This window comes from Hydra vulgaris, chromosome 03, assembly GCF_038396675.1.
Source record: "Hydra vulgaris chromosome 03, alternate assembly HydraT2T_AEP".
In the NCBI taxonomy this organism is placed as follows: Eukaryota; Metazoa; Cnidaria; class Hydrozoa; order Anthoathecata; family Hydridae; genus Hydra; species Hydra vulgaris.
This window is the reverse complement of record NC_088922.1, coordinates 10,591,194-10,735,372: the sequence shown is the minus strand read 5'-3', so window position 1 is coordinate 10,735,372 and position 144,179 is coordinate 10,591,194. Positions and strand designations below refer to the sequence as shown.

The following is a 144,179-nucleotide window of genomic DNA, read 5'->3' as shown; positions in this document are numbered from 1 at the left end:
TCTATCAACACAAAACATTACAACAATAACATCACAACAATTACGCAAAGTATTAGCAAATAGCTTAAGATGTTTGTAAGATCACATTTCAATAAATATTAACAGACATATTTTCTATATACATATAATTAAAAAAGGCCAGAAAACAAATATTAAATAAATAACAGTAGGGGATTGTCCATAAATTATGCAAAGCAAAATATATTTAAAAAACAGAAGGAAGAGATATTAGGCTCTTTTTTTTTAAATTTAAGTTTATGCCAAAAATTATATAATGTTTTTGATAAAAAAAATTTTGTTCTAATTGTTAGATTAGTATTTATTTAATTTAATTAACGTTATTTTTATGATCTAATTTAAAGTGCCCATATTACCAAGTGGTGTGGGCAATATGAGCACTTTTGCTACTTTTTTAAAACCTATGTGTTTTTAATAAAACATTTCGGGTGTACAAATATCTAAGTGAATCATGAATAGAGATCCCTAAAAATTGATTATTCGCAAAAACTTTGGATCCAACATAATTATATATGAAAATATTCCAATTTCCGTTTAAGATGCTCATCATAATCTACCCTAAACTTACTGTAGGAGAGCAAAAGTTATTTACAAAAAATAAAATGTATATATGTATGTATATATATATATATATATATATATATATATATATATATATATATATATATATATATATATATATATATATATATATATATATATATATATATATATATATATATATGTATATATATATACACACACATATACACACTGTACACAAAAGAAAAAACAAAATTTTCAAAAAACAAATATATACATATATACACAAAAACTTTCATGTCTACAAATAACATTTTTTTATTTGTAGACATAAAAGTTTTCAATTATCCCGCCGGACCTTCGACCCCTGTATGAGGGGTGTTTACTAGAGTACAGTGAAATTTATATGTTTTTGAAAAAAATAAAATTCAAGCTTAAGAAAAGGTGTATTCCTGTGTAAAATTAAATTTCAAGGTAGGTTTGTTATGGACCACTTTTTGATCAGAAAATGTCTTGATACCCAAATTTTCATATTTACACATTTTTAAAATGAAAAAAACTTAAATTATTATAAAACAAGTAAAATCCGCTTTTATGTAATAAACTCTCCTAATAAGCACAGCGCCGAATTAATTTTAAAAGATATTTTCACTTGGCTCTCCCCTGTATAAAACCTTTATCCAAGATCGTAGTCTGTTACTATTTTATTCGTTATTAGTTATTTAATCGAGATATTTATAAATGTCGAAAGTTAAGACTAGATCATCCACCACTGCAATTTTAGATTTTATTGGACCTGGAAAAGATTTTATTCCTAGTAAGCTGCCTACAAACAGAGCAGTTATTCAAAAAGGAATTTTACTAAAAGAACAAAAAAGTATATCATCATGTTATGCTTTTTTATGTAGATTTGTGTTATGCTTTATGGTGTAGATTGCATGTTAAACATGCAATCTACACCATAATAAATATTCTAACAAAGATCTTGCTAGCAATCTGATTCTATTTGTTCTTGCTCAATGGAGAAAAGCAAATGTTAAGCTTCAACAGCCAGTTGTTATTGGTGAAAAATCGCTTTATTATAGAATTAAAACCCTTTGGGAGAAAGTAGAAAACGTTGCATGGGGAAGAACTAAGGCAAAAGTAAAAGAAGAACTTCTAATAAAGTTAGATAAGCTAATGGACCATAACATGTCCTCATAAGATACTTCTGTGTGAACATGATCTGTCTGGGTGTTCTTCCCCCCAAAATAATAACATATAAACTGCACCTGTATTTTTTCTAAAAAAATACCAACTATGGAGCTCAAGTGGTTATGCAGTCAAAGAAATAAAACAGGTAAAAAGTCTGACATGCAGATGGGACATGCTGATAAGATTGACACAACGAAACTTAGAAAAAAATATAAGAGAAAAATCATCGACGAAAAAGCTTATGAGCAAAGAATGAAAAAACTAAAAGATGATCAAGCATCCTTTGAGGTAAATATAATTTCATAATAACAGATATTTTCTTTGTTTATATAGCAAATTATATATATATATATATATATATATATATATATATATATATATATATATATATATATATATATATATATATATATATATATATATACACACACATATACATATAAAACAAAAATAATATTTGTAAAAGTTTGGTTTTATGTTAATGTTAACTTTACTTTAAAACAAGACAATAAAATTAAATTGTTAGTTGAAAGGCTTCTAAAGAATAAATTAGGTGTCTATGCTTTCCTTGTAACACGATTTTTAGAAAAGAAATCAAGAAAAAACACTATGTCAATAAAAAACACAGCAATGGCTAGTATAAGGTAATCATATAGATTATTATTTTGTTGAGCAGCAAAAGTTTGGATGATGAATTAATAAAAATAAATATAAAGTAGTTTTATTTTATAGGTTTGGAATTTCACCTGCTGCAACTGCAGCTATTGCTACAAGTTATCTGCAAGATTTAATTGAAGCAGGATTTCTCACCCCTGAATACTCTTACCTTGCTTGTGATCCTTCTAAGTTGATGAGAGCGAGAAAAAAAGTCATGGTAGTAGCAAAGAATAATGACAATTTCAATCTTCCAAAAGCAGATAATATTGGTATTTACTTTGATGGAAGTAAAGATTCAACAAGAGCAACACATTACTGTGACTATATAACCTGGTGGTTGATATCTTGATCATTTTACTCCAAATGCACATACTCATTCAGATAAGCCAGCTAAAAAAATTGCTGAAGGTGTTTATAATTTGCTGCAAAAATATAATCTTACTGAATCATGTTTAGTACATGGAGCTGATAGTAATTAAATTAACACCAGTTGGAAAGGTGGTGCTATAACACATCTAACATGAAAAGCTGTTAGGTCACAAATGCCACTAGGCCATATGCATGCTTTATTCAAATGAGTTATTTTTGCGTCACCTAATAGAAGGAATTGATGGACTAAAATCATGTAGTACTGGCTTTGTAGGTCCTGTGGGAAAATGTCTCGCTGATGTTAATACAATAGAGTACAATCCTCAATTTAAAGCTCTTCCAGAGGGAGAGAGCTTTGTTGACATTCCAGAAACAATACTAAAAAATATGTCAACAGATCTAAAACAAACCTACAAATTATGTAAAGCAGTTAAGATCGGTGTATTACCACCTAATCTTAGAGAAATTCAACGTGGCCCCTTAAGTCATGCCAGATGGCTCACTACTGGCATGAGAATAATCTTTATGTGGACAAGGAAACATGACTTAACTGATCAGAATTTGAAAAATCTTGAGTTACTTGTCTTACTTTGTTTACAATTTTACTTTAAACTTTTTTTTGATATTAAAGTTAAAGACAGACTTGAAGATGCTTTCAATTACATTCTGTCTCAATTGAGAATTCTTAGAAATCAACCTGTTATAGTAAGAGAAATTGTGACCCCCTACATCCAGTTAGGCGCTTGGTATGCGAACCATGAAAGTTTATTAATCTTTTTATTATCTAGTAATAATGCAGAAGACCGCAACTTTGCAGTTGACCAAATTTTGGAACAAAGAGGTAATGATATTCTTGGAGACATGCGAATCAGACCAAGAAAAACACCTAAACTGAACTTTGCAGCAACTACTCTTCAAGAGCTAGTCAAATGGTAAAATGGTGTAGTACAAGAACCTGTTTTTACTTGTTCGCTCACTAAAGATAAGTTGGTATTGCTAAGATTGACACCTCTAATAACTCCTTCTGTTAAAATTCATACTCAAAACACCAAGCGTGCTGTAAAAAAAGTGGCAGTAGCATTCATGTCAGTAGTTGGACCAGATGCAAGAGATGGATTTATTAGAGCTATAGCCCAACATATAGAGTTGCTACCTGTTTTTAAAACAAAGAAAGAAATTTTAATAAATATTCAATGTCAATAGATTTGAAAGATACGTTATTTTATTGTTTTTGTTAATAGTGTTATAGTAGTGTTGTCAAAATATTATTTGAGTAAGATGGGATAAGCCTCCTGTTTTTTGGGGAAACCGCATCACCGGCACCACCTTTATTTCTAATGAAACAAAAAAAAACAACTGTTATAAGCAAATTTGTTAATCATTAAAACCACATTGAAAATTGAAGACACCCTGCCCTGAAATGTCCAGAATCTGCATTGCTGGTAGGATTCATGCAAGATGATGACTTTAAAACAAGTATCAAAAAAAATTGCAACTGGTCTAAATTTATTATTTGCATTTAATATTTCATCACAATGAAAAAGAATGACATGTAAAACATAATAAAGGACAAATGTGACAAATAAGATTTTACTAAATTTTGCAATTTCTAAAAGTGCAAATTTGAGTATTAAAATTTTTTCCAATCAAAAATATTTTTAAGTAAACCCTATTTAAAATTTGATTTTACATAAGAATACACCTTTTCTTAAGCTTTAAAAAGAAAAAAAAATTCTCGCTGTACCCTAGTGCTTACCTCCCCATCTAAATGACGGGTGGTCAGTCCCCCCATACTGAACCCACCTCTGAAATGACTGATGGGTCAAAGGTCCGGGCTTCTTTTTCCGAAAGACTTTATAATCTTCATACGTAAGTTTTAAAAATAAAAATAAAAATTGATATATTTTTTTAAACTGAATTTTAAAATTTTAATTTTAAACGATGGAGCAAAATTATAATTAAAAAATGTATTACTTAAATGTAGACTTAAATGTTCTTCGTTCATATATATATATATATATATATATATATATATATATATATATATATATATATATATATATATATATATATATATATATATATATATATATTTATATATATATATATATATATATATATATATATATATATATATATATATATATATATATATATATATATATATATATATATATATATATATATATTAGTATAAACACTTATCTAATTTTTTCTAACTTCTACACAGTGTTTGACCATCAGTAGGTTCATCAGGAAGAATTCTTCCTGATGAACCTACTGATGGTCAAACACTGTGTAGAAGAAAAAAAAAATTAGATAAGTGTTTTTACCCATTTGTTGCTCTGTTCTTTAGGAACATTGACACACTAACATAATTTATATATACAATATATTCTTGCTTACCAAGCTGTTGCTTCAGATCTAAAATAGAAAAAACATTTTTAATTTAATTTAAAAAAAAAAGTGAAAAAGAAAATCTAGATATTAAAATCAAACTTACTTATTACTTCATTGCTATCCAAAAAAATTAGGACGCTATTATAATGTTTTGAAAATGTTTTGAAAATGTTTTACCTATGTGAAAAACTACTAAAAGAAAATTATTCAGTTACCGGATAATGAGGTCGATGAAGCTAAATATAAATGATATTTATTGCTTGTTATTTTATTAAATAAAAAACAGAAAAGTAACAAACCCCAAAATGACAAAAATTATTAAAGTACATTATATAAACATAGAGCAAATGTAGTGATAGTGGATTTAATCCAAAAATAGAAAGAACCTTTAGAAAAAAGCTTACTGCTTTTATATCTACAAAAATTTCCAACTTACACTTTTTTTATCTACATTTATCTATAATAAAATATGAATTAATGAGTTACCATTATTTAAAGTTGATCCAGAAGCAACTAAAATAAATTATCAAATAAAAAGTTTATTTATATAATCTTGACGATAATGTTGAAATAAACAATATTTATTGCTTGAAAAGTTAAGTAACAAATGTAATTCAAGTATATTAAAATAAATGTACTAAGTTACCTGTTGTGGCTGGTGCAACTGAAGTTATAACTAAATAAAAAAATATTAAATAAAAAAGCTATTTTATCTATCTTATCTATTTTATCCTGATGATTATGTTTGAATAAACAATATTTATTGATTCTTTTTAAGATAAAATAAAAGACATTACTATTTGCACCAACTGATGATGCTACCACACCTAAATGACAAAATTTATTAAAATATATAAAACATATTCAATGATTTAAAAGAATATTCAAAAGAAGCTTTTAAATCTACAAAATCTAAGTCCTTACTGAGTTCTATCTGTCTGTCTAAAAATAAAAATTGAGATAAAATTATATACAATATTTTTGCTAATGCTACATTCGTACTCAAATAAAATCTAAATGATAAAACTTACTTAAGTCGCTGTCAGCTTGCCTGTCTAAATAAAATTTTTATTCTCATTAATCCTAATCTATAGTCTATAAATAAACTTACTAATATAAACTATAAATAAACTACTATATACTATATAAACTAATATAAACTATAAATAAACTACTATACACTATATACTTACTAAAAAGGCCTTCAGCTCCTTCTAACTGCTCTAAAAAATGAAACAATACTTGCTTAAAATGATCTAAAAACATTGTACTAAAAAAAACTATTTTACCAGTCATTTTAGTTTTAAATTCTTCTAAAAAAAAAACAGAAAAATAAAAACAACGAACAACAAACAAATTTTAGTTTTTAAACAATGAACATCATCAATTCTACTTGAAACTAAAAATTTATAATCTCTAATATGCTGGAAGACCTTGCTTGAAAGACCGCGTGGAGTAAAGAAACGCTTTTAGAAAAGCCTAGAAAGTTCTTTTAAAATTCATTAAAAAAGAAAGTGAAACAACACTATCACTATTAAATTACAGTATTCGTATTTAGAAGATTAGATAAATTACAGTATTCATATTTAGATAGTACTAAAAAAACTATTTTACCAGACATTTTATTTCTAACTTCTTCTTAAAAATGAAAACAGGCTATAAAAATTAGAAAAATAAAAACAACCAGCAACAAACAAACGATTATTTAAATTTTTATTTTAAACAATGATCAACATCAATTCTTCTTGAGAATAAAAGTACATCAGCTCTAATTCGCTAGCTGACCTTACTCAGAACCGTACGCCACAATACGAACAATAGGCGAAACTATGCGTAACTATGCGCACTAATAATAATAATATTCATTAGCGTATTAATATTTAGATTAACATTGATGACACTCTTTTATTTGCTTTTTTGCAAGCAAAAAATGTTATTATTTTTATGTCATCTTACGACAGAGATGTATTTAATTCATTTTTAACATGTATGTTCGCCAGGCGTTTTTAAATCTCTTATTTTTTAGGGGTTCTATAATCAGTTTTTTTTACTTAAAGGTTGTTCACCTTCTGCAGCAGGTACTGGCACTGTCATCGAACTTATATATATCGGAGAATAAGCTATAGACTCATTGAGTATATTTGGTTGGTAAATCCTTAAGTGTATCCAAAAGTGAAAAATAAAGACTCTTTCAAACTGTAAAAATTTCTTATAGTTGTCTCTATTTCGGGCTGTAATTTTTACAGTTTCTTGATCTTTTAAACAGATGAATGAGAATCTTAATGAAGAAATTTTGCAACCTCAATTTTAAAATGAATTTATTGAATGAAATAACAAAGTACAACTTTAAAGATATTCACTTCAAGGTTATGTTCGAGAACTCATGGAAAAAACTGCATATTCAGGTTCATTGCAATTTTGCTAACATCATTCGCTTTGCAAAAAGTTCTGCTTCATTGCTAAGACGAGTCATCTGCTCATCATGAGTCAAGTTTTTGGTTAAAGCTAAGGCAACGGCTTTAAAGCAGCAGTAATTTTCCGTCTTAGTTTTACAATTATTTTTATAGCTGCAATCTGAGCTGAACGTCTGGTGCCTGAAATTATGTAAAGCAAGATTTTCTGTCTAGCAGGACAAAACAACAAAATGATTTTAAATTTTTATTTATTTATTAAAATAATCAATGAAGCTTATACATAAAAAGTTTAGTATTGATGAGCGAAAGAAGCACGAGACGTTCATATGCGAAGATTGATATTGCTGCAGCCGAAGTAGCATCATAAAAATACTTTCACAAGAGTTTACTGTGGGTGCATCAATTACATCCTGCGCAAATTTATTCCAACGGTTTCCGCCACAGTTTTTAAAAAAGTGTTGACGTTCTAGTAATCTTTGATTAATAGAGATTTTAAACAGATCATTTTTTTTTATTTATAGACTGAGTTTGGTGAGAACGCGTAAACGGACCAAAGTTTTATAACTTGGTTTTTAACATCCTTTTAAGTTACTCAACAGCGCATTTCCGTTACAAGACCTGATGGTTATATTATAGTTTTAAAGCAGTTTATTTCTTTAATGATTTATTAGAGAAATAACCATTTAAAACTAAAATTATTTGGTATCATAAGCAAAGGTATTTACTATGCACATCATTAAGTAAATTTACTTTATCTCATAAATAAATAAAAAAAATTTCATTTTTGTAATTGAAATCTCATTATAATTTTTTTTTTTTTGTCTTTTATCTTCTGGCACCTTTATCATCTTAGTGCCGGGGGCATGCATGTCTCTTTTTCCCCTCCCTCTCGGTGGCCCTATGCATTGTTTGTTCTTAATTAACAAAAAAAAAATTTTAAACCGTACTCTAATATGCACTAAATCAAGTTATGAAAATTTAAAAAAAGTTTTTTTGAGTTATTAGAGTTTTAATATAAATTAATATATTCGTACAGAAAATAAGTATATTAGTTTTAAAACACTTATTCTTACAAAATTATATATTTTATATTGTAAGGAAAATAATAAATATTCAATTAAAATTTGGCGCCTTCAAAGACTTGGCGCCTGGGTAAAAATCACCCATTGTATTCGCCTTTCGCCGGCCCTGTACATACGTCCTGTATCGGTATTTCCTTGGTCTTTTTTTAGAACAAAAACACTTACAATTATTCTGACATTAAAATAGATCAGGCATGTTATCATCAATAATTATTAAGATTAGGATTAAGAGAAATTTTTTACACTGTTTAAGTTAATAATATCAATTACAGAAAAAAGCAAACCAGTTGGCTTGTTCGCATAAGGAAATTAAAAAGATAAATGAAAAAAATAAAAACCAGAAAATAATAAAAAAGAAGATAAAAATAAAGATAATAATAAAAAAGAAGATTAAAAAAAAAATTTTTAGAAATAACTTAATTCAATGTCAATAGTAAGAAGTTTTTGATAAAGTTTTATTTTAAATTTGTGAAAAAAAGTAGTAGTTTTGATATCGTTATTAAATTTAGAATTCCATAACTTGGGTCCTCTCTTTGCAATAGAGAATTTGGTGGCCGTATAATAGGTTTTGGGTTGAATGTAGTTTTGATTTGAAAGTCTAGTAGAGTAAACATGATTTATTTCGTTAAAAAGGTATTAAATATTAGAGGTGTCATTTTATTATCAATTTTATACATAAAACTAAGTATCTGATAACTGTTTAGTTGATAAACATTGAGCATATTTAGTTAATTAAATAAACCTTTGAGGGCGTTAAACTGTTTACGTTTGAAATAATTCGTATAGCATGTTTTTGTCTACTGAGTAGTTTTTTTATCTTGGTTGGGTTGGTGCTGCACCAAGCAATGTTCCCATAATTAAGGTAGCTGTGAATAAAAGAAAAGTATATGTTTTTTAAACAGCTTTGGTCTAAAAACCTTTTAGCTTTATATAATAAGCCAATATTTTTTGATATTTTGTTCTCTATTATACTTATGTGTTCACACCATGAAAAATTTTTTGTCTAGAAATACTCCTAAGAACGCGCCCGAGTGCTCCCTTTTTATCATAGAATTATCAATTCAAAGATAGGGAAGTTTTAATGGAATAACTTTTTTTCGTGGAGTCTGTGAAAAAGAGTGTGTTTGGTTTTAATTTTATTTAAGGATAGTTTATTCGACTTGAACCATTCAGTTAAATTTTTGAGTTCCTTATTGATTGATTTAAATAAGAAGTCAATGTTACTATTAGAGTAAAACAAGTTTGTGTCATTTTGCAAATAAAATTGAAGTTAAAATATTGGAAAACCTATGTAAGTTGTTTATATAAACAAGAAAGAGTAGTGGTCCAAGTATTGATCCTTAAGGAACACCGCATGTGACTGTCGTATATTTTGATTTTCCTTCTTTATACGGTATATATTGTTTTCTACTTGTTAAGTAACTTTTAAACCAACCAATGTTTGAGTTTTTTATGCAATAATGTTTTAGTTTAGCTAGAATAATGATATGATTAACTGTGTCAAACGCTTTGCTGAGATCTATAAAAACTCCTACTTTATACTATATTTTTTTTCATCAAACGCTCTAAGTATGTCATGAATAAGATGAATAATGGCATGGTCAGTGGAATGTCTTGACTTAAATCCGAATTGTTTGTTGTAAAGAATGTTATTTCTATTTAGAAAGGAATAAAGTCTAATGTACATAATTCTTTCTAGTATTTTTAAGAAACAAAGAAGAATTGAGATTGGCCTATAGTTTAAAACGTTTGAAACATCACCAGATTTGAAAATTGAACTCCTTTATTAAAAAGGACATGAATACTAAATTAGTTTTCCAACTTTTTATTAAAATTGAAACTCTGAAATTAAAATCATAAAAAATTATGACGACATTTTAATTTTAAAAATCGATATGTGAAAATATGGCGGTTGAATATAAAAAAGCAATTTGTTTTACTAAGCGTTTTCGGAGTAATTGAAGCTTTACGTGAATAAAGATTTAAGCAAATCTCTCAAAAAAATCTCTCAAATTTTTATTTACGTTAAGCTGAGCAATTTACTCCAAAAACGCTGTGTAATTGGTCAGCTTGACGTGAACAAAAATTTGATCAAAATTGGTCAAATTTTTATTATCGTAAAGCTGAACAATTACTACAAAAATCAATTGCTTTTTTTTATTCACCTGGCCTAATAGATTAGTTGTTATCTTGTTGTTGTTGTTGTTGTTGTTTAACATTGAGCTATTTTTGTTTTTTGTTATTGTCATTAAAAATCAAAATGTCTCATTCAAAACCAAGTGCAGGCAGAAAACGTAAAATTGAAGATGAAAAAAAGAATTTTTGAATCAAAATGGGAAGTACTATAAGTTTTTACAAGCATTAATGAAAGTATTATTTGTCTGATATGTTTTAATCGGCACACTAACTTTTTGTTAGTGTGCCGAAAAAATTCAATATCAAGAGGCACTATAAAACATCAGGAAAAATTTGAAATTTATCAAAAAGATATAAGGACAGACAAATTAAATGAACTGAAATCCAAACTAAAAAAGCAACAAAATATTTTTCATTTTGTGAACAAATCAAATGAACTCGTAGTCAAAGCAAGTTATATTCTGACACATTTAATTGCATTTCATTCCAGACCTTTCACTGAAGGTGAATTTATTAAAAACTGCCTAATTGAAACTGCATTGATTCTTTGCCCTGAAAAAAATAAAAGATTTTAACAACATAAACCTTTCAAGAAATACAGTTCCTGAGCGTGTAAATGACATAGCAACAGATTTGAGAAGTCAGTTAACAAAAATCTGCAAGGATGTTCTGGTCTTTTCAATTGCTGTTGTTGAAAGTACAGATGTCAAAGATGTTGCTTCGTTGTCTGTTTTTATCAGTGGTTGCAATTTCAAATTACAGAAAAACTTCTAGAGTTGATTCCAATGCATGGCACAAGAACAGATGCAGACATTTTTTTGGAGAAAAAACACTGGACAAGTGTAAACTTTCAATTACTAAACTTGTATCTATAGTTACTGATGGAGCGACCGCTATGATTGGTTCGAAGAAGGGTCTTGTTGGTAAATTAAATGAGAAAATGCAAAAAGACAAACAATTTTCATTGTATCATTCACCAAAAAGTATTACGCAGAAAAACAATTGATCTGGATTATGTGATTAAAAGAATAGCATCTGTTGTCAACTTTATAAGAGCAAGAGGACTAAATCATCGTCAGTTTTCTTCATTGTTGAATGAAAATGACAGTGAGTATGAGGATTTACTATACTACACTGAAGTTCGATGGTTATTATGCCACAAAGTACTCAAAGCATTCAATCATCTGAAAACTATTTAAATTTTGTTTCCGAAAATATTTCAATTTTTGGAAACAAAAGGGCAAGATATTTCAGATATAAAAAATACCAAGTTCCTTCAAGATTTAGCTTTTAGACTTTAGTTGATATCACAAAACACCTGAATGATCTGTACATTATTTTGCAAGGAAAGAACAAATTAGTCACCACAATGTTTGATAATGTCAGAGCTTTTCAAACCAAGCTTTTACTCTGGGAACGCCAAATTGAACAAGAAAATTTGGTACATTTTGAGACGTGCAAGTCTATGAAGCTCCAAGACCCAAATTTTATGTTCAGCAGCTACTCAAAAAATATAAACAATATAAAACAAGATTTTGAAGTATGGTTTCAAGATTTCAAAAAATGTGAAACAAAGTTTGCTTTGTTCACCTCGCCATTCAACTTTGATATTGAAAAAGTGGGAGAAGATCTGGAAATGGAATAAATTAAACTTCAGTGTGATTCTGTTCTCAAACAACAATTTACTGATGTTGGTGTACCCAAGTTTTATTTATTTTTACCACCACATTGGTTTCCCAAGATGATTCAATTTGCTTGTCAAATATGTGCAATGTTTGCCAGTACTTATCTTTGTGAGCAACTTTTTTCGCACATGAAACAAAATAAAAACCCTGTTTTAAAAAGGTCCAAGCTTACTAATGAACATTCGTCTTCCATAATGAAAGTGGTAGCTAGCCAAGACATTTAACCAGACCTTATTAGGCTTTCAGCGAATTAAAGATGTCAAATTTCTGAAAAATCTAAAATTTTATAATGTTTGTTATTATTATTACAAAATATTCCTTGTTCATTTTTATTGTGTTCTTATTGTGTGAAATAAATAATGCAAAATTAAACTTCTGTACTTTTTAAAATAATATTGCAGTGATTTGGTAGATTCTAAATACAATTATAATCTTGTTTACTTCACATCAAACCTTAGCAAAAGGACAGTTTGGGTTGAAGTGTTACTCTTCATTCATCAGAAAAATAAGTATTAGCTTGAGCGGTCCTTACAATATTTCCGTAGGCTAAAGAGGCACCCATACCAAATTGAGTTTGACATGCCTGAAATAGATAATAAATATTAGTACGTAGAACTAGGGAAGAACTCAATACTTTGCAGATCCTTAAATATGATCTTTAAATTAAAGGTTGATAAGGTTAGTTTATTTAATTTTAAAAATCTGACTGTAAAATAATTGATTTATTTGTTTTACGGTTAAGATCAAACTATTTTATTATGCATAATAATAAGTTGCCTTTTTTGTTGTTAAAATATAACTACTTATTACGTAATAAAAATAGTTTAGTTAGTCTTAACATTTGTATAAATTACCTTGATTGAATCTTTATTATATTCTTTATTTTATATTCTATAAATCTTATTTATATATCTTTTTTTGCATTTTGCTGACCATGCCCAAGTATGCCAAGAATGAACTAGAAAATTGCGTTGGAGATATCGTGAAAAGAACGCCGGATAGAAAAGATGTTGGTAACCGTGAAAAACTAAACCTCGATGAAAGTTTCTATGATATTTTTTAAACCTGTTATTTCAAATATGTTTTGATCTTGTGTATGCTTTAAATTTTTTGTTTTAACTATTTTAATTGTTTGCCCTTTCTGTTATGTTTTCTGTGTGTTGAATTTTCGTCCCTCAAACCCTGAAAACTCTGTGATTGCTAAAAAACGCTCATTGCAAAAACCTTTTTTTCGAACGTTTAAAAAGCGTTCATAGCGTCTTTTGAACGTTTAAAAGACGTATTTTCTTGACCAATTTAGTATAACTACTCTTAAAACGAAAGCCCTATTTCAGTCTTTTTACGAAATCTTTAGAGCGTTCTAAAAGGACGTCTTTGGGCGTCTAATCTAGAATCATTTTAGAACGCGTCAGAGACATTCTGTCTGAACGTTCATTGTACGTTTTTTATCGTCCCCATGCTTGCAGGAAAGGATTTATCTAAAGAGGTTTTGCATCATGCAGTAAAGAACATTTAAATCGTGAATTAAAATTTTGTACAGATTACTCATGAAAAATGATCATAATAAAAAAACAATTCAAAACATTGTCAAAAAGAATAAAAAACAATAAGCAAAAATAATCAACAAAACAACAACAGTAACATCAAAAAATTAGAATTTAATTATGTTTCTCTCCCATGGGTACCAAAATTAAGTATTCAATTTAAAAAGATATTTAAAAATGAAGGGTATACTCCAGTTTTTAATTAATAAGTGATTAATTGTCGAAGAAAATTGACTTAAAATATTAGTGCAAGAAAACAAAAAATAATAAAAATTACTAATTTGTTGCCCTCAAGTTTGAAGTAGGGTTAGTAAATGTTTTAGGATATTTTTGTATCCAGGCTCCAATCACCACAACTTTTATTTCTTAATCTACTTATAAATTGTTTTTACGCTACAGCTCGGGTTATAGGTATATTACACAGTGGCGTAGCAAAGTATTTTTGTTCAGTAGACATATGTGGCCAAGGTGCCCAATTTCCGTTTCTCTGGAGCAACTACTTTTAAAAAAAAAAAATAAAAAAAACTTTTTAAATATACCTTTGAGCTCCTAAACCTTACGGCTCTAGGTTCAGTTACTTTTGGGACCGTGAGTTTTGCTTATACTGGCTATGCGGCAGCTAGGCCACTGATTCTACTCGCATATAGAAATATTTACGTGAAAAGTTCTAAATTTCTCATGCCCATATAAAAGTACCGTAGTTGTTTAAACCAAGACTTTTAGCGTCAAAGGATACTCTTGAGCAAATGGACTTTTTTCGTGTCAAAGTGGCATAAAATCTTTACAAAAAAAAAAGCGTCCTCTTAAAAAGTTTGGGGCACCTTAATCTTCAGGACATAATGTTATAGCTCCCATAATTCAGGACAGGTTTAAACTTTCTCTCCTTAGTTTTTAAATAATCAATACAAATGTGCAAAAAACTTGTATATGTATATGCGCTTTCTACTAACTGCCTTGTTTCAGCATTGACTTAATTCCAGACCTTTCGAATGATTGACCAAAGAGTGAATATTTTTGAGACGGTTTGATTCAGAAAATGCTTATTATTGCTAAAACTATCATGGATCGGAATTCGAGAGGGTTTTAATCATGGGCAGAAACCTATTATTGATACTTTCAAACTTTACAGGGAAGAAATACCAAAAACCGCGCAAATCAAATGTTGCGGCAATCTAAAATTTAGTGACTTAAGTTTTACTTTTTGTATTACTTTTGTACAAGATGTCAAAGTTATTGTAAAATATAAGTAAATTTACTTACTTTATATAAATTGCTTTTAATTTACTTTACAAATTACATAAAATTTAAGCTTATGTAATTTAAATTTTATTTTATAAAATTTATTTTTAATAAATATTTGTTATTACTTTTAAAATAAAAATTTCCTACTTAAAAAGTATTATTTTATTTGTAAATTTAATTTACATTTGGTAGCATATTACTTTTATGTAATTTACTTTCATATGAAAATTAGTTTTTAATATAATTTTTTTTTTAATTAGTTACTTTTATAAGTAAATGTAAATTACAGTTTGAGGAACTTTTATATTAAGTAAGCTAATTTTCAAAAGTAATTAACTTTGAAATGTAAAAGTAAACAGCTTTTTCATGTGACTTGCTTTTAGGTGTAAAAGTAAATTACTTTTTCATGTAATCTTCTTTTACATAACTTACTTTTGAAATTAAAAAAACTTACATTATAAAGTAAAAGTCGTTTCAAAAAAATTAATTACTCATACGGAAATGTAAATTTACATTAAATGTTTAAAACTTCTTATGTAGTTTACTTTTTGATAAAAATTTACTCGTGTAAGTAAAAAAAAATAAGTAAAAGAGCCATCCCTAATAATAACTCAAAAAAACAAGCCTCGACTTCCCAATAAATCTTATCCTGGTGTCTACAAACTGGAAAATTCTACGTTGGTGAAACTAAACTCAAGGTTTAAACACGCATTTGCCAACATCAAAAGCATAATTTTGAGGGAAAATGGAAAAATTTGGCCGTGGTGGGGCATGAACTTTTTTCGTTTCAAAGTGGCATAAAATCTTTACAAAAATAAAAGCGTCCTCTTAAAAAGTTTGGGGCACAGAAATTATAAAGGTGCCTGCAGCTGGAATAAAAACAACGCGGTTAAAGTAGAGACAGACTATTTTAAATCTTTTTCCGAAGCGAAACGAAAAAACGACGCTGTGACGTAATCACCGTCACAGTGTCTTATTTTTCTTATTTAAGACGCAAGATTTTATAATTTGTAGGGTTGCAAAATTTTCGGAAATCAATACTAAATAGTTTTAACTTTTAAATATTTAAAAAATTATGAATTTTATAAAATCGTTTTATTTAAATATGAAATTAAAATTTTAAACATGTTCTTATTACAAACATACTTTTTAAACCCCCCTACTATTTAAAAAAAAGTTAAGGTCGCCGCGTGGCAAGTTCAAACCATCAATATTATCGTTTGTTAAAGTGTATAATATCGTTACATATGTTTGTATATAGTGTCTATAAAACTTCAAAAATATTTTTTTTTTTTTTTTTAAATCTAAAAAAATTTGCCAGTGGAAGGACTTAAACCATAGCATTAATGTTCAGGAGATCTGCACGCTAACCACTCAGCCACGATGGCTCGCTAACTAACGAAATTTTAAAACTATATAAATTTTTTTTTTAACGAAATTAAATGCTATAGATTAAAATTTAGGAGAGGTTAATGCAATGCAATTTTCAAGTGAAAGTCAAACTGTAAAACTTGATATATGTTTAAGTATGTTAGATATTTGCATACACTATCGTTCACAATTTCTTATAAAACAAAGTGCTGCAACTCTTTCTCGCTATTACCTCTGTTGCAATGGCTGCCAAGGGTTTCGTGTCAAACACGCTCAAAGGGACACTACTACTACTACTACTACTACTACTACTACTACTACTACTACTACTACTACTACTACTACTACTACTACTTCTATTAAAACTATTAAGTTCGGAAAAAAATATATAGAGATAACAAAAAGAAATTCTTTAAACCTGTTCAAATGAAAAAATAATTACAACAATGCATAACTTTTATTCGCAAACCTATAATTTTTACGAAAACTACGTTATATCAGATAAAAACGTAGACCCAGATGTAAATTTTTTTAGTGATATGAACACAGGCAGCTTATATCATTATCCCAGCACCATTAAAGAATTTCTTTTTAAAAATGTAAATGATATAAACATTGGAAGAATCAGAATCCTCTACATTAATATAAGAAGTTTAAGCAAAAATAATGAAAACTTTCGATATTTTCTAGAAGAGACTAAAAACATTTTTAATTTTATAAGTGTTACAGAAATTTGGTGCTCTTCTTTCGATCTTGGAAATAATTATAATTTTCATCTTAAGAATTTTGAATTAGTCTAATTAGAAAGACAAACAAATAAACGCGGTGGAGGAGTTCTGATATACGTTAAAGAAAACATCGCATACAAAGTTAGAAGCGATTTGAGCTTTTCTAACAAAGAAAAAGAGAGCGCAACAATTAAATTAATTATTAACAAAGGAAAAAACGTATTTATGAGCAGCTGCTATAGGTTACCTGAGGAAGCGTGCAAAAATTTTAGCTCTTATTTGCAACATAATATAGTTCACACTGGTAACAACTAAAGAAAAATAAACTTTATAATTGGGGATTTTAATATGAACTGTTTTATTTATAACGACGATAAAAAAGTGAGAAGTTTCTATGATGAAATTTTTTTAGCAGGTGCAATTCCCCTAATCAATCATCCAACTAGAGTAACAAAAAATTCTGCTGCCTCATTGACAATACTTTTACTGCAGACATCTTTAATAACTCCATCCAAAAAAGATGGAGTTATTAAAGATGTCTGCAGATCATTAAAACTGATATATCCGACCACTTTCTTATTTTCCTAACCTTTAACACAACTTTATCAAATAAAATTAAACAAAATAGAATTGTAAAAAAAGGTATTTACAACGACAAAAAAATATATGATTTCAAGCATCAACTGTCATTACTTCATTGGGGGCGTATCAACTTTAATAAAAGATGCAAGTACTATTTATAATAAATTCTTCGAAACATTCTACTTAGCATACGACGCGAACTTTCCAGTATGTGAAAAATATATTTTTTGTAATCCAAGGACTACAAAAGGCTTAAAAAAAGTCTTCGAAAATAAAGAAAAAGTTGTATATAAAATATTTAAGACTAAATCTTTTGCAAATGAAAAAATATATAAAAATTATAAAAGTTTATTTGAAAAAATTTGTAAATTATTATTTATAAATTATTATACCAATCTGATCAATAAGTTTGAAAACAACTCAACGCCCACCTGGCAAATGATAAAAGAAACAGGAAAATCAAAAAATCACTGAAGTTCTTTACCACAAACTATAAAATTTGAAGATGTAAATATATGTGAATCGAGCAAAATTGCAAACATATTTAACGAATTTTTTACTGAAATTGAAACCAATCTCTCTAAAAAGATTCCTATGACCCAGAGTTCGTTTGAAGATTACTTGTGTCCTATAAATAACTCTCATTATAACGATGAGTATTCTTCTGAATTATCTCACGACGAGTTCGATAGAGCCATTAAATCTCTAAAAAGAAACAAAGGTATTGGTGCTGATGAAATAAGAGGTAACATAGTTATGAAAGTCTGAAAGATATTCTTTATAAAGTATTTAATGCATCTATAAAACAAGGAGTTTTCCCGGATCATTTGAAAATTGCGAAAGTTATACCAATTTCGGTTCTTTCAACTTTTTCAAAATTTTTAGAAAGAATAATATATAATAGAATATTTAAATATTTTGAACAAAATAATATACTATATACCAAACAGTTTGGCTTTAAAAAAAATATTTCAACTGAGCACGCAATTGTTCAACTTGTTAGAGAAATCTCAGAATCTTTCGAAAAAAAACAATATACCCTAGGAGTCTTTATTGATCTTTCGAAGGTTTTCGATATCGTTGACCATAAAATATTGTTTAAAAAGCTCGAATTCTATGGAATCAATAACAATATGCTAAAATGGTTTCATAGTTATTTATCAAATAACTATGATGACCTTCAAAGTGACTATGTTGAAATAACCTGAGGTGTTCCACAAGGTTCTATTCTAGGTCCTCTTATGTTTTTAATTTATATTAATGATTTAAGTTAAGCACCTAATCTTCAGAGTATTATTTTTGCTGATGATACGAATTTGTTCTTATCAAACAGTGATATTAATGAGCTGTTTTCTGATATGAATAAAGAACTTAAATGCGCATCTGAGTGGTTTAAATGTAACAAATTGACCTTAAACTTTGATTAAAACAAAATAAGTTCTGTTTCACCCTATATTTAAAAAAGTTTTTTTACCAACAACCATCCCAAAAATTCTTATTGATGAACTTGAAATAAAAAAGGAAACTTTACTAGTTTTCTTGGCATTTATCTTGATGAGAATCTTACATGGAAACCGCATATTGACTACATTTTCGCTAAAGTTTCTAAAAATATAGGAGTCCTCTATAAGTCAAGAAATTACTTAAACAAAACCATTTTAATCCAACTCTATTACTCATTTATACATAGTTATATTAACTATGCAAATATTGCTTGGGTAAGTACAACCAAAAGTAAGTTGCGTACTCTTTATCATCGTCAGAAACACACAATATGCTTAGTTTGTTTTGAAAATCGACTTACGCATTCAAAATTTTTATTTAAAAGTAATAAAGTACTTGATATTTATGAAGTGAATGTATATAAAATATTAGTTTTTATGTTTCGATGTAAAATCAATCAGTCAATTACACATTTTTATAGATTTTATTACCTTAAAAACAAAAATAAGCATGCACTACGAAAAGTTAATTCTATGAACCCTTTTGTCGAGCAAAATTCGATCAGTTCTGTTTACCTTATCGTGCACCTAATCTCTGGAACAAAATCGTTTTACTTTATTTTGATTTATCAATTACCGTCCCAGTGTTTAAAAAGAAATTAAAAGAATTCATTCTTTTTAATGGCAATATTGTGAAATACTTATAAAAATGAGAAATTTATATATAAACACGCTCTTTTGTTTTTGTATTTTGTCATTTTTATTTGTTTATATTTATTAATAGCTTAAGTTATAATGTTTTATGGTTCTGGCAACAAGATCATTAGATCTTCTATCAGACACCAAGTTTTTATTTAAACTAGTCTATTTCTTTTTTGTTATTTTTATTTTTATTCTTGAATTTGAGACAATTTAAAACAAGAAAAAAAGTATTAATTTGTTAAAACTGAAAAACGAACTTTGCGATGATTTAAAAGAAGAAAAAAAATATTAATAATCTAAACCTTTTTTTTTAGTTTTTTAAATCACTTAACTAGAGCTTTCAGGAAAGAAATAGTCCTTGAAATGTTAGAGTAGACTATATAAATTTTTAATTATACTGTAAAAAGTTGTATTTTATTTTTGATTTTATTTATTTGCTTAAAAAATAACTATTTCTTTCAGGCTGAAGGTACTTCTACTAAAGTACTTTATATATCTTGTTAGCTTCAAAGGTAATGGTGCAGTGGTAAAGTGCTCGCCTGCTAAGCGAATAGTTTCTCTGCGCATCTTTCTACTCTTATTTTATGCCGTTTCCAAAAATATTAGTAAAAAAATTAGTTAAATAACCCTAAAAAAATAATTACTAATATTGTTATTATAACAAGTTTCAAATAAACGCATATTTAAACCGAAATATTAGCGACCCTACTTAGCAAAAATATTTCTAGCTTTATTCTGACGACGTTGTTTAGACACATTCAAGACTTCAATTGTTCCTTTTGTAAAATTATACTTTCTAACTGTGTTTAAAAAGACTGTTAATACTATTTTATCAGTAAAACCATATCTGTTAGTTTAAAAAAATATCATAAGGAAAACGCGTAAGAAAAATGTTTTCTTTTACTTTGGCATCACGCGTCGAATCTCGACCTGGAACAAGAACTCTGACTGCTGCGCTAGAGCTCTAAGTGTGTAAACATTTGTCTCTAAGGTAACGTTGTCCACGCTAAACTTATCAAAATTTTCATTGCGTTCTCTTACCGAAAAACCTGGAAAATGACATTCTTAGCCTATGCATAATTTGGCAACTTTGCAATGTATTTGGCAATGTACCAAATGTTTTGCATACCACGAATGCTGTGATTTGCCTCTTAGATTCTTTGAAAGCAATGTCTTTTATAGGCGATGTATGGCATAAACAAGCTGCATATTTTTGAATAATTTGTATGGCGGAGGGCTTGCCATACGCAGCGTTATTCAATGCGTTCATGCATTTACTGGTTTAAAATTACGTAACTGTTGGCTAAACAAATTTAAATTAATAAACTTATAGAAGTTAATAAGTTTATAGAAGTTATAACTTATCGAAGTTAATAAGATAAAGTTAGAAAACGTTCATTTGAATATATAAATTTTAAAAAGTTCTGAAGTTCTATAGCTCCGGTAAAAATAGGGACTCCTGGACTTAGGACTCTGAATTTTCATCCTTGCATAAAAACATTTATTTTTCTAACATCTGTTGAGCTTTTCCTTCACAGTTGCTGACTTTTCACAATGATGTTTCTTGTTAAGGTGACGCAACAGAGAAAATTCAATAACAATAAAAAAACGTTAAGGTTTTTTATATATACATTTTATCTATACACTTTTTATATATCACAGTGGGAAAGTACAATAAAATTTTGATAGAATATGATCAAAGGAGTAATTATAAGATGAGTGAAGTTGTTATAGCGCGAAAACATTTTTTGTGGAAAAAACTGTGGAATTTTCGCGCATGTCACCTAAGTTATCAATTTTTGTATTTTTAACCTAGGTTTACCTATATTTCTTCGTTGCCCTGTAGGGCAACAATATTTCGATTTAATTTGCACATTCTGTATCACATTTCTTAAAAAATAGAGGTAAAAAATAAATTCCGGCAATACGGCCTAAAAAATTTTAAACCCGTTTTGAACCGGAATGACCTAAAATTCCATTTTAATCCCTAGTTAAAAGTCAAAATTTTAGAAGCTAAAGAAACGGTGTTTGATTTAAGTAATCAATAAATAAAGGAGGAGAAAAAATAGAGATTCAAATTTCGGTTCAAGTTTATATGTATTTGAAGTATATAATGCTTTATTATCAATCAAACCAAGCGGATCCAGCATGAGCAGCTGTGGCGCAGTGGTGGCGCACTTGCCGTAGAAACAAAGAATTCCTGGTTCAACCCCACCTTTGGGAAAATTTTGCAAAATTGGTTAGAAAGTATGCGTGAACTTCCAATTAAATGCTTATCCGCGGTGCTCTGTGATAAGACTGTAAGGACTTCTTGGGGCACCTAAATAAAATTGAAAAAGTATATATCCGCATTTAATATTAAATATTCTTGATTACCAGCTAAAGAATTTTAAAAAATTAAAAAATTTCTGAACGCTTTTAAAACTTACCAGAAGAATTTTAAATCAATTGTAAGACCTGAGAGGTGTAATTTAACCGTAAGACTCGTGGCTAAATCTGTAGAGTTGTAAGTTTTGCGATTGACATTAAAAAGATTTTTGCTGATTCATCAGAATAAAGCATCACATGTGGTCTCTGTTATTAGTAATTCCAAAAATGTTTTTTTATTGCTGCTTTCCTGGACATTCTTTTAATTTTTTTGCAGAACTTTTTATCATCAGACTAAAATGATGCTGTTTATGTAGATTGAGTAATGTTCATAATAATAAGTCTTATTATCATTGTCATTTGTTCTGTGCAACATGGTGTTGAATCAAGAATGGTAGAAAAATACCTTGCCTTTTTAACCAATAAAAGGATTTTGTCTTTAATACCATTTGATAGCACTTGAATAAGTTAATTTTAAATATTGTTGCCCAGACAGTAAACATTTCTTTTACTCTCATTTTGTATCCTTTTCAGATGTTCATTTATGATTGGATCAAACAATGAAAAGAACTTTGTAATTTTAAAAAAATTTACATTGTCATGAGCATAAAGTTTATCACTGCTGCCACAAAAGGCCAAGTTTTATACACTTAGAAATTTTAAAAGAGATAACTTGCTCTAAGATCTGATTCCGAATCTTTTCTTCTTCTTTTAGCTTTTTTTATTAAGGTTATCAATAGTTTTTTTTTGTTTCTAGAAGCGCTTCCGGGCGATGAAGTAGGAAATTGGCAGATAATAATCTTAAATTATCAAATAAAAAAATGACAGAAAGCATTCAAAGTAGAATGACTGAATATGAATGACTGAATATGAATCAGACTAACAAACCTCGCTTTAGAAGCTCCTCATAAACCAAATTTATTACTTAAATTATATTTTTATTATCTATATCAAGTTAACTGTTTTTTCTGTTTTTATTTACCAAAAGTGAAACTATCTTTTTAATTGTAAAACAAATTTCAGTTAATTTTTATATTTATTTACAAATATATTGATATTTGATGAATATATTGCAGGTACTTATCTGATTTAAAAAAAACGATTCAAGTCAACAGAGGATAACTTTAAAATGGAGTTAGTCCTTAATGCTACTTTTAACCTAAATAATAACTATTGCAGTTTCTACAAAAAAACATTTGCAGCTTAAGTGTTACTCAAGTCATTAAATATGCTAAAAATTACTAATAGTAGACGCTTTAAAAATTTCCTCCATAATAATACACACAACTAGGGTTAGGACTATTGTAATTGTAATTGCAAAAAGTAAATACAATTACACATTACAATACAATAATATTGTATTGTAATATTACAGAAACAATAAAAAAATTTTGTTTTGGTATTGTATTGCTGTGATGAAAAACAATTACAATAAGTATTGTATTGTTTTTTTTCTAACAATACAATAAAATTCGAGAACTAATGTATTGTATTGTTTTAATGTAATAAAATTACAACAACTATTGTATTTTTTTGATGAAAACAATTACAATAACTATTGTAGTGTATTACTTTACATTAAAGTAGAAAAGCTAACGTATTTTACCGTATTTATATTCATCTCCGACGAACTTACTATTATTTTTGCAATTTTTTATTTACGGATTTGCAATATATTGCAAATTTTATTTTTTACATATTTAGATTTCGCATCACTTATCTTGTTATGTATTTCTAAGCTCTAAATGGCCGCAAAATATTGCCTGTCTGATGGTAGCCTTACTATTATGAAAAATAACATTCATAAATTATTTTTTCCTCTTGATTTTAATGCTGCAAAGGAACTTAAAATATATATGAAAACTAAGTTTAGTAACACAAACAGTTAAACATAATAATTCTTCCTAAATAAAAATGTTAATGTCTTTTATTACAATAACAAGATATTGTTATTGTATTACAAAGACGAATTACAATACAATATTTATTTTTATTGTAGTGGGTCATTACAATATTTTTTTTTTCAGATATTGTTATTGTTTTATAAAGATGAATTGCAATACAATATTTATTGTTATTGTATTATAGAATTACAATAGTTGTAAACAAGTAGTTGTTAAAAAAGTATTGTTATTATTTCTAAATTAAGTTAATACAATAACAATAATTATTGTTACTGTTATTGTTTTCATTACAATTACAATAGTCCTAACCCTACACACAACAACTACTTTTGTGTTCATGTAAGTAAAAAATAAGTTTTATTTGAAATAATTTACATTCTATTTACATAAATAAATAATAATATTTAGAGAAAAAATTTTTATACATAAAATTTACTTTTAAAATTATATAACTAAAATTACTAATAAATTAAAGTGAAATGTTCATTGCACGATATTTTTTTGTAGTTCGATTTGATTCGATAGCTTGATGTATTTTAATAGTTCGATATAATGCATTTTCAAAAATTTTTCATTTACAGTGTTTGCACGAAAAACCAAAACATGAAATAGATAAATGAAAGCCTTAGTAATTAAGGAAATCTATGGTTGCCCGAGCAGCTCTGCCACTAAGAATATCGACAGCGGATACTTTTATTTCCGTATCTCCAAATAACATCGACGCTTGCAATTCGCGCGGTTTTCCTCTTTTATCAGGTCGAATATCTTCAATTTTTATATCTGGCATTTCAATACGAATCTTTCCACACCTTTGAACGCCATTATCTGTTGTGTATAAAACGTCTGAACTTTCAGTGCAAAAAATATTAATTACTGTTGACTTTTGATTAGACCGAGCTGGTGCATAGCTTCTTGTTACACAGTCACCAATTCCAACAGATTCATCTACGCGAACAAAACGATCAAATATATCTTTGCACCATGCTACATTATCTTTAATAACTTTTTTTGATTGCAAGTGTTTTTCCTGATCAAATTTATTTAACACGCCAACGCCGTATGTCAAAGCAGATCGTCTTACACGCACAACTGTAGGGTCTAATCCAAACAATACAGCACCTTTTAAAATTGCTAATCCAACGTCATTAGGTATAATAACTCTAACACGATTTACAAAGTACTCGCGTATCGAGTTTTGAAGCAAAGGAGATTCAGCAAAACCTCCGACTAAAAATAAGTATTTCACTCCTTTTAGACTCGGTCGTGTGAGTAAATTTTCAATATGCTCAATAATGGCACCCATTACGGGTTGAAATAAAGTTTTCATAATTTTTGCAGATATTCTTAACATTCCTTGGGATGACCACTTTATATCTGGACTTTTATATTTTTTTACGGCTGTCTCTATAGATATTTTTTTGTGTTTTTTATGATACTCAATAAAACTAAAAGGTAGAGATATATTTAATGGAGTTTCATTTTCTGGTCTAGCCATTCGTTTTTTTGCTTCAAAAGAAATCATAAGATCAATCCACGCCGCAGGTCGCTTTAATTTAAATTTTTCAATAAAATCAGGATCAAATATTTTTTTCAAGAGATTTTCAAATTCTTTATCTACACCGGTTGCTCCACACGGACCACCAGTACCTCTATGTAGTTCTTTGAGCGTTCCTTGATTTACGTCAAGTTCGTGTACGGTTAAATCAACGGTACCACCGCCACAATCAACAACAATATATTCTGTTTTTTCTAAACGAAATAATTAGATTCAATCTCTTTTTAATGTATATAATAAAACCCTTTTTGAGTAAATGACGCAATACTTTAAAATTAAATATTTTTGTAAATGTATATCATACATGTATATCTTTATCCCATTTATAAATTACCTTCAAACTCTTCGGAAATAAAAGAATCATTGCCCAATTTCGCTTTTAAGTCGTCTTCAATTACACAATCTCGAATTCTTAGTTTACGGCAAAATATTGAAGCAGCTTCAGGTTCAAGTGCGATCAATAAACGATCCGGATGAGCCGGAGATGCAATGCCAGCCTTAATTAATAAATTCTTTCGTTTAAGCAAAACTACTTATTACATTAAAAACAATATTAAAAACAAAGTTTATTGTTATTTTTATAAGGAAATCAAAGATCAATCTTTGTAAGGTGTAAGGGTGTGAGAGTAAATATTGAAGATGTAAGGGTATGAGAGTAAAGATTAAGGGTGAAAGGGTGTGAGGGTGTAAGGGGGTGAGGGTAAAAAGAATAAAGAAAACTATTAAATAAAAAAATTATACAAAAAACTTTCAAACATAAGTATTTAAAAATAAGTAAACAAACATAAGTATATAAAAATAAGTAAACAAACATAAGTATATAAAAATGTTACGATAATCAATTTAAGTATTTAGGATTACATGATAATACAATTATGAAAAACTATGTTGATTAAAAAAATCTAAAATATTAGAGAACCATTTGAAGTTTTCAAATTAGAAAATAAATTCTTAAACCTTTACAACTTAAAAAAAGCTGTCGAATTTAATCCATTGATGAAAGTTTAGAGGTTTGCAAAAAAAAAAAAAAAAAAAACTAGTCTACGACTTGATTAAAACAAAACTTTGCCTTCCAAGTAAAATTTTGTCATAGCCAAATTTTTGCGTATAGTCCGACGGATTTCGGATTTTATGTGTTGACGCAAACTCCAAACTTTTGTATATTTAAAATGGTATTAGGGTAAGGTTGCTAATATTGTACCCCCTAAGACCAAATTTAAAAATGTAGGCCATCTACTGAGTTGAAACGTGGATATTCAATTGTATTTCATAATTTAGGTACTGTTTGTTGTAAAGATGTTTAAAAAACTCATAATTTAAAAAGCATTAAGTTCCAAAGAATCAAGTTAAAAAAATAGCGCTAAGAATACAATTAAGGAAACTAGATCCTTAATTGTACCATTGTAATCCAATATTGTACCACTTTCTTGATTTCAAATACTTTACAACTTCACAAATATTTTATGATTTTAGATATGAGAGATTAAAAGAACTGATTAAAATGAATGGTTTTTGTAAATTCAGCAATTGGAAATATTCTGATATAACATAACATAGCACCTAACTGCCCATAATCTAATGAAATGAAGTTTTTCATTTAATAAACTCCATGCAACTTGAATTTTTTTTTCTTCTGGAAAATGCCAAAAACAGGCATCATCAAATATGTTACAATTTTGATTTAAATTGTATGCTTATCAATGGGCTAGCTAGGATTAGAATAGAGGAGGAAGGCAGCTATTAAAGATATTTATACTAAATAATATAAAACAATATATACTATATTTGTTTTAAAAACAATTATACTAAATAATGTAAAATAAAATACATTAAAAATAAAAACTTTATTTTTTATGTATTTTATCTTACATTATTTAGTTATAAAAGTTGCAGATATTTTGTTTCTGTTTTTGATTAACCCCTGCAGAGTCGACATGACACCAGCCTTGATAAGCAAGACATTTTATTATATTCTTTTCTATATTTTCTTCACAAAGATAACAGAACCAGCTTCACTATGAAGAGATGTATTTGCTTGAACCTTTTTACACCACTCCTGCCCTGTTCTTTTTAGTTGATATTGGTAAAACTGAGCTAGAGAGTGCATCTTTATAAGGACTACTTGTCAATACAAGAGTAGTACTGGAATTTTTCTTTTTTTGTTTAAGTGGTGAAGTTCGTAATGGAAATATGGCTATTTCTTTAATTGGAATCTTAAAATTAAAAAAAAATGTTAACATAAAAAAAAGGTAAAAATTGTTCAATTTAAATAACCAACAACAACTGGATAATTTTAATTAAAACAATTCCTATATAAAGCTAAAAGATAATTACTGTTTGGAAAGTTTTTAATTGTTGCTTATTTAAACTCAACTCTTCTATGAGTAATTCGGAAGGTGCAAAGTCTTCTTCCTGAAACACTGATTTGTCTACTGGCCATATCCCAGTGTCTCTAAATCCATCAATAGCTATTTCCATACAAACAACCTTTGCATAAGTCTCTCCAAAAAGTTGAGACTCTTGAAATTGAGTAATATATCTGCCTGGATGGCTTCGCATCCATTTATCACAGGCAATGTTATATTTAGAATTTAAAGCTTTGAAAAACGATCTATCTAAAGGTTGTAGTCAATGAGTAGTATGTGATGGCAAAGATAGCATTACTATTCCATGATCTCGAGCTAAAACCAATGCTTCTAGATTTTATGTATGTGTTGAATCAAGGGTAAGAAGTACTTATTTTTGTTCGTATAAAAGTTTAAGACAAAGATAGTTTATAAAATGCCTTATCCACAAAGTAAAATAATCTGTGGTTATCCAACCACTATCAGAATATCCAAAAATTTTCAATGTTGGTGCTCCATCTTTGAGCCCATTTTTGAATCTCTTGCGTTTAAAAATGAGCACAGGAGGTACAAAAGATCCAGCAGCATTCATGCAACATACTCCAGTGGTATTTGAACCTCTTTCACTACTTATTATACCTCCTACCTGATGTTTCCCTTTCAGAACTAAAACTTTCATGTGTGTCTGAACTGTACTTATTACAGTTTCATCTACGTTGTAGATCAAATCAGCAGTAATATTGTAGTTATCAACAAGTGCGGTAAGTTTATTGAAAAATAGTTCAACCTTTTCTCTACAGAAACCGGTGGCTCTTGCCATAGATGTTGGTTCAGGTAACCTCAAACTGTTTCATGAATTGGTAATACCACTTCTTTCCAGCCATGCCCAAATCTTTGTTGATCTGATTAGGTATTTTATTTTTTTCAGCAATTTCAAATCCCAGTCGTCTTATGTCTTTAGTATTAATTCCAAACATACACGACTCGAGTTTCATGTTCAACTAACTCTTTCTCAATTTCAGGTGGTAAATTACTATTCCTACCAAAATGCTTAGTTGAGTCATTTGCGTATACATTTTTATGTTTCGCGTGCCTTTTAAAGGTTGGTTTAGGAATTCCGTATTTTAAACAAACGTATCCTCTTCTCTCCATGACCCATATCTCTGTTTTGACATTTCAAATTTTTTTTTTTTTCTAAAGGGAATTTGTTAAACTTTACACGTGTTTTTTATTGATCAAAGTGGTAGCCTCTCTTTTGACGTTTCAAATTTCATTTTTTTTTAAAAGGGAATTTGTTAAACTTTACACGCGTTTTTTAGCGGTCAAAATGGTAGCGTTGGTACAATTTAGGACCTGCCTTGAGGTACAATTTACGCAACTAATCTGGCATTTCTTTTTTTCTTTTTTTTTTTTTTTTTTTTTGTCACTTTCACCTTCTCAAGGCCGAGAAGACAACTACGGACGAGGAGGCAACTTATTTGTGGTATAACCCTCTCTCAACTCTATAACTCCGAAAACGAACATTGACGAACAAGCCCGCTGCGCGGAGAAACGAGTTGAGTGCGGTACTGCCAGAGACGTGGTGAGGATCGAACTCGGAACCTCTCGCTTATGAAGCGAGCGCTCTACCACTACACCACTACCGCATAACATTAGGTTAGTTAAAAAATTTAACAACTAATAATAAGGTATTTTAAATTCTAGGGAATTATTTCGAATTTAGATAAATTATGCTTTAACATAAATGCACTGAACAAATCATATCTTTTACTTTCTTTAGTGAAATACGCTTAGCCATAAATCCCTAAAAGAAGAAATCACCAATTACAAACCAACGAGAGCTTACTCTGGCCTTAATGCAGTTGGGTGACAAAAAAAAACAGTTGATTCCTTAATTTCATTTAGCAAAGAAAATAAATAAATTAAAAAATTTCTTATGGGTTGTAAAAATAACGAGTCATGTTAAAAGTACAATATAGACATCGGTACAATATTAGCAACCCTTGCTTATAACTTACCTATATGTTGATCAAAAATATAAATATAACTTAATTATATGCAGTTTAACAAAAAACTACGTCAATCGGAACTTAGAAGCAAAAGTACCCAAATGGTTTTGCTCTATTGACTCTCGTTAAATAAGATCAAAGTGAATCGAAGCTCTTTAATGAAACTTAAAATTCGTGCCAAAATATTTTGATGTTTAGAAATGGTGAAACTCGCAAACCCCTCAATATGATAAGATTGCATTAATTATTTTTAAACACAAATAGATTTTAAGATTAAAGTTGAATTATATTTTATTTATTTATATTATAAACAAATTTTTAAACTGCTTTAAAAACCGCTAAATCAAGAAAACATTAACCCAAATATTTTAACTCTTAAAATTTTTCTTGGTTGAAATTAAAGTATTTCGAAACATTTTTGAAAGCGATCGAGATAAATATTTATTATATTTCTAGCTATAAATATTTTTCAAGTTCCTAGAAATTTTTTTCTGATTACATTTTAAATTTCTGCCAATTGAAAACTTATTTCTACAATTCATATACAAAGTTATACAAACTTGATGTAAATCAAGGAACGGTAATTATTAGTGTTACTAATAATTATCGTTTTGCTTGACAAAGCATGAATTTTTTTTCTTGTAAAAAATCTTTCGTTACTATCACCACAGATGCAATTTGCTCTGCCTCAACTTGATCCAACCAATTAGGATTAAGATTTAAAGAGGTTTTAGAAGAATGTCACCTTCGTTGAGTATTTTTGGTACTAAAGGATGTTTTTTGTTAAGTTTAGGCTTCTTAATTTGGCAAATAAGAAGCTTTTAAACGTACCCCAAATGTCAAAAGACTTGATGACGTTCGTGATAGAATAGAAAGTCTTTTTTTTTAATTAAAAAAAATTATGAGTAGCAAATACCAAAAACTTATTTATTTGCACTCATTTTTGCACATTGCACTATTTATCTCATTTTTTTAGCCGTGGCGCAGGGGTTAGAGTTGGCTTAGAACAATCATAGGTTCAAGGATCGAAGTAGGCTCTGGCCAGATCGGCAATACTGGTTCGTTCTTTTTACTTTATTTGGGATTGTATTTGATTATTTTTTGTTAGTTGATTTTTGTTTCTTTAAAGGTGATTATTTTGTTGCAGTATTTTTTTTTGATTTTTATTTAATTCACATTGGAGATTAATTCATTTAGTTGTTCATAACATCCATTTCATTATTCATAAGTACTGATTATTTAAATCAGATTATTTAAAGCGATTAACTAAAATGTGATTTGCTGAATGATATTTTAATTACTACAACCTGATGTCAATTGTTCATTTTAATTTACATTTGAGTTTAGTTCAATTATTTTAAAAATTATATTAATTTATGAATTAAACTACAGGAGTCACACAATTGTATCATTAAAAATTTGTGACGTTAAATATTTTTATAATGAATTATTTGAACATGCTTCATTTCCTAAAATTAACAACCAAAAAAAATTTAACATCAGCTAGTATAAATATCATAACAACTCTTGTTTTCAAAAAGCTTTTTAAAACGTGTAAATAAAAACGTTATGATGATCACTTCCTTATTTTTTCTTTAATAATATTAGCAAATAATATTTTTGCAAATTATTATTTTTATTGCGTTATGATATCACAACACCATAAATGCGCAAAAACTATTAAATGTTTGTTACTGATAGGCACACTGAATAAGATTAAAAAAAAAACACAAATTTTGAGCCCTCGCTGGCTTAATGATGTCTCATGATAAAAAAAAAATTTTCAAAACAAGGGTTTAGTAGTAACTAAGTAAGTCGGGGAAGTTGGGGTACAGTGGATCGAGGCGCACAGTGAATAAAATGCATTTTCTCAAAGATTAGAACTTTTTTTCATCTTGATTATGTAATCATTTTAAGTGCTCATATATTAGCCATCTTTATTTATATTTGTTACCACATAATTTTTGTTTAACGGTTTTTGGTAGGTAATTTTTGTTTTTAGCTCACTAAAGTAAATTTTCTTACCTTCCTTATGTTTGTTATGGAGATCATGGTTATAATAATTTTAAAAGTTGAAGTTTTTCATTGATATTTATGCTTAGTAGTTTAACTTTTCTTTTAACAACGCTCATGTCACAAGAAATTAGACTTAAACTTAATTTATTTTGGTGGGGCACAGTGAATTGGGGTACAGTGAATAGTTTGATTCACAATACCCTATTAATGATCTTAAAAATTAAATTTATGCCTTTTTTAACAAACAGACTATATGAAAATGAATGAATTAGTTTTAAGATATGTAAAATAATATTTGAATAGTTTTTTAATATTTTTATAAGTTTTGTTATCAATAAAAAAAACATTTTCTTCCCAATTTTCAAAATGTCTATTTTTTCGATTTTTTTTACTAATCTAATTGATAAAAGTATGCCAAAAGTAGAGTGTATAATGTTTTTACTCCATCTGCCTCATAGTTATTTGGTTTTGCCCCTATGCACTATCATTAATTCACAGTTGTGTTCATTGGTTCACTGTGCCCCAGTACTTGGGCATAGTGAATAATGTGACACAACTCACTTTAAACCTTTCTATGAGGCGTTAGATAATAAATACTTGGGTTTTAGTGATTTATTATCATGAAGAGCATATATATCAATCCTTTCGCCTTGATAAAAATAAAATACGTATTTTAACTTTTGCTCAACTTTAACTTTTTCTAAACTCTTAAGATGACTCCATTAATACAATGTTTCATGGGGCCCCATGTACCATGGTGCCCCCACTCTCCCCAAATTATTGAAAATTTGTTGGTAATATATTCAACAAAAAAAATTCTTACTTCATAGGCTGCTGTTCTCATGAATTGTTTTGCCGGCTGCCTCCATATCGCAGGAACAGTCAGCACCCAAGTTATGTCTTCTTCGCAGAGCTGTGCAGTTGATTGATCAGATAGTTCGGCTAAAACGTGCTCTTTAAAAAACTTTAAAGCGTAAGTAAACACCTTTAGTGCAGGATATAATTTCCCATTTGACGCTTTAATTTCAATACCAGTGCGCAAATCCTGTGGGAAAATTAAAGTTAAGTTGCATTACATTTATACTTTTAATGTACTTTGAGTTATTTTGTGTTATAAAGTTTCCGTGACTAATAAAAAATCTAGAAAACCTGTTCTGTCACAAATATTATATTATCACATTTTTTTTGATTGAAATAGTTCAAAAAAACTGCTTTATTATATATTATAGATTTAATAATATTATTTTATTTTTATTTGAGCGGGAGAAAAAGGAAGTTGCATTAGCGGTCACTGAAAATTTAACAGTTTTTATGAAATAAAATGAATTTAAAAATAATCTAAATACTTCAGTGTGGAGGCTGGTAACAAGTTGCATTTCACAAGAAAGTTAGAGTTGATACTAGAGTTATTTCTCAATTTTTTAATTCATCTGCTAGAAAACTAACAAATGAGTCTAAATCAAGCACAGTAGGGTAGATTAGGGTAATATGAGCACCTTGGTAATATGAGCATACTTTAAGATTCCTTATATGTAAGCAGTGGAGTTAAAGTTGCTTAGTATTTTTTGAATCGAGTTTATATGGTATAAAAACAAAACATTATAAAAAATTTTAATATTTTAATAACACTAAATGTTTTTCTGTAATTTAAATTCAAAAAATTTGAATTTTTATTGTTCAAAGGTTTGAGTTAATAAAATTGAAAAAATGAATGAAATTATTATAATTTTTTTTTTTTTTGTTGCGGAAAACGTAGTAGGATTATTTCAACAAAAAGTGGCTTAAAATTTGATCTTTTAGTGCTAACTTTCTGTAAATAACGAATCATTATATTCCAAAAATTAGTTCTAATTGTTAGGTTGTTGTTTTTTTACTAAATTAATGTTTTTTTGTGAGCTAATTCAAAGTGCTCATATTACTAAGTGGTCTGGGTGATATGAGAACTTTGCTACTTTTTTAAAACGTCTGTGTTTTAAGAAAAAAGATTCGGGCGCTCTAATATCTTAGTGAATCATGAGTAGGGATCCCTAAAAACTGTTTATTCACAAAAATTTTGGTTATTCGCAAAAAGAAAATTTCATTATTTTTATACATAGTTTTATATTTATTATAAAAATTTTGAAAAAAAGTGGTAAGCTAAGTATCCACTATCAGGATGCCGCGATCCCTATAGTATATGGAAAGTTTTACCTCAAAAAAACCTCTTAATATTTAATTAAGTAAGATACTAATTAGATTATATTTTCGAACAGCAATGTTCTAAAATATAACTTAAGGACCTTATAGTAAATAAAGCTTTACAATAAATTAAGGTATAATTAAGTTAACTGAAAACTTATTCATGTTGTATTTATGTAGTAATAAAGTACCTACATATTTCATAAAACATACTAGCAGTCAAATCTATGTTTAGTTATTAAGTTTCATTAGTTTATTTATAAGTGGAATTTTTACAAATTATCAACTCCAATTACTTGCAGAACGAGAGATCAAAGAACAAAAAAACAAAGAAGTGTTTGGTAAATCCTAAAGTTATAACTTCTTTTTTCATAATTCATAATAATATAATCTTTTTTCATTTCTACTTTTTTTGAATTATCTTTATTTTAATTACTTTTTTTTGAATTATCTTCCCAGTGAGCATGGGTCGTCCGGGAGACATCCTTTAAATGTCTGACGGACGTCTGAACGCTTGCGAGACGTTCGACAAACGTTCCCCAGACGAAGCGTTTCCTCCGGGTTGTTTTGTCCTGCAAAAGGTTAGGCCATTAATACTGTTATGTCTCTCACAGTAATATTTTTCTACTGTATAAAAGTCTAAATTATAAGTGATAATATTGTTGAGAGAACATGGAAAATTTTTTTATGAGCTGTTTATTTAAGCTTTTATTTTTTAAATCATTTTTTTAAACACTCAAAAATATGAGCTAGGACAAGATAATTCCGCACGTGAATAATGAATCGTGTAATCGTGTATTCGTGTAACTATTTAGTAAAGAATTTTACTTTTTATGATTTATTCTTGACCAGGAAATATTAAAGCAAGCAATGCATGAAATGTAAAGTGTGTAACCATAAAATAAGAATGTATATAATTCCTTTAGAGATTTGATATTCAGAAAAAAATTGCTCTTTACATTATAGCAATATTTTTGAAGATTTCCATTTCGAATTTATTTATATGGAAAATAGAATTTAAGTTTCATCAAAACTAACTTTTAAACTCTAAAGGTAGGATATCGGAATTACCCTTACTATATATATATATATATATATATATATATATATATATATATATATATATATATATATATATATATATGTAAATCTATATATATATATATATATATATATATATATATAAATATATTTATGGGGGTGTTCTACCCCCACCCCCACCCCTAAATATGCCCCTGGGTATGAATCTTTCAAAAGTACCGACTGGCTCCTTAAATAAATAAAAAAAGTGCCTTAAAACTAACATATTGTCCAACAACATCTACCTGTCCAACAACATCTGAAATTTCATTGGTGTCTAATAACATCTGTGCAAAAATTAAATGAATATTACAGATGCAATTACATCTTTTAAGTTATCAAAGCGTAATAACGTCTCTACAACTACATTTGTGGATTCTACAGATGTAGTTACATATTTTAAATTATCAAAGTGTAGAGATGATCTTAGACTTCTCCACAAATGTTTTGGACAGATGTAGTAATCTTTTCCCAGAAATAATATCTTAAATAGAAAATAGTATGACAAGTTAATAACTTTCTACCTCTGAAGGTAGAAAATTATACTTTACCATGGGTATATCACAAATCCTACCCTAAAGTAGAACTTTTAACCTTTTTTTTTTAAGGGTGTAAAAGGTTTACGGGTGATATTTCGTTAATATAGTTGGAAGTCTTTTTTTTCTATATATAAGTTTTATTTATTTTATGAACTTTATCTATATATTAATACTGTATTGATTATTTATAAAGTTTTTACTTTAATTAGAAAACTTTAATTTACTATAAGTTCTTATATATTTATATAATTAAATATGCATAATACTTTTTTTGTTACTTGGGAAATGTAAACCATGTGTGTAATCGAGAAGCAATAGAAAACAACAATATTATTCCTAACTTTAGAGTTAGGAATATAGAGTTAACACTTTTAACGTTACTGTTTTTTGAACGTTCTTTAAGTTTTCAGTTTGAAATTTTTTGTTAAAAAGAACCACAAAAACATAAATAAGGGAAAGCTATGTGGATTGCCTTATACTATCTTAAGTTTGTTGACGAAAACTTAATTCGTAATAAAGTATATTTATCCTTTTTCGCACTCAATAATGCCGTAGTTTGCAATTTACAAAACATTTTTTAGTTACTTTAATCTTGCAATAATAAATTTATTTGCTTGCGCCGTTGTTTGTCTATTTTTTAATATATATTTAGTTATTATTAAAATTATGATTTGATAGAAACTTTAAAGGAAATAAATTTTGTGATTTGAAAAAAACATTCAAAAGGAAAACTTTTAAAAAACAAACCTGAGAAGAATGCAATAGCATCTTAAATTTATCAAAATAAAGCCATCTTTTTGACTCCATTGCGTCAAGGTCATGATAAAAATCTCTTGCACCAAACCCAAAAGAGTGGAATGAACCGTCTGGTTTAAGTAACAAAGTTGTTGGTGTTTTTTGGTTTGTCACGCCGGGATCGCCACCTTCCCATCTACGCATCATATGAATGCTGTTTGAATCTCGGGTAAAAGAAAATGCATATCCACTGAATGTGGTACCAAAATCTATAGCAACTACAACTAATGAATTATGTTGTCCAACGTAACTCATGGGAAGACCAGAATCAAACGATGCTATAGCTGAACTTGTGCGTGAACTCATACTGTCAGTTCTTGATAATTGATCAGATGAATAAAGTAAATCTTCTCGCGGAGTTGCGCTACCAGATCCACTGTATCCGATGTCTTCTGATTGCAGATTTTGAAAACTACCTTTAAGATATCTCTCAAAGTTCATTTTTGCTGAATGGTCACGCAGCTCACTTTGAAATTCTCGTTGTGCGGCAATGTTGCTGTTGCTATATTGGTAGTATGATATCCTATTGTCATTTTTAAACAAATCCGAGTTCAATTTTTCTTCAAGATTTATATCACTTTTTCGTTTGAATAAGTTCTCTTGCGATGAGTACCTATTAAGATTTTGACGCAGCACAACATCGGGTTGTGCGCGATACATTTGAAGTTGTAAAACATCTTGAGAACGATAGTGATCAACATTTTTTGTTAAATTTGCGGTAGATTCTGTCCGATTATAGTTTCTTTCCATATTTTCTTGAAGAGTTAATCTTAGTAATCGAAAATCTTTAATTGCCTTATCATATTTTTTTTGTAATTCGCTTATGTCACTAACACCATTATCTAGGTTAATTTCACGGTGAGTGATTTTTAAAAGTTTATCGTTGCTATGGTTCTTTTTATTCTTGTCAATAATTTTAGGAGATGTTTTGTCAACGTCTTTATGAAAAATATCTATAGAAGTTTTAGAACCTATAATGCTGTTTTCACAAGGATTATCCGCAACTTTTTTAACGATATCGTTTGGTGTTTTTATTGGTGAATTTGGTTTTTCATTCCGGCTGTATAAAATGTGTGATTCTTCATTTTTTCCAAGAATTTCTTCTCTAAAAGAATAACTTAAATAGTCGTTGGCTTCAATTTCGGCGTTATATAAATTCAGATTGTCTTCTAAATCCAAGCTTGTGTTAAGGTTTACGTTTCCGCAATTTGTTTCGTCAGTTGAAAAATTTCGTTTTTGCGAGCTGAGTAAATACGGTTTGAATGTGTCAGCCATCTTTTTTTTTTAATATTTTGAAATGAAAAGATCTGAAATTAAATAATTAAAAAAATCAATACTTGAAAATAGTCTTAAAAGTGATTAAGTTATATCATAATAACTTTATCAAAGTATCTAGTTTTACACATCATACGCGTATTAGTAAAGATTTTTATGTGAAATTAACCATGGAAGTATAAAAGATAATACTTCCATGATTTAAACGAAACAAATAAATACTTTGAAAGTTTTTTTTGTATAAGTTTCCGTTTCTCTCTTAATGCTCATTAGAGTTATTCTAAGGCAATAAAGCATCTTTCGACTAATTAATACCGTTACAAAAAAAATGTATAATAAAAACTGAAGATAAATCTCCTCTTCAATACCCTGCCCCACCCCCCGTCTCTCCTGTCTTGTTTATTTTCTTCAAAATTTTATCAGTTAATAATAAAAAAAGATATTATGAAACTATGTCTACTAAACTAAACAACTAAAAAATAAAATAAAAACTTACATTGATTAACTTCAAAGTTTTATGATGAATAAAAAAAAAATTGTTTTCCAATAAAAGTGTTTAATTCAAAATAATTTCAATCAAACGACGTACGTATCGTCAGCAAGAAATAGTAGAAAGTGTTACATTTTTACGTCATCATGTTGCCAAGCATTGACAAAATATCTATTTAAACAAAAGGCTCAAATTAAAATTGGATTTAAAAATATTGAAACTATATTATATCATAAACTTTATACTGATATTATATACAATATATGTAATTTGATTTTACTATATAATATAATACTATATAATAAGTACATTTCGTAAGAGATGCAAAACCGCGGAACTAGCATTGGAAAATACCGCGTATCTGCACAACAAATTTTTTTACTGGAGAAGATTAAAACTTTATACATTTTTTATTTCAACAGATTTTGGGTTCATTTTAGTATAAACTTATACTAAAATAAATTACAAGAAACAACATTACAAAAAACAATAATATTCTTAAGAGTATTCATGTTTTCTGTAATGTCATCAATAGAAATATGGTGTTAAAATTATTAAATATCCAATTATAGTAGCCAATGTTAGTTACACGGTTTTGCACTATCCCCGACGAAATAGACATTATAAGTCATATGAAGATTAAAATATTTATATATTTAAATCATACTTTGATAAAATCTTTTATCAAAGTATAATTTAAATGTATAAAATAATCATGAAATAAAGTTTAAAAAATACTATAATAAGTTAAACTTTAAGAAAAAGTGTTAATACGATTCTTGTAGCAGGGCATCGTGTAATTAAAAGGAGATTTAAAAAAGGTATTAAGCAATTAGATAATTGAAATAATTTTATCTATAAAATTTGCAAAATGTCCTTTTTACGTTTATTTCCAAACAAATATTTCAACAAAAAATCTGTAGGAGCACCGTTCAATAAAATATCTGACACTTGGTTTACATAGTGCTTAAAGCAACTCATGCGCTTGGAGATCTTTTTCCTCTAAAACCTAAACAGATTTGGTGAATAAAAAAGAGCACTTGCTTTTACTCAGCGTTTTTGGAGGAATTGATCAACTTAACTTAAATAAAAACTTGGAAAAAAAATTAAAACTCCTTTTTTGTCGGGAAAGCTTTTACTCTGAAAAATTGCTCACATGTGAAAAAAATGTGTAAATAAAAAAAGCTATAGGCCGGGTGAATAAAAATGAGCAAATGCTTTTACTCTTTTACGTATTTTTGAGCAATTGCTTTTAGCATTTTCTTTTTAGCTTTTACTTTTACTCAAAGCAATTGCTTTTTATTATTCATCCGACTTGTTAATTTCACAAAGTTATGAGTTTGTTTAACGTGTTTGTAACGTTTTGACCCTGTAAGTTTTGTTGATCAGCGCAATTTAATATGGACACGGACATTTATTCTTGTTTTTGGTAAGACATTTTTCTAAAATATTTGATACATAAACACAGACACAATGTAAGTATATAGCATACCTCAATTGACATATCTTTTTTCTAGATAGATAATTTATCTTGGATTTTTTTAAATTATCCTTCCGGATTATGTTATTCAAATCCTTAAGTATATATTTTATTATGACAAAATATTAATGTGATAAACCTTCAAAATGGCAATCTTTGTTTGGAAGCTTTTCAAAATTAATGATAGCTTGAATTCACAGCAATTTGCATTCCATGTGGAGAGCAGATAAGCAGGGGATGTAATAAATATGGTCAGAAGTCATTTTTCACAACTCCACTGCATAATCACGCAAAAAAATTTCCTTGTATATTGTATGAAAAGGAAAAAAAATTAATTTTAGAATCTTCTTTATCTGCATAAGGAAGTTCAAAATGTATTGAATTCTCATCAAGTCTCCTTTGTAAAATCTCCTCAGGAAGTTGATGCTTTCTTTCATAGGCGTAGAAGCCACATCCGGAAATTTGTCGGGGGCTCGAGCCACATCCGGAAATTTGTCGCTGAGGCGTTGCCCCATCCGGGAAAATTCACCAAAAATATTTAAAAAATAAAAACCATAATATACTTAAACATTAACAAATACGACAATTTAAAAACGATTGTAGTATTTCCGCAAATACCTATGATGATTTTCAAAAGTTTAGGCATTCAAATGTTTATATTATTTTTCGAATTTCAGAAGTTACACGCTTGTGATGATGATGACTGATGAGTCTCAAGCGAATTTCAGAAGTTACACGCTTGCGATGAGTCTCAAGCGAATTTTAAGATTGGTAAAAACGTAACAAAAGCAATTTAACGGAACTACATAAACTAAAGAGTTGTGTGAGTTTAAACGTTAGTATTTTTTTTCTTTGATAATTTTGGCAGTATTATTCGTATTAATTATTTAAAAGTTTTGAATTAATAATCATTTGAATTTAAAAGACGTAAGTTTTTGAAGAAATTTTTTAATTGTTCAACAGTACATTGACTTTTAAGTAATAAGTTATACGATGTTGTAGAATGAAGAAGATTAGTAAATACTTTTCAAGAAAAGAAAATCAAATTAAAACAGTTGCATTATTTTCTGAATCTCAAAATGCTAATAACTTCCAAGATAATACTCATGAAAGTTTATCATTTGTTCAGTCAGATGATGCAACTGATTCAACCGCTTTTGTTGAGTTACCGTCTTTTACATAAGAGCCTGGACCTTGTTGTTCGAGACAGTCATCTTTTCCTTTAAAAAATGGAAGAAAGTTTAAACAAAACTGGAATGAAAAATATAAATGGGTTTTTCATGACCGCGAGAAAGAAAAAGTTTTTTGTTTTACCTGCATCAAAGTTACCCAAATGAAAATGCCTTTACCTCGTAGTTCAAGAGAAAAAGATTTTGAACAAATCTTTTTGTACGAAGCTTTTATTTTAAACGGATTTTCTAATTGGAAGAAAGCGTTACAAACTTTTAATTCTGAACGCGATCTGAACTCCATAGGGCGTCTGTTAGTATGATCGCCTCAGCAACACTGGAATTGACCGTTATCCAACACCTTAATTATCACCAAAATAAAGAAATGATGGATAATCGTACGGCTTTATCAGAAATATTTACATCACTCTTTATTTGGTAATTCCTCAATTTCGTTTAAGAAAAATTTAGATTAACTATCAATCATTAAGTTTATTTACTGGATACCTAAATGTTTCCTCTTAATGTATGAGGGAACGCGAGGCCTTGCCATTCATGGAAAGGTTGAAAATAATTCAAACTTTCGCATTTTACTCAAACTACGAGCAGAGGATTCTCTGGAACTGAAGAAATGGTTGAATCGTCCTAAAAAACAAAAGTGGCTCTCGCCTGAAATTGAAAACAAAATTCTGCAAGACTTTGCTCATGCAACGCTTCGTAAGCTATGCGAAAGTATAAGGGAATCACAATTGTATAGTTTGATGGCCGATGAAACAAGGCATATGTCCGCGAAAGAACAAGATCTGCATTCAGCGTGTTAACAAAATATTTAAAATTGAGGAGCTTTTTATGTGATTTTACCAAACCGAGAACATCAAGAGCGCAACTATGTTAAACTTTTAATGGACGTTTTGCGTCGATTTAGCCTGTTGATTCAAAATTGTCAAGACCAATGTTTTGACGGATTGTCTAACATGTCTTAAAGTATCTATGGATTGCAGACTTTAATAAAGGGAAATAAGAGCGGGCAATTTACGTGTAGTGCCGCGCTTATAATCTTAACTCTCAGCACAAGATTCTGTTGAAAAAAAAACAGAGATCAGGTATATTATGAATTTAGTGCAATTCTTCATCGCATTTGCCCGTGGATCTCCAAAATGATTGGGATGTTTTAATAAATTTTGAAATGTAGAGGATGTAGAAAGCGAAACAACGCTGCGGCCATTTTGCCCCACTCAATGGATCCTTAGAAAAGCGTTCATTATATCTATTACGAGTAACTATCCCGCCATTATCAACTGGTTAGAGGATTTTGAAAATCATTCTGATAATTCAGCTAAAAATAAGTCAGAAGCAGTGGGTTATCTGGAATCATTTTGTAAGTTTGACACATTTTTCAAATTGGAAATTTTGCGCATGATCTTTACGATAATCATGATAATCGAGGATGCTAATACTGCACTCCAAGGTAAATATTGTTTTATTTTTAGTGTTTTTTTTTAAATATATTATTTTAAGCAAATTATAATGCCAGCTTTTCTATGCATCTCTGGATTGTGTTATAACGGGACTTGCAACCCGTTTCAAATCGACTGAGAACACTGAGCATTAAGCAAATGTAGAAAAATTTCTCATTGGTCAGAGCTTGGAAGTTGGATTCGTTAAGACTTTTTACAAAGATGACTTTGAAGATTATAGAAGGCTACAACTCCATCGCGATATATTTGTGGATCATGCAAAATTCAAGAATATTTAACTAATTGATTTTGAATCAGTTTTGAATGAGGTTGTAGACCATGATGGTGCTCTTTCTCAATTAATTTTACTGATTTCCGAGTTTGTGACTTAGAAACCAGAAAATGCTTTAACTTATACAAAGCAAAAAAGTCTTTGTATAAAGTTGAGAAAAAAATTTTAATAAAAATTTAGAAGTTATTAAAAATTAATATGTAATTAAATTAAGTCCTGCGTATTGATTCAATTCGATTCGCGAATCAAGTGCCACATTGATTCGAGATTCGATTCGAAAAAAATGATTCTAGTTTTTCCAATTACTATTTATTTTGTTGGTGTTATTGTTTTTTCAGATATCCAACGCTAAGATGCTATCAAAATGTTTTTATTTACCTCAGCCAGAATAACGTAACTGAAATCGAAATTAATTGTAAACAACCGCTAAAAAACTAATCCAGTTAAACAACCGCTAAAAAACTAATCCAGGTAAAAAAAAGGCTTTTGTAAACAACCGCTAAAAAACTAATCCAGGTAAAAAAAAAAAATGTTTATTATTTGTTAGTAATTGATACGATGGTGTGCCTATAATTCTAATTTATTAACTAGCTTTTTAAATAGAAATGTTCTAATAATATCAAATTTTCCTAGGTTGTAAATGTAGTCGCGTAGTCAACATTAGAGTTTTATCTAAAGCTCATATTTATCTCAATTAGGAATGGCAAAAACTCTTGACATTCTAAATGTCAGGTTTTGAGGATTTAGAAAACAAAGTTGGTGAAGCAGGTAATGAACTAACTTTTAAATAAACATCAAAACTAAAAAACGCTTAGTTTAATGAAACTAAAATAGTTCATTTGTTAATGAACATAAGTAAATAAAATTATGAAATAATTCATTAAATAAGTAACCTGATGTAAATAAATGTAATGCGAATACTGAGTGACTACATTGTGATGTGAATACAAAAAATGTGATGTGAATATTAATGTATAAAAATGTAGTGTGAATATTGAGTATTTAAAAAACTCAAAGCCTCAATGACATTATCGTGTTCAATTTAATTGTTTAATCGTGTTCGAGCATAAAAACCTAGCTGCAGAGACTGCTTGTTCGGACTCATGTAGAACGTATAGAGAGTAAACAACCGTATACTTTTTGAATGTGATTACCTCTGGTGTCTCCACTTTCAAGTTGTTGATAAATGTTTAGATTTTTTCTAATTTACTTCATAACGCTTGCACAATTAGTCGTGATACCAATCATATTGTCAACTTTTATTTTAAAATTATGGAGTCTTTTGCTTAGAAGTGAAACACACTTTTCTGTTGGCATAGATCAAAAAATGCAAAGCAAGCCTAAATTCCGATAGCTTTTCAATTCATGGACGTTCACATTCATATATCTAAAGTTTCTAAAAGAACTCATCAAGCTTTTTAAAAAATTTGGAGCGTCTTGAAGTTTGATCAATTATTTCCTTTGTATTTTGTTTTTAAATAAACTTGTAGTAGTCTAACGCCATTTTTCTAATAGTGTTTTGTGATTCTGGAACATTTTTACATCCTCGTGCGACAAACCCAGCTTTCGGATTTTGCAAACCCGGGTAACGGGTGATGAGGAAGTTATCGGACAAATCTGAATTAAACTATTCGACTATAATAATTTGTTTTTGTGGTTTTAAGCGTAAGTTTAAATGTTCTATAAAATATAAACTTTATTATTTGAAACACAGTTATTTAAAATGAGTTTAAATGCAGCTGAATGAGAATCTTTTTGAAAGTGACTCAAAATGTTTTATGAATATAAAACTAAAAAAAAAAAAAAAAGAAATCGTAAATCATTTTGAAAAGGGAGGGTTTGCTCGAAATTTAATATATGATATCCTAAGAGTTGAAAATGTTCAATCTTTTTCTGATAAAAAGCACCCTGGTTGTCTACCAACCTGCGCTACAGAAAAAAATTCCAAATTAACAAGACTTGTCAACAATCGAAAAGGGGTCAGTCAGAGAAAAATAGGTTTTAAATTCGGTGTAAACCAATCGACAATTGGTCTTCAGTTTAAAAAAATGAATATTTAATATAGAAAACGTGAAAAGACTCCAAAATACACTATAGAACAACAATTAAAGGTAAAGAAAAGAAGCAGGAAACTAGTTAACCAACTCTATAAAACAAAATCGCTTCTGGTCATCGATGACAAAAATACTTTTGCTTTGCTGGAGACATGCCTCGAAATTCTGGACACTACACAAACAACAAAAAGACATGCCCAGGGAGTGTTCGTTAAATAAGATTAGAGAAATTTCAAAAAACTTTATTAATATAGATAGCCATATCTGACCGTGGTATGTCCGTGCCATTGTTTCGCACTTTTAAGGCTATAGCAATTAATTCATCGATCTATATTGATGAATGTTTAGAAAAACGACTTCTTCATTCATTCGCAAGTATCATGGAGACTAACTATTTATTGTAGCCAGATTTAGAAACTTCTCATTATTCTAAAGATTCTATAAATTGGACGGACCAATATGTCTATGACGTTGATAAAGAATCCGATCCCCAAATGTGCCTCAAGCATAACCAATTGAAAACTTTTGGCGACATTTGGCACAGTGGGTTTACGAGGGAGATGGGCAAGCTTCAACAGAGCAAGTTATGATTGATTGAATTAAGTTAAAACTTCAAAAAATCGATTTAAATTTTTTACAGTCGCCTATGAAAGGCGTTAGAACAAAATTGAGATCAATTGCAGTGGTGTTTTTCCTTTAAAAAATAACTTATTTTTATTAAAAGATATTTTATTAAAATACTTTATTTAAAAAAAATGTAATAAAAGTTTTTTTTTCATTCATAAATAAGTTATTGACGTTTTTATTTTGTCCTATAATTTACGCATAACCCGTTAAACAGATAAATTTACAAATTTTGCTAAATGACATGCCATCTTTAGCTGCCAAATACTCAAAAACTTCAAATAGATTTTCTTCTTTCGATGTTGATAAAAAAGGAGTTTGCGATTTTTGACTTAACTATTTTGAAGTTCTTCATCTAATACTTTAAAAGGTGAAGCTTTTATGGATGAACTTGGTTCTTGCCATTACATTTTTATTTTAAGTTTCGTTTATGTTAAGTTTTATGTTCAGTTTTTAAGTTAAGTTAATGTATAGACAGTAAATGAGAATGTACACATACATGTACTTTGCACATGGCTGTTTCATTGTTACTCAGAGGAATTTTCCTCTATGTGAGATTATCAATAAAAATGTATTTTAATAATGTATTTAGAATTAAAATGTATATTACGTATAGTATTGATAGACTTTTATCAAAAGCAGTTTATTATGCTTTTAATAAAAGCTCAACACAAATTTGTTTCTTATTATTCACAACTACATAAATATTGATGATATGTGAAAGTACTATAAAAAAATGCATATTCACCATTTTTATTGCCGTTTTTTGAATATTTTACATTTTTGTATTTATGTGGAAAATCAATGCATACATCTTTTTCACCCCTAACCTTTAAAGATCTCTTTTTTATCTCAAAACATACTCTGGGAAGTATTTTTGACTTTTTACTCGATTTGACTTAGATCGATCTAACTCTTTTCAATCTTTTTTTAATAATACCTAATGGAAAATTTTTTAAGATGGCCCTAAGGACAGATTGTTTTTTGTTTTTTTTTTTTGAGGGGGAGGGGCTCGGACCAACTAGCCACAGTACTGGTTAGATTTTTGTGTTCTTCTTTCAAAAACTCATTTTATATATTTATTAGCATGCAAATTGCTGTTTTGTAAAAGTGACTTAATTTTGTTATGTCACTTATTTTATTATATATTCCTAAGATTTTAAGCTGGACGGATAAAAAATTACATACTAGTTAATTACAATCATATGCTTATATAATTCGCTTTGATAAAATATTTAAAAACAGAAATGTAATGAACTGCTAAAATATACGCTCGCGCTCATACAAATATTACACAATTTAAAAAATTTTAAATATTATAACTTACTCGAATGATTTATTTTAAAAGGCATACGAGACGCTTCGTTTTTTTTTGTCTTTAAATTCGTTAGATGAAAAATGAAATTTTTAATGTTTATGAATAGCAAAAGTCTTATTGTTTACATTTGATGAACGAATTATTAAAGCTATTTGTACTTTAAATCTATTTGTTTTTAGCAAAGCAAACATTCACTATTTATAAAAGTTTTACGTTGAATTAAAACTTCTTACAATTAATTATTAAACACAAGTGTAAAAGAAAGTTTTTCTCTTTATGACATCTACATAACTTTTTTTTTAAATTTTTTTTTTTTCTTTCACGTAGATTTTGCGTGCATTGTAGTGTTGTCAACAAAAAACTTTGCTCAAAAAAATGTTTACGGCATTTTAAAGATACAGAAAAAAAGTAGTAAAAAGAAAGTAACGCGAATTCAAGCAGTAGCTCTCAAATCCATCGGTGACTTTCAATTTTGTTAAGAAAAAAAAAAAAAAGAAAAGCTTATTTGCCTAACTTGATACAAATGGTGAAGTCAATTGGTGACAAATTTATTTGTATTTGTGCTTTTTTGAGTAAAAGCATGAAAGTTAACGCGTTGATACTCATTCTTCATAATTCTCATAAGACTCAGACCCACTTCTAAAATGGCTATCTTCATGGTAACTGGATCATGCTCGTAGTAACACAATCACCGCAACATTTTGCAAAGTGCTGTATATGGAAGTAATTTCATTTCACATTTAGAAGCTTCCGGAATCGTCATCCAAATAATTTCGTAAATATTGTCTTCCAAAATCTAATCCCACTCATTTATAAATCATTTCAAGATTTTTTTTTTAATTTTTTCAAGTTAGTTAATTTTTTAATCATTAAACAATATTGTCAACTTTTATTTTATTTTTATTTTTTTATGTTACTGTAATTACTGTTTTAATAAAAAAAAGAAATAACTTGATTTTTTAGCTTTTAATTTTTTATTTTTAAATTTGTATTCTTATGGTCACAAAAACTGAAAAATCTTTAACTTTTCACTCCTTCTTAATTTCTACCACATTATTTTGAATGTATTAGTAACAAAACAAATAATTTTTTAGCTGCTCGAATTTGCTCCACCTTCGATTAAAAAAACTTAATTTTATCATTTTTATCAAGGGTCTGCGTCTGGAAATAAAAAGTCTTGTTAAACTCATTTTAGCAAGACAAGATAAGACAATACCAAGACAAGACGAGACAAGACCATTTCAGTCTTGTCTTGAAAAGTCTTGAATGAATCAAGACCAACCTTAAAAAATAACTAGTAATTCAAGAAATAACAAGACTTTTCTTGGTATTCTTTAAATCAAGACTAGACTAATCAACCTGAAAGCTTTCTAAGATGAGTTCACAAATTTAACCTTGTAGTAAGTGGTCATCAATAAAGTACGTCACACTAATTGTGGAGGGAAGAGAGGGGGGTGGGAGGAGGGGAAGCAAAATTTTGTGACAAGGAGAGGGAGGGGGTTAGTCGAATGTGACGCCACAAAAATTATTTTAGTATTACAGTTTAATCGCGTTCAATTGAAGGAGTGCTTTAGATTGTCCAAATTTTTACTCACTCTTCTTATTTTTATTCGTATTGCCGTATTTTAAATAGCTTTAAGTTCGCAAAAACTGCCATCACGTTTTTGAAGACATCAAAGCGCAGCGATGCAAAATCATTAAATTAAGAACGTAAAAATTAAGTTTAGAATTTTAAATTCAGGGTTTAAATAAGTCATCTATTGCTCTCCCACAAGAACTTCAAGAATCTCAGATGCAGTCCATCGTGGTCAAATCTCCAATTCAGACAGAATGGGATAAGTACAAATTCATGCCAAAACCAACAAAAGTTGATGGCCTGACAACATTTTAAACTGGTGGAAAGCAAATGAGTTGAAGTTTCCACTTCTTTCAGCTGTTGCTAGGCATTGACTTTGCATTCCAGCATCATCTTCTTCTTCCGAACGGGCTTTTTCTTCATGTGGAAGCATTGTTTCGTGCAAGAGAACTAAACTTCAGCCTGAGGAAGTTGATAAACTTCTTTATATTCATCAAAATTTTGACCGTGTTGAAATTCGTCGATAGAAGCTTATCTCCAAAGGTAAGTTCGGTGAAGCTCCGCATCTCCATGAAGATAATGTCATCCCTGGGTCAAGTACTGATTCATCAACCATTAATCAGTGATATGGAATATTAATCAGTTCAAGTTAAAACTAAACATTTACATACTGAAAACAGTTCTATGATTTTTTTGTGAAAAAATATGATAAATAAATATTTTGAGAAAAAAACTAATTTCTTTCCAAATTTTTAAAAGAAAAATGCACTTGAAGTCTTGTAATTTAGAAAATAATTTCAAGACTTCAGTCTTGGTCTTGAAAAGTCTTGTCAAGTCTTGATTTTCTTGAAATTATTTTTATGTAACAAAACCACTTTGAAAAAGTATTGATAATGGAATTGTCTTGATATTGGTATTGAAACAAATTTTTTCGAGACGCAGACCCTTAATTTTTATGACTTTTAACTATAATTTTGCATAACATATATATATATATATATATATATATATATATATATATATATATATATATATATATATATATATATATATATATAATATATATATATATATATATATATATATATATATATATATATTTATGTATATATATATATATATATATTTATATATATATATATATATATTTATATATTATATATATATATATATATATATATATATATATATATATATATATATATATTTATATATATGAAGAGTACACGGGAAAAAACGGTAGTCACATTTAAAAAGTTTTGAAAAAATATATATTAATCCTTTATAAAAGTCATTGTATAAAGTTAGGAAAAAAAAATTTTCAATAAAAGTTACAAATATTTTATTAAAAATGTAATCTTCAGATAAATTATTCAAGAAATAGTTTTTTCAAATTTACTTCTATGCTTTTATAATTTATGTATATATATATATATATATATATATATATATATATATATATATATATATATATATATATATATATATATATATATATATATATATATATATATATATATACAGAGGCGGATCTAAGGTTCGGCACATTATGCCGCCAAGAAGAAATATTATATTACTATTAAGGTGTTATTAACTTTACATCATAAAATTCGATTGGGCCGTTTTTATTATTCCTGGTTTCGGTGTTGCTGACGAGTAATTTGATTACTAAGCTCGGGGGTCTCGAAACTATTTTTGTTACGAGACATTACGATACGAGATCTCGAAATGACACTGAGTTTCGAGAATAGTTTTGATCGAGATCATGGTTTTCACAAGTTTCGAGAATTTTTTTCGAGAGGTTACGAGAAGTAACGAAATTCTCGATTGAGAACTGGCCATAAAATTTCCCTTCTCGAAACCTGACAATATTACGAGAATAACAAGAAAATTAACGAGATTTAAATACTTTTTCGATGTTTCGAGATATTAAGAGACAAGTTTTCTAATTTTTCAAATATATTAAAAATTATTGGAACAAAAGTTTTTTTGTTCATTTTTGTACCTAAATTTTGATTAAAATAACAAAACACTATTTAAATGACCACCTTAGTAGCCATTGGCAGTCCTCATCGTGAAATATTCGGCTCTTTGCAGCTTGGGACGAGATACTTGATGGTAGGCCGAATTCTCGTCATGCGATACATCAAGTTTGGCTCTGAGTTGATCCATCTCCGAAGTAACCAATCAACATCTTCTATGCCAGTGAAAAAAAATTGCCGCCAACTGGGATTGAACGTGTAACCTTTAGATAACCAACTCGTGCCTCAGACCGCTCGACCATGAAAATAGTTTACAAAAGGATAAAAAAACACGTTATTTAAATCATTGAATGGCACTATATAAAAAAATTTTTTTTTTACCTGTTAATTTAAAATTGGAAATTCATAATTAAATAATAATCTCAAATTATCGTTTAATATTGAAATTTGTCAAAAAAAACTCATTTAAATTGTAAATTTGTAGTTTATAAGAGTAATGCTTTAATTACACCACAAATAACTTGTCTAAAGATAAAGACTCTACAATCGGTTATTCTCTAAACCTCTTCTCTAGTCTAAACCAAATTTAAGATTACCTACACCTATATCAAATAAAGATAAATAAAATATTGATCATGGTTTCGTGATGATTTCATTTATTTCATGCACCAAAATGATAATTTTATAATTTATATTCAATTGAAAATAGAAACTAGAACTTATAAGTCAAGTGACAAGAACTTTAGACAGCAGCACCAGAGCCAGAGGTTCCGGGGCGAGGATCGTCATCAATGGTGACAAGAGGCACAACACCTTCAGCCAAAGAGGTTCAGGCAAAAAGGCTGTAGATGTTCTTGATGCTTAAAGGCTTGTCCTCACCTTAATCAGCTTCAATTTCATCAGTGGAATTGAGCAGATACTTCCGGATTTTGACACGATCATAGTTTTGTTGAATGTAGAGCAGTTTTTCAACTTGCTCAGGTTAAAGCTTGGTCCGCTTGTATGACAAAATATTGCCACCTAAACTGAAAACTCGTTATGATGGAGCGGATAATGCTGGAATGCAGAGCCACTTCCTGGCAGCCTGAGCAAGCAATGAAAATTTTGTCTGGTTCTCTTTCCAATATTTCAGGACATCGGGTCCACTTTCAGGCATCTTTGTGTACATTTCCCATTCAGTTACTACGGAGGACTGTGTTGGAGGTTCAGCAGGTCCAGCAGAGGCCATTTCTTCATCTTTCATTTTTTCATCTTTCATTTTCAATTTCATTTTTTCATTTTTCATTTTCATTTTCAGCAATGGCCATTTCTTCATCTTTCATTTCTTCATCTTTCAAGTCAAAGTAAGGGTCATCCTCGGGGGTCAACAAATCCTTGTGCTGTACATCGGTAGATATGTCTTGGATTGATTCTGAGCATCATACGCTTGATTAAATTTACCAAGGTTCTTCAATGGTTTTCCTTGTATAAGGGGTTCAGGAGGTTTGCCACTGCATTGAAAATGTTGTGTGCACCACAACTTGGAAAATATTTCTCAAAGTTCTTTTGTAACTTTTGGTGAAACATTTCGGCTGTTGGAGAAAGAGTTTTTTCGTCAATTTTTTCTTTTATACGGTAATTATGCCGTAAAGGTGTGGAATCACTATATGGATGCAAACTTGTTTGTCAGCTGAAAAGCTTTCAGAGTTTTTATAGATTCTTTTGAGAATTGGAAGGATTTCGTTATACAGGTTGAACTCCTCCTCACTTGGGACTGACTTTGCAATCTTCCTTCCTACGTTATTTCCTGGATTGTCACGAATTGAACTCAAAATCGGCCGCATTCTCATGATGCTTTCCAGCATCATGTAAACAGAATTCCAACGAGTCTGCACAGGTGCAATGATTTTGACAACCTTAAGTGATGCTTTTTCTTGAGTACTGATGTCACTGTCCTCCATCATTGATTTGTACTAAAAAAAGGATCAAAATATTGTACATACTACATAATATCTAATACAACCTGAAAAAAACGTAATGTGTTACCTGCAAGTTACTTTTATATATTGAAAAAAAAATTCTAAAGGATGGCATAGTTTGTTTGTAAATGTTTTTTTTTGTATTATTAGAATTTATTTTAGATCAAATCTTGTAATTGCCACAAAAGTTTAGCATTTGCATAAAAAATCGTACATATGAATAGAAAGGAATCTTGTTGTGGTTCATGTGCTTTAAACAAATACCTTCCAGATAGATACTTTTTCAACCTTTATACTGTGGAGGTGGAGCATCAGCATATATTCTAAATTTAGTTTTCTGAATTTACTCAATAAATAGAAATTTGACCGTACCATTGTGTTCAGATTTCAAAAATGAGATATATGTATAAATTTAATTAAATTTAAATTTATGGATATCTTTTAAAGAAAAAATAATGACCCAAACTTAGTTTTTTTTAACATACATAATTTAAAAAATTGACTCAGTAATAAGACTCTAGTGTGCAAAGTAAACCCAGAGGTAGGTCATAAAAATAAGGTGAAGTAAGAATTTTTTTTAAATATAAATTCAGATAGATGAGAGAAAATTGATGAATTGGTAAGGGGGCATTTCTTTGGCACCTGACAGTTGTTGTGCATAATAGGGGATGGGGTTGTGAGGCTGGTTGGGGTGAGGAGGATTGGAAATTTACACAAAGAAATTTCGCTAAAGGAGAAATAAATAGATCCGCCCCTGATATATATATATATATATATATATATATATATATATATATATATATATATATATATATATATATATATATATATATATATATATATTATTGCTCTCTATAAATAATCTATTATTGCTCTGTTCTTTTAGATCATTGAGCACTCTGTTTGTAGAATTCACTAACATAATTTATATATATATATATATATATATATATATATATATATATATATATACATTTATACATTTATATATATATATATATATATATATATATATATATACATTCATACATTTATATATATATATATATATATATGTGTGTGTGTGTGTGTGTGTGTATATGTGTTTGTGTGTGTATACATACATATATATGTATATATATATATATATATATATATATATATATATATATATATATATATATATATATATATATCTATATATATATATATATATATATATATATATATATATACATATATATATATATATACACAAATATGTATAAATATATATATATATATACCCATACATATTGTGTATATATATATATATATATATATATATATATATATATATATATATATATATATATGTATATATATATGTAAATTATTTTAGTGTATTTTACAAATAGAGCGCTCAATGTTCTTAAAGAACAGAGCAATAATAAATTAGTAAATAACACTTATCTAACTTTTTTCTTCTACTTGAAGTTTCACCATTGCTGGATCATCAGGAAGAATCACAGTTTTCTTTATATTTCTTAATCTAACAATAGTTTTAAAATCAACTCTTGTAGTACCTGGAAAAGTATCTGCACTCTTAAATGCTCTACTGGCTGTGTTACCTGTGTTTAAGGAACCATAGCCATGCTTTGGCATATCGACAATAAGGCTTGACACCCTTCTAAACCGATTCTAAATTTCATTTTTTGTTCAATAACAGAAAGCTTATGCTCTTTTTATCTTGCCTGTTATTTTTTATTTTTCATTTTATATTCTAAGTGTAGAACATACTTAAACAATCTAATCTAACATTGTAAAGTAGATATTCCCATTTTAAGACACTTTTCATTAGAAGTAAACATTCTAAATTTTAGTAGATTGTTCATCTCACTTGGCTTTGCAAAACAAATATTGCACAATTACGATGAGTTCGAAGCCAAGACAGCATTTACTGATATGCCATCAAGCATTGTTAAGTCAACAACATTTTTAGTTTTTACAAAACCATGCTTTGCATTAGTAAATATTTACTCGAGGTCTATATTTTAGATCTAGATCTAACATATAGTCCTCGAAATTTTCAATTTGTTTTTAAGACTTATTTCTTCTTCTGCAATGAGTTCACTTGTTTCTTTTTGGTGTTGTAGTTGAAGACTTCTACTGAAATGAGGGCTGTATGGTTTTGAATTATTCCAGATGTTTATATTCCCAATTCTAAACTTCAAAGAAACTATTGCAGTTTAAAATACTGATTGTTCATTTTGCATTCCAGAAATTAGATCAGTATCATCAAATCTTTGATTGTAAATACTTTGTAAAGATGCCCCATCCATGCCACATTTAAAATTAAATACTCCATTTGTCACAGTTTCATATAAATTCTGAATCCTCTGCAGAGGATTTGCAAAAGTAGATTGTTAACAAGATCTGGTTAACAATCTACTTTTAATTTTAGGATTTTAATTTTTTAATGGGAGATCAATGTCACCATTTTGCATCAGAAATGAGTTTCAAATAACCTGATATTGTGAATCACTCTAACCACAATGAATTTTAAGTGACAAAGCTTGATCTGTAGACATCATAATAGACTGATGTTTATCACTTTTTTTTGTTTTGCTTGTTTGAATAAAATGGTACTATGAAAAATGTGAAGCAAACTTTTACAAATTAATGCCCTTCCTACCTTAAACTAGCATAACTGGAACTTAAACAGAGCATAACTTAAAATAAAAAAATAACTTAGGAGGAGCTTTTAATATAAACAAGACCTTAGAAGAAAATAACTTAAAATAATAGGACTGAGTATTTTTACTATGAGAGTATCACAATGAAGATTACCATAGAAGGTTTAAAAACTCCTCCTACCTTCTTTGTTACTCTTTTTAGTGATACCCTCATGGTAAAAATACTCAATCCTGTTATTTTAAGTTATTTTCTTCTAAGGTCTTGTTTATATTAAAAGCTCCTCCTAAGTTTAAGGTCTTGTTATATTAAGTCCTCCTCCTAACCACATTGAAGAGGAGATCTTATATTTGAATTTTTTTCCTCCTTTTTAATTTGCCTTCACCATGGCTAAAGACCCTCACATGCTTTACAGATCTTTTTTTGAGTTTAAATAAGATTAGTATAAAAGAATTGCTTAAAATTCACTTTTATTTAAAAAAAAGTTGGAAAACAGCTTTGTCCACTTTTTCACAATTTAGACTCACAGCGTGATAAACGTCCCTTATTTAAAATAGGTCTTTTTTGCATTCATTTACACTATCGTAAGAAAATTTATGCCATATAGTAGCACAAAACATCATTCAATTAAATGTAAAATAATGATGTTATTATCTTTTGTGGGGCAATTGGAAATTGATTGCAACGCTTTAAAGAGATCCTCCAATATTCTCCAAGTTTTCTAGGAAATATTTCCAAGTTTTCTAGAAAAAAAAATTTTATTGCACAAAAAAAAAACTCGATCACAGCTGTTTATTGCGTAAAATAGAGGTAAAAGTTGTTGCTTAGAGCCTAAACAAGATTTTACAAGATCATGCTGTGAAATAAAGCGTTGGTTCTCGCCAGTACAAAATCCATAAATCTTCTGTAGCTTGAGAAAAATGTCCTAAGCCTAACAGTGCATTCAGCAACTGCTATATAAGTTGACATCTGATATTCATTAACTCCCCCAATAATCAAACATTTAACTATGGGTTTATCTTGTATAAGTGGACTGTGCAAGTATAAGTGGGCTGTGCAAACTTTGTATAAGTGGACTGTGCAAGTTTAGCTAAGGATTACTATTGCTGATCAAAAGTAAGTTTGACCTTTATTTAAAAAATCAACAGCTGTCTTGATCACGGGAGAAACCCCGAATGATCAATTACTTTGACAACATTAATTTGTGATATATATATATATATATATATATATATATATATATATATATATATATATATATATATATATATATATATATATATATATATATATATATATATATGTATATATATATATATACATCTTTGAATAACTATATAAACATGTAATATGCATAAGATGATCTTAGCTTTTTAGAAACTTGAATCAGATCTTAAAAATCTTACTAAAGTAGAAATTTCAAGATCAGATCCAACTTCCTCTGATATTTAATGCTGGAGTAATGATATTCCTGTTTCATGAAAAAAGTCTTCGGTTGTTGGAAAACTTGGATTGTGGTCTATATTATATAAAGCAGCAGCTTTATATAATAAAAGCTTAAAAGCCTAAAGTGCATTTGGATGTACCTAGTGCAATTATATTTTTAATTTTTTTTGTTTATTTATTAACTAATTAACAATTAAGATTAGTGTAATTGTAAGATACATTTGAGTAACAAGAATCAATGATCGTATAGATGCGAGTAAGATGCGAGACGTATTTGTTTATCAAGAATATTATGATATTATTGTTTTCGCTTGAGTCATGCAATTCAGAAGAATTAATATTTTAATTCAAATCATAGAGACCATAACTAAAGAAAAGTTTAAAATTTGTATTTATTTATTTTTATTTTCTTTGAGTCTCCGCGTTCTTTATCTTGATTCTTTATTTTTTTTTTGAATGATTTCTTTGCATGTAATTTTTCTTATTGATATTTTTGTAAATATTATATTAAATATTGTAATAAAGAACAAAACAAAAAAAAACAAAAAAAAAAGTTTATTATCAAGTGAGTTTTTGCGAGTTTTCGTATGAATTATTATGCCTACATAAATCGCTGTGGGACTTTTTCGAGGATTTTTGAATCGTGGTTTCTTTATTGAATTTGATGAATGCGTTCCATACTGTTGTGAATTATTAACTAAATAATTGTAAAAGTTGTTTTTTCTAAACTTCAAATATATTCAGTACTTGTATTCCATTGTAAAACGGTGTCAACTAATAAAACAAGTTTCCTCTTGTAAAAATCTTGTAGAGAATGGTAGTCGTAACTTTGATTATCATGTCAACAGCACAAAGCTTACCTAACAAAGTACTACCTATGAAGATGTTGGCGCACTTTTTTACACGTTTTTCTAGCTCAAATGTTGAATCCTGATGAAGTGCATCGTCAGAGCTCTCACAGAAAAAATATTTCAAAATAGTTTCACAAACTGTTCTTAAAGAAGCCATATTAATTCGTAGCTGATTTATTGAACAAAAATTGTGTTCAACACCATCATCTTTTTTCTTGTACTCTAGTTGGTTTTAGTAGTACTTGTTTTTCAGCCCTTTTTTATTTTATATTGCTAAATTTGTTATTACACAACATATGAAGCTTTCATCAAGCTAATGATGAATAATGAATAAGCAATCCATTAAAATATTTCTATATTTATTATCAAGTAATATTGTAATTGATGACTCGCCCAGGCTTTAATGCAGGTTTAATGCTTTTACCCTCAACAGTGCAAAGTTTGCACCAATTGACTGCAGTAAAACGAAATTTTATGATTACCATTTGAGGACTTATACAATTAATGGTAATTATAGCTTTTTGAAGTTAGGTTTTGAAAATTTTTTTCATAACATTTCTTAGGAATCTATAGATCAATGAAATACAGTTAATTTATACATCATTTATTATCATTTGATTGAAAAAAATCATTAAAAAAGTACTTTTATAGTTTTCTGTGAAAGTTGAAACTTTGATAGAAAATCAATTTCTATCAAAGTTAAAATTCTTTGATAGTGATAAATTAAAATAAATAAGAGTGCTGGGTTTGACGATATTAATGTTAATTTTCTAAAAGCTGCTTTTGATGTTGATAAATTACCTCTTTTTTATCTTCAATCTTTCAATAACATCTAGTATTTTTCCTTGTCTATTAAATATAGTCCGTGTATACAAAAATGGTGGCATTATATTTTCCTGGTGATGATTCTATACCATCTAACTGCTGATCTAGATTATGTATAACAGACTGTATAATTATTATAAAAAAAATTATTTAGAAAACAGTTTGGCTTTTGAAAATGGCATTCAACTCATCATGCAATACCTGATTTAGCCAGTTAAGTTCTGGACGGGTGTGCTAACAACAATCATACTCTCGGCTTGTTCATCGACTTGTCAAAAACTTTTGACACTATTGATCATAAAGTCCTCCACATTTAAGAAACATATGGAGTAATAAAAAGCAACCTAAACTGCCTACAAAATTACCTTAAAAATTGAAAACAAGGAGTATCTTATAAATCAACATGTACAAAGTTGCAAGCAATAAATTATGGAGTTCCTCATGGGTCTATTCTTGGACTCTTACTGTTTCTGATTTATGTAGATGATATCAACCTATCTTCAAACACGTTTAATTTTTTTTTTACTAATATTCATTATAATCATTCCAATATAAAAGCAATTTTCTCTACAGTAAGTTGTGAGTTGGAAAAGCTTAATGACTGATTCAAATCAAACAAAGTATACTTTATTTCATCTCAAATCTAAATTCGATAACTTGCTCTGCAACAGGCTCAGCTAACTATATATAACAATATAGTAAATAAAGTTGCATTACCTGAAATTCTAGAAATAATATTTAATGAACACCCTAATTGGAAAAATCGTATTACGCAAATTGAAAATAAAATTTTTAAAACTGTAGACATTATGCATAAAGCAAAACACCTGCTAAAGTGAAAAATCTTTAATAGATTTATATTACCTTTTTTATCTATAGTTACATAAACTGATGTAATATTGCTTAGCTAAGTACTTGTCCTTAAGCAGCATTAAAAACAACATTGCTTTAAAAGCTTAAAAACAACAGCATTAAAAACATGCTTAAAAACAACAGCATTAAAAACAACATTGAAAACAACATTAAAAACAACATTAAAAACAACTTAAAAACAACTTAAAAACAATAGCATTAAAAACAACAGCTTTAAAAACATTGCTTAAAAACAACAGCATTAAAAACAACATTGCTTAGCTAAGTACTTGTCCTTAAACAGCATTAAAAAATCAGTGCGGTTCATATTTATAACTTCAACCAAAAATCAAGATCTCGCATTTAAATAAATGAACATTACTAAATTATTCAACTGCTTAGTATCTAACTTGATTAATATTTCATTTGTAATACAGTCTGGATTCATTTCATTAATTGCTTTGAAATTTTAGATAAATGACGTTGCAAAATTATAACCTCATTTCAGTTTTTTTTACAAAATTTGATGATGTGTTGTATCTTAACTTGATTTTGATGTTAATACTTTGTTTAATTGTCGAAATTCGGAATGACCTCAAATATTCAATTTGGCATACTTTCCAAACGTTATCTGAGATCTGCAAGAGACATTTTCTTGCAAACATGCACTATTGCCTTTTTTTAATTCATCGACATTTGAATATTGTTTACCTTCTGCATAAACACGGCTTGCAAAGATGGCTCATATGTTGTTGATGGATTTTAAATTGGCTAAGAGCGCTGGCCATTCCAACCATTGAATTTTCTTGCTGGTGAACCATAGGATATTTGACTTTGCTCTATAAATTGGAGCATTATCTTGCTAGAAAACAAAGTTTGTGATTCCAAATTTTCGTGATATATTCTTCAAATGACCATTCAGCTAATATCCTTATTTCGATATACAACAAATTTCCTTCACCAATTAATTTAGTAGTAATAAACCCAATTGTTCTTTTTACAAAATAACCAAACGCCCCCCAATTCATTACTTTTTGCTTCCCATAGCTCTTCTTTTTGAATATATTTTCTTTTTTCTAATGTCACACCAGTAAAAATTAAAGCCATCTGGACCATCAAGATTGAACTTTTTTTGTCAGATCACACATTTTTTTGCCATTCATTTTTCCAACTCATGTGCCATTTATTTTTTCAAGTCACGTCCTTGGCCAATTAAAGGCAAATGTGTTTGTGCACTTTAGCTAGTACTAGAAATTAGCGGTTTTTTTCATACCTGAGAATGCCTGACTTGTTAATTTTGCAATTCACCGTTTATCTTAGGCATTTCAATCCCAAATTAGTGCCAAATTATCCAGTGTTGACTGTGTGGTTACTAGCGTTGTGCACAATTCGTCACAGTTGGCGAGCTGTAAGCATCAGTCTTTTACCACTTCGATGCTTTGTGGAATATAATTATATTATATTTTAATAATTCGTTGGATCATTTACCAAATTATTGATCTAATGTGGTGAGTGTCTTACCCTGCAAGCTATTGTTCTGTTTGATAAATGCAATGACCTGTAGGCCACAATCTTGCATTTTGACTTTATTTGTTCCAAAACGTGTTATTATGTTTAAATATCAAAATGAAATGCCTCCGAAATCCTTTAATAACCAATTTTCAAAAATTAATCATAAATACTTAACGAGGTGCTCTATCCATAACTTTAATTTACGTAATTCAACTGTTAAAAATCCAATTACTCAATTTTATATGGAGGACCTCGCCTGTGTTTTCTTGATATAAAATATTAAAAGTATAGCTTCAATAAATTATTTTTAAAATATTGTTAAACAGTATTTACTTAATTTAACAGACACAAACATATTTTTGTATTTTTAAGTTAAAAAAAAAATTCATTTTATATTTTTAATTTTATCTACTTGTTTATTCTATTGTAGCAATTAATCGTATTTTATTGTAACTATTTATTAACTTGTTTTGTAAAATGAGTAGAGGTGTCCCGAATAAGCTATCCGGCCAGATATCGGGGTTGGATAAGAGTATTATTCGATATCCGATATCTGGCCGGATAGCAACTTGGTTTTTTATATGCCAAATATTTTATGTTAATGTCATTTGAAAATTGAAAGAAATCTAAAAATGTTATATTTTTAAACAATCTAAAAAAATATTATTCGGGACACCCTTCATAAATTAGTACTTATAAATTTATATAATGAGAAAATTGTAAAAACACTTTACGCTTATTATTGGGACTTGACGACAAGACATCTGTCTTCAAAATTAACCTTGATAGAGGTTAATATTTTGATAGAGATTAATTTTCTATTAAAGATGAAACCTTGATAGAGGTTCATTTTTAATAGAGACTAATTTTCTATTAAAGATGAAACCTTGATGGAGGTTAATTTTTTTAGAGATTAATTTTTTATCAAAGATGAAACCTTGATAGAGGTTAATTTTTTTGATAGAGATTAATTTTCTATTAAAGATGAAACCTTGATAGAGGTTAATTTTTTTGATAGGGATTAATTTTCTATTAAAGATGAAATTTTGATAGAGGTTATTTTTTTGATAAAGATAAATTTTCTATCAAAAATGAAACTTTGATAGTGAATAATTTTTTAATAGAGAATAATTTTCTACTAATGATGAAACTTTGATAGAGAATTAAAAATTGCTCGAGTTTGTACCTGCCAGTATCCGCATACTTAAGCGCCAATTGTTTTTGAAATATTGAGGAATTTTTAGACAAATAAAAAAGTGTTTTAATAAAAATGAAATACTTATTCTTATTTGTTTCGAAAACAAATAAACTACTTAAAGCCGTAAAAAACTAAAACTAAATTGTTTTAGTGTTGTTCATAAAAGTAAAAAAGTTATTTTTTATATTTGCTTCAAGTGTTTAATGGTTTTAATTTTTATAATAAATTAAAGAAACAATTACTCTGAAGTGGGTTTTTGTTGTTCCACTGGTTAATGGATTAATGTTTTTGTTGTCCCACATCATAACGGCAGAGGTCAGAGGTGGATCCAGATTACACACTATTTACAAATTTTTTATTAAAAATTATTCTACACATTACCATTATTAAATTATATTACACATTGTACAATTTATATTTATATTATAACACAAAAAAACTCAAATTATAATAAAATATTTTTATACTATAATATGCAATTTTAAATTATATAAAGAGATATTTAGAGACGAAATTCTAATGCCCCATTTGTTAAAATAAAAAATAAAAAATAAATAAAATCTCTATTTTATTGAATCTAATTTTACTAATATAATAATCACAAAGTAGCATTTTAATTTAAAGAATATTACCACAAAGTTGATGTTGTTGGTGTCACAAACAACGCTATATTTGAACCCAACTTAAAAATACAATGTATTCCAATACTTGCTTTATACCAAACAACGTTTTATAAGGATACATGGCAACAAAAATAGCCGGGTTTTTTTACCAGTGACAAAAAATATGTACTATGCTTTTTAATTTTTATGTGTCAAATTTAAAAAGTTTTTTTTTCATATTTTATGTTTATTTTAAGGCTAAAGTAATTTAATTATAATTACTCGTGGCAAACTTATCACTGAGTTTTTTTATTTCTCAGTTAGTACGCATACAAGGGCCAACGTCGGAAGCGCTGGGCGATTTTTTTAACTACGCGCTAACGTCGAATGAACGTCGGAATACATCTATTTTAGATTGCATATAGTATGTTACAGATTTTTAATATTGAAATAGTTTTCGGCCATTTTTTAATGTTTTTTTATTTTATTTTAGCGCAATTTTTAAAAGAAAATTTTATTGCTATGAGTTTATAATCAAATTAAAATTAGTTTATAGACCATAACTCGTGCATTCTTTGATAAATGTATATTTATGTACATATTACTTAACTTGTTTTGAACAGCTGCCGTGCAAATGAATAAGTGCCTTGAAGTGTTGGAACTCTCTTCCTGTTGAAACTAAAAAATATTTTCTAAAAGTGCAAATAGAAATGCCTTCATAACTCATGTAAAAAAGTTTATCCTCAATAAAAATAATCAATGAACTATCATTTATGCAATCACCCCCTAGTTATTTTCTATAACTAAATTTTTAATAAAATAAAAGTATAAAGCTCATAAAATAAAAATATAAAACTCTAAAAATAAAACATAAAAAGTATATAAATATTCATTTAGTCTCAATCAAATAACCTTATTTTCATCATCTTGTTAGGTTTATATGGCTCTAAATTTTGTAACATTGTTATTAAACCATGTAACATGTAATAAATAAAAAAATAAACACTAAACTATTTTCTACGCAATTGCACCCGCTTAGTTCTTTTTAAAAATTTTCTTTTTATTTTACTTTAATGCATATTAAATATTTCAATTGATTTTATTATTTTCCTTCTAATATATTGTGCTTAAAAATTTCTGGTACATAACAATACTTTCCTATGACTTCTACTTTTTCAACTTTTTTTTCCAAGTTAGCGATTACGACTCAACGAAAAATATTTGACGTTTAACAAAAAACACTAATTGATGCTAAAAACATAATCTCTTTCCAGCCATATATAGAAAGTACTATGACTTACTAAATGGCTTCACTTAAATATTATCCATAGTCTGAGACCACCTTTAATAAAAAAAAACTTGAAGAGGGAACATGTTTTTAAAACGAAACTTTTGGAGGTAAGGATTCCTTAGTACCAAAACACATCAAATTTTTATAAAACTTTCCGTATATATTAAAAAAGGGGCGAGGAATCAAATGGAATGGAATGTAACATTTATATATAAACTTTTAGCTCTTAGCGTTTAAAAACTTCAACGTTTATTTTTATAGAAAAAAAACTGTTTTTTAAAAGTCTTAAGGTGGAAATGGCAAGCCTTTCCTCTTTTAAAAACAAGTACTTATTTGTTTTCTTGAAGGATAGGTACTAAGGATTTGTATATAGAAATTATGTGTGCATATATTTATGAATCGGTGAATGTTAAAAGGGCGGAAGTCACATATTTTACGAAATTGACTTTTTCACAAGTTTGTATATTTAAAAGGATAGCTCCATCATTTTGTCTTAAAAAGGTGTCTGTCAAAAGTTTTTTCAAGCCTCTACAGTGTCTAAAAGTTTTGGTTTTTTGTTAAATTTGGCTGAAGTCCGGACTTCAGCCCTTTTAACAAAAAACAAGAAACTTTGCGCTGAAGTCAGCGGACCAAACGTAAACTCACCTTGCTGTTTTGATTGTACAACAGCGTGGTAAATAAAGTTGATTTATTACGTTTGATCATTTTATTGGTGATTTAAATTGATTAATTGGTTTTTTAAGTGGGTGATAGTGGTAGTGAGTTTGATCATACAAGTTATAAAAAAAAGATAAGAAACCTAGATGATTATAAAAGAAACAAGATTAAGAAATTTAGGCTTACTGGTGTGGCATATGAAAACCACAGGGGACAAAAAGCTGATGTCTATCGGAGATCCATGCAGGTAAAAGATAATACACAATAATTCTTCATTTAATAATAGTTCTAAGCCAAATTGTAACAATTTGTCTAAAATTTGGTCAGATTTAGGCTCTGTATTTTATAGTTGATCTGTAGACCTAGGTTGTTGATTGCTTGTTTAGATTGTAAATATTTGTAGGCCAAAAACATAAGCATGTAATTTTTAGGTAGTCTACAATTACTTATCATATTTTAACTTAAACTCTATTTTGTTTCCTAGACTAGGCTACCTATGATTTTTTTTATAAAGTAAAATTACAGCATAGTATTTTTTTTTCAGTTGTTCAAGAAAGTGTTTTGAATCTATTTGCAAAGACAACCTCGATGATGCATTTATAAATTTCTGCAGCCAGTCTAATACAAAAGATGAGCAGTATTTATTTTTACGCGGTTTGATAGATGTTACGAATATTGTGAGGAAGAGGACTGGTTTAAGAGATTGCAAGGAAAAAAGTTGTGACGCCAATAAAGATACCGTACGAAAAAGAGTACGAAAAAGTAACGGCTGAAACAAAAAGGAATTTAAGTATCATGTTTTGATTGAGATGAACAAGTACAGATGTATTGTGGCATTTTTATCAATATTTTCTGTATCAGAAAAAAGGGTTCGAAGAGTAAGGGGTTTAAAAATAGATAGAAAAGCAGTTAAAGATTTGAGAGGAGTACGTATGAGCTACATTACCAGTCATGATATACTAGCTAAGGTATACGCTCACATTGACTCCTTTCCTAAAAAGCTGATCCACTATGGCGGAAAGGAAAGGATTTTTTGAGTAAAGATTTGAACGTGAAATTAGTGTATGGAACTATTCATGAAAAAAAATGAAGGGGTAAAGTTCAGTTACAAGTCCTATTATAACTGCTACAATGAGCACTTTCCTTTACGTTTCGTGCAACATCAAGTCGACACCTGTTGCATATGCGAAGAGTAAAAGCTAAAGATAAAACCACCTCACCTTAATGAAGTTGCTGAGCAAACAGCGGTAACTTAGCTGGCAGTACATAACAGACGCGCAAATTTTACAAAGCCAAAAAATAAGATGTACAGGGCGCTAGGAAGGGAAAAAAATGTAAATCTTTTGTCCCTAACCGTAGATTATGTGCAAAACATTTCAATGCCCAAAATACCTGTGCAAAAGTTATTTTACCTAAGGCAGTTGACAGTTAGTGTATTTTCTATTCATGATGTGAAGAGAAACGTTTAAACACTCTACCTTTATCACGAGAGCAGGCTAGAAAATCTCCAAATGAAACTTGCTCCTTTCTTTTGCACTACCTGTCTACCTGTCCTTAATGATGAACTCAACTTTAATGCCGATAATTGCGAAGGGCAAAATAAAAGCCATTGCTTTTCAAAACTTTTTATGGCGCTCACTGACAATAAGTGGATTAAAAAGGTCAATCAATTTACCCAATCATCAGAGAACACAGCTTTTTGCCCTGTGACCGTGACTTTTCGATTATTAAAAGAGAGTTAAGAATATATGACAGAGTGTACAGCGTTCAAGAAATAAAAGAATTATATTAAAATGTAGTAATCAAAGAAAGTTTTTATTGGTTAATGTGGAGAGTTCATCTTTAGTTTACGATGTTAAAAGTTGGTGGCCAGTTCACTATAAAAGAAACGTTACCTCAATCGAAACAATGGGTAAACCCAGAAACCAACAAACTCAGTATAAACAAATTTCACTATTTTTAATACGATTATGACAACATAGGTCAATGTAAAGCCAATGAAATTATCTATGGTATTGTCAACATACTTTTATGATGATAAGAATACTCAAAACAAAGTGACCTGCCAGAACAGCTTCTTTACCGAAACGGAAAGATTCAAAAAAAATCTGCTAAATTGAATGATTTAAGAAAGTGTATTAAGTATATCAACATGATCATATTGACTATTGTAATGGCCTACAGTAGAAAGCAACGATGGAGAAAGCAGAAGATGTTAGGAGAAAATTATTAAGCATAGCTGATATAATTTCTGTAATCGACCTTTTTTTCTTTATAATTTTTGTTAAAATGTATAAACAATTCATAAATATACATTTTATGAAGATTAATTGCAGTTTGTGACATTATTTCTATAACCCAAAATTAAAATCATAATAAAATAAGCAGTAATTATTTGTTGAATGTTAAAAGGGCTCAAGTCCACAGTGTTAATTGGTTTATAGGTTCTTTAAAAATAAATATAAAAAAATATATGTTCGCTTTTAAGATGAAAAACATTATCCCCTTCAAAAAATAATTGTTAAACCATTAACAAAAATTTACTGAGGAAATAGCGCCGTTTTTTTTAGTTTCCGAAAAGTTCACATTGTTGGACTTCCGCCCTTTTAACATTCACCGATTCATAAACATATATATATGTGTGCGCGCGTGTGTGTTTCTTCACGTATTTTATGACGTTCTTTGTTTTGATTTTGCGTTTCTGAAATTTTAACTTCAAATAAAATTGAAAGTATAATTCTTTATTGAAGACAAGTTTTCAAGGCAATAAAAATAAAGATTTAATTTTTTAAAGGTATTTTGCCTGGATTGTTCAACTACAAGCTTGATTCTTACAAATTTTACTACAGATTCTTTTAACTGTTTTTTTCACAAAAAAAACCTGGAAATAGTAATCAACTAAAGTTCATAAAATGGAAATGCGTTAAAAAGTTATGTTTTTTTTCATTAATCTTTCAATTTTTCATATGGTTAAGTAGAAGAATCAATGAACTCTAATAATAATTCAAATTCCCTTCTTTTAGGCTGTTAAATTAACAATAATTTACATGAAATAGTGGTTCCATCTATAAGTCAAGAATGTAAGTCATACTTTGATAGAAGTAAATTTTTAAATTCGCAAAAATGTAGCACAAACATTTTACATTTTAATAATTTTATTTATTGAAACCAAAATTTGATGATCCCTTTATTTTGTTTTCACAAAGCTAGATAAGGAGTAGATTATTAAACATGGCACTTTGATCAACAAAGGCTTTGTTATAATCACTTAAATTAAGTTTAATATTAATATTAGCTATCAAAATGTTGTCAGAAACAGCAACCTACAAGAATATTTTAGATTTTTAAAATATAAATGGTGGCATTATTTCTATCAAATATTCTGATTTTATGTTAACTAATAGCCACTTAAAAATAAAAATTAGATAAGTGTTTTTACTAATTTATATATATATATATATATATATATATATATATATATATATATATATATATATATATATATATATATATATATATATATATATATATATATATATTAATTTGCACACATAAAGAGAGAAAAATCAGAGGTGTATAGAGCAGGTAAGAGATATTATAATATAATTATGTTAAAATACACAAAGTAATTTTTAATATAAATATTAGGTACAATAAAGATTTACGCATTACTCAGCTGTTTTACAATTTTAAAAACATACATTTTCATTTCTATCAAAAGCTGTTAAATAAGTTGTAACACAGCTTTTACCATTTCCCCTATACCATCATGCACTTCATAGAGTTTAGCATTACACATAAATGCTGGTGTCGTCACCAATTTGTTAACTTTATCTACGTGGCATTCCTACAATATTTAAATAACACATACAGAAAAACAATATTTGCTATAATCAATTAAATAAAAATAAAAAACTTATGGTACAGGTTAAAAAATATATAAGTATTTAATCCATGTACGTGAAATCCTTTTACTGACTATACTTAATTGTCTTGTTTAATTATTTTAGTTTAATGTTATAGTTTACAGAACTAGAAATATTAATAATAATTTAAGTTATAAAACGAATAATTTAATACAAAAACTTTAAAAGATGTTCGGAGAAAGATGTATTGCTAGTTTTTTGTTGACATATTGGAATTGATTTCAGTACCAAGTGATAATAGTAATATATAGTTACATATATTGATTTAAGTACCAAGGGTCATCCATAAATAACGTCACGCAATTTTTGACCGTTTATCGACCCCCCCCCCCCCGTCACAAAATCGTAACACTTTAGTAGCAAGTTTTGTATGAGCCGTCACAAAACAACTACCCCCCCCCCCCCCATAGAGCGCAACGTAATTTATGGACAACCCCCAAGCGATTACTGTAATATATACTTATATATCTTTATATCATTACCAAGCGATTATGGTATACTTATATACCGTAGCGTGGGGTAATTAAGCACTATTTTTGTAGCTTTTTTCAAAATAAAAATAAAACTTGTAGAAAATTAAAAAGAGAGATATGTTCTTTTAGTACTACATTACATTTTTCTTAAAGGAATGTTGGATTTAAGAAAAAATAAAGAGCTAAGATTTTGTTACAAAATATTCAGGTGCATTTAGCCCACAATTTGGGGTAAACGAGCACCTGATTATTTTTTTGATTAAAATTATTGAATATATATATATATATATATATATATATATATATATATATATATATATATATATATATATATATATATATATATATATATATATATATATATATATATATATATATATATATATATACATATACATATATATGCAGTACATGTGATGAATAAAATCGCCCAGCGCGATACTTCGCGCTCGGCATCAAGTCTTCGAGAGCGATATTCAGAGTTGGAAATTGGTTGTTCTTGGGGCCATCCAGAAATTACGTACGCAAGTATGGGTAGGGGTCACTCAAAAGCGTACCAGTGCGTACAAGGAAAAGGTTGGACGATTTTTTGTTTGAATTTTTTTCATCTGAAGTCCGGGGAATCAGACAAAAAAACTTTGATTTTTAGTTAATGCATTTGTCTATCTGCCGGAAAAAATATGTTACTGCAGCTTTGATATTAAATAAAAACAATGAAATATCGCCATTTACTAAAAGTTGACTATATAACTTAGTTTCCTATTGGAGTTAAACTCACATGCTTGATTGCGGACATTCTAAACAACAGAAACTTTTTTAATTTAAGATAATAGTTAAAAATAATTAAAAAAAAAAAGATTAAGAATATTTCTTTTATTTACAATAGATGTATGAAAAATTGAAAACTATATAGCATAAGAAACTTACGTTTTAAAATCTTGTAGATTAAAAAGTTTTATTTTTCAAAATTCAATTAAGTTTTAACTTTTTAATTTAAATTTTCTATTCTCATTCGGATGAAACGTTTTGAATATTCCGTTCTATCCGTTGGCAGTAATGACTTCATAACTTTTCATTTATTGTTTGTACAAAATAGAAAACTGCATTCGAATTTAACTATTATCAAGTGAATAATATTTTATATACTTGATTATATACACACTAAAAAATAAAGGTAGAAATTTTTAGTTAAGGTACGATATGTGATATACCCTTAGTAAGGTGTAATTTTTTAGCTTATAAGGTAGAAAATTATACCTTTAAGTTAGAAAATTGTATGACAAATAATTGTTTTTAATATAATTTTCTACCCTAAAAGGTAGAAAATTATACCTTACTAAGGGTATATCACATATCCTACCCTAAAGTAGAAATGTCTACCTTTTTTTTTTAGTGTGTACTTAATAAATATATAATTGACTTATACTAATATAAAATACATTAGTAAGTATATATATATATATATATATATATATATATATATATATATATATATATATATATATATATATATATATATATATATATATATATATATATATATATATATATATATATATATATATATACTTATACAAATAAAATATATAAATAACTTATATACTGACGTATATTTTGAGAAATGGGTTTATGAAGTTTGGTGAATGTTTTGATGTAATATTTTGTGTTTGTGAAATTTTGCGTTTGTGAAGTTTGTGAATGTTTTGTTACATTTTTTCTTTTGTTGTTTGTGAGTATGCTTCAAAATGTTTCAATTCAAAGTTATATAACAAATATATTTGTTTAGGTATTATTTATTGAAACTTTTTTTTTTATTATTTTTAGTTGCGTTTAGCTTTACATTTTAAATAAAGAGACTTTAATATAAGCTTAACCGATTGGAAGATACCTGTGAAAGTATTTAGTTTATTAACTTATAAATGACAAAAAATATTTAATATTCCAACGTCTTTATGTTTTTAAATTTTAAATATAATAGTCATTAATTAATAGAATGTGATCGAACCTGTACGAAATTGAAAGTTTAAGTGAAGATTTATTTGATAAACTTTTTACGCTAGTCTTTTATTTATAAGATATTTATAAATATTGCGATAAATGTTTAGAAATATATCACGCTAGATATTTAATTTTTTAACATTTAAGTTTTGAATTTTTATTGAAGTGTTACATTTCATGGAATGGTTCAACTTAACCAGGGTACTATTAAGCGGATAATATGATAAAGTTCAACTGAAATTAAAAAAAAACAAACATGCTGGTTTAGCTTTCAAATAGAAGAAATAAATAATTTTTAATTAAAACTTATACTGCATAAATTAAAATTGAAAACGTCACGCATAAACTATGGGTGACGTACTTTATTACGAATATAACTTTATTTAACAAAGAGAACTCTACTGTTTAAATATATTTTTGCTTCAGCAAAAAAATTTAATAAAAATATTTTTTATAAAATCAACTAATAACTTTCTCCCTCGCAAGTTCTCCAGACCATTGTGAACCACAGTAACCCCAGGTTTGAAATCTCCCCACATCATATTTTATTTTATATATACTTAGTTACACATATAGAATAATAAATAATTGATTTATACTAATATAATATATATTAGTAAGTATGTATATATATGTATGTATATATATATATATATATATATATATATATATATATATATATATATATATATATATATATATATATATATATATATACTTATACAAATAAAATATATAAATAACTTATATACTGACGTAACTTGAAACCTCCAATGAGTGGAAAAATGCATGAAAATCAAAAAATAAAATTAATACTTTTAAGTTATATTAATTGTCCGCCATTTTCAACAAATAACTTTAATTTGTTGGCGGTTTTTGTTTTTACACATTCTCTGGTGCACAACGACTTAAAGTGTGATTAAATGGAAGTCGGCAATATATGTGCTGTTTGTTTTAAAGCCTTTGGTAAAAAGTCATTAAAGATTCATAAAATAACCAAAGTTATTGAAAAAAAAACAACAACTTGTATTTTGGTTAGCTATAATTAGAGTTTAGTTAACCATCCTAAAGTTTTTTGTAATAATTGTTATAAAAACCTTAATTGTTTAGAAAAAAATGATACTAAATACCTTAATAAGTGGCTAAGCGAAATTTCTCAGGTTAGTAATTAAACTGAATTAAAGATTATATTTATGATTAAGTGTTAAATTACTTAAATTTGTTTTGTTTTTTATTAATTTTGTAAATTTGTAAGAAAGAACTGTCTCAATGATCCTCCATAAATTTGAAAGAAAAATTATTTCGGCAGCTTGTTTTCTAAACAGTGTTATACTATTTATATTACTAGTTTGTATAGTTTTATATAAATAGAATAATGGATTTAAGTATTCTTTTATAATTTACAAGGTCATTGAAATTCAGTTTTGCTCTAAACCATAAAAAGTAACCTCTGAATTGAGGAATTTTTTTTTGTTTAGATAAACCGTCAAGTTATCAGAAGAACTTCAGATATTTTAGAAATATTAAAAGATAACAAAATTATTACTTCTGAGTTAAGTAAAGATAAAAATGAAAGGATGTGTTTTATATGTTGTGGAAATGTTGTGGAATTGTTAAGCCAGGAATTATTCACTTTTGTGGAGATGTTCATGCTGTAAAAAATTTAGTTAATGCAGCATATGCATTGGGATCAGCAATTGCAGAACGTTTTGCTTAGTATCCTAAAACGTGTTGCTTAGTACCCTAAAAACTGAAATGCAAAATGAAAATATTTTTAAATGTGAAAAATTTACAATTGCTACTCATGGGAAACCATTGAGTATTGTAGCTGGAACTACAGACAAAAAAGTGATCGTGCAAGTTTAAATCAAGTGTCTTTTGGAACAATTATGGAGCTTGTAAAATGTTTAGAACTATCCCAGTGTAAAACCAAAAAAATGTGTTCTATATTTAGAAAGAATCTTGGGTTTCAAAGTAGTATTGAAGGAAATATATTTAAAAAATTAGAAACTTTAAAAGCTGAAATGAATGAATATTTTTTATACAAAGAAAATTTTTTTTTTGAAGCTGGTGATATAGTAAATAAATCAATGGTTCATATAAAGGATATTGATGAATTTATACATGTTATAATCACTAAAAGAAATATTGACCCTCTTTCTACAATTATAAGAGTTGCTGTGGATTCTGGTCAAGGTTTTTTAAAAGTCACAATGAATGTTTATAATCCGCATGATGAAACTAGCAACCAACCTAACCTTGGTGATGCTGGAGTGAAGCGTTTTTTTATTGTTGCTATTGTAGAAGGAATATCCAAACAGAATGGAATTCTTAGGAAACTAGTTGATCCTCTTAATCTTCAAAATATTAAGCATTCTGTTGCATTCTATTTAAAGTGTGCAAACTTAATGTTTGTCATTACAAGCCATGCTGGAAAATATAATTGTTTGTGGTGTGAAGGAGAGTCTTTTGGATTGTGGAGTAAAACGAACTCTTGATTCTCTTGATTATCAATACAGTAAATACGTAGAAGCTGGAAAACCAAAATCAAAGATGGGTGATTATAAAAATGTAATTAATCAAAGAGTTAAATACCTTTAAGAAGATCCGGACACAATTATAGAAAATTTAGATCCAGTACCTGAGTTTCCAAAAGTTGTAACTATTCCAATTAATATATTAATTGGAATAGTTACAACTTTTGGAAAACTTTTATCAAAACTATGACCTGCCTTTAAACAATCGTAAATTCAAACTATATATTTTTTAGAAGTTACCATGGCATTGGGTTTGATGGCAATAATGCCAACCGACTTTTAGATATTCTTGCTTAAAATATTGCTGATCAAGGAAAATTTGATTTACTTCCAGTTATTGAATGTTTAAGAAAGTTTAAAGGAGTAAAGCAAGCTACCTTTGGAAAAAAATTATTGGTGATATGGAATCTGTTGTTATTGAATTTAAGACGACTTACACTAATTTAATGGAATATATTAATCATTATTTTGAAAATATTTCTTTAAATATAACATGGAAAGTTCATATTGCATAAAATTTAATACTATTTATGTAATTCCTAAGTTTAGTCGATATTTGTTAACATTAAATCCATTTATTATATTTTGTTATTGTTTTTTACCTTCACTTTTTTGCTATGTTATCTGTTGGAGAATATATGTTCAAACACTTTTTAATGCATTTATAATATAAGTATACACAAGTATAGAGCAAAATTAGGTTAGGGCATGTGATAGATTTTATTTTTTCCTAAAATTATGTGAAACATGAATTTCAATAATATTACCTATGTACCGCCCCTCCCCTTTTAATCAAAAATCAAAATGTGTAAAAACTTTATTTTAACCATTTCTATGGAGGTTCTCAATACCCTTACTTAATCTAACTACTGTTTTATTTCTTAAAAACAAAAAAAAAATTGGGTGTGGGAAGACTTCAAACCAGACGGTCACAGTGAGACTAGCGCTATTTTTTACTCTCATATCTAAACTAGCGAGCAGTGTTTGTCGCGCTCAGAAGGTCGTTTACAGGCGTGTTTCATGTGCGCAGAGCAATCGCTCCTGCTTCATCAAAAGGCCTCTATACGTGTATATATATATATATATATATATATATATATATATATATATATATATATATATATATATATATATATATATATATATATATATATATATGTATGTATGTGTATATATATATATATATATATATATATATATGTATATATATATATATATATATATATACTATATATATATATATATATATATATATATATATATATATATATATATATATATATATATATATATATATATATATGAGTGTGTGTGTGTGTGTGTGTGTGTGTGTGTGTGTGTGTGTGTGTCTATATATAGATATATATATATATACATAATTTAATTTAAATAATAATATAATAATAATTTAAATTAGATAAGTTTACTAATTTACTATTGCTCTGTTTAGGTACGTGCGTATCTGCGATTTACGGCACTGATTTTAAAGATAAAATCTGTGACCATTTTTTCACCGCCTGCTCGAAGTAGGTGTCATAAGGATGGATTTTTCGTGTTTTTTTTTTTAGAATTTTATATTGACTTTGATAATAATTTAAAAGTAGAGTGTTGTAAGTTTATTGCAATTTTTTTTTTTTTTTTTTGCAGTTACTAACGTTTTTAGCGATTTCATTGCTACTGAAAACTTCGTTCTTGTTCTGGAAGTGAATTAACATTGAAGGCATGAAAAGGCACCACGCAGTAAAGGCACCAAATATTCTTCTGTTGTAGAGGTTGTGGGGGGAGGGGGATTTACGATTATGAGCATTTTGTATATTTGAACTTTTTTATTCATTAAAAAGTTGTTTTTTTAGAAGAATGAAACTTTATTAAAAATATTAGTGATTTTTTAAAGTATTCAAAACATGGTTTACACACACACAAAAAAAACTATGCTAAATATTTATTCTATATATTTATAAGATTCAAGTGATTTTTTTTTCTGTTGCATGTAATAAAGCTTTTTTTTTAAAAAAAAGTGTAACAATGATAAAAGCTGATTCATATGGGACCTAAAAAGAATCATCTATTTTATGGTGAAGCCAAAAATTATTTAGCTTGTAGCTTTACAATGCCAACTCATTTTAATATTATTGTAGAAATGGACATATATTAAATATATTTATATCCAACAATGAATCATTGAAAATAACTGTTGAAATAGTAAAAAAAAAATTTAATTTCAAAATATGTAGTAGTCAGATTGTGCAACTAGTAAATAGATCCAAATTCTATGCACATAATTTTTCAAGGGATTCTAAACAATTTATTAATATCTGCAACATGCTCTTTGCATACCAAAAATCAATATCTGCTATGCCACAACCATTGCATTCAACCACAAGCTCAAGTAACATTGTTTCGTGTTCTTCTGTTTTATCTTCTCAACACATCAGTGTTTTATCTGTATCAAATAGTAATCACTTAACTCCTTCTTTATCTGGTCCCACTTTGATAAGCTCTTCTCATGAACCACTACTACCCAGGTTGAGAGCTGATCAGTTAAGTCCTAAGAAAAAAGTTTTGCAAAAGAGGTTAACCATTTTGGCAAATGAAATGGCAAATAAAAAACGAAAACATAAAGAGGATCTAAAAGTGTTAAAAGAAAAGCAAAGGCCCGGCCATACCAATTAAAATATCTAAATCAGGTTATTGCTCGCAAAGAAAAGACAATCCTTAATCTTCGTAAAAAGTTAAAGGAAAAGTATTTGAATTTACAGTTAAAGAAACTTCAAAATCACATTTTTATTTTAAAACAGCAGTTGACATTTATCCAAAGCAACTTATCTTATCAAAACGCTATGTCAAGCCAACAACTTGCTGACTAAAATTCTGAAATTCTAGTACTGCAAAATGACATACTGATTTTACAGGAAAAAGAGAAGCAAATGCAACAAATAACACAAAACACCAAAAATGAAAAATGCTACTCAGCAGATATTAGAGCACTTATATATGACATGCTTGTGTGCCAAGTTCCTACACATAGTGTTCCAACTCTGCTCAGTAAACTTGGAGAAGACACTGGCTATCGATTTAGTCACATTTTGCATCGCACAACTGTGGAACAAATGATGCATGAGCTAGGTGTAATATCAGACTTACTGACCGCTGAAATAGATTTCTCAACAAAAAATCTGACACATGGTTTTGATGCAGCAACACAGGAGGGTGTTCATGTAAATGTTATGCACTTAACAACAGAATCAGTATGCATGGTTGTAGCTATTGATCAACTTCCTGGAGGTACAGCTTACGACTATCAGAGTCTCATTACAAAATCTGTTGATAATCTTGCCAAGTTATATAGTGACTTCTACCAGCTACAATTTGCTGATGTGCGAAGTACTATTATTGTAAACATAACTAACACAATGAGTGACAGAGTAGCAACAAATTATGCAACAGTTACTAAGTTAAACCTTTTTTGGCAGAAATCATTAAATTAACTAAACTGTCACCTTCACCCCTTGGACACAATGAACAGTTTGTGCAAATTTTTACTCAAAGCATTTGAGACCTCTAAAGGAAAACTTTTTGGCAGAGACTGCATTGCAGCAGATATTGTTTTACAGCTAAACAAACTTCGCTACAAGTATGCAAAAGGTACATGTAAAATCTTAATCCTACTTTTTTACTTTAATACAACGTAATTTTGTGAAATAAGATATATAAATCTAAAATATCTTTTTTATTAGCATATAAATGTTTCTTATTTCACATGCTCCTTATGCTCTTTAAAATAATTACTTTATGTTATTTAAAGGTGACCCAAAGGGTTTTATATCCGTTTTGGACCAACACAAGCTGTCCAGAGGACTGCTACCACGCTGCAGAGGGAACAGAATACACATTCTTTTTCACACATGTGGTATTTTGATTCATCACTATGAAATATTGAAGACATTTCTGTTTTCTGGCTTAGCGTTATGTGGAGGTCTGACATATAGTTTGTTTCAAGATTTTACATCTGAAACAGGTGAATCTTTTATATGATTGTTTCCATTCTTGGACACATTTAGATCTTAAATTGATAGGAAGGGGTACAACATTAAAGGCTATGGGATAAACTTTTAAAACCAATAGTAATGATACTTGCAGCAATAGTTAGGGGATTATAGATTATTAGAGACTAATACTATGGTTTGTTTATAAATTTTTTGTTTCAGGTTTCCGTGAGTTATGTGCCCGAGCTTTAATTGGAAAGCTACTGACTGGTCCTTGGATAACAAAATTTTATATCACACCAGGTCAGGGACTTGACTACATATCTGGCATTCAGATAGTCAAAAATGTTCGGAACACTCTTATTGAAAGCAGCAAGGAACCTCTTAATCTAATTAAATAAAAAACTGATTTTTTTGGAAATATTATTAAAGATCCTGTTTTTGATTCAATAATCAGCTTTTGCCCAGTAACTGATGAAATAAGTAAAACATTAGCTGAATGTCTAAAAGCTGTTGTTAGTGTCATTGACAGGCAGTACAAGCGTCAGTTCAACATGAATTCTAATGATTAAATTATGAACCAGACTAAATCAGCAAGGCTTCACAACATTGACTCAGAAGAACTTATGGGCATGTTTAGTGCTGCAAAGCAAAAAGCTCCAAATGCCACGCTTTTTTTTCTTTCAAAACTTTGTGCTTGTAAAAATAAAACAACAACTCTACTCTCTAAAAAGCCTACTAATATTCAAAACAAATTAATATTATGGGCTATTTCTAATGCCAGAAAAACTCAATTTGCAAATGCACAAAGTTATAAAGAAATGATGTCAGTACTTATAAAGCGTATGGCTGACAAAATTCAAAACAAAAAGGACAAAGAACATAGGAAAATAGAAAAAATTTAAAAAAATTATATGCCTAAATATATAATATAAATATTTCCTGACTTAGAAAATAATGAGGCTTCTAATATTGAAGAAATTCTTATTGGAGCTGCTATTGGAAATTCTATTTGCCACTTGAGGTTTGATAAAGCCACTAACAGCCAAGATGTATATTTTGGCAGACTTCTTAGCATTAAAAAGAAGAACAGTGGTATATACATCAGGCTTGGCCAGGAAGGCGTGCGATTTCAAGTTTTTATATGACCACGCAAATAATATTTTGTTTTGATGATTTAAGCACGGTTTTAAACAAATGCGCTGAAGTAATTAGTTTTTAATTACGTCGAAAATAAATAATTTCGATAAGTTTATCTTTACTAACGTTTTTTTATTAGCAAAACGCTTTTAAATAAAGTAGCTAATGATTGTAATTAAAGTATCATTGAAAGTTGTATAATTTTTTATTTATATTATTTAATTATATAAGATTTTTTTAATAAGTAAAACAAACGTAAAAATTGAAAAAAAAAAATTTTTATAAGCGACGACTTTAAACAGCAAAGGTCTCTTTAGTAAACTTTATATTAGAATCATTAAAGTTTTTACTGAGAAGAAGAAAAAAAGACTAACTTTATTGAAAGCCGTTTGAATTAAATAACTTTGATCTTTACTTGCGTTTTTATATTATTGAAACGCATTTAAATAAAGTAACAAATCACATTTTTTATATTTACTTAAGTATTTATTTTTTATTATAAATGTTTTTAAATAAAAAAAAATTATGACAATTTTTCAAATAAACGATTTAATTATTTTTACTTTTTTTACTTTTTGTGCGAAGAATTGTTAAGAATCTTTTTTTAAACTTTTAAATGTACGCGTTTATTAAACAATTGTCTGTCGTAAGTTGTTACTTTATTTAAAAAGGGTTTTGCATAATATGAAATTATAAAAACATAAGTAAAGATAAACGATTCAAAGTTATTTATTCTAAACGTAATTTAGATAATCTTATCGTTATAGTTTATTATTTTTTTTAGTCAAGTTTTAATTTTATTTTTGCTATTTTAGTTTTATGCAAGTTATTTTTATTTTGTTTTTCTTTATTTTTTTGACGAAAATTTATTCGCTTCTTAAACATTTTTTTTTAGTTTCTTTATAGTTGAGTTAAGATTTTTATGGCGCGTTTTTAAAACGCATACAAATTTTTAAAACTTATTAACAGCCGTGGTCAAGTTAAGTAAAATCAAATAGTATTTGCGTAGTCATATTATGACGTGAAATCGCACGCCTTCCTGGCCAAGCCTGATACATAGTTTCTTATTGGAAACCAAATGAAAATGAGAATGATGATGCTGTCGAGTATGAAATGAGCAAATACCAACTATCTGCAGACATCATCAGTTGTAATATGGTAATATCATAAAAAAATGATGTGACAAATTGATTATAATAAGGTATGTGTTATTATAAATCATAATATGGTTTATATACTTGCATTAATAGTTTTCATTTACAGATATTAGGTAAGTGTATTGGTTAGCAATACTTTTTCAATGTCTAATGTGTATATTAAGCCTCCTCACCCTCTTTGCTGTTGTTGATAAGATTATGAAAAGATTTTTAATTCTTTCATTGATTATTTTTATGTATCGGTTCTTATTTTAGGTAGTCGGATAGTTACCGACATTCAACAACCAGGGTTGACTTGGTTGCAACATGCTATGGGAAACCAAAGCTCATTTACTATTGGCTTTGAGCCAATAACCTGGCTTTTGATATACTGTTTCAACTTAGAAAGATGACTTTTTGCATGCATGGACACCAAGATGTTAGTGTTAAGTAGTTTAACTCAATTAGTATTGAAATCAGTTTTTTTGATTATTATTTTTATACACCATATCTTTTCTTTTTCAGGCAACAAATCAAAGAAATCGTTTGGTTCCATTAATATTTCTGTTTTAATGGCATAATGTGTCATGCATCAGAAGTTAAGTTATTTTAATTTATTTTTAACTTAAAACAAAAAACTTTTTTCCTCTTAATTTTTGATGGGTTTTTTTAGTAATTATTTTAAATATCTGATGTATTTTATCTATCATTGCTAGGTTTTAACTCAGAGCAGGAAAACTGAAAATTAGGCTATTGCTTCTATGGATCTTTAATAAGTCAGGAAAGAGGTTAATTTATACTTATAAGATTAAATTATGCAGTGATCACATATTTATTACATATATGATTTATATTTCAGGACATATGCCTTCTCTATTAATAATGGTTCTGCTACGGTGATCTATATATTTATTTAAAAGTCTAATTTTTTTTTTTTTAATATTCTCGAAGGATCGACTTTTTCTATCTTTGGATGTCAATGCTAGATTTGCTTCAAAACTAAGCTATTTTCATAGCCAGAATTCTGTTAAAAACATTAATAAGCATATGGAAAACAATTAATTTAGTTTAAATTTTATATTACGAAGTATATTTTAAAACAAATAAATCTTTTATTTATTAAGGTGGGCGTATTATTCGATGTTAATCAAGGCAATATACAAAAGATCTTCTGATGCGCTTTTTCTAAATGCATGTCTTCATCTCTTTAAATAATAACTAACATGAAATGTTATCGCTAATTGTCAAAATAATTAAACAATTTTTTAATTGTACTTTTTAGTATCTATCATGGCTTAAGTCGAAAATTTATGTGGCTTGAGTAATAACAATGGTACAGTGGGGAAAACAGGCCTTGTTTTTTCCCCAAAACTAATGCTATTGCATAAATCATATCCTTTGCCGACTTTTTCCTCAAGTCATATTTTTCGCTTGCAAAAAATAGATATAATTAAAGAGATTATTATTTTCCTTCAGTTCACTGTTTACCTTCTAGAAGGCTATGTACATTTATAATAATGCAACAAATGGACTACGCGTTTTAATATATAAGCTTATATATGTAAAGTGTTATATAATTAGTAATATCTTTAAAAAAAAGTTATAAAATAAATAAATTTATGAATAAAATTTTTAATCATATAGAAATTGATTTATCTTATTATTATTTATAATTTTTTTAATTCGTTAATAAAAATAATTTTTTTATTTAAACAACGTTAATTTTTTTCTGTTATAAGTTGAATAAAAATATAACAGAAGCAAAGTAATGCGCTGCAAACTAAACGATGAAGTTCTATTTTAAAACTACCGTAAGCCGAATGCTAATTTTTTGAGTTGGTTGCAGTTTTCTTAAGCATTCCTTATAATAAATTTTTGACACTTAAATGGGCATAACTTTTAGTAGAATCATTCGTTTTTTATGAAATTTTCACCATTGTAATACTGATTTAAAGCTCTTTACAATGATGTATAATAATTAAATATTTGAATAGTTTAAAAATTTTGCACACCTACTCTGTTCTTTAAGAACATTGAGCACTCTATTTTTAGAATACACTAACATAGTTTAAATATATATATATATATATATATATATATATATATATATATATATATATATATATATATATATGTATATACATATGTATATACATATGTATATACATATGTATATACATATGTATATATATATATATATATATAATATATATATATATAACATATATATATATATATTTTATATATATAAATATATATTTTATTTGAACTTAAATAACGATATATAAAAAAACATATAAATATATGAAACGCACTAATATAATGTAAACGCATATAAAAGTCACCAATAGATTCTTTCAAAAAAGATGTTGTTTTTTTTCATGTAGGGAATAAGGAAGTTATTGATTTAATGATTGATTTGTTTCTGTAACAAAGTATTCAAGAATTTGTGGTTCTTTGGAGAAGACAATTTTTGGGATTGAAGCATCAAAATCTTGTCTAAAGTATTTAATATTCCAATTGTCTTTTTCTGTATTTACAACTTGGCATACAAAATGATGTCTTTTTTCATTCAAATTTTGCAACAACATAAAAACCCTCTGCTAATAAGTATTCAGAGGTTGCAACCACTCCAGGATCACATATTCCTTTAGAGCAAATAGAATCTAATTCATAGGTGCTTTCATCTAAGTAGTTGTCAAACATTTTTTTGCATGTGTGCTTGTTTTTGATGGAAAAGTTAATCATCAAGGTTATAATCGTCATCATATGAATCACTTTTTTATGTCTTTTTTTTTTTAACGTTTTACTTTTTCCTTTCTGTATACCATCAGATTTTTTTATCAGAAGCTTTTTGTAGCTCTATATAAATTTTGGAGCTTAAAAGCATATCATATTCAATCATTTCCTTAAAAGTATTTAAATTTAATTTAGCATTTCTTTTTTTTCTTTTTATATCTAAGGAGTCATTAAACTGGGTATTTTTTATTTTGATTAGCTTGTGTTTTGATTAGGATTTAGAAACAGATGAATCTGTTGCAACGTCTTCCACCCAAACACTTTTTCTTGGTGAAACCTTTATTTTTTTACCACGCATTACTGCCCCAGGCTTTTTAGCAGAAGCTTCTCGAAGTTCTGCAAGACGTTCAAGAACTAATGGGGATACTATGTTCTGATAAGATTTAGATATGTCTGTCCTTAAAATCTAGTCAATAATTTTTTTGTTAAGTGGGTAGATACCATATGTTTTGAGCCCATTTACAGCAAACTCCTGTATGTGATTCATATTAGTGAAGAGATTAAGGAGTAATCATGGGAAAATATTTTTCGGTAGGAATGTATGAAATCTTCCTTCACCAATTTTCCATACAGTAATTACTTTTCTCCATGCTGATTTCATGGGTCCATAAATTGTAAGGTCAAGAGGCTGCAGCAAACTCATACTATTAGGAGATAAGAAATCCATCCTAATGTTGTTAGCTTTACAAATTTTGATAAATAATTAGATAAATGGTATGCTAAATTATCACCAATAAGAAGTTTTGGTGTGTTGTTATCAACATGTCTGAAGTAAGGTATTATTAATGTTTGTATCCAATCTTTAAAAGATTAGCCATCAAACCAACCAGATTTTGCATGGTTATAACGTGCACCAACTGGGCCTACAAGTATTCAAGTGTCCATCAGGCATTCAGCTTTTCAGCTTTATACACTGAGTATGGAGGAAGAAATACACCATCAGAAGTACCTGCAAACATTATAGACACTGATTACTTTGTATTTATAACTCTTTCAGCATGTTTAGTACCTTTCCGGAATATTATTTGTTTCCATTTTCGGTCATCAGTAAGATTAGTTTTGTCATAGTTTATTATGTTTTGTGGCAGAACATTTTTTATAGTATCTTGTAAATTGTTTTGACCTAATACAATTCTAAATTATTTTGACATAATAAAATAAGACAAAAGACTTTTATGCCGCTCTAAAAATGATCTTACCCAGTCATCATCAGGCAAATTTTCTTTAAAACATAGGCAGGCTCTTCCAGATTTGTTAAGAAAACTTTGTATAAATAATTTTAAGTGAATTTTATTAGATGCATAGCCAAAATCACTAAAAGTTGTAATGTATTGTGCAATTGACATCTTGTCTGAGAGCAACGAACTCTTTCAACCAACTACACTACGTTGCGTAAATCACTAATATGACACAAAAGTTCTGTGTGGTATGTTTAATAGCCTTGCCACACGCTTACAAGGTTCTCTATCATTAACAAATTCAATAACTCTTTTAAAATTTTATCTGAGTCAATTTTTGACTGTTTTTGACTTGATTTTAAGTAGTTTCTCACCATTTATACAAATCTGTTATAAAAAAGTAAATAAATATGAGCTAAAAACTCAAATTATTTATATCTTTAAATACTAATTTTATTGTCAAAAATATTTTAAGAATAATAACCAGTTAATTCAAAAAGTGCTAATTTGCCCCATATAAAAGTGCTTAATTACCCCACCTTACTTAAAACACCAATGCTTTATGAAAAAACTAAAACTAAAAATAAAACTTGAAAACTTGTACAAGTTTACTTCAATATATGTATGGTATACTAGAGAAAAACTCAAAATTCAACTACAATTGCTTACCCTTAGTCTTTCCAATTAATAGTTTTTATAAAACTCTATCCACCTACACCATGATATAATTAACTTGTTATCGGATATTTATATATGACCAAAAAAGCTTAACAACTTAACAGCTTAAAAATTAACAAAATTTCTTAAAGTTACTTTATGAATTTAAAGCTTGAAAATGAACTAAACATTATTACTAAATGTTTTATTATGTCTTTTAAAATGAATGTGTTAACGGGTGCACGATTACCTCATGAAATACTCAATTACCCCACGCTACAGTAAGTAATAATAACAAACAGATAGTGAGCAAGCAAATATCGGCATTAATTTCTGATTAATTTCTGAATCAGTTTTTCCAAAAGAACCATTAAACCAGCCACTAAAACCTTTGCATTCAATACACTGCTTGATTCTAGGGGTTTTAGTTTGAATTTCAAAAGACATGAGGTTTTTCTTCAGATTCTATTAATATGTATATTTACGAGCTGGAATGTATTGAAAATAAAATCCAAAGCGTTCCTTCTTAGCCCAAAATTGGTATTTTCTGAAATCCAGAAACTAGCATTTAAAAAAATATATTAATTTTACTATTTAAGCTTACTTTTATTGCAAAAATCATAAAAAGCCACATTACATTTCATTTTTTTTGACTTCAAAATGTAGTTAACTTAATATATAATAATACCTTAAATAGCTTCCCAAATAAAGCTCTTAAAGCGGTTGATGACTTGTTTAGAAATATTGTTAAAAATTTTACAACTTTTTTTTATTTATTTTGTAAAAGTTTTAACTACTTTTTATAACATTTTTAATTAACAAGCATTTATTTTAAATAACAATAAAAATAGATAAATTTACATATCAAATGGCTCATCTTTCAAGGAAAAAAAATCATGAGTCCAGAGATTCAGTTTGTTTTTGTTACTGTAACAAAACAGACAACCACTCTCTTTGCAGTATGCCATCATTGGTGACACTCGTTCGAGACTATGCACATAAAGGATTCAGTTTTGAAATAAATGCATTTCCCACTGGACTTTGTTGCCGTTGCAAAAATGCTCTCTATGCCAAAAAGGTTATCATATTTTATAAATATTTTACTATATTTATTAAATTTTTTCTAAAATATTTCACTAAAAATACAAACAATCTTGTTCACAGCAAGGAAAGCCTGTAAAAATGTTAAAAGAGGTTTAGAAAAGTGGAAGAGAGTTACTTATAAAGGTAGGAAGGATTGCTCCAACTGAGGATCAATGCTTATGCCCAACTTGTTGTATGGTATCAGACAAGCACAGCCACAAGATTTTTAACTTAAGAGATTGTATCATTGAGTCAAATGAAAATCTCTGCATTGAAAGATTAAACTCATTCTGCACAGATTGTTTTCAACTAGTTGGAAAGGGCATAAGGCACCCATGCACGAGAACATCAGCTGTTCAAATGCTAAGAATCTTATTATTTCCAAGGATGAAAATATGTCAGAGCAAATAACCTCAACTGTTTTAAAGTTTCTAGTTAAGAATGAAAATTTATTACAATTATCCACTGGTAGATTTTTATTTATTTTCTTATTTATTTATAATGACTTTCTGCAATATTTTGTTATAATTTTAGGAGGATCACTCCTACCTGTAGTACTATAACCAAAGCTCCAAAAAAATAAAGTAGTCTCTACTGATACAATATTTGATATCAAGAAAAATCATGATCTGCCTATAAATGTTGTTTGTGATATTCTTAGAGATTTACAAATAGATATTGGTCTTTTAGGTGTCTAAATATTTTATAACATAACTTAAATAGCAGTACATTAATTTTTTTTTCAAAAAATCTATAACATTTAATATACCACATTGTTTACAGTAAAGTATTTCACAATTTGGTGTTGAATAGAATTCAACTGCTACGGTTATGAAGCAGTCTCATGCTCTAGATAAGTTTTACAGTTACAAAAAAAAAATTTTTTATATAAAAAGGAAGATGAACTTGAAAACTCAATGTTGAAAGATGTTGTATACATTGAAGATCTCACCAGACTTGTTCAAAAAATCTGCTCTCTACATGGATTAGATCCTATGAAAGGCATTGTTAGAGTTGGAATTGACGGAGGACAGGGTTCACTGAAGGTTTAGTAACTTAACCTACTTTATATTACTCTAATAAAAGAAATAAAATTAGAATTATTATTCAATTGTGATTAATTTTCAGATTATAATGAATATTTTTGATGAAACAAAGTTAGAAGAGCAAAATAGAAACGAGAAAGACTCAGGAGTGAACAAGGTGACAATTCTGGCTTTGGCACGTAACGTCAATGAAAACAACCATAATCTTGGAATGCTTACTAAATTACTTAATTTAAATCAGCTCAAATTTTTTGTGGCTTCTGACCTAAAGCTCATAAGCGTACTTCTTGGCATATCAGTAAGAGGTTTTACTTAATTTTATTAATTTTTACAAGTAGCTATTAAAAAATTAAATCTCAGAATAGTAAAATAATTTATTATAGAGTCATGGTGGAAAACATGATTGTTGTTGCTCAGATTATTATCTGTACCAAGATGCAGGATATCTTTATAAGACTATGCAATTATTCAATAATGTTATTAACCCATGTGTGCTTAAGCAAGATCCTAGAAAATTTATTCTTGATACCATCCCTCCTCCGGAACTTCACATGTATGAGCATGTTGTGACAAAAGTTGTTGACATTCTTTTAGTTAATGAGGGCCTGAAATCCTTTTTGGACAAAAATACTGTAATGTGACATGGTTATAATGGTGGCAGATTGGATGAAACCAATTGTGGTAAACTTCTCAAATGATGCTGATAACACCAATTCAGTTATACTGCGTTGAAACCCGGCAGAAATTTAGAAAAGGTAACAATTATATATATATATATATATATATATATATATATATATATATATATATATATATATAATATATATATATATATATATATATATATATATATATATATATATATATATATATATATATATATATATATATATATATATATATATATATATATATATATATATTTATATATATATATTCTAATCACATACTTAAAATTTTTCAGTTGCAAAAAGTTGTTTTGGCATGATGCTAAAACCTTCATACAGTAAAGATATCTCGCAGTTTATTGAATCTGCTGAATATTTAGAATACTATTGTAAAGATGTGTTCAACAAAACATTGTCACTTGGTTGGAAGTTCCATATTATTAAATACCACCTTGTAAATTTTCTCAATAGGAGTCAGAAAGCTAATGGACTTTTTTCAGAGCAATCATCCGAGGCTGTACATAAAAATTTAACAAAAACATTGAAGCGCTATGCTGTCGCAGAGACTAACAAAAACCATGGATTGAAGCTTAAAAAAATTGCTTCCACCTACAGCTCTATGAGAATTTAAATTAATTAAATTCAAATTTTTTAACTTATTTATATAATATATATGATCTTATTGTTTAATTAATAAAAAAAAAAGTTTTTGATTTAATTTTATTTTGCTTTGAAACCTGTAATGTATATAACGGACCCAAAAATAGTAATTAACCTGTAATGTATATGTAACCTGTATATGTAACCTGTATATGTAACCTGTAATGTATATGTAAATCTGTAATGTATATAACGGACCCAAAAATAGTAAAGTCATCAAATCATTTAAGGTATTATTATATATCAAATTATCCACATTTTGTAGAGAAAGATAATGGATGGTCATGAGGGTTTCTATGATTTTTTTAATGAGAGATAGCTAAAATAATACAAATGATATTGTTTTTTAAGCACTATTTTCTGGATTTCGGAAAATATCAATTTTGGACTAGGAAGGAACGCTTTCGATTTTATTTTTAACACATTTCCGCTCATTCATTTACATATTAATAGAATCTGAAGAAAAACCTCATGTCTTTTGAAATTCAACCTAAAACCCTTAGAATCAAGCAGTGAATACAAAGGTTTTGAATTTGCATATAAAGATTGATCAAAATATTGTTCTCAAAAACCTAAAAACGCTTAACGGAAACAAACCAATAGGCAATTAGTGATGATAACATTAGTCCGTTCTTTTTTAAAAGCGTGTGCTACATCAATGGCAGCTCTATTTTGATTGCCAAATTTTTAATAAAATCTGTTAAGGTTTAATTTCCTAGGGTCACTGTTAATGTTACACCTCTTTATAAAAAAGGCAGCAGAACAGATCCAGTTAATTGCAGATCAATATCACTCACTTCTATTCCATGCTAAATAATGGAAATAGTTAGACAACTCATAAACGATCATTTGGTAAATAAAAAATTGCTTTCCAAAAATTAACATTGGTTTGTTTTATAAAGACTTGTCACAAATCTTTTAGAAATAATGGATTTACTATTTTTCTACAGTTCATTATCATAAATGTCCCATAAAATTAGCTGACTTACGAGTTGGATGTAGATATGTATACTCAGCGATGAGATTAACAAGGCTGTGGCTTGGTATAACTCAAGTAACTAACCTTATTTTTACTACTACTTCTTTATTACCTTTTTTGAATGCCAGTTACAGCTTATATATTATATCTATATCTATATCTTACAATTTATTATTATTTATTATTTTTAAGTTATTAGTAACTTATATATAATATCGTACAAGGTTTGAGCAACAATAGCTATAATCTTACAAAGTTTAAGTGCAAAATATAGTTATAATCTTACAAGGTTGATAAAAACAAAGATAACATCATGTTGAAAAAATGAAAATCATATTTAAATCTTCATAAACATGTAAATGAACATGTAAAAAAACATGTAAAAATATTTTTGCTAATATTATTAGAAACATCTTTTTACAACTAAAAATCACAAAGCAAATATAGTTTATCAATAAAAAAAATTTTCTTCTGAAAATTATCAAAATGCGGAGTTAATCAAAGCCATACTATTTATGTGATATTACAACATATATCATCATAAACAAGGACTTATGTTTACTTAACTTATGATTTTTATCAATTAAAACAACTTTATTGTAACCTCTATTTAAAAAATCAACATGAATAATTTATAATCTTACATTGACATTTTTGTTGATGTGTGTAGCTCCTATAGAACCAATCGCGTGAGCAGTATCAGCATAAGGCCATTTAGAATCTTTTGCATCCATTCCAACAGTCACTTCACATGAAGGAATAACCTATTTAAAACCAACCACATAAAACAAAATAGTTATTAAATTATTCTGGGGAATGGGAGAGGTCTAATATGTTCCGAAAGGACAAAAAACGTATGTATAATTCTTTGGTGTGTAATGGGTATAATTCTGTTGATGAATAACATCAAATAGCATAGCTGAAATATTTGCATCATAATAAAGAAATTAAAAGATTGATAATGTTGAAATAATCATGTGCCTAAAACAGTGTTTATGTTTAAAAAAAGTGCATGACCAAATAAAGTTTTATTGGTAAATTACTTGCATAGTCTCCATAAAAAAATATTCAGCAAAATTTGAAATGCATGTCCGAGTAAATAACAGTGCTTTTTTTATTTTTAAATTAAAATATTTAATAAGTTTAAATTAAATAAATAATTCTATTTAAAAACAAATTTATTTTTTTTAAACTTTGTTTATTTGGAATACTTGCGTTAAATAAACTAAATAATGGTAAAAACAAGAATTATTATTAAATTATAAACTAACTGCAAGTTTATAAAAATTAACTATAATAGATACCTATAGTTAATTTCTATAATTATTATCTTAATTATTAGTTCTTTATTATATAATATATTTATTATATCTATTATTATACAATAATATATTATATTTATTATCATATAATAATATTATATAATTTGAATATATTATATAATATAAATAGTATATAGTATAATATTGCATCATGTAATAATGGTTATATTATATATTTGTGTATTACACAATATATATTTATATTTGTGTTACATAATATATTACATACTAAATAAATGTTATATAAATGCTGATAAAGATAAACCTTGTGTATTATATAAGTTTTTAAATCTAGATAAAAGTTAAATAAAAAGCATATTTTGTGTGACATAAAATGTTTAACTTTTCAGTAACACACTTTTATGTTTGTCATAAATGCTGCTTTATATGCTAACAAAAAGTAGACAGAAAACTTTCAATAACAGTTTTGATACTTATAAAAGAATTGATTTTACTAAATAATAACCATGATAATCCATCTGGTGCTAATAGAAAGCACTTTGTAGGATCTATTCCTCATTTCTTTCAGATACATTTACTTACAGCTTCAGGAGTAGTTCTCTCCATTTTAACAAGAAATACAAATGTCTGTGATTATCTACAAAGTAGTAAGTTTTAAAAGGATCAATGAAGTCTCCTGCAGAACGGAGTCACAAAGATTTAATGACCATCAAAGCTGTTAGAAAGTTGTCCGGTTCTGATATGGAAACAATATCAAATGCAATTCAATCTAAGCACAGAAAATAATTAACAACACCTGGGTTTAAAGAATTCATGGTATATAACAATGGGTCTTGAATGAAGTACTTTTCAGAAGTAGACCTTAATTTCTATTAGTTAGAAACCATTGTTGCTTCTGTAACTAAAGTACAGATTTGTATAGATTGACTCTTCTCTACAGGAGATAAATGAACCATTGGATTCATTAGAGAGCAACACCTTGCTTTAAAACCAGGATGTAATTCTGATTCATCATTTAAAGAACTTCATAATTTTAAGGAGGAGATGATGAAACTGAAACATCATCTCTATTGAAGAAAAATTAATATACTGTAGAATATCTAAGTGACAAAATGGGACAACAAAAATGGGATATCTTTCTTGTCCATACTTTGTCACTTAGTGTCGGAACTCCTTTGTCAGACAAAAAGTTCATAGAAAAGAATTTGAAGAAAACCAGTGTAAAAAATAAATGAGATTAACAAATGAGCTTAAAGATGCCTCTCTTGAAATTCTGATAGGATTTTGTATGGCTTACTCATGCTTTAGCAAGATACTCAGTATGGATTTGGAAAAAGTGATAAATTATTTTTCCAATAAATATCATTTTATTAAAACTGCATTTAAAAATTATTTTAGAATATAACAATTTTAAGGTGTTATAAACATCAGTTAAGCAGATCTCTTACCTCATAGAACTACTACTCAAAGAGTGCTCATATAATTTGGTTATTAAGTTTAAAACTTAATAATGTGTATTACAGTAATAAAGTAGTCTGTGGTCACACTAGAATAAGAGATTTTTTTTACTGCTTTATATAATAAAAAGAGTACCATGCAGCACATATTATTTTGCCATGTAAAGTTTTGTAGAAAAAATGATTATGGACTAGGATTTTACAGCAAACAGGTAGGAGAAACTATTCATTCAAGATTCAGTGAATTTTCCAGATGTATAAAGCTAAATGATTTCCACAAAAAAACATACAAAAAATAGATCTATTGCTTGTTGTTCTTTATTACTATGCAGAAAGAAATTATTTATTATGTTTACCATGCTCACAAACTACTTATCATAAAAACTTGAGGCTTTATTAGGTTCACCATGTTTACAAACTGCTTAACATGAAAACTTTTTTGTAGATTTCTAAATATAAAAAGATATCTATGTACATCTATATTAGAACAGGCTGATATTTATTGTAAATTTAATTTGTAAACATACAAAAATGTGCAAAATAAATCTAAATATAAACATACATACACACAGTTCCTAATCAAATTATTGACCCACCTTATTTAAGTATATATACACACAGTTCCTAATCAAATTATTGACCCACCTTATTTAATTATATATACACTCAGCTCCTAATCAAACTACTACATTGTATTTATTACACTTGGAAAATTTTACATTATAGGCAACAATGTTTTATCGTTTATTAGTTACATGGTGCTATTGGTAACACTGTATTATTTTAGTACCACATAATCTTACTAAATTTTTTAAGTTTATTTGCATCATATAATGATTTACATAACATTTGGTAATATGTCTAGCAATATTTAGACATAAAGAACAACCGCTCATAAAAAAAAATTAATATAATTTTAAATTAAAAAAACCCGGTTTAGGCATGAAAAAAAGATTTTATGGTTTTAATAGTCGCCTAATAGCATAAACGGAACCCAACATTCTGTCTTTCAAGTCCTTTCTAAACATAATAGACCTTTTTCAACTTTTGTGTACTAGTAACTAAAAAATATAATAAATTATGTAAACTATGCAGATATGTAAATAATGCAGCATTCATGAAAAAACTTAAAGAAAAAATTTCAAAATAGAAAAATAAAAAATACCTTCGCTGCAATAACCGGTGCTATGCAACATAACCTTAAAAATTAAGTTCTCAAATATATTTTTATGCTTAATATCATTTATAAATAATAAAATTACATTGGAAGTTTAGATATACCCAATTGGTTTTTTTAAAGTATGAAAATCTTTGATAACTCTTTCTACTTGCTCATTGACATTAAAATCTGTACCTTTTACAGCAAAATTGCATCTAGATAAAAACATGTCTATAATAACACAACATAACATATTTATAACACATACATGTAACATAAAACATTTTCAAATATTTACTTTTCGTGACTTCTTCACACAACATATATATAAAACACCAGTCATTTTAAAATTAACTTATTACAAACAAAACAACTTAACCACCCAAATTATTTTTGCCAAACTAAATTTAACACAAAAAAATTATGTATCAGTAGAAATATTTTCCTAAGGGTTTTTCTTTAAATATTTTTTTTTAATCTATTGCGGTAGTGGTGTAGTGGTAGAGCACTCACTTCCAGGGCAAAAGGTTCTGAGATCAATCCCCACCCCATCCTTGGTAGTAGAGCGCTGAACTTGTTTCTCAGCGCCACAACCGTGTTTGTCAAAGTTTGTGGTTAGTCTCCTCAGCTATACTAAGTCTCTCAGCCTATAATATTGCCAAAAGAAAATAGGGTTTTTAAACAAGTTTACAGGTGACAATCTCAATCTGTCAAAATATTTAAACAAATATCAGGATTGTAAAATGATTAGAAATAAATCTACTCTAATAGCTGAACCATCATTTTAAAATGCTAATGTTGTAAGCATCTGCAATTTCTTTAAGTTTGCCAACACCTTCTAAATGCATCAGCTGATGTCATTGTATATAATATCAAGTAATATAAAACAGTATACTAAAATTAATATAAAACAGAATTTTAAAGTTAATATAAAGACAGAATACTAAAGTGATGTAAAATAGAATACTACAGTTAATATAAAAAAGAATACTTAAGTTGATATAAAAACAGAATGCTTAACTTGATATAAAATAGAATACTAAAGTTGATATAAAAACAACAAAGTTTTCATCAGTACAAAATGTATCGTTTGAAACAACTAAAAATCTAAAGTTAAAAGACATTAACTTAATGAAACCAAAATATAATTCACCAACTCATACAATGCTTTCAGGAGAGCACCTAGAAAAATGAAGTAAAGAATATAATGATGAATCAACTTGCCAAGGAAGAGACAATAACCATGCAAAATAGAGGAGATAGTGTTACTCATGATGTGATAATTGGTTGGAGTCTAAACTTTTAAGCCTTACCGATTGCATTTATTATTTATATTTTCAGTTTTTTTTAGGTGCCCTACGAAGTCCTTACAGTCTTATTACAGAGCACCACGGAAGAGCATTTAATAGGAAGCTCACGCCTCCATCCCAACCGATGTGGCAAAACTTTCCCAGAGGTGGGGTTTGAACCAAAATCTTACGTATCTGAAGCAAGTGCGCTATCACTGTGCCACAACTGCTCTAAATTGCAAAAACATCCAAGTATTGCGCCAAACTAATATGTTATGTCATTAAAGATCTTAAGGAAAAAATAGATGAAAGAAGTATTTGCAGTGGTAACAGATTAATGCGGTAGTGGTAGAGTGCTTGCTTCATAAGCTAGCTCCTGGCTTATAACTTTGTGATAAATATATCAAAAATTTAAAGAACCAAAAAACTCTTGATGTTATAATAAAAACATTTTAGTAAATTTTCTCAGAGTAAAACTTGTTTGTTATTTAACTTTTTTAATTATTACTGTTTTAAAGTGTTAGTGCATTATATATTTTGTATCTGTTTTATATGTGCAAAAATAAAATGGCAACTAAGTGTTCTAGCACTGGTATTCTATGCCTTGTTAAGTTATTTACTTGATCCTTTAGTTTGTCTGTATGTGTGTATGTGTGTATGTATGTATTTATGTATGTATGTATGTATGTATGTATGTATGTATGTATGTATGTACGTACGTACGTACGTATGTATGTATGTATGTATGTATGTATGTATGTATGTATGTATGTATGTATGTATGTATGTATGTATGTATGTATGTATGTATGTATGAATGTATGTATGTATGTATGTATGTATGTATGTATGTATGTATGTATGTATGTATGTATGTATGTATGTATGTATATATGTATGTATGCATGTATGTGTCAGTATATTTTTATGTATGTATATATGCCGAATTAAGAGTATTATACTTACAATAATTCTATAAATTTTAGAAATACAAACACAGACACAAAAAAATTATAAACTGACAGATTTTTAGCAGCACCAAAACCTCCAGGAAAAATTACAGCATCAAAATTTTCAGCTGATAATTTCTCTAGTGACTGTACATCCCCACGTGCTATTCGGCCAGATTCAATAAGAACATTTCTAAAATTATACAAGTTTAAAAAATCAAATCTAATTAAGTTTTATGTAATGTTTTTTTGTAAAAAAGAAGATATTTTGTATAACAGCTTATTAAAAAACTAAATTAAAAACTATGGATAAATAATACAGCACTTTATAATTACTATTATTCTGCTAGTTATATTTATGATAAACACACACAAAAAGCCAACAAAATATATTATATTAACTAATTATAATTATGTTGATAATTACTTGATAAATACTATTATTCTGCTAATTACATTTATAATATAATTAGTATAATAATTATTTATAATATAATTTCAATAAAATATGGCACCCGTCCACACAGCCATACAGAACTATCGATGAAAGAAATACTCCAGATGTATTACCGAGACCACCTTGATTGCCAGATTTGAATCCAACTGAATTTATTTGGACTCAGATGGATAAAGAATTAGTCAAAGACTGAAGTTGATCCATAAATAGCCTAAAGCAAGAACTTGTTTTTTATAGATTTGGAGAAAAGCTCCAAACAAAACCTTCAATAACTTTGTAAACATGATGCAAAAAAATGTGTAGCTTGCAAAAATGCAAGTGGGATGTTTTAAATACTAATTTTAGATATTTGTTTTTGTTGTGCTAATTTTTAAGACTCTTTTTACAAAAATATTTCTTAAAAAGAAATATAAAGTTAGTTCGATTTCTTTTTTTTTTTTTTTTCCCATCACAAAAGTCTGTTATGTTTACATATCTACATAAAATACATAATATATTAATTACATAATATCTACACATTTGTTTATTTTGATTTTTTTTTTAATATGCTAATTGAACATCTTACACTTTTATTTCGATGTGAACTCTGCTTGCCTATTTAATAGTTTTTGTTATATATAAAAATTGATTTTCATTTTACATCTGAAAGAACAAAATTAACATAAAGTAATCTTAGTACTCATTTAACTTCTTTTTTTGATTGGACGCTAGAACACTAAAGATGATTCTATTTGCCTTCAGGAAAAGATATAAGGGTAGTTTTGTAATTTTTCACCTAAAAATACCTCGAAAAATACATTGGAAGCAAATCACAACAAGTTGAGACTTTTTGATTAGAAATATAGATTCACTGCACTATTTTGAGTATATACAGTGTTAACAAGATATTAGCTTATGTGAAAAATAAAGCCATTTTAGTTGTTGAAGCCTTTTCACTACACTCCATAACTCTAAAAAGCATGGTGTCAGAACATTTGTCAAAACATTAGTTACACAGCATTAAAATCTGTTTTATACTGGAACAGAAAATTGATACTTTATGTCCTTGGCAGTTCAACTCTGATTGATTGTCCTGCTTACATTAGCTGCAGATAGTGATACAAAACTTCTTAGAGTGTATGCATCGCTTTCTGAGACAGGACACAGTCTTCTCTGCATAAAACTTTTATTGTAGGTATGTGTTTTAATACCTCTATAAGATTCAAATCTAGTAGCAGTTCAACTCTTCTCTGCATAAAACTTTTATTGTAGGTATTTGTTTTAATACCTCTATAAGATTCAAATCTAGTATCAAAACCAGATTTGAACCTGATTCAAAACTAGATTCAAAGAAATAAACTCATTGTCACATTCATATTGTAATAAGTTTTATTAAAAGAAATATTTAAATACCTCTCCTCTTTCATTTCTTGTCCAGTTAAATGATCAATAACATGCATTTGTTTAATATCAGGGGCAAAACATTTGTACTCTGCATTATTCCTACTCAAGTTAACTAGCACACTAAAATATTATAACTATACTTTAATAAACCAATATTTTTGTTGTTAAATTAAAAAAAAATAATTTTAAATACATAATTGATAAATAAAAAACAGATTTGAAGAAATGAATTACGCTGATGCTTCATGAACTTCAGACCCATCATAAACTCCACAGCCAGATAACACCTAGAATCAAAACTAAAATATTGCAAAATAAAAACTGTACGAGCAATTCTTTTATAACCTGAACACAAACAACTGGTGAATAATTTTATTCATACTTTTTATGTAAGAAATTGAAAACAATAATAACTATTATTACCATTATGGTAATAGCAATAATAATAAAAACAGTAATAATAACAATATACAAGATTAATTTAGCAAACAGGTATAGTAAACACAATAATGCAACAATAGTAAACACAATAATACAACATCAAATACTTTGGTAAATAAAATATAAATAATAGAATAGAATAAGTGCTGTAACTTTATTGAGTTTAAATAAATAAAACAAATTTAAAAAAAATTTGAATTCAAGTCTACAGCAGTCATTTAATGATTAAGAATTAGTTAAAAAACAAAAATTTTCCAACTTGATTCTTGAACTGATTAAATTAATGGACTGCTTCATTGCTAAAAAGATTTCAGTCTTTTGCTATTCAATTGAAAACCTTGTTTCTTATAGACTGGTATTTACTATTATTCTTTAGAAGTTCTTTGCTAATTATTCATTGATGGCTTCTTGTTTTAGATTTACTTAAAAAATTTATAATCAAGTTTCTCTCATAACTATCAAGTCCTTTTCGGTCAATATTTTTTGCTGCTTTATTTTGAACTTTTTATCTAGTAGTTTACTTTCACATTTCTTAGAAAGATTCCGAATAAAACTTTTTCAGTGTACTTCTCAACAAATCAATGTCATTTATTGGGAATTAATTTTCAGATTCAGTTTCCGAAACGCATCAATTTACAACTTAATTTGGTAAACTAAGCCAACCATTTGCCTAACTACTTTTAAAATAAGTTAACATCATTTTGAAAGAAAGATTATTGGGTTTAAATCGGATGATTGCTAATAGTTTTGTCTTGTCTGCAAATAGTTTATGTTAACATGTAGTCTTAACAAGCGCATCAATAATAAATATGAATAATAATGGTCTTAATACTAAGTTTTCAGGGGCACTACTTTTGGATGATTCCCGTTTCCAAACAAACTTGCACAAAATTAATCTCTTATATTGATTTCTAAAAATGCTTTCACGTTATTCTAATACTCAGATGTTTTTGCTTGAAACCAAAATCAAATACTTTTCTAAAAATATTACAAATATTAATAACATTACATCAATATTAAGGTCATCTGGAAGGGATCTTCAGATAAGTTCCATAAATTCTAGCAAATTGGTCTTACAATTTTAGGAGATTACAAATCCATGCTGCTGTTTAAAAATCAAATTTCTTGAAATTAAAAAATTCATAGTTGTATCTAACTCATTTATTAAGTTTACATGTTACTGAAGTTAATAATAATGGACAACAGAATGATGAAATAAGTTTAAATCAATTTTTAAAGAGTGGAGTTACATTTGCTGGTACCCAAATTGGTACTTTGTACAACTTATTATTTAAGACTTGTTGAAAATAATTTTTGCTACTGGCAACACTGTCATTTTTGACAGCCAGTTTGTATGATGTCATCTTATTAATAATTTTTTAGCTGTGCACTTGTTGAGTTTATTATCAGAGTTTCGAACTTGTTTTTTAAGTTACCTTCAAAACTTTTATTTAAATCAGTAAAAGTATTGTTTCGTTAATTTCTCTTCATTTTAAAGTAAAAATTATTGTATTTGATGTGATATTTTCAAAGTTATGAGTACCTAAGCAAATTCTTTACCGGCATTTTATTTTTGATATGAGGAAAAAAAAAATTGCTGAATTCAGGGCTTTGAAATATATTAAACTATGGATAAATAAAACAGCACTTTATAATTACTATTATTCTACTAGCTATACTTATAACACACACGCACGCATGCACACACTTAGGAATTGTTACCACAAAATAACTTTTAAATTCAGCAAAAAATTGCTGAATTCAACACTAATCTTTCTCAACAAGATATTACCAGAAGATTTGATATTTCACAGGTTTCTGTACAAAATATACAGACAAAAATGGCTAATATGGAGAACTTGACACCAAAGAGGGTTGGTAATTATGAAAAGAAGAGAACATCAACACCACATGAGGAAAGAATACAAACAAAGATTGTTATAGAAAATAGGTATGCCAACAGCAATGCAATAACTGAAAAGCTAAACCAATCTGGTGTCAAAGTAAATGGTGCAACATCACCTGCATGATCTTGGTTATATTTCACGACATCTAGTTAAGAAGCCTAAACTGAAACAAAAAATGATGTAAAAAGACTAGAGTAGGCAAAAAAGTTGAGGAATTTAACAGAAGATGGTTGGAAATTGGTAAAATAAATTCAGATATAAAATTAATTTAAAAATATATACTGTCAAACATAAAAGATTTGCTAAACAACCTTTGTATAATAATTTTAGATATGCTTTAGTAACAAGAGTACTTTCCAAGTGTTAACAAAGGCTTGATACATAAAAAGAAATAAAGGCAAAAAATACTTGTTGGACCGCATCATTCAAACTGCTAAATATCTTACTCTGTGATAATCTGGTCAGTGATATGTGGAAGGGGAACGGTGAGACTCTACAGACTGTTGAGAAAATATGGAACCAGTTCCAATATAAAAAAGTCCTGTAACAAAGATTGTTATCACAATTGGGAGAATAGTTTAGTGTAGGTGAAAAGAAAACTTCATGCTGGACAAGACACTATATCATATGGCTAAATCTATTTAAAAATATCTATAAGAACAGAATATTCCACTTGATTGACCAGGAAACTCTCCTTACCTAAATCCTATATAAAATGTTTGGGCCTATTTTATTCCTAAAAAAAGGAAATATCTAAAGAAAATATTACAAATAAGGTGTAACAGAAAGAATTATTCACCAGTGGAACAATAATGAAAGATTGAGGGAAATGACAGAGGAATGCATCAAAAGTATGCCAAAAAGATTCTTACTGTTATAGAGGCAAAAAGGAGAACAACTAAATATTGATTTTTAATATATTTGTAGTAATTTTTAAATATTAAAACTCATTATTAATTTATTAAATGCTTTTTATTTGTCAAAAAGATACCCATGCCTTTAATAAAAATTACATTTGATTACATAAATCACGAAAATATATTAAAATAATTGAATTTTAAACTTAAATATGTGAAAAAATGTGGGTGGCCATAATAAATTGTCACATGACTGTATGTATGTATGTATGTATGTATGTATGTATGTATGTATGTATGTATGTATGTATGTATGTATGTATGTATGTATGTATGTATGGTATGTATGTATATATATATATATATATGTGTGTGTGTGTGGTGTGTGTGAAGATTTTGTAAAAACATGTTATGAGCATATTTGTTTTATGAGCTAACTTAAAAAATTTTAAGTAACAAAACAAAAAAACAACTATAATAACTAATAATAATAACTATATATAAAAACAACTTAAAAAAGTCATCAATTATAAATAAACTAAAGATTTTTTAATAAAGCGCATTTTATCAGTTATGTGCAAATTATTTTTTTAATTAAATAATATTTAAAGTGGCAAATCAAAGGATTATAGTTACCAAGATTTAACTGTGTAAGTATAAAAAAAAAATTATATAAAAAATTATTAATAACAAATATTAAAAAAAAATTAACAAAATACCATGGTGTGACTTAACAAAGTCCTATACTGTAAGAAAGTCTTAAAGTAACAAATGATAAATTTTGTATATTATAAAATAAATATTTTGAGAAAATACTTTTTGTTACTTTAACTAAATATTTTTAAAGAAACTTTCCATAAAAAATTGGCTGGATTGGTGGAGAATTCGGCCAATCAGAGTATTTGTTCTACTGAGATGTAAATAGTCAATATAATCTGGTGCCATATTGAACATTGCGTCAAAAATTGTATGGTGAAGAGTTAGGTTTTTTATTGTAAAATCTTGTTGTTAAAAAACTATTTTGATTAATAATGGCACATGAATGTGGTAAGTTTGGAATTTGCATGTTAAAACGATCAATTTACATGTAAAAACTAATATTTTTATGAAAAACTTGATGTGACTTTCTTTTTTCCTCTTTTTTACCGTATACAAAAGTCCTAGCCTTACAAAATTAATTTCATTTTTTGTTTTAGGCCCAAAAAGACCTTACAAGCCATATTCACAACAAGATATGGATGAAGCATTGGATAAAATAAAAAAAAGACTATAACAATATATGCAGCATCTAAATTTTATAAAGTACCTAAGACAACTCATGTTCAAGGAACGCAAGGTCAAGCAAAGAGTCAAATAGGGTCCAACAATTTTTGATAAAACCGTAGAGGTAAAATTAAAAATTGGCTAATTGGTATGGCCAATGTTGGTATGTTAGTCACAAAGAAACTTCTTCTTAAGGGTGCATCTATTTTAGCACATAAAATGAATCTTGACCAAAAAGTAATTGACACTCATTGGGCACACAATTTTTTCAAGAGACATTCAACACTTTCCATTCGAAAGGTTCAAACACTTCCAAAACACAGAACACTAGTTTCCAAACAAGAACGTGGTCCCAAAAAATAACAGAGTATATGGATAAAAATGATTTATTGTTTGTGTTTGAGGATCCTAATCAAATTTGGAACCTTGATGAGTTATCTTTTGATCTGTGCTCATCTATTAAAAATGCAATTGGTAAAAACAAACATACGATTGTATAACATCACTGCAAATAGTGATAAAGAAAGTTTCTCAAATATGATAACAGTAAACGCAAGTAATTTATTTGCAGCACCATTGGTTTTGTATCCATATGAACGGTGAATTTCACCAGAAATTGCAGCTGACTTTCCTAAAGATTAGGTTATGGTAAATCAGCCAAAGGTTACCAGATGTTACAAACATTTTACGATTATATATCTGGACCTTTCATTAAATTTTTAAGGAAAATAATGTCCTATTGCCAACAATTCTTTTTTTAGAAGGTCACAAATCACATTTGACCTTAGATTTGGGACAATTTTGCAGAGAAAATGGTATTGCCACCATTTGTTTGCCACCTAATTGCACCCAATTTGCCCAAACAATGGACCAAGTTTACTTTTATGTTGCAAAAGATATTTGGACCGACATAGTCACAGAATGGAGAATGCAAAACCTTAGAGTTGCTTTACCAAAAAGGACATTTGCGCCAAGCGTACAAGAAAATGAAATTCAAAGGGATCTCAAAGAAAAAGCAGCTAAAAAGTCTAAAAAGTAAAATTATACGTAGAATACTGGAAAGGAATTTTAGTTTTATACTATGTGTAGAATTAATAAATCTGTCAGGAAAATGTCTTTAGTGTATTAGTCATTTTAATATTCAAGAAATATATAATACTAAACATTAGGACTTTCTTTTTTACTTATTAGGACTTTCTTTTATTCCAAACAAAGTTGTAGTACTTTCTTTTTGTCATCACCTGGACCTGCATTACAGCTTAAATTAAGACTTTTTTGAAAGTATTCACGCCTAAAATAGGGTAAAACTGAAAATTTATTTATTTTTCTACAGTATTATCAAAAAGCAAGAATTCAAATTCATTATTTATTAGTATTAACTCGCTCTTATAAATTGAGATATCAAAAACTAGGACTTTCTTACATCACACCACGGTAATAAGTTTTCATTTATAAACTTTATAAAAATGAAAAAAAAAGCAATTAAAATAATTTAAACTAATAAAGCTTAGAGAGTTAAAATGCAATAACAACTTTTAAGTCTTCATGTGCATTTGATTTTAGCAACTAAAATCCAAAACATATGAACTTTAGAAACTTTGAAATTAAACTCTTTAATTTGAAACAATTTAATTTCTTATTTTAATGAGTTTAAATGAGTTTTCTTATTTTAATGAATTTAGAAAAATGAAACAAAAAATAGAAAAAAATAATAACTTACAACAGCAACATTTGGTGCTGCGTTAGAAGCCATAATTTTTAGAATACAATAAAAATATTAGTGCAGAATATCTAAACAAACATTTAATTTTAACATTTTAAATATATAATTTTTTTAATCAATAATAAGAGAATATTGTAGAAACTAATAAATTTTATGTCATAAGTTTGATTTTTATATCCTGCCTATTCGAACTATTTTCCATCTGCTATATTCTAAACAGCAGTATAGAGCAGTATAGTGGGAGCAGTGTTGTGGTCAACCTCTTTTAAAAAAATAATGCAACCAAATTCTAATACTTCTAGCTTATATTTTGATAAAATGATATTGTACTAAACCCCCTGCTTAAGTACATATAATGAGGGTTGGGAAAGACACTATGTATGAGGGATATCTCATATCACTATATACATATGAGAGACTGCATCAAATTTTTTTATTATCATTCGTACTGAAATTATACTCAGACTAATAGTTAAAGTACTTCTACTTAAGCTAAAGATTTAGTGCATACATTGACTGAGGATTTAGTGCATACATTGACTAATTTTAAACTTTTATATTTTGTTCTTCTTTTTTGTAAAAGAAGTCAGCTTTTTAAAAATCAAAGAGTACAAAATATATTAGGGTAGTTAAAACTAAATCCATAAGAATAAATATATATTGTTAAGAACTGGGAAAGTTCCTTAGCCACATTGAATGCACTAAGTTAGGAAAATATAAAACTTTAATATTCCCCCTTCCTAATTGATTTGCAGGTAAAGGTATAAGAAGCATGCAAACCTTGGCTGTTAATCATCTAGCTATTTAATAAAAAAATAAAAAATCTCATTTCTGATTTGCAAAACAGGTTTATACCAAGAAGGGTATCTGGTTATAAAAAATTGTTTCAACTTTTCATTAACATTGAATAAGAGAATGACATCATAGAAACCCATCCAAACCACTTACAAGTTTGGAACTATAAATGTTAACTTAAAAAAAAAAAATTATATATTAATAACCATAAATGTAGATTATGTATAAAGTATAACATCAACATGTATTGACATCAAACTAAATAAACATATGATGACATCATACTTGTCACCAGCAAGGGCTTTAGTATATAAATTGACTGAAAGTTTAGACAGGCACAGTCTAATTATAAAATTCTTATTTGATTGTGTTCAACTGTTTGTTTTATTAAATAGCAAGTAATTTTATGCATATACCAAGATTTACATTCTGCACAAAAAAATTTGTAGACAAGGAATGATTTAAAAATATAAAGAGTAAAAAAAAGATCCTCATCTTTTAGAGTTTTGTCTACAAATTCAAAATAAAAATTGTTACACTAATTAAAATGATTTTTGTTTGGATTCAGCAAGATTTAAAACATCAAGAAAATATGCATATAGAGTGAGAAAAACCTGAGGCTTACCATTTAAACATGGGTTTAAATTAATTACCATCAGATTCTTTTGTTATGTGAAAAATTTGTTAAAATACTTTAAATTATTGTTATTGCGTCTCTAAAGGAAACTTGTAATCAACCTGTTAATGGCTTCAGTTATATTCTACTTTTAATTATTGTATATTCCATAATTTATGTTTATATATCAGAAATTTTTTACTAATTTTTTAACTGAGGTTGTTAAAGCACGCCATAAAACTAAAAGAAAAAAAATAATAACTTTATTATTTTATTCTCCTTTACTCAAAATATTGCTTACCTAAACCAAAACTCAGTCAACGTATAAGTATCAACTGAGAGTTTTGCAATTGCATAGATCTTTTATTATATATGCTTTTGTATACATAATAGCTTAAGTATACAAAAAAAGATAAAATATGACTGTTAGCTGAACTTGATAAGTTTAAAAGTTCAATACACTTTAGAAAAAAAAAAAAAATTTCCATAAAATGTCACTTTAAATTGAACACTAAAAAGTAATCCCAAATAAAAATTATTATTTTCTTGAGGGTTTTGCAGATCTTTTTCTATATATGTGTATGTATACATAATAGCTTAAGTATACCAAAAATGGTAAAACATGAATGTTGAACTTGATAACTTAAGTTTGAAAGTTTAAACACACCTAAAAAATTTTTCTTTCTTAAAACCACAAAAACAAAACTATATTAATAGTAAGTCTTTGTTTTTGCTTTTTTTTTTTTTCCTGTTTTTAAATACTTTTCCTTTTTTAATTTTCTTGTTGTTGTTTTTTTTTGACTTTTTAGCGGAATTATTTAGAAACAGACACAGGGCAGCATACACACATCACCTAATTTAGCCATAGGTGCCGCGGATTGAACAAATACCAACCGAAGGTTTTGATTTGGGCAGCCAGTCTCTTAATTTAAAAAAAATATATATTTTCATTATACCAAACAAGTTTATACACAAATTAATAATATATTATGCAGACATCTGGAACATTTTCTAATTCAGACACTATTTCAAGAAAACAATTTGATTTAAACAACATAACTAATTAAAGAATAAATTTTAATTTTATTGTATATTGTTATATTATTAAATCTCCTCCATAGGTAGATACCTACCCAAATCCTAAATCTCAATAAATTTATGTACTAAAGCCCTATTTTAGTAGGATGTAGTTGCGTTTCATGCAAGCCTAGAGCTTCATATCCCATGATAATTGAGGTAATTTTTTTTATTTTTTAAAATTAGAATTTAAAAAATAAAAAATTACATAAATTCTTTTTTACTATTTTTTTTTTAAATTAGAAGTTTAAAAAATAAAACGAATTTTTACTTTATATTTATTGTTAAAAAATAAAGATCTTAACTCAAAATTTACAACTGATTTATAAATTTCAACAGAGGAAATGTTTCACTTTTTTAGTGATTACCAAAAACTTTTAAAAAGGAAATATTAACCAATTAATATAATCAGAAAGTTTCACCCAGAACAACCACGACATCCGCAATGTATACACTCTACAACACGACCTTCTTCCAACTTGGGTTTTGGAACACGACAAATACAGTTTGTACCAAAATTTGTATCTCTGGGTTGAATACAACGCAAGCAGCATAAGTTCTCATAACCCTGTTTCTTCCATTTAGCAATTAAGTTAGCATCAGCAATATTTTCCTTAACACAATAATCATAAAGTTCTCTGCTGATAGCTTTTCTTTTATAAAATAAATCATAAAGATATCTTGACTTTTGATGATGTAACCGAAATATGGGCCATAGAGCTTCAACTTTACGCTTGCCTTCATGCGGATCCTGTTCAACCTCACGCATTTTTGCATCTAACTCATCTAATGTAGGTTCAATTAGTTCCCAGCCATCTGGTGGTGGCTTACGACTTCTTTTAACTTTTGGCATTTTTTCTTAAATAACAAAAAGATTATTTAATATTTTTAAAACAATAGTTATTTGTAAAGATTTTTTACTAATAAAATTTATGAAAATCATAAAATAACTATACTTTATGTTTTAAGTATTTTTATAATCGTTATTTAAAAACTGAAAAAAAAAAGGATAATATAAAATTATATCATTTGAAATATAAAATTTATATTTCATATGATTGAATATTAACTAAGACAAACTAAAATTAAATACTGGTTATAAAAATTTGAATAATAATTATCAATAATCAAATAAATAGTTATAAACAGTTAAATAAATAGTTTTAATAATTGATATAAAAGCAAATTTTCAATAAAAACAATTTTATAAATATTATATAATATAAAAAATCATAAACAAAAGAACAATTATCATTACCATTAAAAAATAAAATTTGTTAGAAAACTTTAAAAATAACAACAGTTTGTGAAACCTTCAAACTCCAGTTTGAAGAATTCATTTAACACAAAACATTAGAAGAAGTGTACAATATTGTACAACACCAGATCGTATAACTTGTAAAACAACAAACTCAAGAATTAAAAAACTTTAAAGAAATTTATATAACACATAAAAAATAAATATGCAAATTTTATATGTTAATGCAAAAGTTATAATTCAGCTTAAAAATACTGTAATGCAAAAGCCAAAGCATATATATTAATATATTTAAAATATTATATGAATGCTATAAACATGATAGCCATATAATAAATACTTATACACAAAGCATAAAGATTTCTTTTATATTTATTTATATAATAAAAATCAGTTTACATGTTTAATGTTTTATTTACAAAAATAGTTAAATCAAAAATTTTGTAAATAATAATATGAAAGTGAAAAAACTTTGATAACAGTACAAATATATTATGTTGTGTTGATTTAAATCCAAAATAAATTCTTAACACATTAAACAAAGAAAAATTTTCATAAGAAATTTGTATAAAATAAGGAAACATAAATAAAATGGTTTAAAAAACAAGCAATATAACAAGAAAAATAGCAATTGTGAAAATGCTACAAATTCTTCAGTTCTTATCAAACGACTATTTTGAAATGCTAAGTAATCTTCAACAAGATCTTTATCAAATGAATATTGTGAAATGCTAAGGAATCTTCAAAAAAAATTTTCATTAAATTACTATTAGGAAATGCTACGAATTCTTCATTAATTTTCAATATAAATGCTACTAAGTTGCAGAAAAATCTAAATTAAAACATTTGAGTTTTTCATAAAACTCAAACATAACTGATGATCTCTATTATCACCCCATCCTCCGTTTAATCTTGGCACAAGACCTTTGATGTTTGACTCTTTTAACGTAACTTTATTATTTTCCATTTGTTCTTTATTTTTATTAATTATTCCCTTCACCTTTATCAAAGTTGCTTTTGAATTTTCACAATCTTTATTGTGGTGTAATCCGCTAGAAATATCAAAAAATTTGAAATAATTAAAAAAAAAAATTATGATTATCATAAAAATTCACTAGACAATATTTGCACATTTCCTCTATACAGCAAAAAATGAAGCAAAGAAAATATTCTCTTTAAAAACATAATACTCCCTTTAAAAAACTTAATATTCCTTTTTAAAGAGATAATATTTACTTTTAAAAAAGATAATATTCCCTTTTAAAAAAAAAAAAAAATTTAGTGATGTTACTGTTAACTACTAAGATAGTTAAAAAATTACGATTTAAAAAAAAAGTCTTAATTTTAATTAATAAATAAACATAATAAACAATAAATACCATAAATATAACATTAACATAATAATTAAACAACATAAACAAACATGCTTTAATACTAAACATTAAATTACACAAAAAGGAAACTTGATAGATTCAATGTTAACATTAAGAATAAAAACTTACCAATCACCAATATGGTACATTCTTGGAACTTTATAAACAAGAACTGAAAGTTTTCTTTTTAAGCATTCTAAGCTAAGATGCATTATGGTCCAATCCCAGTTGTAATCATCATATTTGCAAAATTTCTTTGAAATGAAAAAAAATTTATAACTATATTTATTTTTTAACTAATTTGTTGAAATATAACATTTGTTATAAATATAAACACATGTGCACCAAATAAGATAAACTATGTAAATATACAATAACATAAATAAACCTTACATAGAATAGCAAAAATTAACTAAGCACAGGTAAATACAAATTCTAAAATACCTCAGCACACATTTTGATTTCATTCCATGTACTTCGATACAAAGCCATTCCCATGTTGTGCTGAGTTGATATCCAGTCACCGATATATGCCTACAAAAGAGAAACTCAAAAACAAAAAAACAAAAAAAAAATACACAATACAAAATAAAAAGAAAACAAAATTAAAAACTATTAATAAAATGTTTATGTTTCATGAATTATTTCTCTAATTAATTAAAGCCCAATGAAAAAATAATACATCAAAAATTCCATAACTAAATAGGTCAAAACTAATGATTCTGGAACTCGAACTATACAGAATAAAATTTACTTAAGAAAAAAATTTTGAAACCTACGATGTTTTACTTTTTTAATTCACACCTGCAGTGAATCTAATCGATTTAAAATTGGTGAAAAATTGGTAAAAATGTGTAATTAAGAAATTATAGAAACTTTGAGGAATAGTTTGTTTTTTTTAAATAATTTTTTTTTTTAAAATAAGAGAAATTCTGAATCCTTAATTCAGAATTTCTGCTGCACTTCTCTGCAAAAATTTTTACAAGCTCATTGCATTCTTTTTATGTTTGTTAGTTTAAAGATAAATCACTATTGCTAGTGTTACACTTAAAATGAAGATAACCAACACGTTATCGTTTACAAAAATAAGATTGAAAGAAAGGAAAAATAACCAAGTTATTGCATAACTGCTGCTTGCATAATTTAATTTTTTCTTTCTTTCAATCTTATTTTTGTAAACGCTATTAAACTTTATTTTTTATCATTATATCTCTGAGAGCAGAAATAATGTTTGTTAATCATGCCATAAATACTACTAAAAAATTTTTTAGATAACTGACTTGTAAATAAATTACTAAATTAAAAACCATACAAACTTATAGTAAATGTACCTCATCAACATTGTTAAGAGTTTCTTCATTCATAGCATATGAACCAATAGTCAAAATATCACATGAAGTCTTACATAGAGGATGGCTAGAAAAAATTGCAATGTATAAGCTATGCAATTATATTGCAAAAATTATTAAACTCTAATGCGTTATCATAAAACTTTTTTTTGATGTTATATTTTTGTTATATTTATTTTATTAAACAATGTTGTTTTAATTTTTCAAAAAAAGTTTTAAGTACACCTTTTATGAAATAAAAAGATATATGATAATCCTTTAGAAGGATATAAAGCCATAGTTATTTAGTTTCTTCATAAAAGAATTTTAAAAACAACCTGGTAAAATAACTGCTACAGATAATTCTGGTGAGCACAGTGGGTCAAAGAGCAAAGACAATTTATTGATAGGACATTCAAGGACATATATTGATAACTTTTGAGGACTTTTAAGAAAGATTTTCTTATCAAAATTTAGAAAAAGCGATAAATAAATTTGACTGAATGATAGTTAGGTCATATTTTAGATGAGGAACTTTATAAAACTTGATATTTTATAAACTATAATGATAACATATATGCAAATTAACATAAAAATATTAATGAGAATAATAATAAAAATTAAAAAAAGTACAAAAATATGCAATTCATAGATTAATACTTCAAGATATGTCACATTTTCAGATAAATTAATATTATAGACATTTGTTAATAAGAATGTCATCTTTATTACGAAACTTGCAGAGTGGTATTGATTTGCATTGCTTAACCAGATATTCACATTTTGTTAATGGTGTTGGTTAAATTGAAAATTTGAAATTTTTAACTTATAAGTTATTAGTTATAAGTTATAACTTATAAGTTGCTAATTTATAAGTCAAGAACATATCAATCTTAAGATTTTGTAGGTGCCTTCTTATTCAGAGTCATTAAAATTAAACTAATTTCTTGATAAACTTTAATGAACGACAAATTAGTTTATGTAGTGATGGTGTCTTTTTAGTCTTGCCAACTATTTTGTAACAGGCAGAAACTCCCTAATTAGGTGCATATAAAAATTTGTGCCATAGCTTTTATATTGACCACATGAGCCTTAAACACACTGAAATAAACAACAAATAAAATTCATGATAATTTACAATGGTTAGTGCTACTTCAAATTGCTTTTTTTTTGGTTTGTATGCAAAAGGCTACATAATGCACAATTTTTTTAAACTGTCATAGTTATTTCTAACAGAACTTTGATAAAGGAGTTATTCTTGTGTTTTTTTAAAAAGTTGTAATCAATATCAGATACGTATTTTGGCATTAACATATCTTGGTATTATTAAAAACTTGCTTAATATTTTCAAACACACAAAACTTATTTAAAACAGTTCTTCAGTAATGTAGCTGTTATTTACGCCCAATGTTATCTAATTAAACTTTTCAGATATGCAAAAATTAATTATAAACTTTGAGATTCAACAATAAGAACAACAACAAATAAAATGTAAAATAATTTATTATTATGTTTACGTTATACAATTTCAATAATCTAGATATACTTTTCGAGCAAGGTTTTCACCTTAGTCTAATCTGTTATATTTTAGAAACAGTTTTGAGTTGTTTAGTAACAAAAACTTGAAAAAAGTCAAAATTCAGTGAGTTTTATTATAAACTAAAGATATAAACATTTTTTTTAAAACAACTTTCTAATAAATATTTAGAAAGATTGTCTTCAAATATTATAGACACCAAAGAGACTCAAATTAGGAAATTCTAACTCTTAGAATTTTCTAATTTGAAAACAAATTTATATGCAGCAATATTTTTAAATAATAGTTAATTCAATTTATATTTTTAAACTTAAGTATATTTTTAAATAATAGTTATTTTAAATTTGTGAAATTTGATTAAAAATAGGAAATAAAAGGAAAAAAGGGTAAAGAGGAGAGGAATAAAAATTGATCATTATATTTTTTCAAATTTCTAAAGATATTCTTTACTGACCACATCTACATATTTAAATGTATAAATAAAACGCTGTCTTATAATTTGCATTAATATTTTAAAATATATTTTAAAATAATTTAAACTGAAGGATACGCATTTATTTATTTTTACTTTTTTTTCTTAAAAGTGCAGTTTACTCAAATCAGTTAAAAAACATCTTATTCCATTTTCTTATAGCAATTTAAAAATATGTAGCTTTATATTTTTTTTGTTATTAACAACACATTCTGATGCATTTGAATCTATTATCAAAAAAATAAAAATAAATAAAAAAAGTATTCAAAATAAAACCTTTTTTTAGTCTTATGAAGATTCATAAGTGATTCATAAAAACTTGGAGCCATATAATGATCCTCCTCTATAAACATAAATGGTCCATCATGATTTTTGGTAGCATCTAATACATCCATGACCATATTGATCTTTGAAAATAAAATTGCATAAAAACAAATTAAAAATATTTTTATCTTTAAAATTTAAATTTTAATCTAAATATAAAAATTAAAATCTAAATATATCAAAAATGATATGAGCAAATAAAAAGCTAATTTTTAAAGTATGTAAAATATGCAATTTATAAAATAAATTTATAAAAAAAATTTTAAATTTTTTATAGTTGACTATGATGACTATAGATGAATATTATTAATATTAAAGTATTATATTAATGGTATTATTATATTACTATTTTTATAATTATACTATTATTATTTATATTATTTTTATTACTCTTATAATACCCTTACAGCTGTAAAAGCCGGGTTGGCATTTGACAATGCTGACTTAAAAGCTGATCTATCTTTGCTTTACGGCATACAACTACCAACCTGAACTCTGAAAATGTCGGCATGCAAAAAATGTAAAAAAATAATAATATTTGTTCAATATGAGTTCATAATTTATTTATTGCAATTATATGTTTTTTCAAGTTAGACACGCTTTATTTTTATAAAAAAAATATTTTTTTTTATTCATTTTTATCATTTTTTTCTTAATTTATTTCATAACATGCTTAATGAGGTCATTAATTCACTCAAAAATTAATAAAACTTGCTTTTCAAATGTCTGTTATTCTCACACTGTTTTACTTAAACTTTTAGTGTGATTATTATGATATTATGTTTTAAAAGTTTTAATATTAATTTATTTTATTTGGTTAAACAGTAAACATTAACATGTTTACTGCTATTTTAAAATCATTTAAGATCAGAAAGTTTTAAAAAGAAAGTTTAGTCTTAGTATAGTTAAGCTATGATAAACACATGTGGAGAAGAAATATATTAAAGTCAATTCCTGATAATTAACTTGAACTTTCAATATGTTGATCCGTTTTCTCTTGTAAGCATGAAAAATTGCTTTACTTTGCTAAGGTTAAACATTCGTTTTGTCAAACCATTTTCTTTGGTCCCTTTGAGGTTAAAGTTTACTGTATTTAAAAATATTTTACTGCATTTAAAAACATTAATTAAGAAACATATTCAACTTTTCTTAAACTAAAAACAAGACTTTTTTTAAAGCAATTAAATGCAAAAAAAATTAACAGCGTTACAAAAAAAAAAAATTTTTTAATCATAATAACAGAACAGTTATTAAAAATCAAAAGCAACTTTTTGCCGACCTGACATCAGCTAAGTACAGCTCTTTTGTGCCGACCTGAAATCCTTCAGATTTTGCAGGCTGTTTTTATGTGTAAATTGATAATTTGATATATGTGAAACTATATGAAATCAACTATAAAATTTAAAAAAAAGCGTAAAAATTATAGATAATCTATAAATAAATATTAATTATACTAAAATTAATTTATCTTCTTTTTAAGTTGTTCTTAATTTTTTTTGCAATATAAAAACTCACTTTCCACCACCAATGGTGTTTAGTCATTGTAATATGTGCTTCACGATAATGTCCAAAACTATCTGGAGTTTCAGCATTATTACAACCAATTCGACGAGCTCTAATTTTCAAAATGTAAAAAATATGCATTAAACTAATTTTTGTCAGTGCACCAACTTTTTATGGATCTAAATTTTAAAGTTACTTTTAAGTAATAATAAAAATAATAATAGCAATAACAAATATAGTAATAATAATAATAATAATAATAATAAGAAGAAGAAGAAGAAGAAGAAAAAGAAGAAGAAGAAAGAAGAAGAAGAAAGAAGAAGAAAGAAGAAGAAGACAGTAGAAGAAGAAAAAGAAGAGGAAGAAGAAGAAGAAGAAGAAAGAAGAAGAAGAAGAAGAAGAAGAAGAAGAAGAAGAAGAAGAAGAAGAAGAAGAAGAAGAAGAAGAAGAAGAAGAAGAAGAAGAATATGAAGAAGAAGAAAGAAGAAGAAGAAGAAAAAGAAGAAGAAGAAAAAGAAGAAGAAGAAGAAGAAGAAGAAGAAGAAGAAGAAGAAAGAGGAAGAAGAAGAAGAAGAAGAAGAAGAAGAAAGAAGAAGAAAGAAGAAGAAGAAAAAAGAAGAAGAAGAAGAAAAAAAAAAGAAGAAGAAGAAGAAGAAGAAGAAAGAAGAAGAAGAAGAAGAAGAAGAAGAAGAAGAAAGAAGAAGAAGAAGAAGAAGAAGAAGAAGAAAGAAGAAGAAGAAGAAGAAGAAAGAAGAAGAAGAAGAAGAAGAAGAAGAAGAAGAAGAAGAAGAAGAAGAAGAAGAAGAAGAAGAAGAAGAAGAAGAAGAAGAAGAAGAAGAAGAAGAAGAAGAAGAAATAATTCAACAACATATAATTACTCTGATAATGCAATATCTCTTGGACAATCATTTTCACTGGGGCCAGGATACTCATTTGGGTACATCTGCATTGAATAGGGAAAAAAGATTTGAATCACCTAAAAAAATATTTTATAAATTTTTTATTTTTTTATTATTCTTCTTTTTCCAAAAATTAAGTCAGAATTGAACTGTATAGATAAATAAAAAAGCAACTTTCAATTCATCATTTAAAAATCAAAAATCCATATCAAATTTTTATAACTAATGATTAGCATAACTTCTTATCTTACAATTGTTTTTAAAACTTTGAAAATACTGTATTTTTGGTAGTTGCAATTTAAATTTTGTCCTTTTTTTTTAATTGCAAATTAAAAAAAATACATAAATAAACAGTTAAATGTTAATAAAAGGAAATAAGGAATACCTGCTGAATCACTAACTGGTATATTATCCACAAAAAAAATTATGAAAATAATATTAGTAACCAAAGGGAATTTGTAAAATTAATATTAATATCACTTAAATCCATAATAATTTGTAAGCAAGAAGTTCGAAGTCTGATCTCCACCATGTTCCTAGAAGTAATGTAACTTGATTCTCCACACAGTTGACTTATTCATCAAGGCTCATGTTTTAGAGTTAAACAGGTTAGAGAGGGTTGTAACAACAATTAAAAAAAAAAAACTATAGCCGAAGAGTTACCTCCTCAGCTGTACTGTACCCTTTTCAGCCTTGAGGAAGTGAATACAGTTCTTCAGCCCTCGTAATTAGAGTCAGCATTTGGTGATGCCAACCTAACTGCAGACCTGACAGTCTCATAGGTCAGCAAAAAATTGCAGACCTTGGAATTTTTAAACTTAAATTTTTTGCTATCTTAAATAAACTAAAAATGGTAAAACAAAGTTTTATTTAAATTCTAAATAAAATAATTAAAATAAAAACGAAAACACAAACATTTTAATTGGATATCTTTAAACGGAAAGAAACCAAGTCAATATTTAACTAACTTATATTATTAGCTCTATCTTGTAGAGAATTGTCAAATTTATATAGTAATAAGAACCTGATTTAACTATAGTGTTGTCAATAAGCAGGAAGAGATCAAGAAAAAAAATGAAATGCTATATCCAGTATACTGTAATAAACAGAAAGAAAACTATTTTATCATAACCGTTCAGATGGCGCTTGATCTCTTTCTGTTTAAAGGCGTCCAATTAACTTTTAAATAAAATTTTTTGAAAAACCAACGGAAAAGCGTTTAATTCAAATCTTTAATAAAATAATTAAAATATATATGGCAAAAAACAAACGTTTTAACTAAATTTTAAATGTAAACCTTTTATTTCAATAGTAAACAAAACAATTAAAATAAAAGCAGAAACACGAAAGTTTTATTAAGTCTAAATAAAATAATTATGAAAATTTTGTGCTGAAAATAAAATAATTAGGAAAATTTTATCCTCAGTTTTATTAGTTCAAATTGAAAGTGTATAATCAAATGATAATATAATTTGACAGTGTATAGTCAAATTATTATTAGCAATAAAAATATTTGTTTTATTGTTAACATTCCTTACTTACAAAAAGGAATAATTTAAAAAATAATTTTTAATTCATATGAGAATGGAACCCATTACTACAACTCTGCTTCAAAATTGGTATTGTTAAGAACAACTTTCCTTCATTTAAAATGTTTAATTTGTTTAGTTGTACTTAATGTTTTAAACTTGTTTAATTTGTACATAATAAAACTACATACATGTTAAAATTCTTTACCTGGCAAAAAGTTATTTTTCGAATGAGTTCATTTACACTGTCAGCATAAACATCATGGCTAATGACTAATATTGCATTCTCTATACCTTTTGAACGCTGCAATGAATCTAAAAGTTCTTTAAAATATTCTATTCTTTTATGAACTTGAACAACAATAACAACAAACTCTTTTGCTCTTTTTGAGAATTTATCACTGTTATATACAAGTTGTCTTTCATTTAGTTCAATAATAACAGAGCGCAACTGACTAGCAGTATATTTTGTGTCTGAAAAATCTGTTTTAAAGTCTAAAAAGTTAAAATAATTTGAGTTTTCACTTTGAGCAAAAGGATCATCAGTCTTTTTTGTTTCATCTAGAAATTTTTTTAATAAAGCATCATCTTCAATGGGTTTAAATTTTTTTTTTACTTCTCCACTATCTTTCTGAATATCAATTAAAGATTTTAAAACATCTAATTTCATTGAAGTATCATCTTTTTTATCAGAGTAATTCTCTAGATTGTTGTATAAAGTTCCTTCATTTTGAAGATATACCATAAAACAAACCACAAGAAGGGCAGGGAATAAAATTAAAAGCACCTTGCGTATTCTTCTTTTACAAATCATTTTTATCTATATCCTGTCACCTTTATATAATTTAACCAGACACTTTTATATAATATTTATCCAGACACCTCTATATCATATATATCCAGTTACTTTTATACAATATTTATCCAGACAGCTCAATCACCATTTTAAAAGTTTATAAATTTAAAACTGTTTTTGCATAAAAAGAGAATTTTCTAAAAATAAATAAAGATTTAATAAAAAATAAACAAAGATTTAATAAAAAATAAACAAAGATTTAATAAAAAATAAACACAGATTAAAAAAATTTAATAACTAATAATAACTGATAAATAACTTTCAACATCAAGATATTATCAAAAGCAGTGTGTTTTAAAATATAGACTATATGTTGTTTTTTTTCAGCTTTCTTTTGTCATATAATAGGGGATAGTTAGGATAACTTAAGGGATAGATAGAATGACTTCTTTGAAATAATAATACAAACCAATCCCCCCCCCCCCCAAAAAAAAAATTAGATTTATATAAATATACACATATACAGGGGTCGAAATAGGTGTCAGACATCGCAGCCCCTTGGATGATTTTAATGAAATGCTAGAAGAGGGCAACAAATCATTGCTCATTTTTTCAGTAAAAGTGAACAATGGTTGCTTGCCCTCCTAAAACAGGTCTCAAAAACAGTCCAGGAAGTGCCAATGTCTAACACTTATTTTGAAACACACATAAAAAAAGCTAGAGTAAATAAAAAAATTTTAATAAAAGTATAAAAATATTGTTTTTATTATAACATGGTTATAAAAAACAAAAACAAAAAAAAACAATATATATAATATTATTCTGAAACAAAAGTTTACATAAGTTTATAAGTGATATTTACACCCGGTTTACGTGGTGGAAGTGGATCAGTCTTTCGGTCATCTATATCAAGAGTAAAAGGAAATACTTTTGGCGTTGGTTTACCTGCCTTTTCGCTTTCAAGTTCCTAAATAAAATATAAAAAAATATCAAATTAAAATTAATTACACTAAAATCAATAACACAGGTCCAACAAAGATTTTTTATCAGAGATAATTTTGGATTGCCTGAATATAATTTTTGACACTGATTTCAAAACTACAATAAAATATTTTTAGTACATACAGTTTTTGTTAGAATTTGATAATGTTATGATTGGATAAAAAATACCATCATAATCTTTCATCTAGTCTTTATATATATACCAGTTTAACTGAATTATTATTTTAGTATTTAGTTAAAACTTTATTTGAAGTTTTATACTAATATAATATATAAAACATTAGCTAAAACACATATCTAATTACCATCATAATAATAATTGTAGTATTATGATAAAAACATAATATTATGATAATATATTTATAATATATGATAATATATTATAAATATATCATAATAATATATTTATAATATATAATATATTATAAATTTATTATGATAAAAGCATATATGCAAATACACAGGTTTATCTTGGTTGCCACTATATAATATATGCATTAAATCTGCTCTGCTTGGTTGTTCAAATTTCTCGGCTCCCTCCATATCATAGGTATTGATGTTTGCAATACCTATGATTTAATATGGTTTAATATGGAGGGGTTCCTTTTATATCATGGAGATCATCATGCAATGGAAGAGCATTTAACTAGAAAGTTCACTCATCCTTACTTACCAAAGTGGCTTGTCTGGCCAGAGCTGGTATCAAACCAAGGACCTATTTCTTTTATTGAATTTAAAAGAGTCCTTAGTCCATTGGAATTGGGAGCTTGGCTGGCTTTCAAATGGATATGTGCAAACTTTCTAGGGGATAGCAACTCCCATGCATAAAAGGATGGAGTTGCAAAACTCATTGATGCTTATAATAAAATGGATTGTCGAATATATTTGAAAATACAGTTCCTGCAGTTCCACCTAGATTTCTTTTACAAAAACCTTGGAGCAGTGAGTTGCAAGCATAGGGAACTCTTTCACCAAGTAATTTGAGCTATGAAAGTTCATTACCAAGGATTTTGGAACAAAAACATGATGGCTGACCATTGTTGGATAATGAAATTCAAAACCGAAAGATTAAACAAAAATTCTACTCTCAACACTTTTAATAGCTTGTAATGTGTATACTCTTATTTTACAATTATTTTAAAAGCTCTCTTTCGTGTAAATTAGTTGTTTGCAGGTTGTTTCATAGTTCTAAATTAGTGTATGATGTATATTAAGGTTGCCCAACAAACATTTGATTCCCACAACGTTCCTGGTTTTACCATGATCAACTTGTTTCTCAGCACTGTGACCTTCTTTGTCAAGGTTAATGTTTCAGAGTTGAAAAGTTGAGTGATAGTTAAAACCACAATAAAGATTAAAAAAAAAATTACATTTTTATATTTAAAAAAGAACAAAGGTTCTTAGGCCCAACCAAAAAAATATTTTTACTCAGTTTTTTATATCCAGTAATATTTTATTAGATAAATAGTATTTAGAGGTATTTAATGGCAATTTTTTTAAAATTGTTGCCTGTCAGCCCACCCTAATATATATTTCAATTTTCCCAAATAAATGGCTAGCATAAAATGTGATTTTTGAAACATATTTTCATATAATTATGTAAATTTTCAAAATACACAAAAATGTAAAACACAAGTTAATGACTTCAAAATCAAGCAATGATGATAAATCAAAGAGAAACCGCTGCAAAGTTGATATTATTGTAAAATAAAAGGAGTTATCTGTTTTTTTGGTTATGCTGCCATTTGGCAACATTACATAATAAAGTGTAAAAAAAAAATCTTCAAAAACCTCAAAAAATAATAATAATAATTTGAGAGAAAGCAAACATAAGACAATGTTGTGTGTTTTATAAATGAATGCTTTAAGAAATAAATAGTATAACTTTTTTTAAATAAGGAAATTATTTTTTACAAATAATATTTTAATTTTAATAATTTTTTTTATAACAATATTGTCTAAATTAAAGATACTTCAAAAATAAATATTTTAAAGATAAAAATTTTTAACATGGTTTCAAATTAATTTTGAATTATAATGCGGTACTTTAAAATACCTTAAATATTTTAATGATGTAAATCTGATTTTTAAGTAAAACTACGCTTACTTGCCTTATGCTTTTCTGTTACGAAACAAGGCCTGCTATGTTGCTATATCAGTCAATGTATGTACTGTGGCAATGTATGTACTGTGGCAATAAAGCAAAATACTTTTTAAAAACGTTTAAAATACAGACTAGTTGGTTGAAATGAATATATGAATAATTGGTTGAGAAGTAACTTATCAGAAATCGAATATGAAAATCTAATAAATCATATGAAAATCTAATAAAAATAAAATCTATCAAAAATAAAAAAGTCATAAGCATCAAATTTTTAATAGACAATATTTTTAAAACAAGACTTAAATAGTTTATAAAACATGATATGCATGTCTAATGTTATTATTTCACACCTATATCATTTTTAGACAGACTTATCAAATATAATGATTGTTAGTGTAAAAATACTAAATGAGAAAGAAAAGAATGATTATTAAGAGTCGCAGTAACAGCTATTACAGTACGTAAAGAGACAACACAACAACAATCAAAATAAAAACTTGAATAAGTGGACAAATAGCTTCTTCTCATAACTATCATTGAAATCTTCTTTAAAAGAGTTTTTTGATGTTTGCATAGCAGCTTTACTATATACTCTGGACATACGTATATTGATGAATGGCTACCCATTCACTAAGTTCTCTTTATGTCTTCTTGGATTATTGTTCACTACTGACTTCATGGAAACTGTGTATACAATCGATTGCTAAGTTAGCATCTGCTAAGTTTGTTTCTCTTTATCGTGCCTGTCATTTTCTTACTCCTGATTCCATTCTCTACCTTTACAAATCTCTTATTCACCACTGTATGGAATACTGTTGTCATATTTGGACTGGTTTTTTTAATGATGCTTTTTCTCTTCTAGACAAGATCCAAAATTGCATTGTAAATATAGTTGTACCTGCTTTATCTGCTTAAACCTCTCTCCCATTGTCGTAAAATAAGTTTAAGAATAATTATTTACAAAATAATATACAAACTAATTAACTAGAGTTAATTAAAGGATCAAATTGAATCAGTTAGTTTACAGTATAATATATAAATTAATTAATTATAGAGCAAGTTAAAAGATCAAATAGAATCTCAAGAGTTCAAAGAATAAATAAAATAAAAATAATTGTAAAAAATGTCTAAAAATTCAGGAAAGAAGCCATATTGTTCTAAAAAGATTAGAAAAAACTCAATAACTTGTACTGTTTGTAAGTAATATATTCTGAAGAGATTAATAGTTTATCAGACAGCTTAATAATGCATACTTTTGAGTTGAACACGCTGAAAAATATATATTAGATTTTATCCTTTAAATAATTAATTAATTAACACTTCATAATTACTTCTTGCTTTCATGCTAATTTTTTATTTATAAAATTGAATAAAATTAGTTTAAACAAAGTCAAACATCATCAAACATGTTCTTAGAAAAATTATCTTAAAACATAATAATAAAGCATAAAAGTAATATTAAAGATTTAAAATAACTATTAAAACAAATATAAACTACAAACAAATAAATTATAAAATAAGAAAAAAAAAACAGCTCAACATTAAACAAAGTAATCTCACAAGGTCTCTTTTAAAAACATATAAACATGCTCCAGGAATTCCAATACACCAGAACAATGCCATGGAAACTGTTTTACCAGTCCATTTAAAGAATGGTGTTGTATTTTCTTTCACATAATTCCATCTTTCAATTGCAGGATCTTTCTAAATATGTAAAAAGAAAAACTCTTTTACTATATTTTTGAATTTACCAAAGAGCAGGCCTTGTGATAAAACATCAGGCATAGAGCATTTCACGTACGTGAAGAGCCACTTTACACTATGCTATGCTATTTACGCTAAACTAAAATCTTTTTTATTTGGTAATATTTAAATAACTCTATAGATATTTTTAAGCAGTATTTTAATGAAACATTCATTTCAACAGAATTGTAATGGGGTCAAATCATTATATTTCAACCAATGGCTTGTGGGGTACCATCTCTGATTTTCCTGATTTTTACATATCATTATCTAAATGATGTAATTAGGTTAAATGTGCAATTTCAGAGTTCCAAGTGCAACGGTTTAGAAATTATAGCCTTACAAACACTCACAGGTAGCCCCCCTCGGTTCCTTGAATGGTAAAAATAGACAACTTTAAGGCCTTATAACTTTTTTCTAACTTTCAGCAAGTGGCTCATTTTTTCTAGAACTATTTTCTAGATATTTCTGTCTTAAAATTTGTGATTTTCATTAGCTTGTATCATGTTAGAAAAAAACTACAGCCTCCTAAACTTTGGAAAAATTCTGAAAAATGGTAAATAAAGGCAAAATGAAGTTAACCGTAGTATTTTTCTATTCATCAACAAGTCCTTACATGTTAGTTTTCTAATTAGCTACAATGGTCTACAACAAATTGGCAAAATATAAGCAGCTTGTTACATTTTAGAAATCAGTTTTATCTAAAAATATATAGTCCACTTTACTAAAAAGTCTCATTTTCAGCCATTTGGGGATGGCTCGTAAATTTTTCTAACACTTTGTATTGATCTGATATTAACAGCAAATAAGGCCATTAGATCTAACTATATAAAAATGTAAACATCACAAACTTGTCATGTTCACAACAAAAATGGCAGCATTTTTTATTAACCCTATTTTTCAATTATCAGGGCTGAATAGTGTTATTGGAAACCAGTGCCCCTCCAACCTGCTTTCTGGCCCATGTGAGGGATGTAACCCACTATCTGTAATTTGTTTTACAAAATTTTATATAATTGCTATAAAAACCATTTCTAGCCCAGCATTGTTGCTTATGTGAAAAGCATAGTTATCTTTTTTACAAAATTCTTGTATTCTCCCTTAATAATGGCAATACATAATAATGTAGTTGAAAACTATTATATATGATAATTCATTTCATCCTTTTTTTTAATAAGATAAGAGTAAAATCCTCTAGTGTTTTTGAGCTCAGGGTCATGTAACGTGGCAATAATGTCACTAACTGGATACCAATGGATATCTGTGGTTGTTGGATACTTGAAATAATTGCCTGCTTTTTGTAAACAGCTAATAAAAACTGTGTCACCTTTAAGATCATTTATCTTTCCAGGAAAGAATTCACCAAAATAATTCACTAATACCCAATCATTAATATTGATATCAGTATTCATCGATTTTTGTGTATTAATGCAAGTATCTTCCAGCATGTGAAAAGATTCAAATGTACTGCTCATTGATGTTACATAAGCTTTTAAACAGCATGATTGAGGTGAGAAATAATGGTATGAGCGAGTACCTTTGATGGCAGGAGCATTCTCAAATCGTTTAGGAAGCACTTCATGTGTAATAGCAGCTGTTTCGGTTTCAGAAATGTAGATAAATCTGAAAAAGAGTTAACATAAATCATAATTCTATTTCCAAATATATATTTAGTAAGGTCTTGTTTTAAGGAATCCTTTTCTATACTATTTGATTTTTTATAACTAAACATTCATATGTTATTTTTATTATTTTTGTTTAAATGCCTATTATGATATAGGATACTAGACATCAATTATTTGAAAAAATATCATAACCTAAATGTACCTACACTTTGACAATAGCATGATATATACCTGATGTTTTTAATTTTTTCTTTAGCAACTAAGAACATGTCCCTCGGTGTCAAAATTTGATTGCCAATTGGCCTTTGAAGGGATAGGTTATGAATAACTCTTTTCACTGTACCACCTATTCCATCACATGCACTTTTTCCATGTGCAGTCCCAAAAAAATGCCAGTCTGCTTTTAGTCCATAGTCTTTTTCATGAAAACACAGGTTTTTCAAATTAAACCTAAAATACAATAAGAAAAAAACCTATTCAGTTAAAGATTATCAATTTTGTATCCAATTTCAAAAACATCATTTCAAGGGCTGAAAATAGTTTGTCTAGAATAGGTATTTGTTATCAAAATTTTTTTTAAATATTGTGATATGAAAATTTAACCTATTTTTATACTGGCTGCTTGCACCATCAGTGAAATAATTGATCTTCTGAACTTGTGGATATTCGTCTTTCAGAATTGGTATGATTTTGAAAACATAACTGAAAACTGCCTCAGTATTGTGAATTAGATTGTCAGATATAACACAATAACATTTGCTTTTTGGTGATTGGTTTCCATTTAAAGATTGCACATATATGACAAATGGATGGATAGTTGCTTGATTTTTAGAAAAATAGGATGACTGAACTTCATCTTGTATAATAAATGAAAAATTTTCAGCAAAATCCATTTGCATAATACATTCATTTGGCTTCATGTTTTCTTTGAGCTGGTTTAAAAAGAATGTCTGTGATTTGCTGACATAATGATGTTTTGTGAGGTTATACAACTTGTCTGTTAACTCTTCTAGAAACTCATCAGGACTTTTAACTATAGTTTCCAAGGAGCATCTATCAGTCTTCAACCATTGCTTATAAGTTATTTCATTTGCTGAATCCCCTAACAGTTCATTTAACTGTTTTTCAAATCTCTTTTTTCCAGGACACTTCTCACACTCATGAAACATACATGGTTTATTTTCTATTGAACATACAGCTAAGGCCAATAGATCTTTTGACTTTATTTCATTTTTTAATGATTTAACCATAAGATTTGGATTTTGATGGTCAATACAAACACAGACTGTGTGCGTGCCAGATTTTCCTGCAACAATACAATGTTGTGGCCTTAAAAGAGCAAATGATGTCAGTCCCACCTTTACTACACCACTAGATTTTGATTCTTCTAACCATTTCTGGTAAAGTTTTGAAAGATTGCATAGTATGAGTCGTTTCTGAATGTGCTGTCTACCATCAACTGTCTTTATGCTAATGTAATCCTTTGCTCCTGGCAATAACCTGCTGTTACTATCATCCTCATAAAAGTTGACAATTTGATTTACAACTTCAGTAGTCAATTTTTTAGGATTTCTTATGTCTGTTGATCTCTCACCAAGGATTCCTTTAACATCCCGCAAAGCTCTAGCTTGCTTCACCATATATTGTGTTGTTTTAAATTCATTTATTGTTTCCTGAATAGTCCAATAGACTGGAGCTAAAGTGAGCAATTTTATTTTTTGTGAAATATTGATCTCATTACGAAACTTTTGTTTAAGCTGTTCTACAATAAAATCTAAAGAGGAACTTTTGAGCATACTAATTTGAAGCTCATCCCGTTCAGATGCATTCAATGATTCATTTAGCAACTTAACTTTCTTTTTTATTTTATTGTCTATTTGTAGCATACTCATGCTGGATGATCTTTTAATAGGAGACACACCAAATTTAACAAGACAAGGATTTATAGTATCAATTTGTGTGACAGAGTTATCAGGTGATATGTAATCTGGATCATGTCTCTTGTCAACTTCTTCAACATTCTTGATTTTTCTTACACAACCAAAACATATTTTTTTCCCAGGAATTAAATTAGAGTCCAGTTGATTATGCTCCAGAGTGACAGTTGTCAGGTTTCCTTTAACAATCTTTGAATGAATTGAGAACGGGTCACAACATGATTTATGGTATGTTGAATAATAATTAATAAATTGTAACCTATGGTGAGTGCAAATTGTATGCAAATGAATATTTCTTATTCCAGTTCTTAAGGTCAGCAGGTATTTATCTTCATTTACTATTTCTGAAATTTCAGACTGACTGCAGTATGTATTTTTATGACAATCTAACTTTAGTTCAATACCAATAGAACAAGTATTCATGTTTATCTAATAAATTTAATTAAGATGAAATATTATTGAACCTTCTTATGTATAATTTTCTATGAAGTTATATAGGAGAAGTAAGTTCAATAATGATTTGATTACATATATATATATATATATATATACATATATATATATATATATATATATATATATATATATATATATATATATACATATATATATATATATATATATATATATATATATATATATATATATATATATATATATATATACATATATATATACATATATATATATACATATATATATATATATATATATATATGTATGTATGTATGTATGTATGTATGTATGTATGTATGTATGTATGTATGTATGTATGTATGTATGTATGTATGTATGTATGTATGTATATAAGTATACATACATACATACATACATACATACATACATACATACATACATACATACATACATACATACATACATACATACATACATACATACATACATACATACATAAGATCCTACAATTAAAAACACATAAAAATAATGTAATGAAAAAAATGGAAACAAACTGCAATAGCAAAGTTTATTGAACAGAAAGTTATTTTGAAGTTACATTAAATCAATATTGTAATGGCTTGATTAGTCTTGTTATACTTCATATTGCCAGTAATGTATGAACCCACTGTCCTACTATTGCCTTGAATTATTAGCAATTCAATCAACTATAAAAAAATCATCATAATAAAGATTAAATCACAATTTTATGATTAACTAAATTTTTTTTTGAGTGTCACCTTTTAAAAATAATGCAGGCTCTATATAGTTATTACCCCTTTAGTTGTGCTTCTATCCGGTATAAAGTCCAGATCAGGGAGAAAGTAACCAACCATATCTCTTTTTTTTTAAGAAATGACTTATGATAGGCTACATCCCTCACATGGGCCAGAAAGCAGGTTGGAGGGGCACTGGTTTCCAATAACACTATTCAGCCCTGATAATTGAAAAATAGGGTTAATAAAAAATGCTGCCATTTTTGTTGTGAACATGACAAGTTTGTGATGTTTACATTTTTATATAGTTAGATCTAATGGCCTTATTTGCTGTTAATATCAGATCAATACAAAGTGTTAGAAAAATTTACGAGCCATCCCCAAATGGCTGAAAATGAGACTTTTTAGTAAAGTGGACTATATATTTTTAGATAAAACTGATTTCTAAAATGTAACAAGCTGCTTATATTTTGCCAATTTGTTGTAGACCATTGTAGCTAATTAGAAAACTAACATGTAAGGACTTGTTGATGAATAGAAAAATACTACGGTTAACTTCATTTTGCCTTTATTTACCATTTTTCAGAATTTTTCCAAAGTTTAGGAGGCTGTAGTTTTTTTCTAACATGATACAAGCTAATGAAAATCACAAATTTTAAGACAGAAATATCTAGAAAATAGTTCTAGAAAAAATGAGCCACTTGCTGAAAGTTAGAAAAAAGTTATAAGGCCTTAAAGTTGTCTATTTTTACCATCCGAGGAACCGAGGGGGGCTACCTGAGAGTGTTTGTAAGGCTATAATTTCTAAACCGTTGCACTTGGAACTCTGAAATTGCACATTTAACCTATTTACATCATTTAGATAATGATATGTAAAAATCACAAAGTTTTCTTGAAATTGGTTGAAATATAATGATCTGACCCAATGAAGTAGTTAATGTTTTTGAAACTGCACACCGTTGTGACACAAGTTGAAGTATTAAAAGTACAATATGTTTATTATTTACAATTAAAATTATTAAGTTTTTTTTCTTGCAATGTATAAAGTTTTTAATTCATTCACTGACTTTTAAAAATGAAAAATAGTTTCAATTTGCAAAAATAAAACAAAACCTTTTTTATTCATTAAGTTATAGACAAAACATAATTGTGTCAAACAGGGATGCGGAGCCCCAAAAAGGAACACTACAGACTTGGAAAAAGTAGAGATATAAAGCGGGAGTCCTTTTGGGACTCTGAATCCCTGTTGTTAAATGTCGAGAAAATAAAGTAAGCAAGTAAACATTTTAATTATATTATAATAACATAATAACATTTCTACTTTGCTTTGAGTTAATTATACAATTAAATTAACTATTAAGCAAATAAAAAGATTTTTACAACGTCAAAAATTCTGAATGTGTTGAACATTTTTGATATCACAAGGCCTAAAATAGGTGTGCAATGCAAAAAACTAAAATGTTGCACATTTTGTATTTCAAATACAAATATGATGTGAACATAAGTTTAAAAATAGATAATAAATTTAAAAAAGCTAAAGTTATAAAAAAAAAGTACTTAACAAAAATTATCATCAACATCACTTATCTTAGAAGTTGTTCATTACATAACAATTATATTTATGTAAAATTTTCACAATTTGAAGTTTGAGCAGATTAATTTGGATGCAATAAACTGGTAACTAAAACTTATCAGCATTAAAAATCAATACACTTCAACAACTCTGCAAAAGTACTATAACAAAAACCTCTTTATCATACTTCATTTAAAAAATGTTTAGCTTATCGGGTAGAATTAAACTCGCCAATATTAAATTTACCTTTAATATACAAAGCTTGTTATAATAGTACAACAGAGCAATTCAATTGTTATCAATGATCAAAATAAGCTTATTAGTGAGGAATCATTTTTTATAACCTCCTGACAAAAAAATTTGATGTAGGCACACATCAGATGTTTTGCCAAGCTATAAGAAAAATCATAAAAGGTAGCCTATTAAAAAAAATATAACTTATCATATATTCATTCTATTATAGATATTTTTTTACACATTGTTTTTTTTGTTTTTGTTTTGGTTTTTCTATTGGAAGATAAAACAAAGTTCCCAACATAGTTCAAGTACAACATAATGTAGATACTGCATTAATAGAACATTTTATAGATAAAAAATTTCAACCTATTTGTTTAATGGCAACCAACTCTTATCTTACTCTTAGAATGCTGTTGATAACAATGTTATTGAAGATGCACCTATTGTTAAATGTCAAGAAAATAAAGTAAGCAATAAAGTAATCATTGAAGATGCACCTGTTAATAACAATGTTATCAACAGGTGCATCTTCAATGAAAATAAAAAGTTTATTTAGAGTAGTTTAAAATCAAACTCAATTTGGAGGACAATATTAGACATGGTTTTTCTACTATAAATGAGTAGGATAAAGTTATTAGTATGTCTGCCACATATCTCTTATAAGATATCAATTATAAAAAATGGTTAAAATTTTTGACAAAAAATTGTGACAAATTAAGAACCAGATTTTCTTAAAACTAAAACCATATTTGGAGTGCTATATCATACAATCGCAGCACAGCAAGATGTGTTTTTCAAGCAAATAAAGTCTTAATTAATATAATAAAAACACAGATAATGACTATAAATTTTGTTATAACCTTGTTATCATGTCTTTAAACCCTTTATAAGATTTTGCAAGTAGGTTGCAAAGTTAATAAATTATTTACTCTCCCATTAGCTTCTTCTGACTCTTTTTTTTTTCTATATTTGTAGGATAATAAAAAAAATATATATGTAAAGATATAAATAATTTTCTCTTCCAATAGGGTTTAATGGCAGTGACAAAAGTCACACTAAATGCATAGGACACTTATTAACTTTATTACTTTTCTATAGAACACGGGATATTACTATTAGATCAAAACCGTAACTTACTATTAACACGCCATGTTCTGGAATCAATTTCGGTTCAGCGTGAGGCAATATACTTCTTCCAACACGAGCAACACTTCTAGCCACATTGGCAACCATTTTTAAATTTATTTATTTTTCAGAGCAACAAGAAGTTTTTAGCGATCATTTGAAAAATCACGTTTTTAAATAAAGCGTCTTAATCATACAAAACTAATTATTATTACGACTATGAGAGGCGTACAAACGCCTCTGAGAAGACTTCTCATTAGTATTGGTTAGTCAGATATTTTTTGGCCATATTATTGTATGCGACTGGTATACACTAAGTGTATACCAGTCGCATACGATAATATGGCCAAAAAATATCTGACTAACCAATACTAATAGCAAAAAATCGTTTTGTACAATATAGTATATATTTCGTGCGTATCACAATATTCTGACGTTATTTTATGACACCACGTTTTTGTCATGGATTTTCTCCGATCTGTTTGCGAATTTGGGTTCTGTTCAGAAACTTCAGTTTTTAACTTTATCCAAGTTTAGTTAGGATTTTAATCGGTTAAATTTTCTAGCCTTGTGACAAGAACATTAATTGCTTCACAGTTTTTGCCTGATGGCAAGTTTCCTTGTTTTGCATGAAGAGATCAAACTTTCTTATTCAAAACTAATTGGACACATTGTCCTTAAATTTTCCAAATAAATTTCGTACTTTACAGTCTCACTTTGTTGTAAAAGGTATAATCCAGCAGCACAACTGTTTAAGGTGGTTGCACCCAGGGCCGGCGCTTTGAAAGAAAAAATGGTCCTCTTTTTTCAAAATTTGCCAACTGACTGCCTGAATTTGTCTACTAAATGAACGAAAAAGTCTTTGATGGGGGGGGGGGGTTCACACTTCCTTCGCACCAGCCTTAATTGCACCCAAAATTATAATTACTAGACATTACCTAAAAGAAAATGGGGCATATTAAAGATTAAAGCGTGGGTTTGGTAGCCGGTGAACATTGACTTTATGCTGCAAACTGCCTAATATGTACTTTCTTGGAGATCATGGCTCCTCTACACACTTTTACATTTCAATTTTTGTTTTCTCTGCAAAATTAGAGGCAATAAAGGTATTCTTTTGAGAAAGGTTTTAATGCAGCACAATACGATAAAAGATTACGATTCATGGTAAGGTGCCTTTATACTATACGGGCCTTTATACTATACTGTATTTTGCTTTCCAATGTTTGAAAAGTTAATGTGCAAAACTGGATAGTGTGGTGGAAAGTATATTGATATTGAATACCTTGATGAAAGCACAAATGAGTTGTCAGTGAATATACCTATTTAATTTGCATTTAGTGTGCCTGTTAGAAATCCCAAAGGAATATTAGAAATCAAAAAACAATCTAAAAAATTGAACAAGGTAATAGAGCAATAAAAACAGTTATATCAATTTTGAATATGACCCTAACATATCCTAGTTTAATGCACTGTCCTCGTACCAATGATTCAATATCTGTTTTTGTATAATAAACAACATGAAAAAATCTTTTTAGGTTTATTTTATCATTGCGCAAATAGAATCATGAAGCGAGAAGAGATCAATTTTTGCTGTGTGAGCTGGTGCAAGTATTAGCAAGATAAAAAAAAGTACAAGCTATCAATTAATTTTCTAACAGAAACTAAAAACATTCTTTAGGACACATTATTGGCACCTCGGTCAAAAGATTTCTAATTATCTTGATAGTGCAAAACAAAATTTCAATGAAGCTTTCACCCAGAGTAAAAAAATGTCCACAAAATGTTTAATTAAAAGATATAGAAAATGCTTCTAGATTTGGATGTTGTTTTAGTTTTTATAAGTTACAATAATGGTTTGAGAGTTTTTTAAATATTTCATATTGTTTGCTACTTATGTCTGAAAATTTTTGTTTAAAAAATTGTGGCTGGTTTTTGATTTTTAAGCAGTTTTAGTTTAATAAATGCTTAGCTTTGTATAGTATGCCAATATTTTTTTGAAATTTTATCTTCTATTGTTTTATGTGTTCTCTCCATGTCACGTTTTTGTCAAATATCACCCTTAAAAACTTAAATAATGGCTCTAATTATTTTAGAGTTGACAAAATAAAGATCAGGAAATTTATATGGAATATTTTCATTATCGTGAAAAAAAGCATACTTAGTTTTATTTAAATTTTGGGCAAGTTTTTCCTCTTAAACCATTCTGCTAGATTTAAAAATTTCTTATTTAGTATTTTAAATTAAAGGGAGATTTCTCCATTAGAAAAAAATAAATTCGTATCATCTGCAAATAAAACTGAGTTTAAAATGTTTGAAAATTTATAAAAATCATTTATATAAATAAGAAATAAAATTGGACCAAGAATTGAGCCTTAGGAACTAATCTCTATTATGAGAACTACAGAAAGAATTTATAAGTAAATGTCTTTATTTAGCACAGAGTGCTCTTTCAAAGGAATTTAGAGAAAAAGGATACTTAACGGTCCTTGGTTTATGCACTTCAAAAAGAAAAGTCAGGAGGTAAAGAGCTTTACTATAAAGAGCCTTTACAAAACCTTTACAAAAGTTTTTGGATACGAGGCGGTCAGGTCGTTTTACCTTTACAATAATAACTGCAAATTGAACGGAAGAAGTTATTGTTGCCTTCACTCAAACAAAGCATGAACTTGACTTTACCAGTGACGTTCTAAATTAAGTCAAGCCCTTAATAAAAATTTTAAAATTGTTAGAAACTGTTGTGATTTTTAAAACAAAACTTTATAAGTTGAAAGACAAAACTTGTATCATTCAGCTGCTTATATTGGCTGGATAGCTCAGTTGGTTAAAGCGTCAAACGAAAAGTTAAAACCCGGTATCTGTTCAAATCCTGCCACCGCCAACTCAGCAACAGTAGTACTTTTGTACGCAATAATGTTGGTCAATAACGGACGCTGCTTTGGATTAGTCCTAATGACTATTTGTGACTGTTCCTAGGCTAAGCCAACAATATCTTTGGATAAAAGAAAATTGTATAGAAAATTATAGCATGAAAAAAATAAAAATAATAATAACGGTCACATCAGTTTTTCATAAGTAAATTAATTGGCTGAAGCTAAAGACGTTGCGGATATTCTAAAGTTGGTCACAATAGTTTTTCATAAGTAAATAATTTGGCTGAAGCTAAAGTTTCGGATGCTCTAAAATTGGTCACATCATAAAAAATTAAATAATTTGGATGTTTAAACCGTTGCGGATACTCTTGGCATTAAATGATGACAGTAAAATAGTATTATAATCGGCGCCTGATTACCGCTTTATAACCGGGTGTTATAAAATTTCTCAGCAGCCCTGCATCAGAATATAATGCATACTTTTATATTTGAGTTATTTCATATTTTAGGCTTTAGCTTTTACTCAGAGGCATCCTGAGGTGGGGGCGTATGGGTATCTAGCCACCCTACTAAATTTACTAGTCACTTGTTCTATTTGTTCTATATATACTAGTAATATTTGCCGACTCCAGTGTACTAGTTACTAGTACACTGGAGTCGGCAAATATCAGCTGAGAACCTTTTCTTTTTTAGATCTTAGTCGGCAAATAGTTTTTTTTCGGCCCCCTCCTTCCTAAAAAATATCTTTGGACGGCCCTGTTTTTACTTGTGAAAAAAGTTATAGTTTAACTAAAAAACTTTTTTTAGCTAAACTATAATCTTTTCTAATTGACTTTTTTTTCTTTCTGGAATTTCTTGATGATCTGTAGTCAATATTTTTTGAAGAACAGTAGTGTTACTAGTCCGAATTTTATTGCTTCATACGGTGCATGCTTTTTCTTCTAAAATAGTATTTGTTCAAGTTTGCTGATTATGAAGCTGGCTGTTTGAAATTGTACAAGTTTCTGGGGGTCTAAATATGTGACCTTTGTAAGATATTTGCAGCTAGTTGAAGAAGAATTAATAAATAAACCAAACTTGCTTTTTGCAAGTTTGAATTCACAAATAAATTTTTAAAATAAGTATTTGAGATAAAAAAAAATTAGCAAGGATTGAAAAAATTTAAGCGTAAACATAATATCAGAGCAAAAACTTAAATAATGTTTGTTTGTTTTCTACTCCACCGACTGTTTTGATTCTTATACCACCAACTGTTTCATTTCTTATGCCAACCTCTGTTTCAGTAACAAGGCTTTTTTAACTGAGGTATTACAGTTTATTTTTTAATTTCTTGACTTAAAAAAGCCTAAAATCATGTGCTAGGATCTTGCCTATCTGTTGAGTATGATTTGTGATTATCTAAAAATGCCTTTGTTAAATAGAGAAGTTCGTCGTACGAGTGTTTTTTGGATTTCAACAGGAAGTAATGTTTTTTGTATAAAGGATATGTCAAAGAAAAACAAACGTCTTTTATATTATGTTACCCACGTATTACATGCTAAATACATAAACTTTTTTTAAATGATCATAAATACTTCTATTGAATGTAAATAGTTTTAAAGTACAGTGTGCTCAAAGCGTTAGCGTAATAAATTATGAATAAAAGTATAATACAAAAAAAAAGAAAATACTGATAAAAGTTTTTATTAATCATCACTATATTAAAGAATTAGTGCATCAAAAGATAAAAATTTAATGATGTTTAATATACTTAAAAAAAAATTAATCTCTGTCATCCATCCTGAAGAATTTGTTGATCTATCCTATTCCTCCGTCGTATTGCTATTGATCTTATTGTTCCATCACAAATAAAGTTTTAAGTTTAAATATCACCATTTAAAGATAAATATAGAACAGATAAAATATGAAGGAATGCAATTGTTGAATGCATTGACCGCCAATTATTTAATAACGTGTCTTCATTGGCTGCTGAAGCTTACAACATGACCGACGACATGGGTTTCAAAGTAAAGGGTACAATCGTCAACTTCTAAAAAAAGGCCTCTATATTTAAAATTTTTCTGAAAAAAAAAAAAAAAAAAGGTCTTATAGAAAAAAAGTAGGGGCACGTGCCCCCTGGCGCCACCGGTATCGTCTACCCAGTAGAAATGCGACTGGCCGTTGCACTGTTACGACTTCTGTCTCATCAATATTCCTTATGTCTAATTTGATCACTTTATTCTCGTCAAAGCATTGATTTTCATTATTTTTATTTATCATTTTTGTTTCGATTTTTTTAAATAAGTTTTAACAAAGCCTGCACAACTCTTTTTCAAAATTTTTATGTACTATTCTTAACTAAATTTATATTCATAAATAAATTATACATTGCATACAATAATCTCTTAGCGATCAAAAATTTTCGTCTTCTGGCGCCCCAGAAGACGAAAATTTTTGATTTCGTCTTCTTGGCGCCCCAGGCGCCAGATGACGAAAGACAAAAAAAAATTATGACGAGATTTTAATTAAAAAAGAGTAAAACAATTTTATTAATGAGGTATAATATAAATAAGTTTACTTAGAGATGTGCATAGCAATTAACTTAGCTTAATTTATATTACCAAAGAATTAAAGTTTTAAATAATTTATTTCTTTTCTTTAGTTGGCGGGGACCAAACAAAAACAAATTTGACTTGTTTTTTATATTGACGACATTGAAGTAGAGACAAGGTCTTATCCAAACAAAACGTTTTCTTGTTAAAGAGTCTTGTTAAAGTAAACGCATTGTTAAAAAAAAAAGAAACAAAAAATAAAGATCGCGGATACTCAATAAAGACTATCAGGTAGAAGGATGTTAAAAACCAAGTTACAAAACGTTGGTGCGTTTACGCTTTCTTATCAAACTCAGCATTTAATTTTAAAAAATTACCTGTCTAAAACCCCAACTAATCAAATACTATACAGAATGTCAACACTTTTTTACAAACCGTGTTGCAAGCCGTTAGAATAAATTAGGGCAGAATGTAATTGATACACCTACAGTAACCTCTTTTAAGAGTATTTTTATAATGCTACTTCGGCTGCAACAATGTCAACCGTCAGCATATGAAAGCCTGGTTTTGCTTTCCTTTATCAATATTAAACTTTTTATATACAAGTTTCATTGATTATTGTAATAAATAAATAAAAATCTAATATCGCTTTAAATAAATAAATAAAAATCTAATATCGCTTTTCAGCTGGAGTCTGGAGCTAGATAAAAAATCTTGTTTTAGTTGATTTTGGACACCGGCCGTTCAGCTCAGATTGCTGCAACAAAACGACCACGGGAAATTATTACTGCTCTAAAGCCGCTGCTTAAGCTTTAATCAGAATATTGACCCATAATGAGTAGATGACTCTTCTTGGCGATGAAACAGAATTTTTTGCAAAGCAAATGACAACAAATATCTTCCATATAGACAACATTATAGAAAATATTTCGCATCCTAATAGTTTGAAGTAGTCTTCATCATCAGTCGGGGAAACACTTCAGGCTTTCTTAACAAAATATACTTAAATGGTTTATAGCCCATTTTTTAATCTATATGCATTTTAATTCGAATTTTTTAATGCAATGCCAATACCTGTCTCAGAAAGTGGACGACCTCTAAGTAAACTAAAATTGATTTAAAAAATGATTGTCGGACCACTATAAAACACGAGTCTATTGGTATGTATTACATACATGTTAAAAATAAATTGAACACAATTCAATCTTAAGTTATGTTTCTACATTATGGCGATGGTTAAAAAATTGATTTATACATATAAAATTTTAAAATTATTATTAAAGTATAGTAGTAATAATAACTTTTGCTAGTAAAAAAGCAAGAAAATAATGTTTTCAATATTATTTCAAAGATTTTGTTTGTTAATCCAAATTAGTGAATGTGTTGCTTAATTAATTGTGAAAAAGTTATTTAATCCAGATTTTATTTCATCCAGATTAGATCCAAATTTTCTCGAAAATATGAGTGTAAAGTAATAGTATTAAAAATAAAAATTATTATTAAATCATTAACTTGTATAATTGTAGATGTTTTTAATTTAAAAATATAAATACAATACAAAAGTATTCAATATAAGGGGCGCCTAATTGCTGCTATGCCCCGGGCGTCATGAAAGCTCTCGGCGGCCCTGATATATTTATACATATTCGCATAAGCTTTAAAAAGTAATGATTTCATACCAAAGCAACATTTTTTACTTTCATTTTTACACCATTTGCAGCTGACTTAATATTTGCCCTATAATATGTTTGTCCTCGTAATTTACTAATATCTATCCCATTTTCTTTTAGAGAAACCAAAACAGCTTGAGCAACGTGTTTAGCATTTTTTCGTTCAAGTTTCCGAAACTCTAGAAATTCTTTTCGGATTTCCAGCTCAACAGTGTAGAATTATCGCAAGTAAATAGTAAAACATAATTCATTAGCATAGGAATCAGAAGCTTCATCAGCAATGATGCTGTAAAATGGTACCTCTGAGGATTGAGTTATTTTTATAATCCCCTCCTTTATCTGATTACCTATGCGATCAATCTATTCAATTTAAATGCTCCAAGATACGTAAGTACCATTACTTTTTGCTGAAAGGAAGTTTTAAAGTTGCATCAGTTTCAGTTTTGATTACCTATACCTTAAAAACACCAGAACTATTATCCGACGAAGAACCGTGATCTCTATGGCCATGTAGACGAAAATTATATTTTCCGCAGAGAATCAGACATTTTATCAATGAAGTTAGAATAAGCTTGCGTACCTTTTCATTTTATTTTGCATGGTTATCAAGAATAACTGTAATTTGATTGGTTGTAATCATTTCACACTGTAATTTGATTGGTTATTTTTTGTAGCTACTTATATACAAGTTGTATTTTTTTATACTAATTATACATTTAAAATTTTTTCCAAATACCCTTACCCCCCAGGAAAAAAAAGTGCTGAATACTTCCTTGATTCCAGTACTCAAACATTTAAGTACTTGCTTAAAGAAATACACACAGACGCTGAAGTCACAGATAACATTTGTATTGTTAAAGACAAATTTTATCTGAATTAAGTAATTTGATCTAAAAGCTGATTAAAGATTATTGTGATGAATGCAAAAATGTAAAAACGTTGTAAAAAAAGGTGCTCAAGAACCACTTTATCGAAATTGTTTACAAATTTTATGAACGATTTTCATTCTTTTAAATGGAAAACGAACTCTGTTATTACTGTAACATGGGCGGTTTATTTAAACTCTTTAAACAAGACTACAGTCCTACAAAATTGCGTTATTTTATTTTTTCTCTCAAAAACGAGTGCCAGAATTGTTTACATATTTGCATATACCATCTATATTGCAGTTACTATCCTTACCCATTACATATTCGATATAATATGTTAGGGATTAGCAACACCGAACAATAATGCCAATTTTATGTATATAGTTTGGCCTAGTTAAACAATTTTTAAAAGCACTTGACAAAGTTTGTGATGTAATTAAAAAATAAAACTCCCAAATTGAGTTCTGGAAAAGCAGTAGAAAATATTTTCAATAGACCACTGTTGAGGCAGCTGTTTTCTGCTGTCTACTTGATTTGCTAGTACCAGCACTACTACTACTTTATCTGTGTTTAGATGACACTTTGAGAATAGTTAAAAAAGTAGCATATTTATTTGTTCGAAATGTTCGCAGTTAAGTTCGATGATTATTTTTTTGAAATGTTTGCAGTAGAGTTTGATGGTTATTTTTTGAAATGTTTGCAGTTGAGTTATCTCTAAATAAAAATATGATGAAGTATGAAAGCTATAATACTTTACTCAAACTTCACTTTTTAAGTCTCCGTTCTTCCCAGAAAATATGAAAAGTATATTTGATAAGAATGAAAAACGATTTTATCAAGATTTATAAATCATCATAAAGGAATACCTTTACCATAATCACTTGCTGACTTCTACTGTACTTTAGTGTGTAATTCAAACATTTCTCACGATAGATTGGGTATTGCGGTTAATCCTCCTCCGGCTAATTGCCATGTAAAGGTCACATACCCAGTGGGTGATGATGCTCACTAAAGAGTATCATCACCCACTTCGCTGACCAAGAGTAAGTGATTTTAAAAAGAACAAAGTAAGTTTGAGTGAAAGTTAGAAGAAGTTGTGTTAGAAAGATAGCATAGAGAAAGCGGAAAGATATTGCACTGAATGTTAGTGCAATTTATACTATTAATTATATTACCTAATTAATGTATTTGTATAGACGTAACCATCATTGCTGATAAGTTTGTTTACATGTACTATATTTCTTTTCTTTACATCTTTTTCACAAAAGATTTGGTATTGTGGTTTATCATCCTCCGGCTAATTGCCATATATACCTATATAGATTCCACATACCAAAGCCTGCGAAGACGAGTTCAGATCACTAAGGAGCATCATGACACTCCTCTAGGGTAAAAAAAGACAAGGATTTTCTTATCACTACGTCTCAGAGAATAGAGAAATTTAAATATTTATTTAGTGAGGCATTAAGCAATTTATTTTATGATGTTGCTTTATGAGTTCCACAAAATTTTTTAAAAACACACAGTATTTACATAACAGTTCTTGCTTTTTTTTGTTGTTGTTGAATTCGTAAGCCAGTTAAACGTTTCAAAATGTTTTTTTCAAGAAATAACATTAAACTTCCTAATATATGAATATATAAGGAAGTTTAATGTTATTTCTTAAATATGAACTTCGTAGGAATAAATGAATTGTTCATTACATAGCATATTTCAAAATGTTATACATGGGAGGCATTATCTACGGATTTTTTTTTCCAGTAAAAGTAGCTTTAGTATCATCACTTACATCTAAAATATAGTTATCTTCCTTGAAGTCGACTTTTTATTTTTATTCCTATTGCTGTCATTAGTCGTTGTACTTGATTCAGCTTCATTTAATGTATCTATTTAGACTTTGAAGCTGTTTCCACAGACTTGCATTGTTTTGAAAAAAGGTATTCCAGTGTTTTTAACTTCTTGTATTTCCTCATATTTTTAAATGTTTTATATTTCATTTAAAATAAACTTAATTTTATTAAAACCAATTAAAAATTTTATTTGTTATAGTAAAAATAAAATTTTTATTTATATTTTATATCTGCTGAAGTAATGATTTAAAGTTGAATTGAATTATATTAAAATAAAGTAATTATTTATATTGCTCAAACCCATGCCTAATATCGCAAAAGTGAGATAATAAAATTAGCTTTCAAATATGTTAACAATGCGCTTAAAAAATATAATTTTAGAATGTAATGCTTAACATAATATATAATCAGTAAACTGTATTGTTAGATAAGAAATGGAATTCTAACTACGTTGAACCCTGCCGTGGCTGATTCTTTAAACAACATTGTACTTTTACTAAACATTTATTTTCAAGATTCAAGACGTTAAGGATTAACGTCTTGAATCTTGAAATAAGTATTGTCAAATAAAATTGTCTTAAAAATGTTAAATCTTTGCAAATTTTGTTTATTACTTAATGAAGTTAATGAAAGATATTCTGCTCTTTTATATAAATAATGTTTTGTATAAAAATGTCAGTTAGTTTTTTAGAAGGGTATTCTTAAATGTTTCGGTCACTGTATTATGTATAAAACAGTGACCAAAACAATAATATACTCGGTATTAAAACATTTTGTCAAAAGCTTTCGAATACTCATAATTTAACGTAGACAAACAATCTCGTCTTATCAATATCATAAAAGTATTGCAGAGAGACAATACTAAACATTTGATATTAGAAAAATATGTTACTTTTGAAAGTCAAGTATATCTGTTACTTATATTAAAATTGTTATGACATTAAAAATCAAAATGTAATTCTTTTCTTGCGTTTAAAAAAGCATTGAGATGCAGGCAATGTTATTAAAACTTTATTAAATATCTTTTGGCTGCTATCAAAAAAAATAAAAGATTCCTCCATTCGTTTTAAAGATTTTTGAAAGGAAAAATATGCTTCGTAATTTTTGACACATCTAAATTACTGAAATATAGACTACATTTATATTACCGTAAATAGCGAAATAATTTTTAAACCGCCTCAAACGTTTTTTAGAGCTCAATTTAAATATCAATTAATAGATTTGAAATCAATTTATGTTACAACGCTATTAAGGGAAAATTTTCAAGAATCTTCGGGGGAATTAATTATCCTATTAACCTTAACACTACCATATTTTTTCATGCATTAGATAGATGTATAGAAGCTAAGATTATCGCTCTCAGCATTTCTAAAGCCTTTGATAAAGTTAAGCATACCAATCGAAGTATAAAAGTTTTCCTCGATGGACAGCACTCTTCTTTATACCCTCTAACTTCAGGTTTTTCTCAAGGTTCCATCCTTGGCCTTACACTTTTTTTAATTTACATTAACGTTCTAACAGAAATTCTCACATCTAAGGTGGCATTATTCGCTGATGATACTACTATTTATTCTTGTCTCGATAAAACCCCAACACTCTCTGATTGCTTGGATGGTGCATATGAACTTTAAAAAGACCTTAACTCTGCTTCAGCATGAGGCTCTCAGTGACTCGTGAACTTTAATTCAGATAAAACTCAACTTTTTTCATCGTTATTATCTAGATTTTCCTATATTTATGAACGGTTATGTACTCAGTGAGTCATCTACCATTTATCTTCAAGGATTAACTCTTATTTCCGATCTTTCTTGGAAACCATATATTAAATTGATTTCAAAATTAGCATCTGCTAAGGTTTCATTTCTTTATCGTGCTTGTCACTTTCTTACTACCGATTCTATTCTTTATCTCTATAAATCTCAAATCCATCCTTCTATGAAATAATACTGCCATAACTGGGGCGTTTCTTCCAATTTCTCTTTTAGACAAAGTGCAAAAACACATTGCAAACATAGTTGGACCTGCTCTTCCAGCCAACCTCCAACCATTATCATATCTTCGTAATGTTGTTTCTCTTTCTCTTTTCTATAAATACTATAATTGTCACCAACGAGCTAGCGTCTAAAAGTGATTCTAAAGAGCTAGCGTCTCTTGTGCCATCTACTAAAATTCATTCTCATGTTAGTCGCCATTAAATACGGTCTCATTCTTTAACAATGACTGCTTTTAAGTGCTCCGAAAATTCTTATTCGTCTGGTTTTTTTCCTCGAACATCAGTTCTATGGAATTTATTTCTTCATCTTGTTTTCCGAATTCCTATAATTTGCAATCTTTTAAGTCTTTTGTTAATCGTTATCTTGCTCTATAAACTTCATCTTTTCTCTTCCAGCAACTTCCAACTCTAATAGTGATTGCTTGCAGTCTTGTTGGAAGTCAAGATGTTTATATATATATATATATATATATATATAAATATATATATATATATATATATATATATATATATATATATATATATATATATATATATATATATATATATATATATATATAACATAGCACTGTATTCTTTTTTTACTGACTGACAAAATAAATAAATAAAAAAAGTTAACAAAATCATTCTTATTACTGGAAAAACTTATCAAGAAATCTCCTGTAAAATGAGTTCAATAATCTGAAAAATTTGGAATTCAAGTTAACTAAAGCCAGGTAGTTGTTGATCAGCTAGCAACATCACTTCGCTATGTAAAAAATGGAGTTGCAATTGATAGATTAGTAGGCATGGTTGGTCATATTTTATCCTCTAGTAAAAATTTGCATAATAAAATTCTTTTGAACAAGTTGCATTTAGTTTGGAGTTGAAAGATATCATCCGTGAATTATACGATAGTGCTCTTTGGTCTCTATTTGTACATTGCTATGCACACGATTCAATCTACTGATGACGGATTCAATAAGTTCAGTCTAAGAACATCTTTGGATTACTGGAAATAACAGCTGTTTTCATGAGGCATTCGAGTAAAAGAATAAATATGTGGAAGCAACTCGCAGGTTTTGGAGAAAATAAAGTTTAGGAGATTGCAGATGATTGATGAAATACAATGGAAATCAAAGTATAAACTCTGGAAGTTGTAATAATTTGTAAGTTATTTTGATTTGAAAGCAGATCGATTTGTACTTGAACTACAATGAATTTGAGGTTATAGTTGTATACGAGTTTTTGCGTTTAATGAATAACTGGATGAAATTTGAAACCGTATTGGCTAAAATTGTTTATCCGCAGATTTTCAATATATGCATACCTGTTTTAAAATGTTTACAAAAGGATGACTTTGATCTTTTAATTGCCATGAAGATGGTAGAAACCACTTTAAACCCCTCTCCCAAAACTCTCTGATACCCACATGAAAGCTGAATCATTAGCAAGATTAGCTTATAATACCTATATCTGAAGCTAACAAAGAAAAAACTTTGAAATTGAGCTCCCACAAAAAATAGCTCGAAAAAGAAAGCAGATGCCTCCTAAAAACACGAGTAATGAAAGCTGACAAGAGTATCATGACCTAGTAAGGCAGTTTAAAATTAATGTATTCTATGTTATTGTGGATGCTGTGCATGTTCAAAAATATGTAAATTTGCATGCACAACATTAGAAATTTCCTAATCCCTTTTAAGGAAAAAAACGTTAGTAAGGATTTAATTTATTTTTGCCCGTAGAGTTGTCTGGTCCAAGTTATGCAGAAACTGGATGCTAAGAAACTTTACCACTAATATTAATGTTACATTTTCATAAGTTGTTTCATAAAATTATTAAAATGTCTAAAAAAACATGAATGTTTCTATAGCCAAAGTTTTCGTTTCTTAATCTTTGGAAACAGTTTCACATATAAAGGACGCCAAGTTAGCTGATGATACCGTTGAATTATTATAACTGCAAGCTATTGGTTGTTTTTTTTTTGCCAAGCCTGTAATCATAATAAAAAAAAACCCGATTTTTGGAAATTCTATCATATTCTTAATGCTATTTTAATGATATCTTTTCCATAACAAGACTGGTACAAAGATCATTTGGTTTCATTTCCTCAGCACGTAACTTCAAAAGGAAAAAATACAGGGAAAAAACTTATTTGAAGATCTGCACTTTTACAACACAAAATAGAGATAAACATATTTTGCTTTGTAAACAGAATATTATTTGGAAAACTCAAAAATTTGAGGACTATAAAAGTATAATTTGCAAAGCCAAAATTTTATCGCAAATTGCCCAACTGTTTTTTTTATTGCCTAACTTTTTTCTTTATTGCCCAACATTTTTGTTAACTGACCAACTTGTTTCTTTATTGACACGTTTACACATTAATTTTGCGTTTTGTATAATAAAGTTTTTAAAAAATTTATTTGATATGAAGTATACATTATAATATATAAAAATTATAATATATAAAAATTATAATATATAAAAATTATAATATATAAATATTGTTCATAATATTAGCTCTAAACTTTCCTTTTTTTGTTGTTCATCTCATTTTTATTTATTTGAGATTTGAAATTTTAATGAATAAAAGTTAATAATAATAATATTCATAATAACAATAATAATAAAAATAATAATAATAATAATAATAAAAATATATGAACTAACTTGTATATAAGTGTTTCGTGGATCTTTTTAAATATGTTTCATTGGGATCATCACAGTTTTGTTGGATTTTTGTTTAGATTTAAAATGTTGAACTTTTTCTATGTAATTTAAAATTTATTTTATCCCAACTAACAAATAGAGGAGGATTTGGTATGTTGGAATTAGAGGAAGATTCAGCATGTTAGAAATAATAAATAAATAAAGATTTAGTATGTTAAAAATAGTAGGAATTACTGATTGTAAGAGACGTTTTACACCATAATTGTTGGATAATACATTGTTTTCAAATTGGTTGCTGTAAAAATAAAGTTTTTATATGTTGTTTAGACAGTTGGTGAACAATCTTTTATATCTAAAAATTAAACAGTAAATGAGTACTTATTTTCACACGTAACAATTTTAATTTTAAGTTTTAATGAAAAAGTTCTTCAAAATATATTAATAAACACAATACATCTAAATTGATTGAAATTTAGAAATTAAATATTTATATGAGTTAAGCAGTTGTCAAATATTAGTATGAGCCTTTTTTTATCTTTAATAAAGTTTTAGTGGTTTCATATGGTAGAAAGTGGAATTATGTATGTTATTGTCCAAAAAATTAAAAAATAAATAAATAAAAGATATCAATAAGTTCAAGAAAAAGTGCAAAAGAATATTACTGAAAGTCTTAAAATAATTGAAAAACATGTTCTAAGCTGTTGGCTAAAAAGTAGTGGTACCTATACATTAATCAAGTGAAGTCGTTTAAAAAGTAGTGGTACCTATACATTAATCAAGTGAAGTTATTTTAAAGAAATTGATCGGAAATATTATTACTTATGTCAAAATTTGAATCGATAATTTA

The 144,179-nt window shown here is 27.7% G+C and overlaps 5 protein-coding genes across 5 annotated transcripts in view; 1 reads left to right on the top strand and 4 right to left on the bottom strand.

Annotated features, from left to right (window-relative positions):
- Positions 1–24,762: 24,762 nt before the first annotated feature.
- LOC100207121 (heat shock 70 kDa protein 12A) lies at positions 24,763–47,231 on the bottom strand. The gene is made up of 6 exons (XM_065792315.1): positions 47,045–47,231; positions 38,648–38,812; positions 36,829–38,183; positions 33,108–33,329; positions 26,249–26,411; positions 24,763–26,108 (listed from the first exon to the last, which is right to left on the bottom strand). Exons 3-6 carry the CDS (start codon positions 38,149–38,151, stop codon positions 24,985–24,987), a joined length of 2,832 nt encoding a protein of 943 aa, XP_065648387.1. The 5' UTR covers positions 38,152–38,183; positions 38,648–38,812; positions 47,045–47,231; the 3' UTR covers positions 24,763–24,984.
- Positions 47,232–68,014: 20,783 nt separating this feature from the next.
- On the bottom strand, positions 68,015–102,959 carry LOC100197503 (ES1 protein homolog, mitochondrial). The gene is made up of 8 exons (XM_065792314.1): positions 102,870–102,959; positions 96,916–96,968; positions 96,691–96,801; positions 94,915–95,034; positions 92,725–92,817; positions 92,609–92,642; positions 89,348–89,467; positions 68,015–68,284 (listed from the first exon to the last, which is right to left on the bottom strand). The coding sequence occupies exons 1-8, from the start codon at positions 102,900–102,902 to the stop codon at positions 68,162–68,164; spliced, it is 687 nt and encodes a 228-aa protein (XP_065648386.1). The 5' UTR covers positions 102,903–102,959; the 3' UTR covers positions 68,015–68,161.
- Positions 102,960–105,624: 2,665 nt separating this feature from the next.
- LOC100212922 (protein BUD31 homolog) lies at positions 105,625–106,254 on the bottom strand. The gene has a single exon (XM_065792313.1). It carries the CDS (start codon positions 106,211–106,213, stop codon positions 105,779–105,781), a length of 435 nt encoding a protein of 144 aa, XP_065648385.1. The 5' UTR covers positions 106,214–106,254; the 3' UTR covers positions 105,625–105,778.
- Positions 106,255–106,972: 718 nt separating this feature from the next.
- On the bottom strand, positions 106,973–129,080 carry LOC100199919 (alpha-1,6-mannosyl-glycoprotein 2-beta-N-acetylglucosaminyltransferase). The gene is made up of 10 exons (XM_065792312.1): positions 128,910–129,080; positions 121,046–121,189; positions 115,792–117,346; positions 114,034–114,131; positions 113,168–113,267; positions 111,605–111,735; positions 109,323–109,407; positions 108,436–108,525; positions 108,121–108,245; positions 106,973–107,670 (listed from the first exon to the last, which is right to left on the bottom strand). The coding sequence occupies exons 3-10, from the start codon at positions 116,395–116,397 to the stop codon at positions 107,451–107,453; spliced, it is 1,455 nt and encodes a 484-aa protein (XP_065648384.1). The 5' UTR covers positions 116,398–117,346; positions 121,046–121,189; positions 128,910–129,080; the 3' UTR covers positions 106,973–107,450.
- Positions 129,081–138,514: 9,434 nt separating this feature from the next.
- Positions 138,515–144,179, top strand: part of LOC100192259 (acid-sensing ion channel 1A) — a 24,212-nt gene continuing 18,547 nt past the window's right edge. Inside the window, exon 1 of the mRNA XM_065792311.1 lies at positions 138,515–138,774. The gene's annotated coding sequence lies outside the window, so the exon portion shown is untranslated. The remainder of the gene's footprint in view (positions 138,775–144,179) is intronic.

Excerpts from the sequence above, each read along its gene's own strand:
- LOC100212922 (XM_065792313.1), bottom strand. The coding sequence starts at position 106,213 with ATGCCAAAAGTTAAAAGAAGTCGTAAGCCACCACCAGATGGCTGGGAA.
- LOC100207121 (XM_065792315.1), bottom strand. The coding sequence starts at position 38,151 with ATGGCTGACACATTCAAACCGTATTTACTCAGCTCGCAAAAACGAAAT. Across the intron at positions 26,412-33,107 it reads TGAGAACAGCAGCCTATGAA|GCTGGCATTGCATCTCCGGC; the intron begins GTAAGAATTTTT and ends TTATTAATTAAG. Across the intron at positions 26,109-26,248 it reads TATTTCCGAAGAGTTTGAAG|AAAAAACAGAATATATTGTT; the intron begins GTAATTTATAAA and ends TATTTCGTTTAG.
- LOC100197503 (XM_065792314.1), bottom strand. The coding sequence starts at position 102,902 with ATGGCTTCTAACGCAGCACCAAATGTTGCTGTT. Across the intron at positions 92,643-92,724 it reads ACTTTAAAAAAACCAATTGG|GTTATGTTGCATAGCACCGG; the intron begins GTATATCTAAAC and ends TTAATTTTTAAG. Across the intron at positions 68,285-89,347 it reads ACATCAACAAAAATGTCAAT|GAATGCCACGTAGATAAAGT; the intron begins GTAAGATTATAA and ends TAAATATTGTAG.
- LOC100199919 (XM_065792312.1), bottom strand. The coding sequence starts at position 116,397 with ATGATTTGTAAAAGAAGAATACGCAAGGTGCTTTTAATTTTATTCCCT. Across the intron at positions 111,736-113,167 it reads AACACCATTGGTGGTGGAAA|ATCAATATGGTCATGGATGT; the intron begins GTGAGTTTTTAT and ends TTATTTTCAAAG. Across the intron at positions 107,671-108,120 it reads ATGTACCATATTGGTGATTG|CGGATTACACCACAATAAAG; the intron begins GTAAGTTTTTAT and ends TGATATTTCTAG.